General features: G+C 41.8%; 1 protein-coding gene, 1 long non-coding RNA gene and 1 other non-coding gene across 7 annotated transcripts; 1 reads left to right on the top strand and 2 right to left on the bottom strand.

Moving 5' to 3' along the window:
* Positions 1–7209: 7209 nt before the first annotated feature.
* Positions 7210–86006, bottom strand: Raly (RALY heterogeneous nuclear ribonucleoprotein). 4 transcript variants are annotated; one of them, XM_046433675.2, is made up of 10 exons: positions 85866–86006; positions 53383–53465; positions 15545–15809; positions 14047–14119; positions 13823–13870; positions 11694–11860; positions 10899–11012; positions 10415–10686; positions 8863–8911; positions 7210–7574 (listed from the first exon to the last, which is right to left on the bottom strand). In XM_046433675.2, exons 3-9 carry the CDS (start codon positions 15798–15800, stop codon positions 8867–8869), a joined length of 975 nt encoding a protein of 324 aa, XP_046289631.1. In that variant the 5' UTR covers positions 15801–15809; positions 53383–53465; positions 85866–86006; the 3' UTR covers positions 7210–7574; positions 8863–8866. The 4 variants fall into 4 exon arrangements, with proteins under 4 accessions (XP_046289631.1, XP_046289630.1, XP_058431561.1 ...); XM_046433674.2 differs by lacking the exon at positions 85866–86006 and adding an exon at positions 85289–85491; XM_058575578.1 differs by lacking the exons at positions 53383–53465; positions 85866–86006 and adding an exon at positions 85289–85492.
* On the bottom strand, positions 63415–63487 carry Trnaa-ugc (transfer RNA alanine (anticodon UGC)). Its single transcript has one exon. It is a non-coding gene; the product is annotated as a tRNA-Ala (tRNA).
* LOC131423789 (uncharacterized) lies at positions 85855–88851 on the top strand. 2 transcript variants are annotated; one of them, XR_009225840.1, is made up of 2 exons: positions 85855–85994; positions 88611–88851. It is a non-coding gene; the product is annotated as an uncharacterized LOC131423789 (long non-coding RNA). The 2 variants fall into 2 exon arrangements; XR_009225841.1 differs by lacking the exon at positions 85855–85994 and adding an exon at positions 86291–86406.
* The last annotated feature ends 34791 nt before the right edge of the window (positions 88852–123642 follow it).

The raw sequence follows: 123642 nt of genomic DNA, 5'->3' as shown, positions 1-123642 counted from the left end.
CTCTCCCCCCTCCCTCTCCTAAAAAGCCAAGGAGTATAATTAAGAAGCAGCTGTGGCTGTAGCTCAGTGGCAGAGCACTTGCCTAGTACCTGTGAGAAACTGGGTTTGATCCTCAGCACCACATAAAATAAAGGTTTAAAAATAACACACAAAAGCAGATGTTGGACATATCAGATAACAGACTCCTGGAGGTTTTCATAACCAGGGGGGACTGAGCATTGTCCCAAGCCTGGCCTTCATCCTCCACCAAAACCTATAGCCAAGGCCTAGGTGGAAGCTATGCTATAGAACTGGTGACTAAAAAATTTCAATAAGAATTTCAGCAGCCTGGCAAACTTTGAGGAACATGTAAAGATGGAAGGAAAGAACCCAGGCCACCCACTTTCTGATGATGGACCTGGGTTTCCTGAGTTGGGGAAGGTCTTTAAAGGAAAAATGCAGAAGAGCAATGGGTTGGTCTGAGACTCAGAAGTGATGATCCTTGAGCAGCAGCTTAAGGTGAGCAGACATTTCCCAGGTAAGGCATGTCTCTGGTGCCGCCCTCTGTTGCCTCATACTAATGAGAACATCCACATCTGTATCACTCACTTTGCTGGCTGAGGTGGGTACTGGTAACCTATGACTAAATTCAAAAGGATCTGCTGTGGCAATTAATTCTTTTGGGAACCTGAAGTGGGGGAAATTAATTCCTTGCGGGGAATAAAAGGGAAAGAGGATAAATTAGGACGTGGTGGACTATATGCAATCTGTGAAGCAACAGAAGTTTGAAGGAACCTCGCCAGGTATTAAGGGCAAATGCCAGACTGGTGGCCCACCACGGGGGCATCTCTTGACCTGAGGTAACCAGTGGGGGCTCCATTCCTTGCCACCAAAACTGCCTGGAACATGAAGCACTTGGATGTATTGTGAGGCTGAAGTGGATGGTCTGCATGGAGGCAGGAAGGGGGTGGTGAGAAGGAGGCCAGAGCAAGCAGGAGCACACAACTCACATTCAGGAATTGGGATTTTTGTCCTGATGATGAGTCAGGCAATAAAAGCTTTTACACAGGGAATGGGCATGTTTCAGTAATAACATGATCTGGTGATCCTGTGAAGGAATCTGAAGGAGGCTGCTTGGTAACTCCCAAGACCCCTTTCAGAACATAGCTGAAGAGGTACTGCTGACTCCATTGTCTCCTATCTTCCTCATGGAGCACTGAAGGTCTAAGTCAATCCCTCTTGGGCCAGATTCTGCTTTTTGAATTGGGTGTTGCATTCCTTTTGCCATCTGGGGTACCTGGATTAGCCTGCATAGTGAGAGAGGTCTTCTCTTTTGGTTTGTGGTAGTTGAGTCAATGGCAAAAATTAGTCTTAAAGGTAATCAGCAGTGATGGCCATATTGCAGGAGGTATGAGCAACTGCTCAGAATCTGCAGATATGTGGATTCTATCCCTCTCCCTTTTTTATACACTGAGCTGGGAAAAGTCATTGGTTAAATTGGCCAAGGGGTTCTAGAGCCAAAGCCAGTTTCTGGCAGTTGAGCACTTAAAAGTCACCAGGTCACTTGCCACCAACACATCCTAATTGGCTTAGGCTTTTATCTCTGAGACATCTAAAATCCAAAATAAAAGTGGTACCTAATTGCTAACCATCTGAGTACTCCTGCTTTCCAGTTAATGTCCATTTTCACATGTGTTAGGTATAGGTATTTGGCCCTGGAAGGTACAAATGCTTGCAAAACTGGCAAAATCTTACTAAGGAGTCATTTTATTTTATTTATTTTTAATACCTTTATTTTATTTATTTTTATGTGGTGCTGAGGATTGAACCCAGGGCCTTGCATGTGCAAGGTGAGTGCTCTACCACTGAGCTACCCCCTCAACCCCTCAATTTTTTTTTGCCACTTTGAGAAGACTTTTACCAAAGACCACATGAAAAGCTTAAGCTACTAAAAACTACCAACTTTTTTGCTTTATTACCCCCAAGACGAAGAAAGCTAGGTAAAGTACAAAATCCTCAGATCCAGCAGGCATAGAAAATATTTCCTTTGCCCTATTTGAAAATGAGCTACACCCCGAAGTCAATAATCTAATTAAGAAATGAGCTAAATTAATAGGACTATTTTGAAACGCTTTCAAATTTAGGATTGTCTAGCTAACATTTGTTCAGAGTGATGATAAACAAGTGATTAAAGAACTGGCTCTCTGTAGGAGGGAACAATATTAAAATAGGCAAATGAAGAATCCTGGCCTGGGACTATAGCTCAGCAGTACAGCATTTATCTTAAGTTCCTGGGTTCCATCCCCAGCATGTGCACACGTACACTCATGTGTACACACATATGCACACACACACATGCTTTAGTCTGTTTCTGTGTTGTCAGTGTTGTCCATATGCACACGATAAACTTCTACCAAAATACATGAAACAACTATTTAACTGACTTAAGGAAAAGTTAAAACACTTAATAATTAATCGGACGTGTGTGTGTGTGTGTGTGTGTGTGTACACATGTATACATATATGAGGCTATAGGTTCAGCCCAGAAGCAGACAAGCAGAATGAGAATGAGGTGCTTGATGGACCTTAGTTGAGAGAAAAGAGTAAAACGGAAACATGTTGACTTAACCTTTTGTTTTTTTAAGTCTCTCTCCTCTGTGATATTTTTGATATTTGCCTGACCTGTTATTGAGCTGAGAATGTGAAGAGCAGCTGCTATGTTTCCTGTGGGAACCATCTTGCTTTGAGATTATGTCTTTGCTTTTAAGGCCCTGAGGTCTGGACAGGTGGTCATGGTGAAATTTGGAGACAAGAATGTTTCTATGGCACCTGGACTGCCAGCCTCAGAGTGGGGCCAGGCTCAGCACGGTCCCATCTGTTTTCTCTTAGTCCTGTCTCCTGGGCTAAGGAGGGTTGGAGCCTCCAGGCACTGTGTTCATAGCTACCTAGCCTCTGTATCTGGTGTGTGAGCCAATGCTCCAGATGGGCATTGCCCTTAGTAACTGTCCTGTGTTCCATGTGGGTGCTCAGGATATGCTTTGGTTAGAACGAAAAATAGTAATAAAGACAATAGCTAGTTTTGTTTTCCAAAGCATTTCAAATAGAGTAAAACAGGTAAATGTAAATGGCATAAACTCTCCAGTTTCTTTTTTTCTTTTCTTTTTGGTCGGGGTAGTGGTGGTAATTTGAAACCTTAAAAGGAAATTAAGTTCTGGGCCATTTCTCAATAAAACACTGAAACATTAATTGTTAAGCATAAGTTTAAAATTTGTATTTTTGGCATGTGGTTTTTATATAGTACAAAGAAGCTAAATATATTTGGGTCTTTTAGTAAATGTGTCCCATTCCATATTTTTAAAATGTTAGGACTGAGCACCTTTTTCTAGAAATTATGAAAATTCTACAGAATACTGATTCATAATTTGCTAAGGACTTAAATTCTAATGGGTGGTAACTAAAAATAAGGTGGGAAACAACTCCATATACCAGGCCGTTAACACATGAAGATTATAGATCATGAAGATGCTTTTCAGGGGGAAAAAAAAGAGTGGTTCTTCCAGCATGAGAGAAGAAAAGTATGGGAAAAATGACTAGTGGTTGAAGGAAACTCTGGAAGGTCTGTCTGTGGAAGATTAGTCTTGTAAAAGAAATTTTATGTGAGATCCAGTTGGCTAAGTTAGAAGGGAATTACAAGTTTTTCTTTACTTTTTAGATAACTGACCTGGGGGGGGGGGGATTCTATGAGAATTTATTGTGCTTTGTGCCCTTGAAATTTTTTGTCACTTTGACTTCACAATGATTCTTTGATCCTATTTAATCCCTGTGATTTTCTGACAAACTTCCCCACATCAAATTCTAAAACTACACCTTTTTGAACTTGAACTGCTTTGGGATTTCCAGAAGGAAAGTACAATAGAGATGAATTAGGCTTACTTTGATGTGCTTAATCATATAGGCAGCATTGTCGAATAAGAAATGATCTTTACCTTTTTCAGATGTATGGATTTATTAATGTGTGCTCCAAAAATTGTATGATTCCTAGAAATCTGACGTGTCTTGGTATGTCCTATTAGTCATGATTCTAGTTATGTTAAATTACCACAGAGATAAACTCTAACCAGATCATGAGTCATGGCTACCTTAAGTTTTGTTGTTCATAGTTAAATTGAAGTGCTATGTCTTTGTCAAGGAGTTCATGAAAAGGATGAAAAGAACTCTACTAACTTTGGATCTGGTAAGAACTCACAAGTTTTGATGGGTTTATGAAACTGCTGACTACAATCAAACAGTATAATTAAACAAGACTGATGAACTGATGAAAAATAATTATAGGTTTTTACTTTTTAACATTGCTTTTTGTAGTTCACTTTCCAGATTTATGGAAAGTTTCTTTCAAACTATAGTTTACTACAATTTCATAAAATATATTTTTGTAAATGAAAATTCAAACATTCACTTTTTCTCCTCATCTGACCCCTCCAGAATCTGGAAGCTATATTTGAGTATACTTATTTATATGGCTATATGGTTATTTGCATAACTTCAAAAAATTATTCTTTTTATAACAGGATACAATTGGAAATACTGGTTGTCACTAGGATGCCATATTTAAGAATATCCATAGAAACCCTGCCCTCAAGGGTTCCCAGCTTTATAACAAGTGAGTAAAAATCATCACATCCCAAAACCCTCGAGATTATAGGTTAAGGGGCTGGGGTTGTGGCTCAGCAGTAGAGCACTTGGCTAGTGCATGCGAGGCGCTGGGTTGGATCCTCAGCACCACATAAAAATAAATAAAAGGTGTCCAGCTATAACTGTGTGTGTGGGTGTGTGTGTGTGTGTGTATTTTTTTTAAGATATGTTAAAAAGATTACAGGGTAAATTACAGGGTATTATAAGTCTGAAGTCTGCCTTGGTTTGGCTTTCTAGTCTCAAGGAGTTTTAAACGTCCAATCTGAAGTTTCTGGTCAAATTTCCAACCAAACTAATTTAAAAACAGCCATGGTTATTATGGCTATTCTTATGCATATTATCAGGCCTACTGTCTATTATGCATATAATAGACCTATTGTGCAAACAAATTGATCTTAATGTGATTACCTTTGGGAAAAAAAACTGGGGTGATTATAAACAGAAAAATGTTTCAGAAAAAAAAAAAAATACAGTACACTTACTAATGATTGTAGCCCTGTTCATTGCTTTTGGGGTTTTTTGTTGTTGTTTTGTAGCTGTACATGGACAGCATGCCTTTATTTTATTTATTTTTATGTGGTGCTGAGGATCAAACCCAGTGCCACAAGCATGCTAGGCAAGAGCTCTGCCAGTGAGCTAAAAGCCCTAGCCCGGCTTTTAAGTTTTTATGATTAGCATAAACTGCACTTGTTTCTGGATTCATCTAGTTTTCTATAATATCTGGCTATAACTCTCCAATTAAGAACAAAAACTGCTCAGTTCCTTAAGCCCTATAAACTGAAGCTGGACAACTCAATGTAAATTTCAAGAGATTAGTCTCGTGCCTTTTGTGCAGGCCATTTCAGGTAAGCTGAACTGGCACTGGGTGAAGACACCTGAAGCTACACTTTGAACCCCCAAGTGCCTAGTGGGCCATATCTAAAATGCCTGATCACAGCCAGGGATATTAAACTACACACCAGATGAGAAAATGACTTCACACTGTGAGCAACTTCTCCGGAGCTGATGGAACAAAAATCCCTACCATAAGACTCTGACCCCACCCTCTTAATTTTTCTTTGCTGATGCTTACCTCTCTAGCTTTGCAGTATGCCAAGAATTTCCCAATAAGTAATTTCTGTGGGTGACCTGATGGAGTGTTGGATCTGTTACGTCAAACCCAGATCTTTATAGTCGTAAGAGATCCTTTAGTCCACCTCTCGTATGGACCAGGTTAAGTTTAGTGACATCCATAATGCAACCACCTGTTCAAAACTATACTATGGTCTTATAATTTTATAGGGTTAGCATGCCCTGCTTTAATTTATCCCATTCCTCTTTTTTTTTTCTTTTCTAATTGGTGCTTGGGATAGAAGCATAGGCAGGCATCTTACCACTAAGCTACACCCCCAGCCCTAACCCACTGCTGGGATGCTAGATGATAGTACCTAGCTGAACAGGGAAGGGATCAGTTGCTGACACTTCTCATTCCATATAGATAAATACATTGGGTATTGCAAAAATGAATGAACAGACTCTACTTCATTAAAACAGATTTCTCATCTGTCTCTGATCTATTCAATGTAGCTGGTTTGGTTTATGGAGACTGGCTAAGGAGCATAATTCCAAACTCTTGATATGATTCTCTAGTCATAATAGTAGTCATCCTGGTTGTAGCTTCCCAAAGAGTTTTATCTGCATACAGTCATCTGATGAATTTCAATGGTCTCTTTTGGGCTAGAATGGTGAAAACAAAAGAAATGTCTGACTATGAGAACCCTATAACCTATGAGGATGTACTGAGATCAGAAGCTCAAAATAATGGTGACTTAAACAGCAAGAATACCCTAAAGGTTTGGTACACTCTCACCTAAGGGAGAGCCTGACCAAAGGAGGGCAAACAACTTTGAAATGACCAGTCCACCTTTTGTTCTTTGTTTTTGCTTTCTTCACAGGCTTTTTCTGTCCATGTAACCAACTCTGTTTATGGAAACATTCTATTTTATGGAATGAATTATTGCCTAATTTGAAATCAAAATAAAGCCAATTAAGATTATTGAAAAAAAGTAAACTAGAAAAAACACTATGGTGGGTGGTGGGAAATTGCTCAGGAGAGAAGCTGGAGATTGGGAGGCTAGTGAGAAGGCAAAGTCCAAGTGAAAAAACCATGATATGCTAAGGCAGGATAGAGAAGGCAAAGTCGGTAGTAGATTCTAGAATCATTTTAGAGCTGGGAAAGACCAAAGTTAATGAGAAACTGAGGAAAAGATGAGGCCATGATGTACTCCTGGGTAGCAAATGGGTCACAATTACTTGGCACTTTAGCTAGCAAAGAGTACTCCTGGGTACTAGCACATCCAACCCTCTCCAGCAGCCCTACTTGGCCATTCACATCACCATTTTAATTAAGGAAACTAAGGCCCAGATGAATCAGTATTAAGACACCCTAGACAATGTTCCCTGGGAGGGATAAGTGAAGAAGAGTGAATCAGACCCTTTCTAGTGAGCAGAAGGGCCAGGATACTGTGATGAGAAAACACAAACCATCCCATCTTATAGTAGGTTTGGATCCAATCTCTTTATTATCAGGGTCCCCCCCTCCTTGTACCACCCACCCCTCCAAAACTATAGAAAAACCCCAAGCCTGGGCTTGTCCTAGGGAGAGAAGGCAGAGTGTAGGGAACCCCCTGTGCTCTGCCACCTAGCCTGGGCAGTGCAGACAGGGAAGGTGCATGGGGAATGGGTAGACTGGTAACTCCACCTGCAGAGGATGTGACACTGGCTGGGATGTGGGGGCGGGGGGAGAAGTGCCTGCTGCCAGCTTTCCTCTGGCACCCACTACAGGTTGGCATCCATGGGTGGGTGCCCAGCTTGAGGTCTGGGACAGTGATGCCCTTCTGCTGGTGGCCGCTGCTCCTGTCAGGCTGAGAAAGAGACAAAGAAGACACCAAGGCTGAGAGGAAGGGACCCTAGTACTCTTGATCACAGGGGTAGGGAAAACCAACAGGTGGAATGATATCTGCAGACCAAGAGATACCTGCACTTTGGTTCTGACCTCATTTAATTTTCTGGCCATATAGTTATATGGGCAAGTCCTACCCCATCTCTGTGCTTCCATTTCCTTACCTAACCTGTGAAATAGCTTCACAAGGCAAAATTTAGCCTCCTTTTAAACAAGTTATGGAATTCCAAGAAGAAAGGCTGCACATGAGGCCTTTTCTAAGCTTAACTGTTCTGGAAGTCCTTGTGGTAGAAGTATCCTAAAACATGAATGTGTTATCTATCAAGACACCTCCCTGGGAGCATTAGAGTTTGAGGTCTCCCTTTACCCTAAGCCTGTCTTATTCTGAACATGGCCCCTTAAGAAATGTGTCAGATAGCTGGATGTGACCTAGTTTTCCTGTAGGGTAAGGCAGAGCAGGGCAGTGGACAGTGGTCAGCGAGCAGGCTTTAAAGTTACATCCACTGGGTTCCAAGCTAAGATACATCAATTACTATCTTGGGATCTTATAAGATATGTTGTTATCTCCCTGCACCCTTCAGTAAGTTTCCGCATCTCAACCCTGCAGGGCCAAAGATGTAATCAGACAAAGTAGGTGCACCTACTGTCCCACAGGGCATTCCCCCACACACAACAAGATCAAGCCTAAGCCCCTAAATCTAGCACATAGGATGCTTCACAGTCATCACCCTATGATGATGAACAGTGTTCTTTCCCTACCATGCAGAACTGAACTGCAACATGAGAGAGTCCCTTGGCTTCATCACACTCCAAGGACTGTCACAGTGCTGCACCTCTGCTAAGGCTATTCCCTTGGAGTGGAATGCTTCTCCCTTAATCAGGAGCAGGCTCAGCTACACATTGTTTTTTCCTTTATCTAGACTTCCCACCATTGTCATCCTGCTCATACTTGGTGGCAATTAATCTAGTCTGTATCTTCCTCCACCAGACTAGAAGTTCCTCAAGGGTGGAGACAGGCAACATGGCTCAGAGTGTGCTGAGGGAACCCTTGCTGAATGGGTGTGGCTATGCATGACATCCTGCTTCCTCAACCTGCCAAGCTCCCACCATAGACTGGTATGGCAAGATGCTGGATGTGAAGGGGCTTTCATTCCTCAACATAGTACTATCCTTCTAGGCCAGCTCCAGGGAAAAGGCATGCCCTCCACTTCACTGTTCCCCTCCCTCTCCCACCTACACGGTCCCCATACCTGCTTACTGCAAGGCCCCATCCTCCACATCTGTGTCCTGGCTGTGCTCCTGATAGGGAGAAGGCAAGCAGAGACCACATATTACTGACTGCAAGATCTGAGTTCTGCCCTGATTCTACCTATTCCGAAGGTCCTGGGGCCCAGAGCACATTTGGAGAATAGTCAGAAAGGAGGAGGGGCAGCCAAGGGGAATGACTATGGAACCAGCCAATAAGGCTGATGATCCTGGAAGGACAATATGAGAGCCCCCCTCAGCAAAAAAAAAAAAACCAGTCATGGGAGCTATAGAAGTGGCAGGGGGCAACTTCTCTGCATAGAAAGACCTTGGACTAGAGCGAGCCGAGAGCTTTGAAGACTGGTGGGACCTCATCTTTGAAGGCATCTAAATTTTCATTAGGACCCTTAAGGAGACTACTAAGCCCAAGAAAATAATATGAAGTAACAGGCTAGGTTCAAAGAAAAACAAGTCAGGCATGAGGAGGAGCTCTTGACTGTTATGGTCACGAGCCATCTGTCCTCATGCAAGAGCCCAGCAGTGATAAAAAGAAGCTCCAGACCCAGTGAGTAAGTTTGGCCTCCAAGCAGGGCGCGGTGGCACACACCTGAAATCCAAGCTGGTTGGGAGGCCGAGGCAAGAGGATTATGGATTCATGGCAAGCCCCAGCAAGAGCAAGTTGCTAAGCAACTCAGTAGAGACCCTGTCTCTAAATAAAATACAAAATAGGGCTGGGGGTGTGGCTCAACGGTCAAGTGCCCCTGAGTTCAATTCCTAATACAAAAAAAAAAAAAGTTTGGGCTCCAAGCCTGGCTTTTACTCCTTATTAACTCCAAGGCCCTGAGGAAGTTACCTGACCCCTCTGAGCCACAGTTTCCTCAAAGGTAAAACAGGGGAACAGTAATACTTTGTACAGTACAGAACTATTGTTAAGAGTAATCAAGTTAGAAAGTATGGACTATAGGGTGTGGTGCTTAATGGGCAATCATTAAGTTAATGAGCAAAAAGTATATAGCAGGTATCTTATATTCTCTGAGTCTGATCTACCCTCCCACTCAATGTAAGATCCTTGTCAATGGCTCCCTAGCCTGAATATTTCCAGTGTAGATAGGAACTAACTCCCTTATGAGACAGCCTGTTTTATGCTCAAGCAGCAAAGGCTTATGGAAAATCTTCATGTGGAACTGATACCCACCTCCCTGTGGCTTCCCCAAGCAACCCCAGTAATGCTCTCTCTCTCTGGAATTCTGAAGGCCATGTATGTGCCCCTTGAGCCAAATTCTCCCTTTCTCTAACCCACAAGGAGAATGGGGGCCAGAACAAGCTATAGGCTTAGCTGAAATGTCTCTCTGTCCTCAGAGGAACTTAGGACTGACAGTTGAAACAGATAATTGCCTCTGGCTCAATTCTTTCCTCCTCCCCTAAGGACTAGAACCTCCTGGGAAGAAGAGGAGGGTCAACCAGCTCAGAGGTTCCCCATCCCTATTGCCCTTCTGCCACCAGGAGTGCAAATTCAGTCCCAGCCCCTCCCAGCCATGCCCCTGTCCAAGACCTCACCAATTCTTCCTCGCTATGTGTCAGCAGGCCCTCCTCGTCGCCATCATCTCGAGTCTGGGTTTCTCCCTGGGGCGTGCCTGCCTCAGAAACTGCATCCTCTTGGGGGGCTGGTGGCCGGCTGCTGTTGCCACTATTGCCACTGCTACTGCCACTGCCACCACTGCCGCCACCACCACCGCCGCCGCCGCCGCCGCCGCCGCCACCACCACTACCACCACCACCACCACCACCGCCGCCGCTGCTGCTGCTGCTGTCATTCTTCTTCTTGCCATCTTGGGGGTTAAGGGTAGAGGAAGAAGGACTAACATTCAGCCTGCAAGAAATGCCTCTGCATAGTAGGTCCAGGTGGACTGGGACCTGCAGGGGTCTGGGAAAGGAGGCCACCCCAGCCTCTCCTCCCTCCACCCCCCAGGTGCACTATATTCCTCATGCTTTGTCCTGTGCACCTGGTCACTGAGCTGGGTGAGAAACCTCAGAGGCTGACCTGGGTTGGCCTTTTGCTCCTCAGCAATTTGCTCCAAGCGGCCCAAAAGGGCATCGATGTTGGACTTGATCTGCGTCAGCTCTGTCTTGATGGTCTGCAGCTCACTGCTCTTCACTAGGAGTGGAAGGTGGACAGGGCTGTCACCTGGGGGCTTGACCCTAACAAAACCCCAGCCCCATTCTATCAGCTAGGAAGGTAATTCCCTTTTTGGTTCTTTTCCTGCCCAGGAAAAAGGCCTCTTCCTGAGGCTGACTACAGGCTATCCCTAGAGTGACCAGCCCATATTTCTCATCCTGGCTGTCTTCCCCTCAGACCTCTTAATTTGAAAGGGACTGGGGATGAGCAGGAATGCAAGTCTGTGGTATGCTCCTGTGCACCTGAGCAAAAACATGTCCCCTTGTTGTGTTAGAGGATGGAGCCTGTCTTTCAAGGTGTGAAAGCAGAGTCTTTTGCTATCAGATTTCCTGGGTGCCTGATTACAGTAAATATCAAGAGTGAATGCGAAATATTAAGCCTGTGTACACCTGTCCTTGTTTTTACTAGCAGAAAAAACACCATCTCCTCACTGAGATCCACGCCACAGCACTAGACTCTCTGTGCCCAACCCAAGCCCCCTTCTTAATTGTTAACTTTTACTCTGAGAAATGCATGAAAATACTCACTTTGTTGTGTTAGAGCAGCAGAACTGTGGGAGATTTGTTCCTTTATCTATTTTCCAATGTAAAAAAATGTGATTCTATTATTTTGCTAATGATAAATATATAAAATATCTAGGAAGAAAATTTAGTTACTCACACTTGATCTTGGCTGAGCCAGTGGTGATGGCTGTAGAACGAGCAAAGAGCTTGACAGGTATGGTAGTTTTGACACGACGGACCAAAGGTACTGTGACCCGGGGTCGCTTCACAGGGACTGCCCTGGGTACTGGCACAGGTGACAGGCGGCCACGGTAGTCAAAAAGCCTGTGAGGGCAAACAGGAAAGAGGCTGCAGCATATAGCCTGAGACTATCAGGAGTGGCTGGTGACAGTCTGGGAGGCCTGTGCTACGCACCTCTACTGCTCCCAACAAGCCCTGGGGTAAAGAGAAGGGCTTTCTGGTCCTTGACATTTGCTGGGATCCTCACTGTAACTACCTGTCCTGCCAGCCAGGCCAAGTTAGAGTGAAGCAGCAGAAGATGAAAATGTTCATATCCCACCCCAAAAAGGAAAAAACAGCTCCAGCCTTCCCTAGAGTACTCTTGACACCCAGATCTCCCCTACTACATGACCTGGCTTCTCCTCAGTCAACTGCCACCCCAACCTCTAGTCAAAGCTTACAAATCTCAAAGCAGCACAAATCCCCAGTGGGGACAGAAAGGCATGGAAGTGAGGGCTTGAGAGCTTTCCTGAGCCTCAGTTTTTCCACCTGCCTAGAGGGGAAGGCTATACAAATTTGGTGTCTATCCAAGTCTGCTGTGAGGGTACAGGATAAAGAGAATCTGGTTAAAAACACATATTAGAAAGTATTATAGGCAAAAGTCAGGATAGGAGTCCCCCAGCTCAAAACTCAGAAATGAGGCTAGACTCATAAGTTCTTTTCTGTTTCTGGGCCTCTATAATATATTTCTTGCTCCATTTCAGAGATAGGGAGACCAGGGGCTCAACAGCATATCAAACATGGATAGTTCAATCAGATGCTAGGGCCCTAGACTGTGCTGTTCCCACAAGCACCATCATCTGGCCCTTTCTAGGAGGGCTTCTTTTCCTGCCCCACCAGGCAGAAACAGTAGGATGGGTAGGAGTCTTTCCTACTACATCTACTAACACTGTTCTGTAGTAAACCATAGCCTTGGTACTATTTTCCTAAAGACAGCCATGATACTTGCCATCATTGGGCAATTCAATATCCCATTCCTTAGCACTCCTTTGTTTAGGGAATATCGTCTCTGGGGATAGTAATGGCTGGAAATGAAGAATCTATGGAAATGGACCCACTTCTGAACCCTGCATGTCTACCCCCAAGGGGAGGGGGCGGCTCTGGTCTTGGTCAGCATCACTGAACCACAGAATCCCCAAACTAGAAGGACCCTAAGAGATCACTTGGCACAGCTCATTTCACAGACTGGGAAGATTTGCCTCAAATCCCATAATCCATTCAGTGGCAGAGCTGGAATTAGCACCCAAGTCTTCTGACTTATAGGTTACGGCACTTTACAACACCACAGTGTAACCTGAAATCACTCACAGATGGAAAAAAACAAGGCTCAGAAGGGTTGTGTTCTTCCTGGGCTGCCTGAGGTCGGCAAATTGGAGACAGGGAGGGAAGCAAGGAGGAAAAGAGATTGGGCTACACTTTACCATAACTTCTATTCAAATGTGGCTGGTGCCACTGAAGTGGGAGCCCACAGCTTCAAAGCTGGAGTCTGGGTAGGCTTGGAGTAAAAGGTGGGCCACAGGGGACTAAATTTCAGACCTCCAGAAGGGTCCTATCCTCTTGGCTATAAATATAAGACCAAAAGACTCAGACTAAGCTCTGGATTTCCTTCTGGCTGGTTAGGCACCTCATAGAGGTAGAAACTAAAAAGCAAATTACAAGGGCTACAACTCCCTGCAACTGGCCTGTACAATGTTTGTATTCCAACTAGTTATATTTTTATGTCCCTTGGTTTTACAGTCCCTTCAAGTCACACTGCAGGACTAGGAGGAGGAAAAGCAATCAGTGTGACCCAGTGTGGTGTGACGGTGGGAGCTCTGGCCTGGGCACCTGAAGAACTGGACCCTAGTCCCAGTTCTACCACTGATTTGTGGAGTAACTTTGGGCAAATGCCTGTCCACACTTCTGGACTTTGGCTCCCAACTGAAGGACTGAGTGGGGCTGTACCAGCAATCTCTCAGGACCCTTCCAGCTTGGTTTTATGCCTGGGCACGCCCCTCCCCTGCTCACCTGTCGTAGAAGTCGTCCCGGTAGTAATCATAGCCAAAGCTGTAGCCACTGGGGAAACAAAGGGGAGAGGGCCAGAACTTAGGAATGGCCACTCAGCCTACTCTTCACAGGCCCTCATCTCCAAATGTCTCCCAAGCTCTAGGTTCAGCATTCCATCTCTATCAGCATCTACTCCCTCTGTGGAAAGAGGGACCCACCCCATCCAGATAGACAGAGTGCCCCACCTGTATATGGCAGATGCTGCTCTCTTTAGCCCTTTGGGTCTATTGGGCTTAGGTTCTCCAGCCATGTTGATGTCTGTGAAAAAGGAGAAGGCAAGGTCAAAATATTGGCTTAATAGCAGTGTATCCATACATGTACATACACAGGTATTCATGTGGTTATATGATGTTTACAATGTACTGAGGCATCTAACAAAAGTCTTCACATATTTAGTCCTCAAACTAGGTGCATATTAGATGCATATTCGTATCATATGAATATGCCTGTTTACATATTCATATACATTTCAGACACACACATTCATATTCACAAATCACATGTACATCACATATGTGCATTCTCAAGTATAGTTACATAAACATATAAATCAGGTATATGGGAACATAGACAAATCCTAACATACATTCACATATCTAAGAAAGTCACACAGATAAAATGTGCCCTCTCAAGCACACACAGACTTGACCCCAATATCATATATGTAACTGCCCATATGCAAAGGAGCCAATGCATATTCTCATGAACATCCCATCAAATATCTTTATGGTTAGAACAGTGCATAATACATAAGAACTCAACAAATATTTGGTAAATAAACATATGCATAAGTGCTTACATATTCAAGTATATTTTCACACACACACTAGGACCTATACATACAAAGGTATGTGTCCACATATTCTCCACATGTTCTCCACATGTTCAATTACATCTGTATACTTAGTATTCATGAACACAATGGGAGATTATATATATATATATATATATATATATATATATATACACATACACACACACACACACACACATACACATATAAAATATATATATTCCTTCTCATACACACATATATAAATAGAAGTATGTACACACACATTAGATACTCCAAGATAGACTATCAGCATGGTCATATTATCACATGTATGTAGTACCAAGGCCAAGGGGACCTGCCCCACTTTGATCTTTTGTTTCAATCCCTCCTCTTGGCTTTCAAAGTTCTAGTCTGAGTCATCTACAGATCAAAATAATAGACTATGCTAGTCCAATATGTCCCCTTCTTTGGAGAATGTGCATTTTTATTGGAACCATAAAGTTTGTTATTGAGAATATAGCTCAGTTGGCAGAGTGCTTGCCTTGCATGCACAAGGCCCTGGGTTCAATCCCTAACACCACCATCACCACCAAAAAAAAAGCTTCATTTGTAGTAGGGATGATAGTTTAAAAATAAAGCCATTAAAAAAAAGAAGCTCCAAGAAAGCAGGGACAGGACATAAGTGGTTTTCCAGAGGCTTCTAAAATTCTTTCCTATGGGCATCAATTTTATAATTACTTATTTTATAACTTAAATATAACTTAAATTTTACTTAAATATAATTTATAACTATTGAACTTATAAATCCTCAGAGCAATGAAAGTGTGGTAGGGGATGGGAAAGAGGGCAAAGGGGAAGCGAAAGACAGTAGTTATAAACTGAGCCCTGTGCAGAGAGGCTTAACTTACCCAGGGTCTGCCCAGCCAGCACCCTCCCATTCTCTCCCAGCACAGCTGCCCGGGCATGGCGCTCATTGGCATACTGGACAAAGGCATATCCCTTGTGCACCGAACAGCCGGCCACACGGCCATACTTAGAGAAGATGGTCTCCACATCAGACTTCTTCACCACAGCTGTGTTGAGGTTTCCAATGAAGACCCGAGAGTTGATGGACTTGGGGTCATTCTTGTTGGTTACATTGCTTGTCTGGATTTTCAAGGACATGATGGCAATCTGGAGAGAGAGAAAGAGAGCAACTATGAGACTGGGTCCCAGGGCTGGGCTCAAGGGCTGCTTATGGACACATCCAGACTAAACTGGACTGCTCCTTGCCTTCCTACACAGGAAGCCTCCCTGTTTCTGTTATCTTGTTATATTACCAAGAATTACCACATACTGGCTGCTGATCTTATGATGGGTGCTTTAAAATGTTCCCTCATTTGGTACTCACCTAAGTAGAACCACAATATTGTACATGGGAGGAACCTAACCTTTAGAAGTCATCATGCACTTCAGTAGGGCTGAGATTGACAAGTATACCTGATGCAAATTCTTTTAAGCCCACACCTTGTTTACTATTCATCTCAAATGTAACCCCTTTTGGAATCTAAATTTAAAGATGTTCCACAGGATTCTCCCCTCCGTTCCTTCAATGTAAAACCATAGCAAAGAGGTAATTACAAATAATATTTTCTCTAGAACAAGATCATATGCTCACTCTGATCCAGACATGGACCTAGTGACGATGATGACAACTTTACCATAAATGGAGATGCTGGTGAGATCATTAACTTGACAATAACAGGTGCTCAAACCCAGATGAGTTGGCCCATAAAGCTCATTTCTGTCAGCTTCATCACTTTGTTTCCCAGAGTAAAGGCAATTCAAATACCATAATAAAATGGCATATTTACCTAAAACTGTTTTAAATATTGATACTTTTTTATTCAAATTGTGTTCCATTTGGCTTAGAGATAAGTTTATAAATATTTTCTAGATTTTGGAATGTCTTTTACCCCAAAGGGTCACTCAGCATGGGCTCCAGGGAGAAGAGGAGGAGGTTCAATTTCAGCAGGAAAAGCCTAGAGTTAAGCCTTGGCATTTGTACTTCCTGGACCCATCTTCTGTTCACTGGAACAAGTAGTTTCAACTCATTCTCAATCTCTCCTAAGGCCATTTTCAGAAGGTGTTAAAGCACCCACACAGAATGTGTAAAAATTCTCGTCAGGCTACCGGCCTATTACCTAATATTTTGGGCAGAGAGGAGGGGTTTTCTTTTCAATGAATTAGAAAAGAATGTAAGCTGGGAAAATATGTTTATCTTGTATCCTACTCCAGTAAGAGACCCCTTATTTCTCCTAAATGCTCCCCGCCTAGAAATTAGCATGTTCTGACCAGCAGGTGGCTCTGTTTACAAGAAAATCTAACAGAGAATTTCATTCTGAGGAAGAAACATGCCCAGTGGTAGGTTTGCTATTGCAAACTCAAATGAATACACTGGGGTTGGGGTGCACCATTCTTAAGCAAGGGACAGGGACGATGGAGGTGAGGCAGTGCCATCACTGCTACTGATATAAAGGAACTAGTGCCAATTTTGGAATTGACATGGAAAAGACAGAATCTTGTTTCTCAGTGTACTTTTACATCCAATCATCAACATTCATAAAGCAATGAGGGAGAGGGAGAGAGGGAGAGAGAGACATGATGGTACAGAGATCTGTTGATGACTGCTGACTGCCATTGACCTGGCAAGGATATGACGGCTGTGGGTTTCCTCAGACCTCTGCCAGAACTCTCTAACACCACTGAGCAGGAAGCATTTGCTGCACACCCATGTTAGGTACTATGGAGGTTCAGTACTTACACATTCACTGTTGAGCAATCTTTCAGGTTTGGTCCCTACTCAGTCTTTTCTCTTACACCTGGGGTTTGGGCAATGTGCATAAAAGAACTCTGCAAGCTGTCAAGTCCTTTATAAGATCTAGTAAATATTTTGACTACAGGTACTTTATTCTAATGCTGCTACTTGTGGGTTCATTCTTGATTAGGAGATCAAGGTCAGATAGGAGCACATTCTCTATCTTGCACGTGTGGCTGCTCTAGGTGAGAAATTTGCAGGGCCAAGGAGAAATGCCCACCTGGAGCATGCTGTAGGTACCCAACCCCTGAGTCTCCCATTTAAATAGCCCTCATTTTTAAAGGCAAAAAACCCTTGGAGGGCAGGCTATGCTGCTGCTAGATAGACTCCCTAAGCCTGAGAGTATAGATTTCTCTGGGATTGTAGAAAAAAATGTCCATGAGGCATCTCAAATGAGAGATGGAGCTGGGAGTAGGAAATAAAAAGGAGGTGGGCCCAATACTGGGTCTCCCTGTCAGGTTTAGTGCAGAATTCCTAAGGGTCCAACAAGTTTAAATCCATATATGACTTCTAGGTAGTTATAAATATAAATATCAGTTTGTAAAATTTGAATATAGTTTTCACATGTTTAGACATATAGTACATGGATTTCCATTTGTTTCCTTAGCCCTCCATCTGTATTCTTAACTCTGCTCTACAAAGTAAGAGGCAGACTTGACAGAGCGTGGAGACAGCAAGTACTCAATTAATACTAAGGAGGAAGAAGGGTTTGTTGTGGCGCGCCTTAAATGGTTAGGATCACTGAGGCAGGGGTCCCAGGCACATTCTTCCTCTGACTCAAATACCCACCTCTGCAAAACCAAGCCCCCCCAACTTGATACATTCCCCTAATTCTTCCTATGTTTAGAGGTGGGTTTAGACCCTAAAATAATATTGATATCCTATTGAGCAAAAGCTGCTTAACTTTTGTAAGCTATTTCCCATCTTATGAGCCAATCTCTTGTCACAGAGATTAACTGTGTAATTGAGAGTAAGGTGTGTGGAACAATGGAGGCGCCCTCTGCTTAGAAATGAGAGAAGACAGATGGATGACAAGATTGTTCTTGGTATTAGTAGGGAAGGAAGGGAGGAAGGGAAAAACCAGATTTGTTCCTAGAGATTTTTATAATGTCAGATAAAGAGAGACTTAGTGAGCACAGAGTTCATATGCCCTCACTCTGAGGAACAGAAGGAAAGGTACTTGGCCAGGATACCACAGCTAGTGAGTAGCAAGGCCAAGAGTATCCTGAGGGGTCCTGATTCCAAGTCTAGGGTTCTTATATTCCATTTTTCCTTTTAGGCTAGTTAGAGAGAGACCCTAGGATAGTGAGGAGATTGAAAAAGGCATAGCATCTCAAAAAACTGCTGAAGAAAACTAGGGGCCACCAGCCAGGTACATGTCCTTACCCTTACTGCTGAAGAAACAACTGCTGCATAAAAGTTGGAGCCTAAAGCTAATTAAAACCCACCAGGGGCAAAGATTTTGAAATGCAATTTACAACTCAAAAAGGATGGGCTGGTTTTTCCAGGCTAGTAAGAACATAAGAAATTTGGCAAAAACTAATCATTTTTCCCAATTGAAACATTTGAGATGGAAACTATGTTTCAGAAGTCAGGAGCCAAGCCTCAATATGTAGAAAGGTGACAGAGTTTTACAAAGGTAGAAAAGCCCCAAAAGGCACCTCTACCACTAAACTTTGGATAAATGAGACCTGGAGGAGCCATCACAGTAAAAAGAACCTCTAATTCCAAGTGCCAATGCTGTGTCAGAGACTTTACACACCTCACCTCATTTAATCCTCACAACAGCTTCTGAGGAGGTGTTTTAGATAACTCAAGACTCAAGAGAGGTAGCTAGCTGATTAACAGAACAAAGCCAGAACCGGAACTCAGGTCTGTTTTTTGACAAGATATACAAGGGCAAAATTGCATATGCATAGACACTCATTTGGGTACTAATTTCAATGGTTAGAATACTTACCCTGAGTTAGTTCTTCCTCATTTCTACAATTCCTTATATCTGCACAAGATTTTCATAAACAAAGCCAGTTTATGTCTACTATAGTCTGAATATGCACACCTCCTTCCTCAAGTTCTTTGTTGAAACCCAATCCCCAATGTGATAATATATAGGAGCCAGGGCCTGGCAAGTTTAATGAGATTAATAGATGTTCTGTCATCCCTGGCTGCCTGGTAACCAGGAGCCTCTGGACCAAGGAAGCTCTGGACATTGATCTGCTAACTGCTTGGCTTTCTCCAGAAATAGGCTTCCCATCATTCATTGTTGGCTGTTTTTCCTTCTAAATCACCCAGGTGTCCCCAGGGTTATCTAAGGGAAAAAGAATGGGGTCTTTGGGGAGGGAGGTGATTAGGTCATGAGGGCCAAGTCCCTTATAAAAGAGGCCCCAGAGTAATGCCTTGCCTTTCCACCATGTGAGAACAGAGTGAAAAGACAGCTATTCCTAAACTGGTATGCAGGGCTTCACCAGAGAGTAAATTTGCTGGTGCCTTAATATTGGACTTCTCAGTCTCTAGAACTATTGAGAAATAAATTTCTGTTGTTTATAAACACACAATTGTGTTATAGCAGCATAAAAGGACTAGGACAATATCCTTTATCTTGACATTATTAGTCCTATTTTATGGATTAAAAAAAAAAAAAGAAGAAGAAGAAGCTCATGATCAGCAAATTTAAGTGACTTACTTAAAGGTCAACCGTCTAGTGAGAGTAGCTAGGTGATTTGTCTAACTCTCTACCGGCCACTGTTTCAATAGATGCCTAAGCCTCTGTCTCTGTTATGTCTCTCCTGTGCTTCCCATTCCTCCCTTCAGATATAACACAGGCTTTAAACACTGCCCAGCACTGGACTCCCTCCCACAATGCTGATCCCAAAGGAGGAACTGTTGCTCTTGGCCTCCAGGGTTGTTTAGAACCTCTTTCTTAGTCTTACTTGACACTCTAGCTTTATTCTCTTGCAAGGAGATGAGAGTCACAGAAGCCTGTGGCCAGTCGTCTGCCCTCAGATAACCCAAGGGACATCTGATTAGTTTTGAAGGAAAACAGATATCCTATTTCTGGAGAAAGCCAAGTAATTTTACAGATCAGTGTCCAGGCCCTCCTTGGTTCACAAATTCCTGGTTACCAGGCAGCCAGAGATGACATAACATCTATTAATCTCATTAAACTTGCCAGTCCCCTACTCATTAGCATTGCCCAAATGATCATCACTGGCCAAAAAGGACTAATTTTCTCAGGAGTGCTCTTTGGCTCCTGAAACGCCAGAACCCAGCTTACCACACACAGAGGGTTCCTGAATAAGTAGAAATGTAAAGAGTGCAGGCTACAGTCCTAGAAGTCTTGGCTCTGCTGTTCTAAGTTATGTGACCTCACATCATGTGACTTCTCTGGGCCTTATTGTCATTATTCTAAAGAACAGACATCACCTTTTCTCCCCAATTACCTTTCTTACCTGATGCAAGAATCAAACAGGCTAATCAATGTGAAAGTGCTAATGCATCTGCAAAACGCTACAAAAGGATATAAGATCATACCTATTCCTATTATTGCCCAATTCCTATCCCCTTCACTCATTCAATAAGCATTCCTTAAAGTGTTCTCCTCTGTGCTGGCCCTATGGAGATCCTGGGAAACAGTGCTTATAGGCTTTGTGCACTTGTCAAGAAGCCCTCTCTTCAGGAACCTGTTTTTTGACTATTTCCAAATAAAGGAAAAATGCACAAAAAATAGCAAAAACAGCACAGGCTCTGGAGTCAGATACGACTGACTTCCAAATCCAGACCTACCCTTAAAAGCTGTCACCCTGGCCATGTCTCCTAACCTGGGCAGGCCTCAGATACCCCAACTGCATAAAAGAAATTATACCAATCCCCCAGTGTCTAAGATGAATTCTCACAGGGTATTGACAAAGGGAGAGGCTATGCCAGGTAGGAGGAACTGCAGAAACAATGTACAAAATGTGTCCCTTTCTTTTTTTTGACCCCCTATTCATTTCCTTTCTCCTGAAAGAGAACACAGAGGTAGAGGGCTAGAAAAAGAAGAAATATAAAAATGCCATCATTGTTATTTCCCGTTTCTTTGAGAGATACATACTTATTCTTTTCTTAAGGGAGTACAAAAAGGGAGCACACAATCTAATATGCAACAACTTTACACCAGGTACCTGTTGGAAGCTTTAGAAGTATAATTCTTCATAATCCAGATCACAACCTAATGAGATAAATAGTGTTACCTTCATTCTAGAGATAAAGAAACTAAGGCTCAGAGAAAGCTCAAATAGTTTATCCACATTCACATTAAGTGGCATGATTAGGATCAAAAGACCCCAACTTTTCTGATTTTAAAGCCTGTGCTCTTCCTGTTCCACAAAATGCTTCCAATGCCACCCCCACTCCCATACCCTCCACCCAAGAAGAATGGTTCCTGGCTTTGCAGATGTGCCACATGACCTTGGGTTTTAGACCCTATGCCTACAAAAGGTCCTTTGAGGGCTGAATGAATAAACATAATAAGAGTACTTACTACTTGTACTAAGCCTTTTGCTATGACACAGGTGATAATATGTGCTGTGACCATTCACATGAGGAAAGTAAGGCTTCGTGCTTAGTCCTACTCAACCCAGGAAATGGCAGAGCTGGGACAAATCTGTTTTGAGTCCAGAACTGATCATTTTAACCTTGGCCCAAAAATGACTTCAATGCTAGGCAAGCCCTGTACCTGCCGGCTTTAGGCACAGACTCATAGGGCCTTGCTGAGGGTACACTCTCAAGTCCAAGAGCCAATCAGCATGTGCTGTGAGCCTAGGGATGGCTCACTCCCCCTTCCCAAGCCCTACTGGCCTGGCTCCTCACAGTGATAATGTGGCAAGATTAGTCACTGCTTGCTGTTGGTTGATTATAGCTATTCTTTTCTGTAAATGAAGTTTAAAAGTCATCAAAGGGTTTGTCAGCTGTGACTTATGAGCCTCTTTCCCACAGGGAAGTCAGGCAGTGACAAATGCCCCTCTCATGCTGCCATCCATTATAAGTTGGAAGGTGCCATGTTCCAATTACTGGAGACCCCGATGCAGCTCATGGAAAACCCTGCTCTAGGCTGCGGCCATTACTCAGGCCTGGCAGGGATACCAGCAGGGCTGCCCTAGACCTAGGCCCCGCTGAATAGAAATAGAATAAGAGCACTTTCCTGACTCTGAACAAGCTCTTCTACCTCTTGTGTTATCCCTGATGGTTTTCCCTAGATATATTTCACAGCACCATGTGGGCTGTCTCAAGACTGCCTGAGACAGACATGAGGAAATAAGATACTGCCAGGTGGATTATGTGGGAAATATGATGTTCCAGAGGGAGGGCAGAGGATGAATATCTAGGATGTTCAGAGAAAGCAGACACTGAAAGAACCACCAGAGATCCTCTAATGGCATCAATGGTTTCAGTGCTCAACACCCATTATATGCCAGGCTCTGTTAACTCAGATGCTATATAACTGAAGATGAATAAAATATAGTTCCTGTCACAGAAGGTAGATGAGAAAATTAAGGTCCAGATAAAGGGACTTGCTCAAGGTAACAAAATAAGTTAGGGTCAGTGATGGAGTTAGAAAATAGATTTCTACTTCTGATGATACAGAGAAGTAGGGAGATGGACCTCCTATGTGCTAGGTAGGCTCTTTATATAGCATATGGTATATATTCAAATCCCACCTGCCTACTGACTACATGTTAGACTTCTGGCAAGCTCGTTGTACAACCTATACAAAAGCTCAGAAAAATGAGGAAGATAATACTTACTTCAGAGGTACAGTGAGAAGTATATAAAATAATATACATACAGAGCGGAGTGGTAGGCACACATTAAGTGCCCAAAGTATTATTTATGATTAAATAATTTCTAAAACAACTCTTTGAGGCAGATACTATTAATTTCATTTTACAGACAAGAAGATTGAGGTTCTTTTCCACTTCATCATTCTTAAAATAGTACCTCTCAAAATTATTTGTAGTGAAGGACCAATTTTTTGTTTCTTAAAAATTCCTAATTCATTACAGATAAATACTGGTAAAATACAATAAAAATATAAACTACTACACAAGTTTCCAAAAGTTGCTAAGTACTGACTCTCAATTTCTATCCTTAAAGTGAACTAGCAAAAGTTCATGAACTGGCACCCATTCAGTAGGCTATATTTTTGAGTGGCATGGCTGTAAACCACTCTTGCTCCATCCACCCTGTCAACCTCTACAAAACTAAAGCAAAAAGAAGAGAGTTAACTTCATTTCTTTCAAGTCCCTTAGCTTGATTTATTTTTTAAACTTAGTGTTAAGAATTTCTAAAATAATCCCTACCTCCTTTTTTTCCCTCTCTATCAAAAGAGAAGGTAGGCAGGCCAAGGGTGAGTTTATCCAGAACCTTGGTCATCGGCTCTAGGTCATGTTATACCCTACAAGATAAGATGGTGTAGACTTAATGAAGACTGGAATAACCTTCCTGGGGCCCAGGCATCTGACAAGAGGGCATGCACATTGCTGAAGAAGCTGGTACTCACAGGTCATCTTTCTCTAGAACAGAAGACATGAGGAAACTAGCCAGGAAGGAGAAAGGCATGTTGTTTAATTTCTGGTATTTTCTCTTCTCCTCGCCTGTCTTCTCCTCTCCCTCTCTCTCTCTCTCTCTCTCTCTCTCTCTCTCTCTCTCTCTTTTTATGTGTGTGGGGGATTACTGGAGATTGAACCCAGGGGTCCTTTACCACTGAGCTATGCCTCCAGTCTTCTTTCTAATTTTTATTTTGAGACACGGTCTCATTAAGTTGCTGAGGTTAGCCTCATACTTGAAATCCTTCAGTCACTGGGGTTATAGGCATGTGACACCACACCCGATACTTTTCTGGTATTATATCATGGCTGTTTGTAAAATAGCCTTCTCTTTTCATCTAGCAGGCTAGAGTAAAAGGGATAACAGATTTATTCCCAAATAGAACTGTACACTAACAGCTGAGTAGCTGGGCAGATAAGTAGTTCTTCTTAACTAGCATTCAAAGGCACGATAATGTACCTTGACTCTTCCAGGGGCATGGTTAAATTTCTGTCAGTGTACAAAACCTTTTGCTCTAATTGAACTTAAAAGGTGTTATCTTTTAGCACAATCAGAGCTGAGTGGTCATGTGACACAATATAGACAGGGATACAACTTCCTGTGAGTGTAAGTTGAACACATGGCCTTTCTATCAAGCAGGAGCTAAAGCCTAAATCATTATTCCCATATGAGAGGCCATGGAATGCAGTCGAGAGTAACTCTGAAACCAGAATACCTTTATCTTGCTACTAAACTAGATGTATGATGTCACTTTCAGACAGTATCTTAAAATCATTGTACTTCAGTTATCTTGCCTGTAAAATGAGGACAGTAATATATATCACTAGAGTTTTTACAAGATAAATATGTTTAATTCACATAAGCATTCACAACAATGTCTGGCACATTAGAAACTATGCAAATACTACCTCCCACCATCACTATTATTACTGATATTAAAGCCTGCAAGAACTTTTCCTTCTGAGTCAAGTGCTACTGTAACTTTAACCTAGAGCTGAACTAGGTTATGATGGAGAAAACGGTGCTATTTACTGTGCACCCATTTTCAAGTGTGTCACCAAAATGCTAGCATTTGGAAACATGCCTTGAACACAATGGTAACTACACAAGTAGATGCTCATTAAATATTTGATATATAAATAAATTAGAGTCCCCAAAGAATACAGGCTAAGAAGCAAGACAGGAAGAAGCCCTTAAACCAAAGTTCCACAAAAGGCTTCCATGTACCTTGAGGAGCATAAAGACAGACTGGATTTCCCTTCTATGATTAACAGTGCCTGGGAGGTTCATAGTGCACGAAACCCCTACTTGCTCACTATTCTATGTCTCTGTTGGAACTCTACGTTCTGTGGCTGCTCTATTCTAATTAAGGATACATAAGACTATGTTATGGTAGTGTACATGTCTCATACATTATATTAGAGGAAGTAAGTGACTCTCTGAGAAAGACAAAAGGAAAGCCCACAGTAGGCTTAGCCCTGAGTTAAAATAGTATTTGGGAACTTATTAGCCTTGGATTCCTCTTGCAGGTGGAACCTCCTGATTCCTACCTGTACTACCTATGTGATCCTGGGAAGGCACTTCACTCCTCTGAAGGTCAAGATTCGCTATCTGTAAAACAGGAATAAAAATTCTTGTCCTGCCCATTTGCAGCACAGATTGTTGTGAAGATCAAAGAAGATAGCATGCTGTTACTGGAAATGTGCTACATGGATGTAGGCAGAAATATTCCCTGAGATGGAAAGCTGCTGCAGGTCTTCCTAGACAGAGGTTAGAAGCAGGGGCTCAGTGGTACAAAAGCTGGCACTGGAACCAGGTGCTGTACTCCTTGGGGGTAAGGACAGTTAATTAAAACCCTTTCATATAGAATCAACATTCTTCATTACAATAATCCTCCTCATTGGAAATACATAACACCACTCCTCACAGTTCCATAAGGCTTGATCCCAAAGACAGTTATAAGTATTGGCCTATATATTTTTCCCCCTCACCTTTAGGCAAGAGTAAAGAGGACCTCTCTCCAGTGTGTTGATCCAAATATAAGCTTGGTCCCCAGGGAGATGGTAGAACTTCTGAAAGGTGGGCCTAGTGGGAGGTCCTTAGGTCATTGAAGGTGTGCCCTCAAAAAAGGATTGTGGAACCCAAATAAACCTTTCTCTATAAGTTAATTACCTTAGGTATTTCTCCTCCACTTTCTCTTTGCTCCCTGGCCTGTGCTGTGTTGTTTTGCTTTACCACACACTTTTGTCATGATGTGCTGCTTTGCCACAGGCCCAAAGCAATAGGTACAACTGATTATAGACTGGAACTTCTAAATCTGGGAGCCAAAATAAATCTTTTCCTTTTATAATTAATTATTTTAGGTTCTTCATTATTGTCATGGAAAACTCAGTTACCAGGGTATTTAGACATTCCTATGTTCCCATCAAATATGACTTTATATATAATTGTTCCTGAGTACCTGTAAGTACTTAGAGCATAAACTCTAAGCATCATCCCATGGCGCCACATGTTTGGTGCAAAGAGGACCACTGAGAATGATGCCACAGTCACAACCACTCAGTCTTTGTCTCTTTGGTAACAACTCTACAAATACTTTTAAGCTTCTGTCTCCTATGTGATCAGACAAATATTCCCCTGCCACCTCCTGTGAGGGGCTTCCCACCACCAAGAACAAGTCTAAGCCCTTTAAAAAGAGTGTACAAGTCCCTTTGTGACTTAAGGCTACCAAATTCATTTACAACAATCCTCTGAGTAACTGTAATTCATATTCACTTTATAAATGAGTAAGCCCTAGTGTGCAGCTATTAGGCTCCTTTGCAAAGGCAAAATCAGTTGCCCCAAGTCACAAAGGAAACAAGTCAGTATGAACTGGGTTCCTCCTGAAGGGATGAATATCATACTCCAAAGTATAGATTCAAGTTCAAAACTACCTTCACATGGATTAATCTATGTGAAGCAGGTATTGGGATGGGGCACTGTATGGTGCAGGGGAATCTTTCCTTTGGGGAGCAACTTAGACACTATCCCTTGCTTCAAGCTGCCAACTTGACTCTTCACACTCCCATAGTTGCAGCATCATTAATAGACTTGGTTTAAAGACCAAAATGTTCATTTGCATATAATGTGGCAAATATACCTAAGTTTTGAAAAGCCCCTGAATAAGGCCAACCAATGAACCATTACAACTTAGCAAAAACAAAACCAGTTAGTACCCAACATGTCAGTAAAACATACCCAATGTTGATCATACTGAATCATTCACTCAGCTCTGCTGATTTGTTGGCCTCATATATCTAGAATGTGGCACAAGGTGGGCCTACCATCACTCTTTAAATTCATCCTCTGTTGTCACTAGAGTAATATCACCAATTACTCCCTTGCTTAAAAGTGAAATCAAGATCAGAGTTTTGCTTTATTATTTTAAAATGTTTAACCAACAAAATGGGTAAGAACTTATATTATTTAGTATGTTTATTATTTTAAATTGCTATATATAAATCACCTAAACCTTCTATCCCTCCACAGGCCATAACTACTCTTGGCATATTGTCATTATTTCCTTCTTTCCTTATCGTTTTCTTGTGTTACAGAGTTGGACTATTCAATTTGATACCCTATTTTTTCCAACTAATGTTATAAGACATTTTTTAATACATTTATTTTATTTGTGTATTTTTATGTGGTGCCAGGGATCGAAATCAGTGTCTCATACACGCTAGGCAAGCACTCTGCCCTCTGAGCCACAACCCTGGCCCCATGTTATAAGACATTTATTATACCTGTTATATCTAACTTTATTGCAGGGCAGTTTTCAATATGCACCTTTGTTTTTTTTTTTATAACTACTATTTAATAGCTTATAGTTTTCCCTAAGTGGATTTATCCATAGTTTTAGACTGGTGGGCATTTCAGCTTTTTCCAGTTTCTCACTTCTATAAATAATAGCATCTAAAGGGAAGTTTATTCTATACTAGATTATTTCCTTAGGACAGATTCTCAGAAGTGGAATTACCAGTCAGAATGTATGAACATGTATATGGTTCTTGAGATACACTGCCTAATTGCTTTCCAAAAGGGCTATACCAATTTACACTGCTATCTCCAATGAACCTGGCAACCACTGGGTGGTCATGTATTATCCAACTGTGTGTGGGGGTGGAGGGACTGACAAAATCCACAAAATGTGGTTCTTACTAACATGTGAAGATCTTTACTAGCATTTGACTGTATAGGTGTTTTGTTTTTGTTTTATTTTGTTTTAAGTTGTAGATGGACACAATAGCTTTATTTTATTTATTTATTTTTATTTGGTGCTGAGAATCAAACCCAGTGCCTCACACGTGCTAGGCAAGTGTTCTACCACTGAGCCACATCCACAGTCCCTAAGCAGAGAGATAACATATTGAAAAGATTTATTGACTCATTTATTTGAAAATCATTTATTGAGCACCTATTACTGTCAAACACTTATAAAGTATAGTGGTAAATAGAGAATAATCTGCCCAGGAAAACCAGAACCTATGTTTCATGTTGGTAAGAGATATGAAAGGAGCAACTGAGAACTCAGAGACTCATCACTTACCTAAGAAACAGAAGGGAAGGGAAAAGAGAAAACCAAAGAGGAGGGGGCTTCAAGAAGTTCAGATCTTGTTTTGAGGGACAAAATATGAAGGTGAGAGAGAGAGTATTTAGGAAAGAGGAAACAGCATATGCAAAGTTATGGAAACATGACAAAGTTTCCATTATTTAGTGATATGTATATGTTCCATTATATGTACTATAGTTTGACCAGTCTAGGATGCAAGAATGCATGTTGCAAGATATGACACCAGAAAGCCTGAAAGATGTCTGATAGGGAGAAATTTGTGGCCACTGAAGAGTCTGGCCATTATGGGAGCCAATAACCATTCCTATGTCATATGCTGTACAGTGTTTAGTAAGGTAGTACACAGAAGTCCCTATAGCTCTTGAGAGTTTAAACCACACACAGTTCAACCTCTAAGCAAAATAGCCTGTCTAGAGTCAATTCCTCTTTGTTTCAGGTACTAGTAGTCTTCTCTTACCAAGCTATATAGAGGTTTACAGATATTTTCTACATCATCTAACACATTGCTAGACACTTGGCAGGGGCTCCAATAACACTTGTGGACTTATTTATCAGAGGTGGCTCATGTAAAAATATGTATACTCACAAAGCTTTGGCATTGCCTTTATCACTCTGAGCAGACACTCAGCCACTACTTCTCTTGGCAGATGTCTTGCCTCTAAAGCTATCTCCCACTTCTTGCTTATTCTGCCAAATAAAATAATGGGCCTGGGTACAAGAAGCTATAAAGTATGTGATAACTCAGGAGCATATCAGGTGGCTAGGAAGGAGACTTGGTGGAACATAAATCCTTCCCCACAGTATATTCCTCAAGCCAAGGACTCCCTCAGCCTACCAGCAGTTTCAAAACATTTCCACCTCCCCTACCATAAAAATAAAATGGGCTTTTTCAATTGAGCATAGTTAAAGTCTCTTTTGAGGAGCTCAAGACCTTCTCTAAGGTATTAGTACTTTCTACATTAATGACAACTGACTTAATGGTGACAAAGATATTAGGAGAATGATTACATTAACAATTAATATAATAGCAAGGCATTCTTGCCTTGCTAGTTGTGGTATGAGATGTGGGCAGCAGGGTCTGATGTGCTGGCTGAGATTCATCTAAGGAGTCTATATTAAAATTATCTGTTTCAATATGTCATCTCTCCTCCAAGGCTGATTCAATTCTTGGACAGCAGGGACTACAATCTATTTCATCTCAGCATCCTCACTGCCTTTAAGAAAAGTCTCCACAGTAAGTACTCAGGGAGTATCTACTGAACTGAGTTTAGCTGAACAATGTACCACTGTACCCACCCCAACCCCTTCCCCATGCATGCTTTTTAAGAAAAGAATCAGGAAAGAGTAAGCAAAACCTGAAAAGAAACATCTTTACAGGGGCTCAATCCATTCTAGCCCTGAGGAAAGGAAGTTTTATAACATAAATGATTTCTTTGATTTAGTAATTGATTATGTGGTAGATGCATTACTAAGCATCACATTTCTCACTGTTACAACTCTTTTTTTTTTTAAAGAGAGAGATAGAAAGAGAGAGAGAGAACGCAAACTCCTTAGTATCTATTTCCCAGGCTTCGGCAGACACAACATCTTTGTATATGGTGCTGAGGATTGAACCCAGGCCGCACGCATGCCAGGCAAGCGCGCTACCACTTGAGCCACATCCCCAGCCCCATGTTACAACTCTTTTATCACACTTCTTATCATCACAACACATTTTATCAAGGACTCAATGATCCTTTTAGGGCCTCTTTTAACTTCTGCCTCTCTCTCTCCTTCTTTTCTCCCTCTGACTCCTCCCTCTCTGTCCCTCTTTCTTGTTTTGTTACCCATGCTGGTCTTGAACTTAGGCTTTAAGTGACCCTCCTACTTCAGCCTCCTGAACACCTGGGACTGCAGGTGTGTGCCACCACACATAGCTTAGGTCCCTTTTCTTAGAATGATTCTAGAGTCAGACTACTTGGTTCAAATCTCAGCTCTACCATGTTATGAGCTGTATAACCCTGGGCAAATGATTGAACCTCCCTGGGTCATACTTTTCTTATTTGTAAAATGGAAATATTATAAGCCCCTCCCACAGGCTGATAAGAAAATTCAATAAGGTAATGTACTAGCAAGTTATTCACTCAGGAATTTTCTAAATAAAAATGGCATTATTACTCTGCCCCCATTTAATAGATGACTTCAAATATCACAATCTTTTTAAAATTTTTTTTTAGTTGTTGAAGAACGTTTATTTTATTTATTTATATGTGGTACTGAGAATCAAACCCAGTTCTTCACAAGTGCTAGGCAAGTGCTCTATCACTGAGCTATAAAAACCCAGTCCCAAATATCAAAATCTTAATAAGATTGAGAGATGCTGTTTCATCAATAAAGCAGGACTGGAACCCAATTTCTGATTTGATAACAGACAAAGGATTTTTCTGAGCAGAAATCTGTTGATGTGATGCCCTGATGAAAACTCCTCAGGACTTGAAAGGCTGAGGCAGGAGGATCTCAAGTTCAAGGCCAATCTGAGCAACTTAGCAAGAATCTGTCTCAAAATTTAAAAAATAAAAAGTGTGAGGGATGTAGCTCAATGGTAAAATGCCCTGGGTTTAATTCCCAGTACCAAAAATAAATTAATGAATAAATAAGAAAATTCCTCAGCAAAGATTTTGTTTCCTACCCCCAGGCAGAGACCTAGCCATTCCTTCACCAGAATTCTGATATCCTCCAAAAAACTCTGCTGTGAGAACATCTGCTGCACTTTTGTGTTTGCATACCTGTGCCTCTCCATTAGATTCTGAACTCCTTGAAGGCGAGACTGATTTATTCATCTCTGCAATCCCACCCTCTAGCACTGTGCTGCAACCAGTAGATGGTTTAGTGAATTTCTGCTAAAAAACAGGTGAAAGAATCCTAGATAGGAAGAGTAAAAGCTGGGGGTGACTAGTGTCTTTATTCAATATGCTACAGGGAACAGAGGCTATGAGAGGCCAGACTGCTGAATCTGGGATTCCTGTGGTGAGGAAAATATACAAGGTTCTCACCAAGCAGAGAGCAATAAAAGTCAAATAATGCTATCCTTGTCAGCCACCAACATAGAGAGGGAAACCCAGCCTTCCATCTCTGTATAATCTAGTGACTCAGAGATAAGCCCAATAATTGAGTTCCACCATACCAGCTTTCTAGAACAAATACTGAACAGAGTGTTTTTTAAAACCTAAAGTTCATTCCTGAGACTAATTTTTCAATCAATAAATATTCTTGAACATATTAGTACCTGTGAGCTAACAAAAGAACCTATCCCCTATTTGCTGTCAGACCCTTGGATAAGTAACTATCCCTCTCCTAGTGTTAATATCCTCATGTGCCATGTGAAAGATAACCTCAATATCACAGGACTGTTTTCAATATGTGTTGAAGAGTCTACCATACAACTTTGCAAATATAAAGGAGGCTTAAGTAAAGTGCAAGGATAGCCCCCACTAAATGCCAAGGGGACCTCCCTCTGCCAGGGTCTAGATAGATATCTCAGAGCATATTCCTACCCTCAGAACACTGTAGTGAAGATAATGATAGAAGAGTATCAGTGAGATACATAAAATTTGACATTTCTCTTCAAATGCCTCTAGAGATCTTTGATTACTGGTGTCAAGTCAGAGTGGTCCTCATTGGGAGCTACAATGTAGACCTCCTAGATCGAGTTCCCCTGATACAACCCAAATTTCTCACAGCAAGAATACAGATATCAGTTTTGTGGGTTACAGGTGCCTTTACAAACACTAAGCCAATTATCTGACCCCTGGTCCTTTAACTGTTTGGAAACACTTGATTACCATTAAGCTGTTTCCTCATGAGAAACTAATGTGACTCCATTTTTGAGAAACCAGCCTCTACCTCAGAGCAAAGCCTGTCCAAGGAAGGGGGCGTGACCCTTGTCCTTGGAAAAACCCACAGAGCACTCCTAAGCATATACCCACCCTGCTGAGTTGTTTGTCTGTAAATAACAGGAGAGGTCTGTGGTGCCAGGTGTCCCTGACTCAGTTAGGCTAGGTGAGGACCCATAGCAACCCCCCTAGCAACCTCTAATCAGCCTGAGACAGGGAAAATACCTGGAATGCCAAGTAGTTTATGGTAGTTGATAACATGTTGGGAAACCATGTAGTTTAGCATGTATGCCCCTTGTGGCCTAAACCAATCAGTTCAAACGAATCCCCCTCTTGTACTAACCAATCACCCCTACGCAACTTGTTGCCGCCACTGAATGTACTAATCAATGTTAAGAGTTGTTGTTTGATTTTCCTGCAGTATGAAATGATTTGCTGTGTGATGTTGTGACGCATAGAGTATCCCCCCAAAACCTATAAAATCTCACTGAACAAAGGACCGGGGCTCACTTCCTGGGACCTCTGCATCGAAAACGGTTGTGAGTCCAGGCTCGAGTTTGCAATAAAGACTCTTGTGTGATTGCATCGGATTCGGCTCCTGGAGGTCTACTGGGGTCCCATGAATCTGCCATAAACACTCATTTTTCTGCTTACTGGAACAAACACATCAAAACAACGTTTAGTTTAGATACTAAAACAATGTTGATTAGTGGTTTACAGAAACTTCTGTAATTTTAGGATTTGTTAGTTAGAAAAGAAAGAATGGTCAAGTACAAATAAGTGGTGTGGTCCAAAAGGGAGTGACGCACCTTGAGCTTTACGCTTGGTTCTGAGGTCCATTATAGGTCTCACCTTCCTCCCCTGGATGATGAAAGAACTGAAGCACATTAGTCTCGTATGAACACTTCCATGGAAGGTCACTGTTCTTCAAAATATTAAGGGGGGGGGGCGGCTGGGGATGTGGCTCAAGCAGTGGCGCGCTCGCCTGGCATGCGTGCGGCCCGGGTTCGATCCTCAGCACCACATACAAAACAAAGATGTTGTGTCTGCCGAGAACTAAAAAAGAAATAAATGTTGAAAAAATTCTCTCTCTCTCTCTAAAAAAAAAATAAAAATAAAATTTAAAAAAATATATTAAGGGGAATTCCTCAGAAAAGAGACTCCAAGGTCAAATAAGAACAGAACATTTAGCATACTCTATTCACTGACAGTGCCTCCAACCACTCCCAAAGCCACATGCCCAGTTAGGCTCTGCGAAGTCAGCAATAAAGAGATAATATTATTCAACCTCACTTTTTCCAAATTATTAACGTATGTTCTGTGGAATATTCAGCTTGAGAAATACACAGATTTCTAGAGTCCCTATCAACTCTAACCTACTATGATTTGCATCAGAAGTATTTAGCCAGTGCCAGAACATCCCTATTTCCGTCCAATATAGTTCTTTTAACCCAGTGAGACACATAAACCATACTCGGGTTAACAGAAATTATGTGTAGTTCATTTTACTGATTTTCAAAGGTTCAGAGTTTAAAACATTGAGAAGGGAACATGCAGTGACCTCCTAATACTTTTTCTGTACTGCATCAGCAGTAGAAATGATATGATGTTTTACATATATCACTTAATCCTTGGACAACCACAAGTAGATGTTATTATTTTCACATTGCAGAGAAAGAAATTGAGGCTCAGAGAGTAACTTGCCCAGAGCTGCACAGCTAGAAAATGGTAAGCTCCACATTTCAAACTCACAACTACTTATCTCAGTTCTTGATTATGTTTTGAGCTCCACCACCACAATTATCAGATGGTTAACAAGCCTACCCTAATCTTCCCTGAGCTTTAGTCTCCTCAACTGTCAAATGGGAACAGAATTCCTTGCACTATTTCTCTCACAGAGCTGCTCTGTAGTTTATAGCAGTAACAGTTACAAAAGAGTTCTATAATGTATAAAGATATGAATATTAGAAATATTCAAAACATCATGAATAAATGTTGCTGTTACCTTTCATGATTTATAAGGTCCTTACTGGGTTCCCAGCCATTCTGCCTCAATTTGCCAGTTAGGATTTTGATAAATAGGAAATACCAATTTCTCTCAGTATTGATTACTCTTTAGGATGTTGGCAGAATCAAACCAAGCAAAAAATCAGGTTAAGGAGTCAGGGAATAAAAACAGAAGAATGGGTGGGAACCTGCTGGGAGGCCTACAGCCCAAGTGATCGACACAAAGGAGATTCCAGACTGGCTATGGGGCCTGATTCGTTAGCCTTATCTTAGAATATGCCTAGGAAACAGGTACAAGAGGTCTTTTGGGACAGGAGATCTTAGAAGCTCTTATATGAGGTGTGTCCAGGAAGAGAAGATAGGCACAGGGGGACTAGAGATGGGAAATGCGACCGGATTAGCCAGCTTCACTTTGCTCTGGGATGCAGAATACTCTGGTAAGGGACCTAGGCACAAAAACAGCAGTAGTTCGGTATAAGGCTCTCAACTCATCCTCTAGCTCTGCCTCATCATCCATGCTGTTGTGGCCATCTGCTTTCCCAAGCTTCTGATAGACTAAAGCCAAAAACAACAGCAAAGAATTCTTGGATCTAGGCCCTGGCTGGGGACCAAAAAATAAGTAACCCAAGTCTGTGTTCTCAGAAAAGGAAGGTACTGTACCAAGATGGTTTGAGTCTAACTAGAGGTTCTCTTGTATAGCTAATTCCCTGGTACATAGGGTATACTCAAGAAATGTCTGAACTAAACTGAATTGAAGACTATATTCTATGATTTAAGAGTACCTGTTTGGTGTTAAGAGCCCAAGATTGTATAGTCCTGGTTCTTGAATGAACAAGTGATTAACTCTGGACTGCTTAAGTTCTGTGAACCTCAATGTGCCCATCTATAAAGCCGGCTCTTTACACCACACACTACTATGAGCAGACAATGAGATAATGATTGAGACAGCACTCTGTAAAGGGCATAAGATGGAACAGCAGGAGCACTGTGCACATAGTCTTAAACGTTCAGGATCCAGCCTGGACAAGATCTGAAATAAGTTCCCTTTCTTTCTCCCCTGCTTTTCACACTGTAGACATTCTTTACATTTCTAATGACCTTGAAAGGGGTGGGAGGGAACAATTTGCTGCCTAGGTTGGGGACAGTAAGGTCATCTTTTTACTTCTCAAAGTTTGTTTAGCTCCACTGTACTGCAAAACAGCTCAGGATTTGGATTTTTAATCCTAACTTTTGGTAATCAAAAAACCTGTACAACCATGAACAAGTCTTAACCTCTGAGTCTTAATTTTCTCATCTGTAAACAGTGGGGAAATTTCCTAAATCATAAGACTATACTTAAGATTCAATGAATTAATGATATGAAGTGTCTCAAACCCAAAGAATGCCATACCAACACCAGTCATTACAAAGTTGTTTCCTCACCAGCTCCTGAGCTACACAAGACAATGGCTATTTCCCACCTGACAGGTGATATCAAAACCCAGAGAAAATGTTAAAAGTAACACATTGCTTAATCTTTTTTTTCTAATTTTCTTAAATTGTAGATGGACATAGTATCTTTATTTTATTTATTTATTTTTATGTGGTGCTGAGTTCTAACCCATTTCTCCTATGTACAAGGCAAGCACTCTACCACTGAGCCCCAGCCCCAGCCCATATTGCTTAATCTTGACTTCTTCCAACAGAGGTAACTATTCCTTTGATTTATATATTCATTGATTTGTTTGCCTCATTGTACTGAAGATCTCTGAGGAAGGGAACTACACAGATCTTATTCATTTTTTGTACCCCAATGTCCATTATGGCTCACTTAAAAAACATTAAATAAATATTACCAGAATGATTAACAACATATTGATAGCAGAAACACTTCTGAAACCCAGGATTCTTAATCCCAGAACCTCAGTTCTTTATAACTAAAGAGAAAATTACTAAAACCTCATAGATATGAACTGACTTAACTTTTCATCTTTTCTTCAATTCTTCCATGCTAGCAAGACTCAACATTCCTGGAAAGTCTCCAGTTCCTCAGCTTTAACATTCTTCATCTACCACTCTGCTGAGTTAATTCTTATCCAGTCCCCGAAACTTGGAGGACTTTCTAACCTCCCCTGATACTGGGGTCAAATATTCTCTTACTCCAGGTCTGTTTTGTTTTATTACAAAATCCTAGTACACAAAATATGCCAAAATTATCTGTTGAAAGTTGAATGGATGAAATATTGAGTCTAGAAATCAAAAGTAGAAATATTCTTGATCTGGATATCAGATGGCCTGATTCTAATTCTGACTCCATCACTAACATACTTGGGGTGATCTTAAACAAATCCCAATTCTTGTTTGGATCATCCACAAATGAATTATCATTCATCAATGATTTCAGAAGGTCCTTCCAGTGGTGATGGTGAGACTTAAGATTCACGCGAAGTGCCTCTGATGCAAGCTGTATGTTCCACAGAATAGGAAGCTAAACACCTGCAGTCCTCAGCAGCCCTAGGCACATAGGACTCTGCTGTCAGTAGCCTCCCAACCCACTGGTGTACTTAATTCCTCCTGATGAAGTACCAAGAATAAATTGTAGGGGAGCTGCAGAGCATTTTAATGAGTCCAGAGACTAATGAATCTTTTCCTTCCTGTGTCAATTAGAAATTCAAAGCTAAGATCCCCAAGGACCAATTTATTGGGAACAGAGAGAAGCCTTTTGTTCATCAGCTGCTGCCTGAGTTACCTGCCCTGCCCCCTGTAAATCTGCTAGATAACAATTCTTCTTAATCAGGTATGATGGTTGGTGGGATAGAGGCTGAACTGGAAGTTTCCTTTTTGCTCAGTATTTCTGGGGTCTGAACTTGAAGAAGGAAAGGAGGGATCCAGGGCATTTTTTAGGGTGAGGTTAAAAAGTGGGGGTGGTTAAAGACTCAGAGCAGCCCGGACTTTATTGCCACCTCCTAGAGATATTAGTCTTCAAGGAGCTAATAGCAACAGATAAACTTGCCAAAGTTTCAGGTACTGTACGATATCGATTTACCTACAGTATTTTGAGTTCTCACAACAACCTCAAAAGCAGTTAGCAACAGCATTATTTTAAACAGGTAAACTGAGGCTCCGGGAGAAATAGTAAGAATTAGGTTAGGGAGCCAAGCACAGTGGCACATGCCTGTTTTCCAAGGGGCTCAGGAGGCTGATGCAGTAGCATCACAAATTCAAAGCCAGCCTCAGCAACTTAGACCCTGTCTCAAAATAAAAAATAAAAAAGGGCCAGGGATGAGGCTCAGCAGTTAAGCACTCTGGGGTTTAATCCCTAGTTTAAAAAAATAAAATAAAATAACACAAGTAGTAACAATCTGACAGGGATCTGAACATCTGAACTGATGTCTATTCAATTCCAAAGACTTGGCTCTATCAAAGCGACAGCTGCCTTATCCAGAGGCCAGCAGTGATGTCCTGAATGGCAAAGATGGCCCACAGGCAGCACAGCAACCTTGGACACTTGGCAACACATATAGTCTATCCAGGTACAAGTAAAGGTGTTGTGTATTGCTAGTCCTTTCGTAAGGTGGAGTTAGCAATCACCACCCCAGAAGATAATTCAGTGTTACCATCAACACTACTTTCAATCCTACCCAAGAAATCTTCTGATTTTGTTGATTTGTAAGGAATTCCAATCCTTGATCTAATGGCTCCCAGCATGTAGGGCCAGACCAGTTGCTACTGCTCAGTCATCAGAAACATTTCCCAAGGTAAGTAGGTAAGCAAGTCATGTTTCCAAATGAGATTGAATTTTAGGGAAATTCTTTCGGAAGGAAAAATACAATAGAATAAAGTCCAGTTTACATAGCTAAAAATTCACAAAGCAACAACTGGAACATAGGTACATACTAAATCCTAACCTGGCCTCAGATAAATATAACCAAACCTATAAATAATGAGATCTGTGCTAAAAAAAAAAAAAATTAATTTTTACCTTGCCATAATATCCTGCTGTAGATTCACAAGCTAAAAGCACTTAACACAGTGTCTAGCACAGAGAAACCTACCCAAGAAATGTTAGCTATTAGATAATTAGAAAAAGGGAGAGGGCTTTCAGGAAGGGCCTTTGAGTGAAGTAGAGTTTCCCTTTACAGAATACTTAATAAATACACACACATAATACCTTAAATAATCCTTCCAGTAACCCCAGGTAGCAGGTATTAACAGCCCTATTTTATAGATGAGAAAACTGTTCTCTGAACATAAGTAACCTGTTTGAGATTACTTTGTCCCAGTATGTGCCAAAGCTGGAATTTAAATCTAGATATAGCCAACTTCAAACCTAATTCTTCTTCCATATTTCTTCTCTGGAGGTTAAGACGGGCTGGCATAAAGAAGAATGAAATCATGGTATTTGCTGGCAAATGGATAGAACTGGAGACTATAATGCTAAATGAAATAAGCCAATCCCAAAACCCAAATGTTCTGATAGGTAGATTCTGACTTTGGGGGGGGGGGGGAGGGGAGTGGGAAAGACAGTACAATGAATCAGACATAACATTCCTATGTTCATACATGAACACATGACCAGTGTAACTCCACATCACGTATAACCACAAAAATGGGAAGTTACACTCCATGTGTGAATGATGTCAAAATACATCTACTGTCATATATAATTAAAAAGAACCAAAAAAAAAAAAAAAAAAAGACTGGGGTTGGGCTTCAAAGTCTGAATACTGACTGGTGGTTAAGAACAGACTGCTAGTTCAGATATGAAGGTAGCAAGAATGAGGGTGGGAAATTAGCAACATGCTATCTTTGCAGAGGATGTAGTTAAATAAAGACAATAGTCAGAATAAAACAGTAAAATTCACTTGACAAAACCCACATAAAAAGGTGAAGTAAAAGGCAGATTGCAGGAGGCCCTAGCTGCTCTTGCCAACGAAATAGGTAACAACTTTGTTTTACTGGAGACTAATTAATGAAAGAGATGTAGCATGCAGAAAATTATGACTCAGAGACTGGAAGGCAAGAGAACTGGAGAAAGGAAATTAAGTTCTGCCAATAACTAGATAAATGGTATTGGGCAAGTCATTGCCTTTGGATTTTTCAGAGATTGAACTAACATATGTCTACAGACCCCTCTAGCTTTGATCTTCCAGGAAATACTCTATTACCAGGTTATGTGAGCAAATGTGGGTGAGAGAAATGCTGTGAAAGAAAGCTGAGTGTGGGACATGAGAATAAAGGTGTTAAATGGGATTCAAGTTAAGACTGGGCAAAAGCCAGAAGATGGCAGGAAGCAAGGGAAGGCTGAACCACGAAAGTATCAATCCTGCCCTTGCTATTAACTTGCTTTGTGATTCTGACTACCTGATGGCATCATTTCCTCACTGTCCAAATGGACCTCAGGCCTTTGTTCTGGTCACAGCTGCCCCCTCTTCCTGTCTCTTTCCCCTTGCCAGTGCTGCTCTAGTCACACTGCCTGCCTTCTAGTTATTCTACACACTTTTACTTTAGGATCTTTTCACCTGTTCTTCTCTCAGGTGGAAATGATCTTCCTCCTCTTTTTTTCTTCTTATTTATATTTCTTCATTTTCTATCTCCCCCACTAAAATAAGTTCCATAAAAATTCAGTCTTTGGGGGCTGGGGATGTGGCTCAAGCAGTAGCGTGCTTGCCTGGCATGCATGCGGCCTGGGTTCGATCCTCAGCACCACATACAAACAAAGATGTTGTGTCCGCCGAAAAACTAACTAAATAAATAAATAAATATATTTTTTAAAGAAAATTCAGTCTTTGTTTTGTTCACTATTGTATCACATCTCTAAGAGCTATATCAAGCATTTTATTGAATAAATGTGCTTGTAAACTAGTGGTGTTCTAAGGTTCTTTTTGATTCTTACATGCTGTGACTAACTTATAGGTTTGTGGAACTGAGGAACACTTCAGAAGTTCCAGGCCTGGAGTGAGCTTAGGTTTAACCTATCCTTCTGGCTCCAATTTTTGAGATTTGCTTTATCTCAGGAGTACTTCAAATGTAAAACAAACAGCCTAATACACAGTTAAATGCACAAGTAGACAAATAAAATTAATTCATGAATCATGAACTCATGAATACATATCATGTAATTCATGAATTCAATGTCATATGCTAAGTGTAAACTGTAAACACAATAACCTGGAATACTAGGTCTGGCTTAAAGTCTGGCTTACTTTGGTAACTTCATACTCCTATTTCTGAAATTCTATACTCTGGCTACACTGAACTGTTTTCCCTTCTCTGAAACACACACTTAAGTCTCTTATACACTTAATATCCCCTCATCCAAGCTCCTAAAACACTATTCATGCTTCTATTATACCAATCATCACTGTGGTCTACTTTCTTTACCTGATTGTCCTCCTTAACTGTTCATGCATTCCAAAGGCCTTAATGGTATATTTGGCTCCTCCTTACCAAGGACTTACTCCTGTGACTGGCACAAATGTTCACAAAATTTTATGTTAATATAGCCCCACAATTAAGAATGTTTCCTAACTGTCACTGGCAGACTTGATCGGGAACTTGTCCTTCATATTATCTAAGTTTCCCTGTGAACTGCCATAGAACAGACAGCATAAGAGGAAGGGGGCTGAAGAGGCTGGACAGAAAGGAGAGAAAGAGTCTTTGCAGAATTTTGAATGTCATGCTGAGGAGATGGGAATGATCTTAACAGGTTTCACAAGCAGGGAAGTGATAAGAGTAAGATCTCTTAAAACCCAGGAAAGAGAAATGAGTTATATTTCAGGGGCAAAGATGGGAGTGAATAATTTAAAACAGTCCCAGTGAAAAATGATTTAAGATATGGCATTGGTAGTAGCAGTGGAGATGAGAAGATGGGCAAAATACGTTCAGAGATAAAACAACGTAATGAAAGCAGGTGCCTACTTTACCAATGAGTGAACTGTCTCTGTGCACAAGATAAACTTCCTCCAAATGAACTCTAACTCTTTGCATCCAATATGGCCCCCCCAAGGGCAACCATGAGCAAATAAAAAGCCTTTTTGGCCAGGGAAAGGGGAAGAAGTCAAGGATTAGGAAAGAGCAGCAGCCCCCAGGGGCTGGGGTTGTGACTCAGAGGTAGAGCGCTTGCCTAGCATGCTGGGGCACTGGGTTCAATCCTCAGTACCAAATAAAGTAAAATAAAAACATTGTGTCCACCTATAACTAAAAAATAAATATTTAAAAAAAAAAAAAAAAAGAGCAGCCTGCAGGCCACAGAGTAGGGTTACAGAGAAGAGAACTCAAGATATTGCTGATGGCTATTACCTGCAGAAACTTCCCAAAAGAGGCCAGTCTGTGTCCTGAGCAGAAAGGTATCTTCCTAGGTTGAGACAGCTTTAGCCAGGTTTAATACAAGAGGCTTTGATAGTTTAAGTGATTCCATATTAAGGAAAATTATTCAAAACTTGAATGTAAGACAAAAAGATGATTGTATGGCCTTTTGGGACATTCTTTATTATGCATCTAAGAGCCATCTGACACTTGGAAAAGGGAATTTTGTTTGACTTACTCACAAACCAATAGGGCCCAAATGTTTTAAAATTCTGCAAAGTTAGAAGTTAATTTGTAAAAAACTGAGAAGATACACTTTTTTTTTTTTTTTTTTTTTGGAGGGTAATTGTATAGGTTACATTTTCAGGACATTAAACAATTTTGGATCTAGTTTAAGCAATTTTATTACAGTAATCCTTTTTTCACTAACAACCTAAATCCAGTTTCTCAGCTATTCTTTTTCTCCTGGTTTCCCTATTAATTAAAACTTGATGCATGGTCATTGGGTGTACGAAAATTATGCCTTGACTAGGGTAACAAACCCACAGGCTTGCAAATGTCACAGAACAAGAAGATGGGAAGCAAGAGAAACCTGAAACCCAGGCAGAAGATGCCATGAAGTATCATAGATGGTCACTTAGGAAATGACACAATGACAGAAAGCCCAATGTAGAAGAAAGGGCTCTAGGCTGAGAGTCAGAACATCTGCCATTTGTTCATGGTATGATCCTGGGCACATTACTGCCTTTTGCTGGGCCTCAATTTCACAATTACAAAATAGGAAAGTTGGTCACAATGGTGGTTTACAAACTGTGTTCCTGGGAACTCTGCAGGTTTAAGGGATATGCCTCAGGGGCTGTCTTTGGGAAGAGTAGTGGGGAAGCTGACCCATTAAGGCCTACTGCTGTTTCTTCAACCAGAGATGCTCTATTATATTACACATTTAAATAAAAGGTTCCTCTGTAAACCTGATGATTGTCAATTAAGATCCATATTTGATATCCTAAAGTTCCAAAATTTTATGGCAAATGATGTTGAGAAAAATTTAAACACAAAAATATCTCCTCTCACCCTATGCCTCAAAAGACATCATCTAAAGAATGCTCATTAAGAAATCCCTAGCAAAGCCAGGTGCAGTGGTGCGTGACTATAATCCCAGCAACTCTGGAGGCAGAGGCAGGAGGATTTCAAGCTCTAAGCCAGCCTCAGCAATTTAGCAAGGCCCTAAGCAACTTGGTGAGACCCTGTCCCTAAACAAAATATTAAAAAGGGCCGGGGATGTGGCTCAGTAGTTAAGTGCTCTTGGATGCAATCCCTGGTACATAAAAAAGGAAAAAGAAATACCTAGAGCACAGAGGAGGGCTTGGAAAAGGGAAGAGAATAAGGGACTGCCCCTTTTGCAACTGAAGTGGGTAGGCTCAATACTGAAAAGAGAATCCTCTTAGGGAGGACTTAAAAACTCTTCCTCATTATCAAGATTGAAGTTTTGTACTCTAGCCCTGGTTCTAGCACATAAAGGCAGATTCCTTCTGTTTCTTCATACTATGATCTCTGAAGGTAAAGTGCTTTGTAAATTGAAAAGTGAGTATGGACTTGAGGACCTATCAGAACAATTTTATTCCTTAAATCTTTTACATGTGTATGTCTCATATGTCTCATCTTCTGCCCAGTCCCTGGAGGACATTCATCAGGTTGAAATGTACAGACCTCCTTTTTCTTTTTCTTTCCCTGTATTTCAGAAGCGGGCATAGAAATAGTGGGCTTAATGCTTGAAGTATTCCATCCATTCAACTTAAAAATGACAAATAGAATTAGCTTTTTACTAGGAAATCTGTTTTCATGTTGAAGATGAAAAACTGGTCTCTCATCTCTTGGATCTCTAGGCCCCACACCTAGGATTTAGAGAAGGTAGTTTGAGACAAGATAAGGCAGAAACTTGGGAAAATGCACTAAAGGCATGGAAGATATTTTTATTATGCCTGGATCATCAATTGTTCCTTTTTGGGTACTTCTGAATACAGCCCAGAAAGACTGCAGCCAAAGGCCAGGGAGGCAGTACAATACTCAAGAACGAGTTCAGCCTATAGGGTCAGGAGGGCCTGAGTTCAAATTCCAGCTCTTTGACAGACTAGACATTTAGACAGTAAATTTATTTAGTTCACTCTGGAGCTATTGGTACCTTAGAGAGTTAGCAAGATTGAAGTCCTACCATAAAACCTGGCACACAACAGGCACAAAATAAATGTTGCTCAAGGGGAAAAAGAGCAAACTAGTACAAAAGACTGAATGTGAATTCACGCATCAGGTAAGGAAGACTTAGGGACAAACCCTAGTTAGCAACAGACCAGAGTTGTAAGTTGATTAGAATGGGAAAGAGTTGATTGGGAGAATATGTTGTGCTATTCTAAGAGCATATGGATCTTGAACCAGCCAAAGCAAATCAAACATGAGTGCTTATGGAGCACTTGTTTCTAAAACAAGTATGGGCTGTGTTATTGACACAAGCCACAGGGGATTTGAGTAGGCTGTTGGTGGAGATGTTAAGAAAGCTGACATGGGGCCGGGGATGTGGCTCAAGCGGTAGCGCGCTCATCTGGCATGCGTCCGGCCAGGGTTCGATCCTCAGCACCACATACAAACAAAGACGTTGTGTCCGCCGAAAACTAAAAAATAAATATTAAAAAAAAAAAAAAAGAAAGCTGACATGCTTTCAGTTCTAATCTTTGCTACTGCATACATATGGGTGTAACTGACCTTGGCCCTAGAGAAAAAAAAATGCGGAATGAGACACAAGAAACTTGGGTTCTGGTCCGAGCTCGAACATGAGCAAGATACTTCATATGTCTCAGGCCTCAGTTTTTTCTTTCGTGTTCTAAACAATAATTCTGTATGTGCCTACTCGATTATCACTATCCCCACTTTCAATCAATTGTACTATGGTTCACAGAGATTTAGGTATTACTGGCAGGAACTGGAATTCAGAGTTTACTACATTGTCTCTCAGTATTAAATGAGGGGGGTGGATCAGGTGAACCAAAGCATTTCTAGTGTTGAAAACTAAATGATTCTTGGTGGCTTAAAACTGAAGTTTCAAAAGCATTCTAAATACTCAGCACTAGACAAAGCCTATCTACTTAGAATCTCATTCATAATAGGCAAAGCCTTGCTGGATGAAAAACCTTCTCAAATAATTCTCCACACTCAGGGCAAAAGCTGGAGTACAAATACAACTTGAGGGTCCTGAAAGAATAGAAATTGAAATTCATAAAGTTATCCCTGGATAGGCTCTTGGAGAAAACTCTAACTTAACTTACAGATGGAGATAGGGAGGCCACAAAAAGAGAAATAGCTTGGCTGGAAACAGCCAGTAAGTAAGTAATGGAGCACAAACTGGGTCCTATGCTCATGGTTTTCCTCACAGTTGCTAGCCACTTGGTCTTCAATCTTTCAAGCCATTTTGACCTTCACTTTGATGTTTCTTTTCCAAATGGTGGGTGACAGTCACTGCCCCTAGAGCAGATTACCAGCCTCTGCCAACACCTTTTTACTATAAATAATGGCTCCTTCTTTGTAACTGCCCCTGGTATATCCTTTAGCAGGACTGAAGTTGAGGTTTCTTCTTTTGCCTCTCCTGATGATGTCTTAGGACAACAGTGTGCCTTTGGAGGCTAGAACTGGAAGGAACATCAGCAATTATAATCAACACTTTCATTTCATTCCATCCTTGAAAAACTGAGGAAACAGGTGGGAAGGATAGCTCAGTGATGGAGTGTTTGCCTAGTATGTATGAGGTCCTGGGTTCGATTCCCAGCACCACAAAATAAAAAATAAATTAAAAAAAAAAAAAAAAAAAAAAAAAGCTGAGACCCAGGAATAAATACTTTCCAAGGTTGAATTAGTAAATTTCAGAGTCTGACATTCTCCTTTTTCAATCTAACACTAAACACATGGTTTCACAATTTATTTCAATCACTGGTAATTGAACACCAATCCAGGTTAAGTTTTTTTGCTTGTTTGTTTGTTTTGGCACTGGGGATTAAACCTAGGGGTGCTTAACCACTAAGCCACATCCCTAGCCATTTTTATTTTGAGACAGGGTCTCCCTACATTGCTAAGGCTGGCTTTGAACTTGCAATCCTCCTGCCCCACCTCCTGAACTAATGGGATTACAGGTATGTGCCACCTGGCCAGGTTTTTGTTTTTGTTTTTTGATTTAAAAAATATTAGCATCAAAATATCCTCAGAAAGTAGAATTGTTCTCATTTTGCAGTTGTAGACTACAGCTCAGAGAAATTAGTGGGAAATACAAGAACAAGCCAGATGTTGGTAAATCTGGCTCTAAAGCCCCCCCCCCCTTTCTCCCAACATCATATGGCCTAAGGTTTTAAAGAATATACATAATGGTGAGGAAGATGCAGCTAAATAATTTTCCCAAAGACCAGCTGTACCATAGGTATCTTGTATCTTGCCCTATACATTTAGTTCAGTTAACTCGACAGATAATTCTAACTGAAGAGATGGAAGTGGGTCATGATGAATATAGGAGTGGAGAACAGAGATTCAGATAACACAGATAATTCCCAAAGAAGCAATTTGTTTTATGTTAATTGGGTACTTTATAGAATATACTTTTCCCCCTGCATTTGCCCAATTAGACAAGTCTCCTTCATTTATCTCTTACTCATCTCAGGATTCTAGCACCACAGTTGCTGATGGACCTTGGTTTCCTGAATTATAGTTTCCCATTCTCCTAACTTGGTTTTTGATCTCTTGCTATATTCTTAAATTCAGGACTCTGTCTCTCTGCCACAGCCAACATCCCTAGAACTGACTTCTAGCTGATCTGACCTAGAAGATCTGTCAGTCACTTCAATATTTGATAATCTTCTGTTCTTCCAGTGAAAAGCAAGAAAGATCCCCTTAGTTTTAATGAAAACAGGGCGACTCAGGACCCAATGGGGCACAGAGCTTTTTTTTTTTTGCATGCTATTCCTTTCCAGGAAACAAGCTGGACCTTATTGCTTTGCTGTGACAGCAACCTTCAAGAAAGCCAGCTGTTTCTCAAGCCAAAATAATAAAATATGGCTCAAATCCCTGGGTGTGGAATGAATACAGACAGCTGTTTCTTATGAGTTGCTCTGGCAGTCTCCCTCATATTCCTCCCGACAGAATTCTCTAGTCACCATGATGCTTATACTGGCAGACAGTGGGCCTCCTGCTTTTTAAGGTACTAATGCCACTTTGATCAAACATTCATCTCTACACCTTGAAAGATGATGATGCACTGCTACTGATCTTGGATCTTCCTAGATTCTGTTTTCAAGTCACATCACTAGAATTACTAACATTAATAGTCCCTTACATTTGTACAGTATAATGGCTTTATACAGGACTTATTGGAAATGTGCCTTACACAAGGCTGGGCAGAAACTATTATTCCTTGTTTATAGAAGAGGAAACTAAAGACCACAGGTAAGTAACTAGCAAGCCCAGGCATTGCTCCAACTCCTCCTACCTCAATGTTATCTAGAGGATCTGCATTTTAAACCTTATTTGTATAATGCAATCTAATATCTACTTAGAATCTCATTCACAATAGGCAACAGAAGTATTTAGGCAAGGCCCCAAAGTCATCCTGAAGCCTCTGTATCAGTTAATTTTCCTCAGATCTCTGGTTTGCCATGTGCCACCACACTCATAACTTCAATTTAAAGCTCAGGCCTGCCCACTTCTGACTTGGGGCAGGCAGGATCCAGGCTGCTAAGCACTATAGGTCTAGCCTTTACCCCATCTCTGTGGGTAACATACACCATGGACCACTTATCTCCCCTTGTTATTTCTGAAGTAGACCCTCTTTGAGGCTCCAGAGGCTACTACTACATTAGAGGGAGCAATCTGACAGCCAACGGGTCTAGTCAAGTCTGAAGAAGAATTTGATTTGGGCTGCACAGGGCCTCAGAAATCAATAGCCTAACCCTTAACCAGAGAAAGAAAAGCAAATTAAACCCAAAACAAGTAGAAGTTAGGGGCTGGGGCTGGGTCTCAGTGGTATAGCACTCGCCTAGCATTCATGAGGCACTGTGTTCGATCCTTGGTACCACATACAAATAAAGGTATTATGTTCACCTACAACTAAAAAATAATTTTTTTAAAAAAAAAGAAGTGGGGCTGGGGATGTGGCTCAAGCGGTAGCGCGCTCGCCTGGCATGCGTGCGGCCCAGGTTCGATCCTCAGCACCACATACAAACAAAGATGTTGTGTCTACCAAAAACTAAAAAAAATAAATAAATATTAAAATTCTCTCTCTCTCAAAAAAAAAAAAAAAAAAAGAAGTTAGAAAATAACAAAGAGGAAATAGATGGAACAATGAAACCAAAAACTGGTTCTTTGAAAATATCAACAAAACTAACAAACCTGTAACTAAGCTAATTAAGAAAGAAAACACAAATTACCAAAACCAGAAATGAAAAGGGGAATATTACCACTGATCTTATATAAGTTAAGTAAATTATAAGGAAATACTATGAATAATTTTAAACCAACAAATCAAACAACTTAGATGAAGTGGACAAATTCCTAGAAAGACAAAAATTATCCAAAGTGACTAAAAACGAAACAGGAAATCTAAGTTGATCTATTATAAGGGGGGGAAAAACTTAATTAGTAATTTTAAAATCCCCCCTCCCCCCCAAAAAAAGCCCAGGCCCACATGGCTGCATGGTGAATTCTATCAAATATTTCAAGAAGAAATAATAACAAGCCATTACAAACTCAGGAGGAAACACTGTAATTCATTCTATGAGGTCACTATTACCCTGATACTGAAACCAGACAAAGATACAAAATACTATGGACCAAGCCTGACCTGGTGGTACATGCCTGCAATCCCAGCTAACTCAAGAAGCTGAAGCAGAACCAACAAGTTCAAGTCCATCCTGGGAAACTTAGTAAGAGTTTGTCTCAAAATAAATAAAAAGAGCTGGGGGTCAATCCCCAGTAATTGGGGAGAAGGGGGCAGAGAGGGAGGAGGGAAGATACTACAGATCAGTGTCCCTCAGCAAATTTTAAAAGAATTTAATTCATTTTTAAAATTTAAAATCAATTATATGCTACAACCAAATTCTAGGAATGCAAAGTTGGTTTAATAACTAAAAATAAAATTTATATACCATGTTAGTAGAACAAAAACACAGAATCTGCAAAAAATACCTATCCATTATAAAACTCTCTTAGCCTGGTATAAGGCGTGTTCGTTCTCTCGCACGCACGCACACACACGCGCGCGCACACACACACACACACACAATTTTAATGATGAAAGACTCAATTCTCCCCTTACCCCCTGAACTAGAAACAAGGTAAGGTTGTCTCTTCTGACCACTTCTATTCAACATTATATCAGATTGAGGACTAGAGGTACCAGTTGGTGCAATCAGGCAGACTTAAAAAAAAAAAAAAAGATGTATCATTATGTCACTAATAAGCAGATTTTTTTTTTTAAAAATGGATGTCTGATTATATCACTTCTCTACTCAAAATTCTCCAATGGCTTCTTACTTCACTCAGGATAAAGCACTACATGATTTGCCCTGTCTACCCTTATGACTTCTTTTCGATATTCCACTCTCCCCCTTGCTCACTTACTCTCCTCTCACTGGTTTCCTTTTACTCCTAAAATACAATAAGCATGCTCCTATTTCAGGATCTCTGAACTTCCTGAACTCCAAACAGCCAGAATGTTATTTCCCAAGATACACATATAGATCACTACTACAGTTCCAGCAAATTCCTGGGTAGATCTTTCCTCAGGGAGGCCTTCTTTGATAATCAAGCTGCTCACTATTTCCTTATCCTGCTTTATTTTTCTTCACATTTATTCATTCTTCACACTTCTTTTTTCTTCTTCTTCTTTTGTTTTTTTTCCCCAGTAACAGGGATTGAACTCAGGGGCACTCGACCACTGAACCACATCCCCAGCCCTCCCACCACACTTTTTTTTTTTTTTAAGTTTTTGTTGTTGTTTTAAATATTTTTTTTAGTTGTAGATTTAATTCATTCATTTATTTTTATATGGTACTGAGGATCAAACTCAGTGCCTCACACATGCTAGGCAAGCGCTCTACTACTGAGCTATAACCCCACCCCCCAGTCCTTTTTAATATTTTATTTAGACACAGGGTCTCACTGAGTTGCTTAGTGCCTGACTTTTGCTGAGACTGGGTTTGAACTCATAATCCTCCTGCCTCAGCCTCTCTAATCACTGGGATTACAGGCATGCGCCATTACACCCAGCTTCATTTATATACTTTCTTCCACTAGAATATAAACTCCATGAATTAGAAATACAAGGGAACTTTCTTAGCCTGATAAAAGCCATCCACAAAAAAACCCCAATGATGAAAGACTGTATACTTCCCCCACCCCCCACAAGAGAAAACTATTTTATTCACTGGTACATCTCAAATACTTAAAATGGAACCTGGTTCATAGTAGAAGTTCAACAAATACTCAGTAAATGAATCATGAACAAGTATCTTCAAAAAGAAAAATTTATATTGGAAAATGACGAGGAAAGGTTTGGAAACTCCTGGCCCATGAAAGGAAATTGTTGTTGAAGGGCACACACTGAAATAGCTATAAACCCAGGTTTTCCAACTTCAACCCAACTCTCCAAGGTTGAGAAGGACAGGGTTTTTAGGTCATAAAAAAAGAGCTAATATAGGATAACATTAAAAACTTAGTTCTCTGGAGCTAAATTCTTTTGGGTTCTAAGCGTAGCTCTTCTGCCTACAGGTCCCTAAGTCTCAGTCATTTATAAAGCAAGAATATCACCACCTACCTCCTAAGTTGCTATGAAAATGAAATTCATGTACAGTATTCATTATATTACTGATAATATAATAGATGCTATAATTAATTAATGCAACATTTTCTGAAAATTCTGGCCTTCAAAAAAGAATTTAAAACAATGGTAGAAATTATATAGCTCCACCCCTATCTTACTGATGCACATAGATGTTTGTAGGACTACTGCCCTCCAGTCTCCTGTTTTAACTTCTCTTTCTTATCATTTTATTTCACCCCTCCCATTACTAACAGCTTTCAGGTATCACCTCCAGCAGCTATTAATATAGTACCTCCTCTCCCTTTTTTAATATGTTGCTTTTAATCATATTGGGGGTTAGAAACCAGAATGCTAAATTTATTATTAACAACACATAAAAACAAGAGTTAGCACCGGCTTAAGGATGACAACCCTTTGCTTCCCTCTTGTTTTTTATTTAGGTTCTGGAAAAATGAGGCTGTTAGCTGAATAAGCTATTATAAGGATAACTCTACATTATACATTTATTTATATAGAAACTTTTTGTACTGGGAATTGAATCCAGGGGTGCTTTACCACTGAGAGACATCTCTAGTCCTTTTCTTTTTATTTTGAGACAGTGTCTCACTAAGTTGCTGAGGATCTCACTAAATGGCTGACCTCCAAGTTGCAATCCTCCTGCCTCAGCCTCCCAAATAGCTGGAATTATGTGCCACCACACTCACCTTGAAACCATTCATATTTTAAAATAGTAGTCAAACTGTTTCAGGAAAAATATGATCTACCCAGGCCATGGAAAGGCCAGAAACTGTAGGAGTTTAGACTACCAAGATAAAAAGAGGTGTCGACAAGAGCCTGGAAACTCATAGTATGAAGAAAAGGTTGGAGTTGGCTATGTGAAATCCAAGAGCACCAGGTGCGGATGAGACTCCTCCATGGCCCCCCAGGCAGAGAGAGGGAAAAACAAAATGTCCATTAGGGAAAAAGCAAGATGACAGGAAACTGGAATGACTATGGTTTTCAATAAGATATGCAACTACAGTATAAACGCCTTTTTCACTATAATTTGGGTAAGGAAGGGAAGGGGGCAAGAAATCTGATCAAAATAGGAATAGCTTTCTCCTGAGATGACACTAAGGAAACAAGGCAACTTCTTCAGAAAAACCATTCCGTGAGAACAGACTTACACTAGGATAGACTCCTGAAAACTGCTTAAATATCTATGGCCTTGCAGCCAGGGCATAAGTGCATTTAAAGCCACATTCTGCAACCTGCATGCTGTAAACTGCAGCTGTGAATGCTATCTGGCTTTGTCATCTGTGCTCTGGAATCCTTTTCCTTATGGAAAAACTGAGCTGCTGTGGGAAGGGTCAACAGGAGAAAGGAAGGAAGAGAAGGAATGGGAGATGTTTTACAACAGAAATTCCCAAAGGAAAACCTTCCCTTTTACTTTGGCGAGTAGTAGAGTGGCAAACAAGTCAGGGGCTGAGATGCTACAGATAGCTATAATGCTTTCTTCTCATTTTCTTCTTTCTTGTTTCTTTCATGCTGCTTTATGGTTCACAATGTGGCATTTCTCATTAGCTTCTCTACAACATCCCCGCATGGTTGTCAAACACACAAAGGTTGGGGGGAAGGCAGGCATTCCAATTTTACAAATAGGGAAATAAAAGTTGTCGAAGGGCACACACTAAAATAGATAAAAACCCAGGTTTTCCAACTTCAACCCAACTCTCCAAGTCCCCAATTTGTGTCAGTCAAATGTTTATGGGATCCATGTGTTGGACATTTTCTTCTCCTTCCAGTCCTATTTAGCTGGGTTTCTGCCTACATAAAACTGTTGCTCAGAAGGGATCACTAATTCCTGACTGCCCTTCTGAATCTCTCAAATATAGAATCCTTAAAGAGGTCTGTCTTGAATTTTCTAAGAAAAACCAGGATACTAGAAAGATTAGCAGTGCAGGAAAAGCCATCAAATCAGGAAAAACAAGGGTATTATTTATATTTAGACTGAACTAGGTACTACAATCAGCTTTATGGGGTGTCAGGCATAAAGCCTGAAAAATTTTTCAGCTTCCTAAGCCTCAATTTCCTTATCTTTAAAATGGAATTGTCTAAAGAGATTAAAGGAAATCTAACAAAATAAGTTCTTAGTATGTTGATTTCCTTCCCTTCACTATCTGTGGTCCTCCTTTTTCTTTCCTGACTTCCCATTCATATAGCCTTACTATATAACTCAATCACCACCACTACTATCACACTTTTCAGGACTAAGAGAATTATAGGATTTCCTAAGGCTAACCTAGGGTCTAGGTAGGCCATGGCAGAGACTGAAGTCAAGAAAGCCTCAGAGTTGTGGAGGTCATATTGAAAGAGCTTATGGGAATACAGGCAAAACTGCCAGGTCCCAGGATACCCCCCAGCAGAAAGCAGCTGGCAGAAGCAAGAAAGAAGTAAGCCTGCTTTGCCTTACTAATAGTAAATAAAAATGATACCAGACATTCTCATTGCAGCTCCAAGAAAGTTATCTCAACACTACTCCCAGACCAGGAGGCTACCTATCCCAATATCCAATCTTTTAGTCATGGCGTAGGAAAGTAATCACCTGTAAGTTATCTGTACTAAGGGTAAAAATAATCCCCAAACTTGTTAGCCTATATCTTAGCCCTAGCTTGCCCAGAGTCTGACCAAGAACTCTCACTCACCAGTATTGAGGCTGGACTTAGCCAGTTATTTCCTCCTTTGGGTTACAGGGTTAGCAGCAACTGCCTCTGGGAACAGTCCTCACCTATAACAGAGAGAGAAGTCCATTAGGGGTCCTGTTCAGAATAGACATTAACTTAGGATAGTATGGGCATTCGAAGTTCCTACCCTCATACATTTTGCACTTTTTTTTTTTCCAGACAGTGCTAAGTGCTATTTGAAAAAAAAAAAAAAAAATCAAAGCAGGGTAAGGAAGAAAAGAAATAACAAGGAGAAAGAGTAGAATTCTATTTCACATAAAATAGTCAGGGGCTGGGCATGGTGGCACACGCCTGTAATCCCAGCGGTTTGGGAGGCTGAGATAGGAGGATCATGAGTTCAAAGCCAGCCTCAGCAAAAATGAGGTGCTAAGCAACTCAGTAAGAATGTTTCTAAATAAAATACAAAATGGGGCTGGGAATGCAGCTCAGTTGTTGAGTGCCACCAAGTTCAATCCCCAGTACCACAAAAAAAAAAAAAAAAAAAAAACAGAAGGTGGCAGAAAACATGTTCTCTAGGCTCTAGGTGATATGGCTCAGAGCTCCCTACCCATTTACAAGCTAGCCTGATATCTTCTCCATTTACTTGCAGTCCAGTATAAAGACTAAAGAGTCCTTTAACTTGTGTTTTTATGGAATACAAGTTAAAGGACTCTTTAGTCTTTGAGCCAGGTGGTTCCAAAGACTTCTCTAGTCTATAATCTGTAGCTTCTGTGAGGACCAAACCACAATGAAAAGAGCCATTTAGAATAGCCACTATCATTTACCTCACACTTGGAAATAGATTAGGTTCTAAGCTAAGCACCTTATATGCACTATCTTGTTTCAGTGAAGGAGTGAGAATTGTTTCAAGATATAAATAGAGATATGGTTAGGGGGGACTCCACATCTGGAACAAAACGGCAAAAACAAAGACCTGAAAGATATCTATAGGCCCAGGTCAAAGGAGGGCAGGTGGGCGCACGGACTGAACTAGCAGTAGCACCTCCAACTCCACATGTCAACAAGATGAACTCATCTTCTATTTCCCAGCCTCCAAGGTTTAGCAAGTGGCATAACCATTTCCTCAGGTTTTGTTTTGTTTTGTTTTGTTTTTTAGTTGTAAATGGATCTTTTATTTATTTATATGCGGTGCTGAGGATCAAACCCAGGGCCTCACACATGCCAGGCAAGTGCTCTACCACTGAGCCATAACTCCAACCCCTTCTCTACATTCTTAGGACTCCAAATGTTCTTACTGTCAATCCCACCTTTCCCTTTTCCACAACTGCCAAGTCCTTGTGTTTTATTTTGGTTTTCCCTCTAAGGGCTGTATATTCACGTCTTTTCCTTTATTCCCTACTATGTTAACTTCTTTTTCTTCTTACCTATCTACCTACCTACATACCTACCTATCAAGTGCTCAGTGGGTATCAAACCCAAGGCCTCATGCATGCCAGGCAAGCACTATACCACTAAGCCATATCCTCATCAGCCTTCAACTTCCTCTTGATTAAGGATCGAATCAGCAGGGCTGGTGGTATAACTGAGAGGTAAGGCACTTCCCTTGTATGTGGCACACGTGAGGCCCTGCGGTCAATCCCTACCACCAAAAAAAAAAGGATCACATTATCTCCTCCACTACTGGAATATTTCTCAAAAATTACTAGCATTACAAGGACAGATTATCATAGTAATCTCCCATCCTACTCCAATCCACTGCATCCACACTGTGAAATGGTCCTAATGCCACTCCCCTGCTCAAAAAAAAAAAAAAAAAAAAAGTCAAGGTTCCCTATCACCTCAACCTTGCTCTCTAAGGTATGCCATGATCTGGTCATCATCTGCCTTAACCTCTAGTGAGCATTCCAGCTCCCATACTTTTGTCCATGCTGTTGTTCATTTGTACGTATTCAAATCCTTCTTAATTTTCAAAGTCTGCAAAGCTATAAAGTTATTCTGAATATTTTCTCACCACTCTATGGCCTTACTATATATACGTGGTTCTGAGTTAGGGCTTATGGAGAATGCAAAGATGATTGTGAATAGTCCTCATCCTTAGGCATCTTGCAGTTCCAGTGTATCAAACCCCCACAAATGACTGCTAAGAATATTAGGCAGGATCTAAAATTGAAAGAACTTCATATATTTGAAAGTGGATAAAGAAATCAGTCTGACCAGGTCTCTGAAGTTTCACAGAAGTGAAGATTTAAACAAGGTCTTAGAATAGGGAAAGACACTACTATGTCCAGGCACTGGACTAGAAGTTAAACTATTAATCCTCATAATATCTTATAACACACCCATTTTACAGCCAAAGTAACTTAAGATAGGTGAGGTTAAGTAAGTGTGTCATTCGCAATCAAACAGCCAGAAAGTTGCAGAGCTAGGATGTAAACTGAGGCTTTTCCAAAGCCTATGTGTTTTCTCTTACTTTATATAGGTCCACCTTACTTCATTACAGAGCAACATGAAAGTAGGACCAAATAAAACTCTTAAGTTCCTTCTACCTCAAAATTCAAATTACTTGTCTCAGGGAAGGGGGTGCCTTTCACTATGTATTCTCTGCAAGACTTTTCTTATGGCAGGATTAGGGTCTTATTAAATGTAACAGCTCAAGCACCTGACATAGCCTAGCAGATAGAAGATATTAAGTATTTGAGGAACATATGTTTGGATAAACCCTGCCCCATCAACTTTTGTTCTGAAGACTAAAAGAAAGGTCCAAAATCTCAACTTCCATGTTCTGTCAGCCTCAGAATCAACACCAATCTCAAGTACCTAACAGTCTATTGATTGGAGGTATCCTTTTCTTATTTTCAAGAGTAAGGGGGAAAGTGAGGAGAGAAAAAGATAAGGGAAGTTGGGCAGGAGTAGAAAAAAAGAGAGGAAGAAAAAAGTGGTGAAAGGAAAGAAGGTAAGGAAAGAGACAAAATGAAAGAAAATGTTGGGCAGGATTGAAATGTCTGAGGCCTCGAGATTGAAAAAGGTTTCCTTTACTTTCTGGTTCCAAAATCAAGGTTTTGTTCTGTTTTTAGATTGTTTTTAGAGTAGTAGTAGAAAATTCCTTTTTATAAATTTTAAATGAAGCGAACTTGCCTATCTAAATCCCAGATCAAATCTGTCAGCAAGAGGTAAAGTGAAACACTTAAGCTTCCCAGGATTCCCATCCCCAATCCTCACTAACTGTCCCAGCCAACCACAATCTGGTTTAGGCTGAAGACAGAAGTCAAAAGACCAGAAAGTTCTTCCTCTATAGTCCACTGCTTCCTTCTTTACCAAGTTTATCTCAGACTAGTAAGACCTGGGAGTCTATCTTTTCTTAAGGATACGCAGATACTGACGTGATCTGGAGGCTTCCCCACAGTTCCATGTGATAAATACTTTCTTTGGGAAAGAAAGGTGTTTCTTTCTGATTAGTTCTTCAAAAGTATACAAGTAAACTGGCAAAGTCCCTTCAGAACTGTCTAGGTCCTGGGCCTAGACCTAAATCTCTCTCTTTTTTTTTTTGGGGGGGGGGGCATTTATAGGGAATTGAACTCAGGGGCACTCCACCACTAAGCCACATCCTCAGCCCTATTTTGTATTTTATTTAGAGAAAGGGTCTCACTGAGTTGCTTAGCTCCTCATTGTTGCTGAGGCTGGTTTTGAACTCGCAATCCTCCTGCCTCAATCTTCCAAGCCACTGCGCCCAGCCAGTTCAATTCTTTTTAGGCCTGATCTTCACCTTATATACAGGTATCTCTTCTGCCTAAATTAGTCAAGAGGATACTGGGCTGAGAATCAGAAACCCTACAATCTAGCTCCAATTCTTTTTCTAATTCACTGTGACTGAACAAATAATTTCACCTTCTTGGACCCTAGTTATCAGATCTGTAAAATTAGGGTGATCATATTTGCTCTTCTGAAGGACCAAAGATGACTTACAAGAACAAGTTAACTGTTGACATCTATGGCAAGATATGAAGCGGCAATGAAGGAAGACGAGAATGACCTCTATAATAACCTTTTCAGTTAAAAGAATCTTCTGAGTGAAAAGAATCAGGAAACACTAGGGCAGAAAGACTCACTGTCTATACCACCATCAAAATTAGGCACCCTCAAGACTAGAAAAAGTCCAAAAACTATATGCACACAATCCGGATAGGTATAAGCAGACAGAAATTAAGAACCAGTAGAAGTCACAGATTATTCAGGGAAAAGTGACAGAAAGGTAAAAATAATCAACTTAGTGGTAAAGAGCCTATGCTCTAGATTAAGAGACAACTGGGTTTGAATACCAGCTCTGCTTCACTGGCTTTGTAACCTTAGGCAATACACTTATTTCCATGCCTCAGTTCCCTACATTTGATTTAAAAGGTTTCTGCTTCAGAAATGTGTTACCAAGTAAAAAATGATATACTGTGGGAAAGCCCTATATCAGAGCCCAGCAATAAGTACTCAATGATAAATACTGTTATTCCATTCAAATAATACAAAAGGATAAATACAAAGCAATAAAAAAGTTCTAAGGGAGAAAAATGTAATTTGCTTCTATTACCTATGTATAATGCCTTGTGCCCAAAGCCTTAATTATTCTCATTTATTCCTAATGAACTTTTAGTGCCACAAAAATTATCCCCATCTTACAGAAGAGGAAACCAAGCCTCAGAGAAATAGAAATACCTTGTCTAAAAACTACATAGCTAGAAAGTAGAAATGACTGGCACCCAGATCTGCTCCAAAGTGTCCTTTTCCTATATCTTACAATTTCAAGTGTCCTTTCCCTATATATCTTGCACTTTCTTATTCCCAAAGACCTCCTTGCATATCAAAATAGGTGCCAATGACAAAGTGTTAGATCAAATTCTCTCATTTTTACTTGGTTTTGCATACCTAGAACAAAGATGGGCAGGGACGAAATCCAAGTACACCAACAGATAGGGCTTGATAAATCAGGTCCTCCTTAGGAGACCTCCTAAGGACTCTCTTATTGAGAGCTTACAGAGGCTTTTACTACAACCTAAAGAAATGTTACAAGTAGGCCTATTCTGAACCAAAATACCTGATCAAAACACCTTATACACCAATATGGACAACTTTCCAAGCATGAGCAAATACTGTGTGCTAGGTATGCGCTCTGTCCACATTTCTGGGAAGCACTCTACTATGCCCAGATAAATGCCAACTTAGTCTAAAGACAAATGCTTTTCCCATGGCTAGGTTATTATATTCAAGCATTCCATCTAAAAAAATAATAGGAACAGGTTCTACAAGAATACAAGGAAACAGGAATCTATAGTTGGAGGTTAGAGGAAGAAAGCCAAGAAGTGAACAAAAAGAGAAAATTATGGGAAGACAGGAGGACTTAATACTTCAAAGGGTAGGGAATCAAGCAAAAGGTCAGGGACAAGAAAAAGGGAGCACTTCAGGGGAGAGAAGAGAAAAGACTTTGACAGAAAAAAAAAATATATCATCTACATTTATAAAACTTTGTTTAAAAAAGAAAAGAAAATGAAGATTAAAAAAAACAAAAACAAAAAAACCCAGTATGTCCCTACAGAACCCTTGCCATTCTAGGGCCTGCAGAAAGACTGGATGAAAGAGGTGTTCCTGGAGTGGCATCTTCCTCAGGGAGGGGAAGGAAAGGGGGAGCTATGTTTTCTAGCCCTTGTGGTGGTAACCAAGGCAAGGGTGAACAATCGCTGGAGATCATCATAACCTAACAGCTCCAGGCTCCCACAGGCAGGGGCTCACCACAGACATTTCTGCTATAATCAGCTCTGCGGGCTCACAACTGCCCAGATGCAAGGAGTAAAAGAATGACACAGAGCAAACAGTCCTTGCTTGTCCCAACCAAGCTTGCCACTCAATTTGCTAGTACTATACCAAGTGTCCTAACCTCTTAAGTCTCAAAACTGCCTCAACCCTTCTATGAGGCCTTCTTTTCCCAGAATTGACCAAACCCTCTGATCTTGCCATTCTACCAGACTCCTCCCACTCATAAGGACACCTGACCTTGACTTTTGTGTCTAGAGTAATATATCAACTGGCTGTGTTGTCGTGGGGGTTAAAAACATGACCTTACAACATAATAAAAATGCAGCCAGGTCACAAAATGGCTCAGTAAAACGCTACCCTACTCCCCAACAAAGACAGGTGTCAGGATGCCCAGCATATCATAAAAAGAGACCCAAAAGGGCAGCTGGTTTCTTAATGACAGGAGATGTTAAAACTCTTGAGCCCCAACTCATGTCCACATACGAGAACATAATGCATGCCATAAATAGATGAAACTCAATCCAGACAGTCTCCAGGCTGCCTGGAGGAACGTCCAGAGAATACAACAGATGTGTTAAGACAATCATTCTTCCCTCTGCAAATTCTGAGCACTAACAGCATTTCTCCTTCCTTAGCTAAAGCTATCTCCAGTTTTCCCCTCCTCCTTCTCTAGAAGAACCAACCCTGCAGGAATTATCAAGGGAGGCACAAGTAATTACTGTTTTCTTTTCTCCATACTAATGAGACAGTTGGATGGTTCCCCATCCCCCTCTTGAGCTGGAAGGGAGAATCTAAAGCTTTATAATCAGTAACCAACACACCAAAGCTGAAACCAGACAGTGCTCTGTGCAACTGAAACTGTGTTAGAAGATAGCATTCTGTCCCTGATGAGGCTAGAGCTGAAAAGTTCCTACAATTTATAGAAAGGGAGTTAGACTAGGGCAGGGAGATCTTTCAAGTCACAGGGGGAAGTCAATGGCAAGGACCAAAACCAATCTCCTTACTCCCAACCAGGGTACTTCCCAAATCACCCTACAATATAGAATGACTTTGAAGTTATTCTCAATGTGCAGTCTGGCATTGCAAGTTTCAAGTTCACATATCAACTTCTGAACAGGTATTTAAAAGCAATGACAAAACTCTGCAGATGCAGACTCAGCCCAAGAAACCAGGTCTGAGGTGGAAGGCCAGGGTGTAAGATATGATTCCAATCTTATCCCCAAAATTAAAATCACAGTGTACTACTGTGCCCACCCCCCCCCCAAAAAAAATCTGATTTTTAGGTGAGAGCTCAGTTACATAAAGACTACGTGCACAAGAATGAGGTCTGGATTTATCCTTAGGAACGAACTTCAGGTCTGGTGGATAAAGGTACTCTGGAGTACAGACCACTAGGACCTCAGACCGCTATTCCCCTCAGTATATAGATTTAAAAAAAAATTGAACCCAGCACTCTCAGGGGATTCAGACAAGGGCCCAAGATGAAGCAGGGAGACTGAAAGACATTAAAATGAGAGCTAGCCATGTCCTGCCTAACTATGGTCAAAGAAAAAGGAAGATATGATCTCTAGCAAAAGGAGCCAGCATTTGCACATGCTGTGCTGAGAAAAAAATGGTTTAAGTTTTTAAGTTGGAATAATTTATAAAATTGAACAAGTTTTGTTTTTTCAACCTGAAGATAGGCTCCTATAGTCTCTTGCCTTGCCTCTCAATGACTACCCCAACTCTACCATTTCAGTGGGATTCAGCAACTCAAATTGTTTTCAGACTAATTATGACTCCAGGTGGAAAAAATTTTAAACAGTCTTAGCCTTAAATCCCATCCCCTACCCATATATAAGCCAACCCTTCCTCCTTGCCATCTCCCAGACTGACTGGGGCTCTTGTGGTACTCTAGAATATGGTCAGTGCTGACCACCAGACTTCACCTTCTAGAGGGAACAAAAAACAGGTGCTTCATTCTACAAATGGGCCCAGGTCCATGTGAGAGGCCCTATCCTTGGTCAGCTGCCTAAGATTTCTGACCCCTCCTAGGACTACTCCAAGGCCATGCTTCTCTACCAACAGTCATTCTCCAGAGATTGCCTGCCAGTCAGGACTTCCACCCTCCTGCAAGGAAGGCAGCATGGTATGGTAGAAACAGCATGCAAAACACCTGTAGTTGAGCCCTGACTTAGTCATCCAACCTGGGTAACATTAGTACTTGGATCACTCTGTTTACATGTCTGTCTCTTTTTACAACAGGCCAACTTCGTTAGTTCTTCCTTCCCAGAAGCCAGAAATATTTAGTTGTTCCCTTGTATCCTCAATGAGCCAGGCACTAACAGTCACTGTTTACTTTAATAATTCTCTGAGGGGCTGAGATTGTGGCTCAGCGGAAGAGCGATAGAGTGCTCGTCTTGCACATGCAAGACCCTGGGTTCTATCCTCAGCACCACATAGAAATAAATAAGTGAAATAAAGGTATTGTGTCCAATTACAACTAAAAAATAAATATAAAAAAAAAATAATACTTTGAAAGTTCTCATGTGTATGAAATGGTGATAAAATCACTCTAAGCTGGGTGAGATGTCGCACGCCTATAATCTCAGCAGCTCGGGAGGCTGACACAAGAGGATCGCAAGTTCAAAGCCAGCCTCAGCAAAAACCAAGGAGCTAAGCAACTCAGTAAGACCCTGTCTCTAAATACAAAATAAGGTTGGGGATGTGACTCGGTGGTCAAGTGCCCCCGAGTTCAATCCCAAGTACCCAAAAAAAAAAAAAAAAAATCACTTTCAGGGTTATGAGGACAAAAGGGGGGCGGGATTGAAAGTTTGTAAACTGCCTAAATCAGTATCTGGTCCTTCTTCTAAGGATGTTGGATGCCCAGGGCCAAGTGTTTGCCTATATTGAACCAGATTGCCCATCCTGGAGATGTCATGCTTTGTTGAAACTAAGGTCAGCAGGACGTGGCTCCCAGGGTCTATTCCTTTCTAGTAATCAGATCGACTGCAAGTACCTAGACCCCTGACAATAAAAACAACTAGAGATAATCATGATTATTCTCTTCACAGTGAATGGCAGTGAATTTCAAGCAAATGTGTAGACATACAGTAATATCTTAGAATGAAAGTAGTGGGGAGCTTTGGGGGAAAATAAAAGGGAAAAGGCTATGCTCTAAAATTGAGGACTTAGTGAAAAAAATTCCAAAAAGCAGCCAAAGTCATCCTTACATGTTTACATGTCTGTCTAAAGGGCACAAAAAACAGGTGCTTCATTCTACAAATGGGCCCAAGTTCATGTGAGAGGCCCTACAAGGGCCAGAGATACAAAATGAATTAATTGAAATCACACAGTAAGCCAAAGGCAAAAATACCGTTGGAATTCACCACTGTGGTCTTACCACCTAATGCTTTGTTCCATCCTACATGGCAAATGTACAATGCTATAGGAAAAAAGGGAGTGTGGTACAGGGACTCAGTGATTTGGTAGAAGAGGCATACAGTAGCTCCCCACTACAACAAACTTTTTTGTATAGGGCCAGATAGTAGTTTAGGCTTGGTGTGCTACAGTAGGCTCTGTAGTAAACTTTACCACTGCAGTGCCAAAGCAACCCTGGATGAACAAATAAGTTCCTTGGGTCTATAGTTGTATACCAGTAAAAACTACAAAAAGGTAGTGGGCTACCTTCAGTTCATGACCCATAGTTTGCTGACATCTGTTCTAACTAATCTACTGTCTCCAATCACATCTGACAATCCACTATATACAATGTACCACAACTCTGCACCCTCAATAGATCCCTCTTGCCTGCAGGATAAAGTTTAAATTGTACCTCATCCTCTACCATATCCCTTCCCTGCATATTATACTCAAACCACACTAAGCTATCACCTAGTAGTTCCTACCTTTGGCCATGCTGTTCCCTAACACCTGTAATGATCTTCTCCAACCTCTGCCAATATCCCCCATTCAAGAACAAGCCCAATGCCAAAACCTGTGGACTTTGACAAAGACCTGCACCACCCCGGGAGGTATCCTTCTTCACTCTTCCTGATCCCCCTCCTCCCCAGGTAAAACTTTCTCCCCCCACTTTTTTTACTGGTGCATTATAGTTGTATGTAATGATGGGATTTGTAATTACATATTTGTACATGCATACAATATAACAATATGAGTTGGTCAATAACTCCCCAGCACTTCCTCCTTCCCTCTCTGCCTCTCACCACTAGGTCCCTTTTCTCTACTGATCTCTCCCTTTTTTTGTTTGTTTGTTTTTGGTGATGCTGGGGATTAAACCCAGGGCATTGTGCATGCAAGGCAAACACTCTACCAACTGAGCTATATCCCCAGCCCCTCCCTTTGATTTTTTTGAAATTCACCCCCACCTTCCTTTTTCCTCTCTAGCTTCCACATGAGAAAACCATACAACCTTCTGAGTTTGACTTATTTCACTTAACATGACGGTCTCTAGATCCATCCATATTCCTACAAATGTCATAATTTCATTTTTATTCATGGCCAAATAAAAATCCACTGTGTACATACACATTGTCTTTATCCATTCATCTGTAGATGGACACCAAGATTGGTTCCCAGGTAAAACTTTATCTAACACATCCTCCATATGTTCTTGTTACAGCGAACTTTCACATGCCTGCCTGTCCTAACGTAAGCCCTTGAAAGTAGGTACTATGTCTGATACATTTACATACTATTTTCAGTACCTGATACACAGTAGGCACTCAAGCTTTCCATCCACTGAATAAAGTTTGTTCTGCCTTACATAATTTGTCCCTCACTTTGTCCCTCACTTACCTGCCTCCCGACTCCCCACAATTCTAAAAGTTTCTCAGAAGCAGGGACTTTGTCTTATTCAACTGTATTCCTTGCAGTACCTAACACAGCAGCCAGTGTGTCTGCCAATTTAAAGAGGCTTCTAGCCTGAGAGTGTATTACTAGAACATAGTATCTTTGGTTCTAGGAGATGCATGAGATGATTCACGGCATCAACAGATCTTCAGTTCACGTCAACGGGCTTGACTCCACCTCCCACCCTATCAGGTTCCTCAAGGCTAGAATATGAGCTCTGTTCCATAAGGAAGAATCCAACCCATCAAGGCTAGTCAGGAAAGCAAGAAGGGCCAAGATCAGTTATCTCTCAGGATGGTTCTTTCTAGCCTATACTGAGTTAAAGGACTGAATATATATTAAGAGAATAGGGTTATTTTCAGACCTCCTTGTCCCACTCTTAACACTAGCTGTAAACTAACCATAGATATAGAGTTAGCCCTAGACCAGCAGGACAGTCTTACAACAAATGCAGATCCTTGGTTCCCCAAGGCAGGGACTTTCACTGAAGGGAACGCTGGAGCCTAATCTCAATAGAAAACTCAGAGGTATGTGCTAAGAATCGGAGTATCACCTCTGGTATAAAGAGAACTTTTTAGAGATTAGGGGTCCTGGGTAAATCTTTAGCCCATAAATACAGCTATCCTAGCTTTGTGAATCTATGGGACCAAAGACTAAGAGGCTCACGGGGAAAACAAAAACAATCAAACAAAAGAATTTTTCTCCTAAGCCCAGAACAGAACAACATTCCATCTGGGTAAGCAAGCTTGTCACAAACATGGGGTATTTAGCATATCTGCCATTCCAAGATTACGGCTGTCAAATTTTAATTAGGGTAATTAGAGTTAAAAATGTAATTTCATTTCAGGAGTATTTTGAACAAATTCCATTAATTTTTTTTTTTTTGGGGGGGGGTGTCGGGCAAAGAAGGGGCACGCTGTGTGAAACAAACAGAGACACCAACCCATCTGCCCAGGCCAGAACAACTTTCAAAACACTACCAAGAACCCATCACACTTCTGCAGCTTGGCCCAGAGGACAGAGGTCTGCTGTTCTTTCCTCTCCTCTTCCCCACAGAATTCTGTTTCAAATGACATCTGCTAATAAATCTACCTCCTCCTTCCTACCTGCTGCTTCTGCATTACTACCATCCAATGGCTACTACTACAGTCTGAAATCTGGCAAAGGGCAAGGACTCAGGCAGTCATTTCAATTTGCTACATGTTAGTGATAGTTCTAAGGTTTCATGCTTTTGTTTGTGCTATTCCCTGGTCTGGGATATCTGTCCCTGCCTTAACTCTTACTTCTCCTTCAGTGCTCTAATCCCAGAGTCCCTTGTACACACTTCTATTAAGGCACACATACTGTGGTTTGTATCCTTGTCTTAACTTTGATGTTAGATTATGAGATCATCTAGGAATCCTTAGCACTAGCACAAGCCCTGACACATACAAGATGCTCAGCAAATATTTGTTCATCAACTATAGGAGGAATTTGGTCTGGCTACACTAGCCTCTGGGCATATTAAGTATTCAGGTTCTCCAATACCTAAAAATACCATCATGAGTCCCTTCCCCCTCCTTGCACAGGGCCAGTTCAGAAAACTGATTCTGCACTCCACATTGGAGAAAGCCCTCCCACTGATTCCAAATGATGATTGATCTCTCCCATTAGAGCCTGCTCACTCCTTAGGGACCTTGGAAAGGAGATGAGAAAGCAAAAGCAAACAGAGAATCTTTCCCTCCCTACTCCTAGCACCTCTCTCACCACTGGTTTTAAAGATTTCCTCCAGTCTTTGCAGGGCTCCAGGGAGAGGGCCTGACCTCCACTTCAGTCTAAAGGAAGGTAAGGGAGAGTCCTGGCACAAAACCATTCATCAGTTAGAACTAGTGTCGCAAATGTTATAATATAATACCATAGAGAATATGCTATGTAACACTGGGAAGCCAAGTCATTTCACTTTGATTTCTCTCAGCTTCACTTTCCTTTTCCCACCTACTCCAAATAAACATACAAAGGGGCTTAACTCAGTATTTAATGCTTAGTAGGCATTAAATTAGTGACTGTTCCATGAGGAAGGGGCTTATACTATATACCTAACATCATATATGTATGAGTCTATAAAAAAGTAAGGAGAATATATTAAAGGGAATTCAAGCTAACCATTTCCCCCACTTGCTCAGAGCAGCCCTGCCTGCTGTTCCCAGAAGAGGGCTATACCAGCAAAACTGTTGTGTTGACAAGTGTAACCCAGACCCATTTCATGGTAATCAGACTCTCCCCAGCTATGAGCATTCCTCAGGTCTCCTCCCAGGTTCCCCAGGCCTGGCTATAGGCCCATATTGATCCATTTCTAATTAGGAGATATGTCAATGCTTCTGACAGAAGGTCAGGGCCCAGACTGCCTCTGCTGGCCTCTGTCCAAATGCCCTGAAATGCCCTGCCCTGTGAGGTAGATATCAGACTCCCCAGTGATGTAGAAAAACATCCCAGACTAAACTCTTCATAAAACAGCATGAAATCTTAGAACTAAAAGGGTCCTTTATGAGCATGGGCTTTGTTATATTACAGTTGAGAAAGCTGAGGTCCAGAAAAGATACTTGTCCAAGGTGTTAGAGAAAAATAATGCAGATCTTCTTCTAATTCTTTCCTCTAGATAAGTATTTCCCAACCTAGTTACACAACAGAAGGACATAGGAAATGTGTTAAAAATATTTGTTTGTAGATTACATCCCAAAGACACTGTTTGGAACACATTCAGTGACTCTGACTCTCTTTTGCTAAGTATGTGATCATCTTCCAACAGAAATGAACTCTGAAATCAATGCACCTGGTTTGGACCTAGGTTCAAATTCACGATAGGTCATAAGAATGCCATTTAGAAGCAACCCACTATTGTATGATCCAACCCTCCCTCTCCCTGACATTGTAGTGACGCAAGACCAAAGGATTTGTCATAAATGGTTCAGACTGCCTAACAGTTCACCAGCTTGGCTATGTACCTAACATCATATATGTATAAGTCTATAAAAAAGTAAGGAAAATATATTAAAGGGAATTCAAGCAAAACTAGTTTGAAACTTATCTGTTATACATGTCTGTTACAAAGACAGATGAACTTAAGGTAGAGGATAGTGTAGCATCTGGATGGAAGCAGTATCTGGGAGAAGCTATTGTATGAAGCGAGTGGTATCTAGGGCATGGGCAGGGGTGTCAGTGCATGTGTAGGCGTGTGTAGAGGGAAGGATTTGTATTATATATGTAAGGGGATGTGAACAGTGTGGTGTCTGAGATAGGCTTGCAGGCTTTTATAGACAGACAATTCCAGGTATCTGGGTAGAAGACAGTGATTGGGGTATAAGGAGGTAAATATGTGTATATATGGAAGGGGAATATAGATCACTTGAAAATGTAAAAGAGATAGTATGCATGTATATGGAAGAGAAGACACATATTCATCAGTGCCTCAAGAGTATGAGTGTGGGAGTGTGAGTCAGTCAGAGTCTCTCTCTCTCTCTCTCTCTCTCAGGAATATAAGCCTGAAAGAGATATATGTATATGTATCTGTATGGCCTATATACCTGTATGTGTGAGAAAAGAGCAAACAGAGAATCTAGGAGCATTTCTGACTCATCCAGTCCTTGCTTTGCCTGAAGGCTTGTACCACTCAAGGGCAGGCCTGTCTGCAGAAATTTCTCATTAAAACTGACATTTTGACAACTACTAAAAAATAAAATAACGACATCCTCAGCATCATGGGAAGTTAAAAAAAAGTCAATGCCAATAAAACATGAGAGACACAGGAGAAGCAATTATGCCACAATTACTTCTCAGTTTCACAAGGGGAGGTGTTATTTGTAGTAAAATATTGTATGGTTGATTCACATCCCTACCCATAGGCCTGGATTTCCTAGGAAGAGGATAAGAAAAAGAAAGAAGGTAAACAATAAAGTATTTAAAAAAAAAAAAAAAAAGAATTGGGAAGATGAAAGAAAGAGTTAGGAAAAAAACAAAAATAAAGAGCAAGAAATAGAGTTATAAAAAGTAGGGAAAAGGAAGAAAAAAGATAGAAATGACAATAGTAAAGAGAGGATTTCCCTTATGCTAGTGTAGGGATATTTAGCACACGCTGTAGCAGGGGAATTGTGGATGAGAGGATGCATAGATTAGTACGTGCGGCCTGACCTCTCTACTTCCTCACTGGTTTTATTTCAACAATGCCCTCCCTCTGGAATTACTTCCCACATCTCTGCCAGCTGAACCTCAGAAACTTCAAAGACATATAAAATGCTATGAGCCTCCAGAAGCTTCCAAAACTTCTCCCAGTTAAAAGTTATCTCGCCAGGCTTGGTGGTGTACACCTGTAATCCCAGCAGCTTGGGAGGCTGAGACAGGAGGATTGCAAGTTCAAAACCAGCCTCAGCAAAAGCGAGGTGCTAAGTAACTCGTGAAACCCTGTCTCTAAATAAAATACAAAATCGGGATGGGGATATGGCTCAGTGGTCAAGTGCCCCTGAGTTCAATCACCAGTAACCCCCCACCCCACCCCCCCGAAAAGTTATCTCTTGCCATGTACGAAAACAATTACTTGGGAGGATAAGGCAACAGGATCCCAAGTGTGAAGCTGGCCAAGACCCTGTCTCAAAATAGAATATTTTTAAAAGGGCTGGGAAATAGCTCAATGGTAAAGTTCAATCACCAGTACCATAAAAACAAAACAAAACAAACAAAAGTTATCTCTCAAGAACTCCAGTCACTCTAAAAGCACTTTGTTGTATTTTATCTATAGCACTTAACATTCAGCTTTATACCATGGGTTATCAGTACACATACATTTCTATCATTCATTCTACAAGCACTATTGTGCCAGGCCTACTATAAAGACACAAAGGAAACAGATATAACCAACACATGGACCCTTGCCCTATAAGATCTCAATCTCATTACTGAAAAGAGTTCAAGGATGATACAGCACTAAAGAGCAACTATAGAAGATCAAGCAAAGCACACAAAGGATTAAAATTAATTCTGCTTGTGCAGTGATCAGGGAAAGCATCAGAGAAGATGCCTGGAGTTAGGATAAAAAGATGAACATAAGTTTGTCAAGTGAAGGGGGCATTGAGATGAGAGGGCTTAGAGGAAAAAGTCAAAACAAAGTCATGACAGAGGCTGTCACATCCAAGGAATTTTCTCCAAGAGCAGAAATACAGGGAAACTATGGTTGGTAAGCACCACACCATTGACATAGGCAGCAAAGAGAGGTGGTACCAGACTCTAAGAGCCTTGCAGTCAAGGCCAGAGTTTAGATGTTATCCTTTTCAACCTGGGAAAGCAGGTAGAAAAGAAGACAGTTTCAAGAAGTCTCAATCTCCCCTATTTAATTACCCTACTTTACACAGAACCCTCATAAACACAGAAAATAACTCTAATCCCACACTCTGCCTATTGCAGTGGCATTAGAAGAAATTTCTCAGCCAAGAAGGGCAACAGTGAGAGAGTAGGAGAGGAAAAGGATGAAGAAGGAAAGGCAGTAGGGCTCAAAAAGTAAAGACATGAAGAAAAGAAACAGAAGAGGCAAGAAAGACACAAGGAGACAGATTGTTGTCAGCACTGGGGCTCCTTGTTGCTGAGCTGTTTTCTACACCTTTCTAAGTAAAACAACAAAAACAACAAAAGGGGAAAAAAAGTCAATAGTGTCAGAAAACAAACCCTTTGCACCAAGGAAAGGCTAAGCAAGTTACCAACTACCACCTTAACCCTCCTCCCCAAGGTAACAAGACCATATAAGTAGTGTCAGCCCAGCTTTACCACTTATCCCCAAAGTGTGCCAGAAAGTCTTCTGCCCTATGCCTTAAAGAATGTGTGAGAGGGCTGGGGATGTGGCTCAAGCGGTAGCGCACTCGCCTGGCATGCGTGCGGCCCGGGTTCAGCCCTCAGCACAACATACAAAGAAAGATGTTGTGTCTGCCGAAAACTAAAAAAAAAAAAAATATTAATTCTCTCTCTCTCTCTCAAAAAAAAAAAAAAAAAAGAATGTGTGAGAAAGGAGGCTGGGGTTGTGGCTTAGCAGTAGAGCACTCGCCTAGCACATGCAAAGCCCTGGGTTCGATCCTTAGCACTACATAAATAAATAAAGATATTGTGTCCAACTACAACTAAAAAAAAAAAAATTTTTTTAAAGAATGTGGGAGACAGGAGCATCAAAGATCTGGAGTTTGAAATGGGTCCTGTTCAACCTGCTCAGGTCTAATAGTGCTGCTTACGGTCCCAGAAGAAAGCTCCAGTTCACTCTCTAGACCTTAGTTTCGTGTACAAAATAAGGTAGGAATAAATAAGGTCTGAGACAGCATGTGAGACTACAGAAGCTGCTTCCCAGAGGGGAATGCTTAATATGGGAATTTGTCTTACCGTACCAAGTATCTTAGCTTCATTCTTTCTACTCTGAGCGAAGGCCTATTTGAAGTCAAGAAGGAGCCAGACTCAGAACGGCAGCCATTCCTGCCACTACCACCCCAACTAAAGTCTAGTTCCTGCCCAGACTTGTATTTATTTCACAGGCAAAAAAAACAGATGTTCAGACCCAAGGATGGATCTTATCTGATCAACACTGATTTGCTTAAAGACTTTAAAGTTCATTGCCAATATTCAAAATCAAATCTTGCTTTTTAAAAAGTTAGATTCCCAGTGCTGGGTACAGTGACACATGCCTGTAATCCCAGCAACTTGAGAAGCTGAGGCAGGAGGATCACAAAGTCAAAGCCAGGCTCAGCAACTTAGTAAGGCCCTGTCTCAAAATAAAAAATAATGAGGGCTAGGAATGTGGCCCAGTGGTTAAGCGTCCCTGGGTTCAACGCCTGATACCAAAAAATAAATAAATATATAATTAGATGTCCAGCTGCTCTTAAAAAAAAGTTGACATGGTACCACTCAACCCTCTAGGGTAGAAGTCAAAGGGCCTGCTACAATCCTAATTTGATGTCTTCTCATTTTACCTCAAAAATCCATGCTAATTTATCATCCATTTCATAATATAATTAGTGTTAAGAGCAAACTTTTAAATTATCAGTTATAATATTTAAACTAATCTAACTCCAAAAATCATGAATACACTAACACTTCAAGAAAATATGTTTATCCTGTGATTTCACATGTCGTCCAATATGGAGCCATATGTCCCACCTTGAGAAAATACAACACAAGTTTACTCATTCACCTCAAAATTACTTAGATCCTATAAGCAGGCACTGAGAAAACATTGTTAACAAGACAGACATGGTTCCTACCTTCATGGAACTCATCGTTCAGCAAAACATAATGGAAGCCAGGTGTGGTGGTACACACCTGTAATCCCAGCAGCTTGGGAGGCTGAGGCAGGAGGATCACTAGTTCAAAGCCAGCCTCAGCAATGGCAAGAACTAAACAACTCAGTTAGATCCTATCTCTAATAAAATACAAAATAGGGCTGGGGATATGACACAGTAGTTGAGTACCCCTGAGTTTAATCCCTGGTACCAAAAAAAAAAAAAAAAAGGAAAATCATACAAAATAAGAGGCACAGAAAGAAACTAAACAGGATGTAGAATTTATTTCACAACAACCTAGGCAAACTGCTTAACCCCTTTGAACTTGTTTCTTCCAGTTAAAGAAGTCTGCTGCGCAACCAGCACGCTAGCTTCATACTAGAGGTCCTAAGCATAGAAGTTAACTAGTGAGATCAAAATAAACACACATAAACTCAATTTACCTTTTTCTTGACCAGGTCTGAGACGGCCCTCCCTGGCTCCTGCCTCGAGCCACCAGGTGGGGTAGCGAGACTAGCAGGAGAGAGGAAGGGCACGCCAGAGAGTGGCCTTTTAATGGGGAACAAGAAATTTAGGGGAAAATTCCATCCAATGAAGGTCGAGGGGGACAGCATTCCAAGGTCAGGGTCAGTGATTGGTCTCAGTGTCAATGGTCAGTCACACCCCCACCCAGACGGGCTTTCGTACCTAAAAAGGGTGGGGATAGGTTCTGACACAGCTTGGCATAACGCCTCACACCCAGTCAGGGAGGTGCCCAATCATGTGCGAGAACGGCTTCCCACAAAGAAGTTTAGTTAGGCAACTGCTGCTGAAAAGTTCTTCAAGCTCAAAACTCTAATAGAGTCACAAGAACCTTCTGAGGCTCTAAGATTTATTAGCTAGCTTCCTCTCTTTATTTGGGAAATCATGATCAGTTGTCATGGAAATTACCATGGTGCTCCACATACTGGATGTCAATGTTATAATAATTATAAGAAGTCAAAGGGAAGAGGCAGTAAGAAAAGTCACTTACTCAAAAGTTACCTACTTTCAATACATAGTAGATACTACTCACTGCAGCTAGAGGGAAAATAAGACCAGGAACTAACTCCTAAGTAGAACAATAGCTTTGATTTTAATTAGATGTTGTGATTTCTTAACACCTTAAATCAATTCCCATCCCTACATCTAGTTTTCAAGTTTGGGGGGGGGGGGGGATGGACACATGACACGACACTTAGCAAGATACACTGGCACACACTTATAATCCCAGTTATTTGGGACACTGAGCCAGGATTCACCTGAGCAATACAGCAAAACCCAGTCTTTGAGGAAAGGGAGGTGTGGGAACAACTTGACAAAGATAAGGTCCATTAAGTCTTGGCTAGTTTGCTGTCCATGTTGAGTCCTAAAACAAACCCAGACACAGACCAAATAGCCAAGAGTGGCACCAAAATGAAGACCATTCACTTAGTTCCAGGGGACTTACCAGCACTGTAACTAGAGAGTTCCATCTAGAGCTGGGTTGGTCTGGAGGCTAAGCAAGTAGGAAAACAAAGTGATCGAGTATGTCAAGAAAAAAGTGCTCATCTGGTGATAAACAGCAACTGGCAATGGGTAGAGGTATGAAAGAGATAATAGAAATGGTGTGGCTTTGACTAAACTTGAGAACAAATATCTTCCTATCTAGAGGAGCCTGACAATAAGCAAGCAATAAATGGAAGAAATGAAGAATGTGAGGTTGTAAATTCAAAGCTTCTGCTAAATTGAGCTGATGCTCCAAAGGGTTGCACAAAGATTCCAGACATGTCTCTTTGCCTCAGAGTCCCCCCCCACCATTATTACCACCACCACAAAAAAAAAAAAAAAAAAGCCAGGCTACAAGCTGATTTAAACAGGCAAGCCAGTGTACCAAGAGTCATAATATAAGGAGCCCCAGTAGAGGGCTTGAGAGTGAAGCTTTCTGAAAGGGAACAACTAGAGGCTGCCTGTTCCCACTCCTGTGACTAGGAAAATTGCTCATGGTCAACATCAGGTTCTAGCCTCCATTACTTCTTCAAATATTCTCCTCCCTCTTTACATGAATATCAGTCACCTCATAGCACACATTCCAGGGCTATCTCCACTAAAGTAGTCCCAATCTTCCCAGGCTAGGGTCCAATTCAAAATAAAAATACTATAGGCCAAACAAAATATGTACATAGGCCTAACAAATCCCAAGGGGCTGCCAGTTCTAGTAGGTAAGACAATCTGAACAGATCTGGAACAAAAAGCATTAGGAATCCCCATGTGAGATAAGGTATGAGCAGCTTGGCTCCCCCAAAAAAGTTACCTTTAAAACTCTTCTCCCCTGAACTTCACAACTAAAAATTTCTTTTCATTGCAAAAAAGCAAAATTGCTTCCATTACAGTCAGATGCCATTGGGAGCAAATAGTAGTATCAACACTAAATGTTTGCTCACCCTTAAAGCAGGATGGCATTCGATGCTTCGCTCCATCATTATTCTCCTCTCCAGATTCCTTCATCATTTCCATAAAAGCCATACCAACTTTGCCAGACAGAAGAGAAAATAGCCTAGTTGCCCTTGAAATAGTAACTCAATACAAGGAAAAAATGTTTATGCTGGGGGAAAAAATTTTGTTTTTTATTTACCAAGTCTCCCCAGTTAGATGTATGAGCAGGGAATACACACACACACACACACACACACACACACACACACACAGTTTTTAGAAAAGGCACCTAAAAGTATCAACAGACATATCAGGGTTGAGATGAGAATTAAGTAAGATTTTTTATGTATAAAGAATTTAGCACATAGTAATCTTCAGTAAATATTACGTTAATTAGCATGAACACAAGGTACTAAGAATGGTATCTTGACAAAATGGGCACCCAACACAGGAGAGCTATTATTAATATAAAAGACAGGTTTAGAACCCAGGTCAGATTTTTAATCAAGTACTCAACTTGACAAGGGGCCTAGACACCCTCTGATGACTGTTTCCAGTGACAGCTCAAACACCCTCAGTCTCTGAACAAACTCCCCAGGACCTGGCACAGGATCAGGAGCTGACTATTTAACATGAAAGTGCTGCTCCCTGGGAGCACACAGGGCCATCTTATTTCCCCTACTAGGTAATTTAAGGTACATTTTCTAATATTTGCTGAGAGAACAAAGAGAAAGGCTCTAAGATATGATCAATGTTCATGCCAGCCTTCAAAGTGATTTGGTAAAACTACAGAAAATAAACACCCAGCTAGGTCCACCAGCAGGATAAAAGCTAAGAAAGAAATGGCAATTTTTCCCTGAGTAAATATACTAGTAATAGGTGAGCTATGAGAGACTAAGCTCTTTAGGTTTTGGTGTTTCCCTCCTTTCTCCATGTTAATGAAAACAAATTCTTTCCACATACTTCAAGTATGACTGCTGGATTAATTTCTTCCCAAGATCATGTAATTATAAGCACTGATCATTTAAATACAAACTTGATTCACTGCAGTAAGATCTTCTGCAGTTGTTCTTGGACGGTATAAGAAGGCATCACCCTCCCACAAAGTATGGAACACCTCTGTAACCCCTGCTCATTAGCAGAAATATAGATGCTACTCTGTCTGGTCATCTATATATCTCTGCTCAAGTTGTGCCCATTACACAAAATGTCTTCTATCTCTGTAGCCCAAATTTCCTATGACTTTGTGAAAAAGGGAGAGGAGACAAGGAAGAACATTAACTGAGAAAAGATAGGGTGCTTCTGGGTAGTTTTGAGACAAAATACAGAAATGGAAACACTGGCATTTCATAATTTATAAGCTCAACCAGACAGAATATTAGAAATTAGGGTGGTCCTAGACAACATATAATCACTATCCTTATGCTACAAAGCCTATCCAGCTCAAACAATCACTATCTTATTCTTTTTTTTTTAAGTTGTAGATGGACACAATACCTTTATCTTATTTATTTTTATGTGGTGCTGAGGACTGAACCCATGCTGCACACATGCTAGGCAAGCACTCTACCACTGAGCTACAACTCCATCCCCACTCCCTTATTCTTTTTCTCAATTCCATAGACCAGATCTTATAACTATTCCTGATCACTAAAGCCCAAAGAGATCTCCCCACCTATGAGAAACCCTGCCACTGACCCATCACCTCTGACAAATGATTAATGGATTCTTCATATATAAAGTGCCTCATTATTTTCCATATACTTTTAAAAACATTATCTTATTTGTCCCTTACTACATTGTGAGGAAGGCAAGACATGAGGTATTAATTCCATTTTACAGATTAGAAAATGCAGGTTGAAAGAGAAAAAAATGACTTCTCCAGTTTACTTGGCCTTCTTTTTTTTTTAAAGTTTTTTTTTTTGGGGGGGGGGGCGGTGTAGATGGACACAACACAATGCCTTTATTTTTATGTGGTGCTGAGGATCGAACCCAGGTCCCGCCAGTGCTAGGAGAGCGCTCTACCGCTGAGCCACAATCCGAGCCCCTACTTGGCCTTCTTAATGCCAGGATAGACCTTAGTCACCTGAACTAAGCCCTACAAACTGATTTATCAGCTATATCTCCATGGTGTTATTATCTTATCTCCCCAAAGACACTATAAGGCCCTTGAAGACTAGAGTGTGCCTAACTCATTTATTTATATCCCTGCCCCCCAGCCCCAAGTAAGGCACAGTGGGCTCTAAATAGTTTGATCAACTGATTTCAACATTAACCCCAACCTTCAGGAAATAACATAGGCATACTTCCTTTCTCTTCTTTTAGATCCCATAAGCAATGCTAAATTGTTGGAAGAAATCATGAACACAACATAGCTTCTCAACAAATAACATTTCTCCTTTAAGGATACAAAGAAGGGAAAAGTCTTTCAAGATTAGGGCATCGTCAATGTTCCCTCCACTTCCATTTCCTAGGGCTTCATGCAGCTACCTGTTCAAAGAAGGATGGCATGGGCAGTAACAATAGGCTTTGAGAACCACAGTATAACCACCATTAGTAAGTTGCAAATTGGTCAAATGCCAAAAACCACACCATGAATAATTCTACTTGCAAACAAAATAGGTATTTTGTATTAAAACTGTATAATAAAATTTAAAATAATTCAGTATAAAACTTAATTTTATTCATTCCCAAATAAGCAGCTAGATAATACCAAATCTTTCTGGAAACCAGTCACAGAACTAACATGAGAATAGGAAGACAATAAGCAGATATGAACATTTAAACCTGGAGGACAAGGTTGGTCCCTACCCTAACATTCTTGACTTTACATATTGGGAACTGGATACCTTAATAATAAAAGGTAAGCAGCTATTATATCAGAGAGAAGAGGAGGAAACAGGAACAATACCAAAAATAAGTCTAAGTACTAGAAGTCAGACAATCATACACATTGCCTTGCCTAGAGATAAATTCATCAATCATGCTATTTCCAGTTCAAACTCACAACCCAAATATCTGTGCCATAGCAGCGAAGATAGAGAGGGACTAGGATTTATCTGTTTCCCTCTCAATGCTGAAATAAATTTGAGGGCAGGATTCATGTCCTGATTGATTTTTATGTTCCCCATAGGAAGAACACATAGTAGGAACTCAAAATTACTGGAAAGAATGGTTGAGTTTAGGGATGATAAGATTGTTGGATTTCCAAGCGTCAGTAATCCTGGCATACTAAGTGACCTACTCAGCATGGTAACTCTACCCAAAACCCTAAGTGTAGTAAGGACTGATTTTAATTGGTGTGAAAATCAATTTAGGATAAATCTTTAAGGTTTAAAGAAAAGTTATTCTTGTATTCAACTGATTCATGCACAGCCCTAATTATGACAGCACCACTGCCCTCATTATGATATTGATGCATCATTCCTCAGTGCCAGCTTAAAGCTAACTACAAGAATAAAGTCCAGAAGTCTCATAGTGGTCTTGTGGAAGCAGGGAACATTTGACTTTTCAGTGCAGCATGATCATGTCTTACATAAAGAAAACCCAGACCTACAGAAATGATGAGTTACCAAAACGACCCTTTTAAATCTACTGCTGAGTCTGCTTTCACTAGCACAAAGAATTACTAAGGAAACTAAACAAACAGACCAAGAGAAACCATGCAAACAGCACCTTTAACAAGCTAACTAAAATAATTAATAAAACAAATAAACAAGAGACAGCTAAATACCAGATAAATGCCTCTGGAATGAAGAAAACCTAGCCAACAACATTAAGCCTCTAAACTTGACCTTCTAAAAGAGAATACTTATTTGGAATAAAGCAATGATTCTTAGCTTGAAAAATAAACAAAACTATTCAGATTCTACATATGGCATTTCAAGAGCCAGGTAATCTACCTCACATAAGGCAAAAGCTTTAAGGAGGGCTGGGGTTGTGGCTCAGTTGTAAAGCGCTCGCCCAGCACATTTGAGGCCCTCAGGACCACATAAAAATAAACAAAATAAAACTATTATGCCCCAACAAACAAACAAATAAATGCTTTAAGGAAATCCAAGTTCCTGGTCTAGTGTTGTTCCAGGCCTACTACAGTTGAGAAGAATCTTATTGTGTGTTTGTTTTTTTTTCTCTCTCCTTCTTCATGTGATTTTAAACAGTTTGCTACATATTTAAATATGTTAGGGGCTGGGGATGTGGCTCAAGCGGTAGCACGCTAGCCTGGCATGCGTGCGGCCCGGATTCAATCCTCAGCACCACATACATGCGTGCAGCCCGGGTTCAATCCTCAGTACCACATACATGCGTGCGGCCTGGGTTCGATCCTCAGCACCACATACAAAGATGCTGTGTCTGCCGAAAACTAAAAAATAAATATTAAAATTCTCTCTCTCTCTCTCTCTCTCTTTTAAATAAATAAATGTATGTTATAAGTCTTAAGACTCCAAAGTTTGTCCCATGGGACCACAGCTCCAAGTTTATAAAGGAACTCAACAGACAATTTGATAAAATTTTTCTCACAGGCAATTTTTTAGCAATCTGCCCACTATAAAAAAAAAGCAATATCTGTTTATATACTGAAAGGTATTGTCCATGAACCTGGAATTTAACCCTCTGAGATACTCTCAATGTCCTAGTAAAAGTCCTTTCTCCTTCCAAAGATGAATTATTACTATTTCCAAAAAAAAAAAAAAAAAAAGAGAGAGAGATTCAGACTACTAAAAGATATAGAAATATCATCCAAGATTATCTAGCCCAAGCCTGAAGCAGGAGGAATAGTGAGTTCAAAGCCAGCTTTAGCAAAAGCAAGGTACTAAGCAACTCAGTGAGACCCTGTCTCTAAATAAAATACAAAATAGGGCTGGGGATGTGGCTCAGTGGTTGAGTGCCCCTCAGTTCAATTCCTGGTACCAAAAAAAAAAAAAAAAAAAAAGATCTATTCCACGTAGCTCAGTGGTAGAGCACTTGTCTAGCATGCTCAGCACCACATAAAAATAAATGATTTTCTAGTCCAGCACCCTTGTTTTACAGACAAGAAAACTGATATTCCGAAGAGTATTTGATAATTACAATTAACATGAGCTTGGCAAGCATCAAAAGCCCACTAAATGCCCCAGTGGAACTCACTGGGTATGTTGGGAAGTTAGCCAGATTTGCACTTCAGTCAGTAGAGCACTCCTAATACATGTGCCCTCTAGCAAATCTGAGTATTCAGACACAACCCACCTTCCCTACCCCAGCTTTGAGAGGAGAGGGCAGTGGACAGCTTGAATGGCTCTTTTTTTTTTTTAAAGAGAGAGTGAGAGAGGGGGAGAGAGAGAATTTTAATATTTACTTTTTTAGTTATCGGTGGACACAACATCTTTGTTTGTATGTGGTGCTGAGGATCAAACCCGGGCCGCACGCATGCCAGGCGAGCACGCCACCGCCTGAGCCACATCCCCGGCCCTTGAATGGCTCTTTTAGAGGTGGAGACCAGAGCCCAGAGACAAAAATCCCATTCTTTCTCTTTCTCCCAGGAGGTACAGCACCATTATTTATTACTATTATAAATGACAACACACTGAGGAAAAAGGAAGGGCTGTGGATACAGAAAAGAACTAACATTGATACTTGGGCAGATTCACTTTTCTATTTAATCATTAAGGGTAGGGAGGGCGCTCCAATCCTTTTTGTGGGTCCACTTCCCAGACATACTCTTTGAACTTTTATAGAATTGCAGGGACCTCCTGGATTACTTTATGAGAAAACAGGGCCAGAGAAGGAAAGGGACATGGTCAAGCCCACACACTGAGTTACTAGCAAGGACCAAACCAAATGATCCTCAGACCACTGAGAAAACTTCCAATTTATCCCATTACTCTCTCTTCTAAAGTCCTAAGGGTCTGTGAGCTGCACCCTGAGCACAGGTCTGAAACTTTCCTTAGAGTACCCAAGGGAAAGCAGAGTGACATTATACATTTTATACATTAAGTTAAAATTGAATAAAACTGCCGGTTGCAGTGGCATACACCTGTAACCCCAGTGGCTGGGAGGCGGAGGCAGAAGGATCACAACTTCAAAGCCAGCCTCAGCAAAAGCAAGGTGCTAAGCAATTCAGTGAGATCCTGTCTCTAAATAAATTACAAAATAGGGCTGGGGATGTGGCTCAGTGGTTGAGTGCCCCTGGGTTCAATCCCAGGTACCAAAAAAAAAAAAAAAGGAAGAAGAAGAAGAAAAAATGAACAAAACCAGGCTTTTACACTCATGTGAAAACCTGCTTGCTATCTCCATCCCTACCCCGACCCACCAACACTGCCTAAGAAAGGAGGGAGGAATACCTACCTCTCTTAGAGATATATTGTCTAAATCATCATCTAGAACCATAAAATGTTATTGCTAGAAGGAACCTTGGGGGTCATCTAGTCATTATTTCCCTTCTCATTCAGATGAATAAACCTGGACATTTGCCACCTGACAAAACGACTGGAGCCCAGGGCAAGGTCTCCTGACTCCTATTTCTAATAAAGAATCCCCATTCTGTCTTGCTCTGCCACTACCCTCTCCCTGACTCCTGTCCTCAACTCCTAGCTACCGTATCTAACACCCTTTTGGAACATGAGGTCCCTCAGGCTGTTATACTCATATTTGTTTTCCCAATTCCTAGTGGAGAAGTACCTTAAGACTTACAGAGAGGGGTTGGGGATATGACTCAGTAATAAAGTACTTGCCCAGCATATACAAGGTCTCAGGTTCCATCCCCAATAAGGCAAAACAGAACAAAAGAGAGGGATACAGTAGTACATGTAGGGGACACTATCTGGAGAAAATCTAAGCTTTTCTAGGCTTAATATAAGCAGTCTTTGGGGTTGTGCAGGAATAGGAATAAATGTACCCACCTCTCAGGGTGGTTATGGAAAGAAGTGAATTAACCTATTAGATGTTTAGAGTGGATCGTGGTGGCCCACCTCTGTAATACCTGCGGCTGAGGCAGGAGGATGGGGAGTTCAAAGCCAGCCTTAGCAAAAACAAGGCCCTAAGCAACTCAGTGAAACCCTATCTCTAAATAAAATACAAAATAGGGCTGAGGATGTGGTTCAGTGGCTGAGCGCCCCTGAGTTCAATCCCCAGTAAACCTCCCCCAAGAAAAGATGTTTAGTATAGTACTTATTAAATATAATGAACAGCCAAAAATCTCACCTATTATCTTCATTATCTCTGGACTTGAGGTTCCTTCTATCAGAACTTTTTTTTTTAAGTAGTTGCAGACCTTTATTTTATTTCTTTATATGCGGTTCAGAGAATCGAACCAATGCCTCACAGATGCCAGGCAAGTGCAATACAGCTGAGCCACTGCCACAGCCCCTATCAGAACAGTCTTATTGCTGCCTCCCTACCTCTTTTCCTGGCTTACACCAATTTTCTTCTCAGCATCTAGGTTTAGCCAACTTCTCCAAGGAAAACTTTCCTGGTCCCCCAATACTGGGTTAAATACCATTTCTCTGTGCTCTCATGATGCTGGTCCTTTCCACAACACTTCTCATATGCATATTTTCCTTGCCTGTCTTCCCCACAAGGCTGTATGCATCTAAATCCCCAACTTAATACCATGCCTGATAGATGCTTTAAAATTATTTGGTGAATGGAAAACTTTCCAGTAACAAATGAGGCATCCATTGAAACAGAATCTCAACAAGGGAATTTTAAAAGGTTAAATGCAGCATCTAACTTCACCTTAACCACCTGAAAGCAGTAAGAATCCACTGATACCCTCTTAAGAACCCAAATGTTAATCCCTCCTATGCACCTTTATAGAAAGAAGAGGACACAGAGAAGGAGCACATTATAAAAGCAATCCACTAATCAGCCTCTGAATAGTTTTTGATTCATGCTGCTGTCATAGATAGCACTGCTATTCCTGATCACTGCAGCCCCATGGCTGCTTTTCTGATTCTGAGTGGTCAAAAAGCAGGTGCAAACAAGACCAAAGATGGGGAGTTATCTGAGTTCTGCTTCAAGGGTAGATCTCTTCTGAAGATACAGAAGGAACTAGCAGATCCAAAAAGGGCTTCAGCAATAAGGAACTTCAACCCCAGAGGAGGAGGGGTTAAAACATACAACCAGGCCTGGATTCCTGCTCTAGAGCTTAATGCCACACCCTACTGCAGATGAAAATAATCAATTTGCATTTACAAACACTCTGGAGACTAAAAAAGGCATTTGTGCCAGTCACAAAAGGACAAGGATTCCATTTATGCAAGTTTCCTAAAGTAGTCAAATTCAAAGACAGAAAGTAGAATGGTTGTTGCCAGAGGCTAGCAGGAAAAGGGAATAGGAAGTGTTTAATGGATAGAGTGTTTCAGATAGGGACTGTAAGAAGTTCTAGAGATGGATGATGGTGATTGATTGTAGAAAGTGAATGTACTTAATATCACAGAATAGCACATTTAAAAAATGGTTAAAATGGTAAAATTAAAAAAGTGTGTAGGGCTGGGGATATAGCTTAGTTGGTAGAGTGCTTGCCTCGAATGCACAAGGCCCTGGGTTCAATCCCCAGCAACACACACACACACACACACACACACACACAAAGTATGTGTAGGGGCCAGAATTGCAGTTCAGGAGTAGAGTGCTTGCTTAGCATGTGTGACACACTGGGTTCGATCCTAAGCACCACATAAAAGTAAATAAACAAAACTGTGTCCATCTACAACTAAAAAAAAAAATTTTTTTTTAAAGTATGCCTACACACACACACAATTTTTACAGCATACCAGTTGAAAATTACATTGTCTGCAGTCTGAACCCTGGCTTGGCCACTTATTGATTACAGGGTCCTAAGCAAGTCATATAAACTCTGTACCCAATTCATAGGTTGCTCTAAGGATTAAATGACATGTTCCACATAAAGTCCTTAGTCCAGTGACTGATAGTACATGTTAAGTACTCAACAAAGCCCTTTGACATCTATCTTTTCATTGACCCACAACAATCCTATGAGAGTTTACACATATGGAAACTGAAGCTCAGAGGGCCACAATGAGTGGCTCAGTACATGATGCAAGTTCAAATCTTCTATCCATGAAGATATCCTGTCTTCAACACTTGTTAATTCCATTATCTAAGACAAGAGCCCTAACCTTGCTATGTATGTCTCCACTGTTACAGTTAAAAGGAGACATAAGGGCTGGGGTTGTGCTTCTGTGGTAGAGCACTTGCTTAGCATGTGTGAGGTACTCAGCACCACATAAAAATAAAATAAGGTATTATGGGCTGGGATTGTGGCTCAGCAGTAGAGCACTCGCCTAGCACGGGCAGGACCCGGATTCGATCCTCAGCACCACATAAAAAAATATATATATAAAATGCATTGTGTTGTGTCCATCTACACCAAAAAATAAATATTTTAAAAAAAAGGTATTGTGTCCATCTATGGCCAAAATAAATATAAGATTTTTTAAAAGGAGACATAAACCATGCTCTGCAAACTCACAAAACTAGAAATCAGATAATGGTAACAAATGAGTACTGTAAACTATAAATAATGTAAAAGTCACTACTTAAGAGAACTGGTACACCTGTACAAAACCTGGCCTTTTAACATAGGGCACAGAAAGTAGGTGTAACTACTTGGTATTTCCATATTCAGGGTTTCTGGTCTTAAGCCCTTAATAAGTAGTTTAGTGCCTTAGGTTGAAGAGGTGGTAAGGTATGTGAGAAATTTAAAAATTATTGGACTGGGAGCAAGACCACTAGAGATTCTGGTTCTGACTGTCCCTAAGGCAGGCTATGAATTTGGACAACTTACTTCCCATTCCAAGGTTCAATCCATAGGAAGAAGAGAAAGATGAAAGTTGGACCAGTCTGTAAGAAGTTGTCTGTAAGTAAATGATGTGACCTAACACTAAGTCAAAATATCTTCTCTGCTAAGAAATGACTTATACACCATAAAATAAAAAGTATAGCATCACTGTTTGCCCTTCTGTGGCTACTGTGAGTTGAAGAAACTCCTATATGCCACCTCCTATATACCATCACTCCTAAATCTAGAAATCTTAGGCAGGGGGTGGGTGTCGTGTAGCAGACCAACCAGTGGCAAAGAAATCATGCAAACATCAGGAGATTCCTCAAGATCTGGCAGAAAAAAACTTCTCAGCCTAATTTTTAGACACTCCCCACAACCAGGATCAAACACAGTGGAAAACTGGAACACTTGCCAAAGCTAATTTTAGTTCACTTTAACCCCTCTGGGCCTTATCTGAAAATAGGAGAAATTTTAAAAAGAGGACTTGAGCTATACTCAACCCTTTCTCCCAACTAGGATCTACAAATCTAAACCTAGATGACATGCAAGGTTTGGGAGGAAAAACAAGCCCTAAGCAAAATGAAGGAAGGACTTCACTGTTTACAGACTTTAGCCAAATGCTGGAGAACTTCAGTTGTGGAATCTCCTACATCCGTCAAATTATACAAGCAATACCAGCAAGAAACCATTCACACCTCCTTTCCCTTGAAGCTCTAATAGCAGCAAATTGGGATTTCATCTATAGTACAGTGGACACCGGCCCAGGAGTCAGGAAAAACCCAGAGTTGTATCTCTAAATGATGTGACCTAACAGTAAGTCAAAATATCCTTTGTACTTAAGAGATGACACATACACCAGGAAATAGGAGTTACAGCACCAATGTTTTGCACTTTTGCACTTTTGTGGCTACGGTGAGTTGGAGGAAATTAACTTCTCTGCGCCTGTTTCTGTAATTGGGAACAACCCTGAAAGGCCACTGTTAGCATTAAATGATACAGGTTTATGAAGTTCCTGAGTCAGTCTCATTAAATGTTACCTGTTGGTATTAAACACTTCTCGCACATGTTAGTTTCCCTCCCTGAATACACGAACACTGCGAGGCTAGTTTCTCTCTTTACTCCATTTCACGGAGGAGCAAACCGAGGCTCCCCCGCCAAGAGGAATAGGTGAAGTTCGATCACCGCCCCAGCTCGTGGGCCTGTTGTTCCTCTCAGATCCCGAGATGTGCAACATGCCCAGGACAGGCAGAAGTGGGGGGCAAAACGCTCAGACCCTTCGGGAACGAAGCAGGGGCAGTTTTGCGCGCCTTGGGGAGCTGGCTGACCCAGCTCGGGCGGGAAAGCCGGAAGAAGCCCGGGGCCGGGGCTGGGACCAGGGCCTTCCCCGCCCGAGGCCTCCCGGACGCGGCCTCCGCTCTCTTCCCTCCTCCCCTCGCCGGGCGGGGCGGGGCGCGAGCACAAAAGACTCCAACTTCCGAGCGGCGCGGGCCCACCCCGCCAACTCCTGGCCCAGGCCCGGCCCGCGAGAAGGAAGCGGGCAGCGAACGCCACGGAGGCCAAGAGCCAGCACTGGTGGGCCGGGGCCGCCAGCCCAGAGTGGCAGACCCGGGAGAGGGAAGGGGAGGTGGGGGCCTGGAGTTACTCGGGCTCCCGGGACTCCCCGAATGGCCGAAAAAAGAGTTTCTAAAAATAGGCAGCGGCGAGTCTTAAGAGGTGGGCGACAGAACAGGCACAAGGAACAACCCCCGCACGCTGAAGAAGACGCCCGCGGGCCCCAACTCACCCGCGCCGAGAGGTCTGGAGGAAGACGCGCGGCGCGGAAGGAGGCGGTGCCGCCGAACTCAGGGGCGGAAGGGAGGGAGGAAGGAGGCGGCCCTAGCCGCCGCGCGAGGAGACCGAGCACACGCACGCGAGTCGCCACCGCGACCGCCCCCTCAGCTTCCCGGCTCTGCGCCCTGCGCCCGCGCTGCCCGCGCGCCCCGCCGCACTGACAGCGGCGCGAGCACCGCAGCCGTGAGTCCTTCCCTTGGCTCGCACCACTCAGGCGCGCGGAGATAGGGGTGTCCAGAGCGGCTTCCCTCCCTCGGCCCTGCCTGCCGCTCCGATCCTAGCCCTGGGCTCTCCCTCCCTCTAGCTTCTGTTTCCCGGGAAGGACACGGTGACACAAACACTAGGAGTCCGCAACCCCTGAAAAACCCTGGCTCCCCAGGCGCAAGAACCCTCCCCACCCTCTGAGTCTGGCTTTGGAAAGGTCCTGAGCTTCGGCGGGGAAGAGGAGAAAGGCGGGGCTGGGGCGGGGCCTGGCGGGGGGGAGGAACGGAGGTGGGAGGCGGGGCTAGGTGGGGAAGGGAGTCGCTTACACCAGTATGGAGCTGAAGGCGGGGCAGGCGAAAGCGTGGTGGTGCCCTGGGAATTGGGGTGCCAGATAGGTGTAGAAGATCTCCTGGGAGACCGAGGAGCCAAGGCAGCGCTCCACAGGAGGAGGAGAAGTAGGTGGAGCTAAGGAGAGAAAGTGCCCAGAGGAAGAGTCCGGAAGGGGGCGGGGCCTTCTGAAGGGAGGAGGGTGTGGGCGGAGCCGAAGAGAAGCTTTGCGGGGGATTGAAGCTGGCCTGGAGGAGGCGGGCCCGGAAGCACAGCAGGGAGGAGGGGGTCTGAGGTGGCCAATCTGGGGAGGAGCCGGAAGGAGGCGGGCCCTAAAGGAGGGATGAGAGGGTGGTGCTTGAAGTGGGCGAGGCTTGGAGATAAGGCCCTAACCAGTAGGCTGGCTGCGGTGCGGGAGGAATCCGGAAAAGATCAGGTGGGGAGAAGCGCCAGGTCCTTTCACTTTCAAGGAAGCGGTTCGCGGACTGGGTGAGGATCGCTCCTCGCTGCCAAAGGCTGGGACTAGGCGGAGAGACCGCGGTGAGGATGGTCCAGGGAGGAGATTCCACTTACTTAAAAAAAAAAAAAAAATTATGTTCAAGTAGCTTTCCTCTTCTGAGGTGGTGATGTTTTATATGACCGAGTGGTAGTGATTCTTCCTAAACACTCCTAAGCGTATCCCTGTAGGAATCTCATTTGAAACAGTTCCAGGCTATAACATCTCAGAACAGCTGGAGGGGTCTTCTTAGAGTACAAAAGAACCATTGCCAGCTATAGACCTCAGTGAGGGCTGGAAATGGACCGTTTTCTTCATACCTTTTCTGACCTGTGATTTTCTCATGCGTCTTCCCATCTGCAGTTTCATGATTATATTTTTACATTGCCTCTCCTAGAACCTGCCTAAGATGTGAAATTCCTGAGAACAGAGCAGTTTGAATTGAGAGTCCTGACTCTGGCAAACCAACAATAGTAACTGCCCTTCCTTTATTTGATGACCTCCATGTCCTATTTTAAAAGAAAGAGAAATCAAATTAGAGAGATGGTGATACAGAAGAGCAAGGCCCAGAATATTCTTTCCCCAAGTCTCTGATTAAATATTTCTTCCTCAGAGAGGTCTTTCCTCCTAAAGGTGTTCTCTAGTTTGACATTTTGTTCTGTCGATTGTTTATTTATGTATTTTTGTCTCTCCACTTTTAGAATGTAAGTTCCATGAGACTAGGAATTTTCATCACTGTGTTCCCAGAATTAGTGCAATGGCTAGCACATATCTAGTGTTCAATAAACAATCAATTAAAGTTGGCCCCTGCCAGCCTAGTCTGCCTACTTTCTGATAACTCCCTGGCTCTTCCCTTGCACACTAGCCTTACCATTTTTAGTTAAGTACATCACAATCTTTCAGCATTCTCTGCTGTAAGCATTTTCAGTACTTGAATTTCTCCTCCCTTTCTGCCCAGATACCTCTAATTCATCCTTCAGCACTCAGTTTAGGAACCACCTCCTCTGAGAAGTGTTCTCTGACCTCCCTTCAGCCCTACCACCAGAAAACTTAAGGCTGTCACTTTGCTCAGTTTATGGCCTTGGTTACAAAAATTTGCCTGTGCAGGTGATGCCCTGTCCCTAGCTGGCACTGAAGATTATGTTGATGTTCTACAAAATCCTGTGTGATCTGCTACTCTTTGATTTTATCTCTATTAGTCTTACCCTGCCCTACTCTGCTCCAGCCTCTATCCCTTTTTTTATAACAATGTGGGCTTTTTACCCCAGGGCTTTTGCACTTGCAATAGCAAGTATCTGCCTCAAATTCTCTTTTCTAAGACATTGGTATGGCTCACTTACCTTAAGAGGCTTTCCCTGGCCCACATTTAAACTTGCAGCATCCCACTGGGCATAGTGGTGCACATCTAGAATGCCAACTACTCAGGAGGATCACAAATTCAAGACCAGCCTGGGCAACTCTCAAAATAAAATTTTAAAAGGGCTGGGGTGTATTCCAGTGGTAGAATGCTTGCCTGGGGCATGTGCAAGGCCTTGGGTTGGATCCCCAGTACCACAAAAATAAATAAATTAAATAGCAATACTCCATGCCATAATTCCTCCTACCCTTTCCTGCTGGATTTTTCTTCATAACCCTATTGTGTGTATTTCTTTATTGTCTCTCTCCCATCCCCACCTTCAACTATGATGTAATCTCCACAAGGACAGGATATTGTCAGTTTTGCTCATTCCTCAGAGCCCAAAACAATAGTCCTTCTTTTAATATTTGTTGAATGATTAACTACAAATTCAACAGAGAAATCTCAGGAAGACTTAGTGTTTCCAGAAGAATCTCTGAAGATTACAGTATGAAGGGAGATGTTTCTAAGGAAATACAGTGGCAACGCAAGCCAACATGTATGGGGCATTTACTAGTTGCTAGGAAGTCTGCTAACTGCTTTTCAAGTTTATTTAATTCCTACAACAGCCTTGAAGAAGATGCTATTATAATCGCTATTATACGGATAAGGAAACCGTGTCACAGATTAACTTTCCCAAGGGTCATACACTTAAGAGATAATAATTTTAAGTCCAACTTTAGAACCTGCATGTTAAATCTCTATACTGTCTTGCCACCTAATTGTTAAGGACCCAGGGCTGTTGGTCAATGAAAGAATATTCTTTTGTTTTCTACATAGTGTGGTGCAGTGTGCCTACAGTTGCAGCCAAATATTTTTTTTCTTCTTTCTTTTTTTTTTTTTTTTTTTTAGTTACCATGAGGAAAGCCAGTCAGAAGACAAAACCTGATGGAAGTTTTGGAGGAAGACAGAACTAAGAAAACATTACACAAAAATTGAACTAGAGAGTCCATTCTGTGGGGCTCGGGATGTGGCTCAAGTGGTAGCATGCTCGCCTGGCATGCGTGAGGCACTGGGTTCCATCCTCAGCACCACATAAAAATAAAATAAAGATATTGTGTCCATCTAAAAATAAAAAAGAGTCCATTCTGAAGCTTGACCCACCTCTGAGTTTTAACAGGAACTAACACATCTTTATTAGTTTATTTGAGGTTTTTGTACTGGGAACTGTAACTCCCTAACTAAAACAGATAAGTTTGGGAATGTGGCTCAGTGGTAGAGTGCTTGCCTAGCACACATCAGGCCCTGGATTTGATCCCCAGCAACACACACACACACACACACACACAAAATAAAAGCCCTGAATTTGAATTTTAGTTTCAATAAAACGTGTAGTGTTCTACAGGTAGAAATATTAGTGCCTCACATTTTTATAGGAATTGTGTTTACAGAATGCTGTGGGGTATTCTAGACAGAGGGAACAGCAAACAGAAAAAGACAAAGACTATGAGGGCTGGGGATATAGTTCAGTTGGTAGAGTGCTTGCCTCACATATACAAGGCCCTGGGTTCAATCTCCAGCACCACCAAAAAAAAAAAAAAAAGACAGGACTATAAGCTAGAGGTTTCTGTAGAAGAAGGTATGAGTTGAGAAAACTAAATGTAAAGGGAACTGGTTTTTATACTCAACTTGATAGAAAATGGGAATCATTGGAAGGTTTGCACAAAAGGTGCTTTCAAACTATTCTGGTTCAACCGCCTTGTTAACCCTCCCAGCAACCCCACAATGTTACTTCCAGCTTTGTCCCCATGTCACAGATGAGGAAATGTAACAGCCAATGTCTCAACACATGTAGCAACCAGGATTTGAACCCAGGGCTATCTAAGCCCCAACCATGCATTCAACCACTTTCTCTCCCCATCATTAGAATTAATCCTGCTGGCCAGTCATAGTGGTGCACGCCTGTAATCCCAGCACCTCGGGAGGCTGAGGCAGGAGGATCATAAGTTCAAAGCCAGCCTCAGCAAAAGCAAGGCACTAAGCAACTCGATGAGACCCTGTCTGTAAATTAAATGCAAAAAAAAAATAGGGCTGGGGGTGTGGCTCACTGGTCGAGTGCCCCTGAGTTCAATCCCTGGTACCCCCCAAAAAAATTAATTCTGCTGTCGCAAAAAAAAAAAAAAAATGGCAGCAGTCAGGTCAAGCTGAATCCCTATAAGCCGAATCCCATCTGGAGGAGGGAGAAGAGCGGGAGAGGAGAATCAGCATGTGGAGATGATGAATGTTAAAAGGAAAAAGACAGAGGCTTGTCACCTGCAAAGTCACCTTGTCTTCCTCATCTGCCTTTGACCAACTCAGGGCAACCAGGAAGCAGAGAGAAAGAGGCAGGAAAGCCATGGGGACAGACAGAGTTCCCAGGCCATGCATGCCCCCAGCGACCTACTTCCTCCAGCCATGTCCCACTTTGTTTATGCCCCACCCAGTAGTCCATTCACATTAATAATCCATCAGATGGATTAATTCACTGATAAGGTTACAGCCCTCACAATGCTATCATTTTGCCTAACATGAGCTTTGGAGCAAGGAAGGGAAGAGGGAGAAATCCCCGATACAAACCATAATGGATAGATACTTCCCAGGCCAATAATGCACTTTCCAGTGTGGATGGCACCATATCTTTCCTGCTCTGAGATTTGGGAATAAACCCTCTCTTTGCTCCTACCTGATTGGGGTAAAGAGTAGCCCCCGCAGTATTGCTTCAAAGCCCAGGATATAGCCAGGTTTCTCCATTGCAAATTCAAAAGAAGTCAGGCTAACAGAAGCATAAGAGAAATTAATCAGGAGTATATATGAGCAGTTCCCAGAATTGATAGGATGGCTGGAGAACTCAGAAAATGAGCCAAGGGGATGGGAGCAAATACTTGAATGTTGCTGTGACTCTTTCTTCCAGATCTTGTCTTTCATCTCTGCATGTGAGCTATTCTCAAGATTGGACACTCAGCTGCAACAGCTGTCACCACTCACAGCTCTCGGCTGCTCCATCAGAGCAAACGAGGCATTCTGCTTCTGGTCTTAAGTACAAAATTTTAGGGAAGGACTTCGATTGCTAACCATCCCTGGACCAGTCATCTATGACTGGAGGGCTAGGCCCTGTGATTAGACCAGCTTAAGCCAACTACAACTCTTTAACCAATCATTGTGAATGAGAGGTGGGACATATAAAGAGATCTTAGCAGTTCAGCTGGAACCATACAGCCAAAGAAGGGGAAGGTGCATTTGCCACAAGATGTGATGCATGTCTGAGTAGATTAAATAATAGATTTTTTATTTTAACCTACCCAGAGACACTTTATTGCTTTCCTTATTGTGCAGCTCTCATCCTTCTTCCTTTATTCAGAAGCCTTTAATGGCTTCCCATTGCCATGCCAACAACATGGATCAAAAATCCAGATGCCTACAGGGGGCAGAAAGCAGTTTAGGAGCAGGACAGTAGGACATAGTGAACTGGAGAGCACACACCACACAGATACGGGCCAATTAGCCAGCTGTTGCTAGGATTTAGGTGGTGAGATGCAGAATTTTTCAAGAGAGCCCCCCCCCCAAATCTTAATTTTCATCTGAAATTTCCCAGTTTTTAAACATTGGCTCAAACATTTTCAAATTGCCCCATAAGAGCCAAATAAATTTTGTCTACAGGCCAATTATGGTAGACTGTGCTCTGAAAATTGGCATTCTCTGGTCTTTAGGATAAAGTCTATCATTAGGCACCTTTGAGGTCTCTGTTATCTATTGCTCTATATTAAACCACCGTAAAACTTACTGGCTCAAAACAATGATTTGTTACTTCTTATACATTTATTGGTTAACCAGGTGACTCTTCTGCCCACTGTGACGTTAGATGGGAAAAGCCTCCTCCCATCTCTACCTCCACATTTTCCAGTATTTCTCTTTCAATCCCATGAGTCATTGATGCCTCCCCCATGAAGCCCACCTCATCTCTCCAGCCAACACAGAGTCTGGATAAGTGTAAGTGAGATGCTCTGCCCTCCCAAGCTTGTCCTTTACTTATAACTATTAGAGCATATATCCAACTCACCTTGGACGGAAACCTGTCTTGTCCATTTTTTGTACCCTTGTCACTCTGGAAGTCCCCATAAATGCTGTCAGTTTAGATTGAGCTGAATTAATCTTCGGAGATGCTGAGTCCAATTTGCCCCATTCTATAACTAGAGAACTAAGCTTACAGAGGGAAACATACATCAGGTACACTGAAAGCTGCAGATCAAAAGAATTGCAGAATAGGTGAGGCCCTCGCATCTTGACTCCTAATGTAGAGCAGGTTAAAATCTATTTAATTCTTGTCAATGTGGATGTCTAGGACCTGAATAGGAAACATTTCTCATTTCAGGTGCATCCATTAGCAAGTCTTAGCCAGGATCCTAGCCCTTCCTTGTGTTCAGTCATCGATGACACCAAAGTCAGAAATCAGATGAATAGGACTCTGTTCAAACCCCAGTCCTGCTGCTTACAGGACAAGATCCTCAAGCTTTGTATGCCCCAGTTTTCTCCTCTGTAAAATGGGCATAAATTACATTTACCTTGAAAGTTATTGTGAAGTCTAGAAATAAAGCACGTAGCATCCCCTGACACATAGAAGGTGCTCAGGAAACAGTAAGCTCTTAGAATGATGGTTATTGATGATGAAGAGGATGGAAAGCAAGAACTCCGACTTCTCAGAGAGGAGAGGATCATTCCTGAGTCTCATCTCTTGAATGACATAAATCTATATCTTTTTCCTGAATAAATCCCCTTGTTAGGAAGAAAGAAAGGAAAGCAAGGATAGGGAAAAGAAGAAAGGAAAATAGACAACAGGGAGGAACACTCTTCCTGAGCCTCGCTTTGCTACCCCCACGCCAAACTCTGGTCCATCCCATTTCCATGCGGAGCTCAGACCATTCACAGATGTGTTCATGAGAGACTACCAGCTTTGAGCCATCTTGACTGGGAGGAAAAAAGAGGCATATGGTAGAATCAGAGAACCCCCCCCCCAGAACAGCAGAGAGCAGAGCATACTGTCCCTCGCCCTGTGACTGGTGGCTAGAGGACTCAGTTATGGGGGAAGCTCTCAAAGCAAGATATGTCTCTCATTCATTCCCCACTGGCTCAGAACCCTAGCTCTCTGCCTTCCTGCTGCATCTCCATATTTGTTTTGTTTTTAAATCAAACAAAGGACAGCCTGGCATCTTTAAATTATGGTCTCCATTAAGTAGGAAGCAGATCATTCCACATCTTTCCTCCCAATGCCTCCCTCACCAGTGCCTTCAAGCTCCTAACAAGAGGGGCACCTCCTCCCACTTCCCACTGACCTTCCCCCTCATCCCCCCCCATTGCATCCGTGAGCTGCACCACAGAGATCAGATGCAGCGGCGTTAATTGAAATTGACATTAAGGGCTCACTTGCTCAAGCAGAAGCATATTAGAAGAAATATAAATGAGGAAGGCATTGCATCTTTGGCATTTGTTTTAATGAGAAAAACCATTTCTGAAGTATCTTATTCAAAAAGGATTGCATGCCCAGGAAATGACAGATACATATAGACTTCCACCCCCACCACACTCCCAGTGTTCAGAAGAATCTTTTACACACACACACACACACACACACACTTTACACTTTTCCAGAGACTTCCCAATTAATTCTGCTTTGGTCCTGGTCTCCCAGATGCATTTCTTCAGGTAACACCTATCACCCTCCATCTTTTATTCTCTGCTTCTCCAAATAGACTTCTCTTCTATTTATTTATTTAATTTGGGGGGGGGGTATTGGGGATTGAACTCAGGAGCACTCAACCACTGAGCCACACCCTAACCCTATTTTGTATTTTATTAGAGATAAGGTCTCGCTGAGTTGCTTAGCACCTTGCTAAATTGCTGAGGCTGGCTTTGCACTTAGGATCCTCCTGCCTCCATCTCCTGAGTTGCTGGGATTACAGACATGCACCACCACACCTGGCTTTGACTTCTCTTTTATGTATTTATTTTTATTCTATTTTATTACATTCACTTATTTGTGCTGGGTATTGAACACAGAGGCACCTTACCACGAAGCTACACCCCAGCCCCTTTTAAAAAATTTTTGAGACAGAGTCCTGCTAAGTTGCTAAGGCTGCCTCAAATCTGTGATTCTCCTGCCTCTACAGGAGGATCTCTATCATGCCTAATCGCTTCATATTATTTTAAGAGTTCATAGCCAGATGTTGGACCAGATGTTTTTACTTGTTGTACCTCACTCAGGACTTCTTGATCAGATGGCCTGAAAACTTTTTGGTTTTGAATCCATCAAGGATTCTGATGGCACCTGAACCAGATCTGGCCAATCAGGACATTGCACAACACTGCCCACTATGGAGTCCTTCTCCACACATGGACACATGTTGTGGTTTGGATGTGAGGTGTCCTCCAAAAGCTCACGTGTGAGACAGTGCAAGAAGGTTCAGAGAGAAATGACTAGGTTGTAAGAGTCTTTACCCAATCAATGATTTAATCCCCCGATAGGGATTAACTGAGTGGAACTGAAGTGGTAGGGTGTGGCTGGAGGAGTGTGTGGCATTAGGTATATTTTATATCCGGCAAGTGGACTCTGTCTCTGCTTCCTGACCACCATGTGAGCTGCTTCCTTCTGCCACACTCCAGGCAAAGGCCCACCTCTTCACTTAAGCCATTAGACTCCAGGAATAATTGCAGAAAACTATTATTTTGGTGGCCTTCAATGAACCAGGCTCCTGGGCATTCACACTCCTTATGTAGTCCTCTCCCACAAGAACTTGGGGCTTGGCCAAGTGTTGTACACTGGCCAACAGGCCATCAGCAAGCAGGAGCTTGATAAATGCTCCGCACTGGGGTCTGGTCTTCTTGGAATGTTCATTCTTGGGAACCCTGGACAACTATTTAAGAAGTCTAGGGGCTGGGATTGTGGCTCAGCGGTAGAGCGCTCTCCTAGCACAGGCGGGGCCCGGGTTCGATCCTCAGCACCACATAAAAATAAAGGCATTGTGTTGTGTCCAGCTACACCTAAAACATAAATATTAAAAAAAAGAAGTCTAGAGAGATTATGTAGGGGAAAAAGGCCCTAAAACTACATGGAGTTGGGGGCCTGGGCTTGTAGCTCAGTGGTAGAGAGCTTGCCTACCACATGTAAGGCACTGGATTTCATTCTCAGCACCACATATAAATAATTAAAATAAAAGTCCATCGCCAACTAAAAAAATATTAAAACAACGACAAAAAACTACATGGAGTCAGAAGCCCAGCCATCAATCAACCTGCCAGTTATATGAAGCCACAAGAGTGATCACTGCCCACCTGCGCCCAGCCCAGCCTGAATAATCTGCAGCAAATCAAATGGTTATTATTTTAAACCACTAAGACTTAAACCACTAAGTCTCAGGGTGTCACATAGCAGTAAACAACCCAAACAGCAGTCAAGTTCAACTATATTTCGTAGCTCCATAGAATCCTCAAGCCCTTCACTCCTAAGAGAATGGAATTGTTATTACCCCCATTTTACAGGTGGGGAAGCTGAGGCCCAAAGAAGGGAGGCAGCAGAGTCCCAGCCAAGCAGAGACAGAGCTGCCAAACTCACATGTCTGAGCCAGCCCCTTCTGCTACCTTCCACTGCTGGAGCTCTCATCCAGATGAAGAAGCAGAAACAGCTGTGCTGTGGGAGCACCGGGCTGGGAGTCACAACGTCCTAGTTTGAAGCTGCCCTTTTGGTGGCTGTATGAGCGGACACCACTCAAATCACCTCCCGCTCTGAGCCCCAGCCTTTCCAATTGTTCAGTGAGTGGGGAGACAAGCTCAGATGGTCACAGGGACCAGGCATATAGCAGAGACCAGGGAGGCAGGCCAGGGGGGACCGTGGTGGGTAAATACACACCTGTTGAAGGTAGGGGGTCACAGCCCAGCTCCAGCTAGGGATGACCATGTGGAATCTGGACTCCGTGTGGCCAGATTAACAGATTTATCTTTCCTGAGTAAGGCAAGAAATATATGTTACGAAGTGAAATTTCCCAAGATTAAAATAGTCATTTGCATTTAAAAACAATATTGTGTGAGATAAATTAATACACACACACACACACACACACACCCATTAGCCTTCAGGCTACTAATCTGAGACCCTTTAACTACGTTATTTCATAATGTCTTGCCAAAGGTTATGCCAGCATCAAAGGATGCCTACCATCCCACCCCTGTCCTACACCCAGAGAATGGTTCTTTCTGCCTATCCCACCCCCATCACAGGGCCTGAATATCAGGGAGGGCTTGGGTGTGACTGTTGTTGTTCCTTCCTCAGATTTTCATCTTCAGCCCTCCCATCCCCTGTCTGCAGGGAAAAGGTACAGAGACCCAGGCTCAACTCTGTAATGCAGTTGGAGCCTCCTAGGAGGGCCAGGAGTGGAAAGGAATTAACACCCATTAAGCACCTACTGTGGGCTAGACATACAATAGAATCTTTGCTGCATCTTATAATAGTGAAGGGCCCAGACCATCCAGTCAAACAGACCTGGGTTCTAATCCTGGCTCTGCCACTTGTGAAGTGAATATCCCTCGGCTACTTCCTTGCCTCCCAGTCTCAGTTTACTCATCTATAACAGCAATCACATTTCTGGTCTCTCCAGGATTTAGTAGGGATTAGATAGGAGCATGCATTATGTGGTAGATACCATAAATCAGCTGCCTCCAATTGTTTCCAGCCTCCCTTGCCATTCCCCTGGCTTGATTTCTTAGGCTCTGTAGCAGGTAGGGTTGGTCATGGGACATAGTTTTGGCCAATGATATGCAAGTGGAAGTTGCTTGGTGTATCAGGAGAGGTATTTTGGTTTTTTGTTTGTCTGTTTGTTTGTTTTAAGAAACATAGGAGGCTGAAACAGGAGGATCATGAGTTTGAGCCTTGGCAATTTAGTGACATCATCAATAACTTAGTGAGATTCTGTCTCCAAATAAACTGAGCTACGGATGTAGCTCACTGGCAAAACATCCCTGGGTTCAATTCCAAGGAAGAAAGGAAGGGAGGGAGGGAGGAAGGAAGGAAAGTACTCAACTGGCAGTCTTCAGTCTTTTGTATTCCCTCTCTCCCTACCCTCCATTCTCTGCCCTCCATCTCCATGTTCTACCTGGAACACAAATATGATGCACAGAGGCACAGCAGCCATCTTGAAAACTCGAGAACAAAACTTGACTTGATGAGGATAGCAAAACACAAATAAAGAGCCTGGATTCTTCCAGACTTTTTGTTATAGGAGATAAATAAAGCCTCCTGTGTTTGTGCTGCTGTTACTTCTGATTTTTCTTCTTTCTGTCAAGCACATTTCTGACTCATACAGCACAATATCTGGTTCACTGTAGTGCTCAATAAATATTAGCTATTGTTACTTTGCCTGCATTACCTTTTATAATCATAACCATCTATGCTGTGTGTATTATTAACCTCAATTTAGAAAAAAATTGGATTTCTTCCCAAGGTGGGTTTTAACATTTCACTGAGATGGGTAGGCACCACTTATCTGAACTGGTACAGTTCTAAATGCTTCCTATAAGCTGGGCACAGTGGCGCACACTTGTCATCCCAGAGGCTTGAGGCTAACACAGGAGAATTGCGAGTTCAAAGCCAGCCTCAGCCATGGTGAGGTGTGGACTAAGCAACTCAGTGAGTCCCTGTCTCTAAGTAAAATACAAAAATACAAAAAAGGGCTGGGGATGTGGCTCAGTGGCCAAATACCCCAAGTTCAATCCCCGGTACCAAAAAAAAAAAAAAAAGGATTTCTATATATTAACTTGCTTAATCCTCAGAGCAAACCAGTAGTAAAATGCTATCATTACTCCCTCTTACATGAGAAACAGAGAAGTTATGTTGCCCAAGGTCATACAACTAGCCAGCTGTAGATCCAGGATTCAAACTCAGCAGCTTAGGATACTATGTGGGGTGAGTGTGTGTGTGTGTGTGTGTGTGTGTGTGTGTGTGTGTTTTAATTATAAAGAAGAGACTGCAGATCACAGGGGTTAAATGAATTATTTAAAGCCACATAGTCACACACAGTCAGAGAGAGGTGTGTCAGGATTTGAATCCAGATCCAGCTGACTCCAGAGCCACATCATCCAGGGGATCCTTGTAGGTGAAGAGATGTGTGGCCCTGCAGTATTGAGGCCATATTTGAGGTTGCTGCCCCATCCAGATAAAGAATCCAAGGCTCAGAGAAGGAAAGTAACTTGCCTAAGGTCACCGGACTAGAAAGGGACATTGCAGGGACTGGGATCCCACTCTACGACTGGAGACATGCCTAAGGGATAGAGGAGCCCTTTTCATTCTGATCACAATGAACCTTCAAGACAGGCAGCCACAGTTGCAGCAGCAGCAGGAAGGGATGGCCCAGCTATGATTTACACAAATTAAGAGGGCATTCAGTGAAAGGGACACACACGAGCCCTTCGGTCACCAGCTAGTGCTCTGACAACCTCGCCATTTTCCGCAAAGGCCAGCTGGGCTTATGTGGGGCTCAGAGAGTAGCCCCTCACCCCATGGCTCTCTACTAAAAGCACTTAATTGTCTGAAAGAAAATACCAGCCCTTTTGCCCAGCTCTGGATGAAGCTGTAATAAACTAATTGAAATTAGATGACTTGGATCTCAGGAGGAAAAAGGCCACTGGTAGAAAACCTAGAGCGTGTTTTTTTCAACATATATTTATTTCACATATTTTATGTGCTTGGCACAGTGCTACATGACACGAACATGCCAATGATCAAAGAGAAAGACACCTGTCCCCATAGAGATCATATTTGTGAGGATGTTGAACTTTACCTTCTATAACTCATAGGCACACACACACACACACAAGTTAAGATTCTTTATTTTCTATAAGTAACTAAATTTTTTTCTTATTCCTTTTTTTTCTTTTACTGAGAAAGAAAAACATAAAACTGATTATTGACTATAATCTAATCTCTTCCAGTTTAAAATGGTGTCGCTCATGTAGACAATTCTTTCTTTTCCTTTTGGGTGCTGGAATTTGAACCCAGGGCCTTGTGTAAGCTAAGCCCATGCCCAATTTCTGAGCTATGCCTCCAGCCCTTTTGAGTCAAAGACTTATCTTTTGGTATTCTCTACCCTTTCTTCTACTCAAATTGGTGTCTGGATATTGGCAGTCCCCACACAGTTCATGCCATCATCTGGAAATGTTCCCTGAGAGGACAGAGACAGTATATGGACCTACATGTAGACCACCCTCCCTTCCCCTGATTCAGTGTTAGGGTTGGATAGACCCCAGGAAGTCATAGTTTAGAGGAATAAAAATTCTGCCAATGTCCCACCTATATCTTCTCAGCACTCCAAAGGTATTTACTACAGCAATGACGCTGAGGGTTCCTCGCCATAGGAGCAAGCTTGGCCACTCACTGGACACAGTAGAAAGACTAGAGATGTAAAACTGCAGAAATATCCTTTAGCCAATGACAGATGAAGAGCTGACTCTGACACTGCTGTTCTTCCCCATCATATAGGATAACTCCCAAGAGTGTGTGTCTGACTGTCTTCCAGAGGTCCCAGGAGAATTAAGCCCCAGTTACTCACAGTGGTAAATTGCTTTGACACACATGATTTATTGGCAGCTCTGTCTCACTCTCCACTCAAATTCTGTTGCCTCAGCTCATCCCTCAAGTAAACTACTTGGTCTCAAATTTTTGTCCCAAGATGTGGATCTGAGGAAACCCTGAGACATCATTTATTTACTATTTTTTAAATGTTGCATCCATTATGTATTCTATTAGGGAGTGATATACAATATACAAATATGGTAGAAGTTCCTTCATTCCATATAATCAAGACAGACTTTTAGGGGTGTAGATAGTGGTAAAGTGTGTTTCCCTAGCAAGCACCAGACCCTGAGTTCAATTCCCTGTAACATAAACACACACACACACACACACACTCATATTTAGCCTGTCGATGAAAATTATTAATTCAAATGTGAATTAATCATAACAATGATACATTTATACATATATACATTATATATATATATATATATATATATATATATATATATATATATATATATCTTACTTTAAAATGAATAAACATAGGTGACAATCTTTTTTTTTTTTTTTTTGGTGCCAGGGATTGAACTCAGGGGCACTCGACCCCTGAGCCACACACCCAGCCCTATTTTCTATTTTATTTAGAGACAGGGTCTCACTGAGTTGCTTAGTGCCTTGCTTTGCTGAGGCTGGTTTTTTGAACTCGTGATCCTCCTGACTCAGGCTGCCGAGCCACTGGGATTACAGGAGTGCACCACTACTCCTGGCAAGTGACAATCTTTTGACAAAGGGCCAGTCTTCAGAAAACTCCACATCACTCCCTAGGCTTCTGGGCAATTGGAAATACTCTTGAGGGCAGATTGAAGAAAAGGCAAGGGAATGACAGAAGGGAGTTGATTGGTGGCATGGCAGAACCAGCTCTGGAATTCAGGCTGGTGAGTCCCAACCCTCATGTCAAGGTCAAAATGCTCCAAGCCTCAGAGTCACAATTACAGCAAAGCTGGCCAGGAACCTGCCCTCCCATGGGTTCAGGGACAGGGGGCAATCATGTTTCCAACAATGCTGCCCCAGAAAGCTGGGCAGCTGCTGCCTGGTTTTAGACAGCTACACTGGTAGCATTTAATCTGCCCCAACCACTGAGCCACAGGGACCAAAGCCAGAGGGCCACCAAAGAGAGTGGGAAAGGGAACTGCCTCCCTGAATAGTATGCTATTTTATAGCAAGGTCGTCATGGATTGTCATTGTGGGAGGGACTTCCAGATCACCCCCTCCTACCCTAATGTACAGATGGGCCTTCTGAGGTGCAGACTGGGGAGAGGGCTTGCTACCCTCTGGGTGATTCTCATAGGAGCACTATAGTTCATACAAATTAAGTGGTTTCATTGTTCCCAGTGATTTCCCTGTGGCCACATTGGTGATTGCCACCTTTGGACATTGTTGGTTCACGCCACACACATTTAACTCAAGCCAGGCCAATGAGCTTGTAGCTTTTTACATCAAAGCTAAGGGGAAAATGTTCTCTATGCTCTGGGAGTTGCTAAATCAGACAGCTGTGGTTCTAGAGTTGCCAAAGTTCATACTCCTCTCCCTGAGAAGAAAGGTCATCTGTGATAGGCACAAATTGCTACAACAAACAAAGAGCAGTAGAGAAAAAAGAAAAGCCTTGATGGAATTTGAATATTTGAATCCAGGCATCCCTGGAATCATTTCACCTTGCACTGTCCATGGTTTGGTTATGTGAACCAATAAATCTCCTCTCTTGCCCTAACTAATTGCTATTGGATTTATGTCACTTCCAACAAAGGACCCTTGACCAATCATGGAAGAGGAGGAGCCTTCAGGTGGCCTCCCAGACATAGGCAGGGGCTTGGCAAGAACAGGGTGGCTATATAGAGATAGTTGCCAATAATTGGTCTTTGGGCATGTAAGAAATACCTTGCAGCGACTCCTAAGAATACACATATCTAAGGCTTAATTCTTCTTTACACACACACACACACACACACACACACACACACATTCCAGGGATAAAGGAAAAAAGTTTAGGGAAAACCTATCACCATAACACAACATCCTAAGTCAGGAGCTCTGTTATATAACCTCTTTGTAAAGCCCATTCCCCAAGTTTGTTCTCTTCAGTTATATAAGGCAGCAAAGAAAATAAATGTTTTAGCTATTGTTCTGGCTCCTATTCTCTCTCTCCTTTCTGAATCATTTCTAAATTAATTTATTACCTTTTATAACCTTATATAACCATAAACCGAGAACAAAGCCACTCTTTATGAGGAATTGCTCAATACACATCTCCTCTCAAACAGAAGGTCTCCTGGGCCTGTGAAAGCCTGAGTATAAAGCACTGGAGTTACTATCAAGTGTCCTTCAAGAGCAGGACCTAGCCCAATGGGCAGAGGAGGGAGCTCAGAAGCATAAACTCTAAGACAATATTTTATTTCTTCTTTATTATTGGGGAAAACATTGGTTAATTAAGAAAAAGGATTATAAATTGCTCTAAAGCCCTATTCTGGGAGATGGGGGAAGCACCCATCATGTGAATATTCATTATTCAAGTTTTAATTCTACTTCAGTACTTATTTTTCCCCTTTGGTACTGGGGATTGTACCCAGGGGTGTTTTACCACTGAGCCACATTCCCAGCCATTTGCTTTTCTTTTTTTATCATTATTATTAATTTTGTTTGTTTGTTTGTTTGAGACACGATCTTGCTAAGTTGCTTAAGGCCTCAGTAAGTTGTTGAGGCTGGCCTTGAACTTGTGATCCACCTGCCTCAGCCCCCTGAGTCATTGAAATCACAGGTGTATGCCACCACTCCTGGCTCTACTCTGGAACTTTGGGGTTAAAGGTAGAACACAAGGAAGAATTTATAAACAGGGCTTGAGGTCCCATATGAATAAAAAAAGATAAGACCAACCACAGGCTTTTGATAGATTAGCTTGATGACAGGAGCATTACCTCTCTTGCCTTCCACTTCCATGAGTGGAGCATACTTCCTCACCCTGTGACTTTGGGCTCGACCATGAAACTTGCTTTGGCCAATGGAATGTCACCAGACACAAGCCAATGGGCCTGAATTAGGTTTACAGAGTTGGGCATGCTTTCTTGCAATTCTGTCCTCTTCAAGAGCTAAGTGTGTTCTGGTCCCAGGAGGAGGACGGGAGATACACAGAGCAGAACCACCCCAGCCAACTTATGGAATGAAAAAGAGTCACCCAGCTGACTAGAAACTCAGGACCCTAAACGAAATGCTTACTGTCATATGCCACCAACAGTTTGAATTTGGTTGTTATGTGGCATTATGATAGCAATAACACATTGACCCAGCCATTAGTGTGATTTCCCTCAAATGTACAAATTAGAGAAGCCCAGCAACATTTGGGTTATTTTACCAATAAAAGTTAAAGTCTTGGGACTTGGCCTGGAGCTCAGCAGTAGAGCACTTGCCTTGCAAGTGTGAGGCACTAGGTTTGATCCTCAGCACCACATAAAAATAAATTAATAGACAAAGATATTTTTTTAAAAAAAAGTTAAAGTACTGAAGTGAGCCAACTGTACACTTTTTTTTATTAACAATTAGAGTTGAGATGAACCCAGCAATACGTCTACCCTACCATTCTACTGACCTTAGGCTGTGCTTTCAGGAGTGAGGGGAGGCAGTGGCAGTGTTTCAGCTCTGGGACCTCACAGCACCCCCTAGCCTGCCTGACCTGGACCGTGGGGACAGGGATATGCATGAGCCCAGAGCCTCCCTGAATGTTCTTTTTTGTTGTTGTTGTTGTAAATGGACACAATACTTTTTATTTATTTATTTATTTTTATGTGGTGCTGAAGATGGAACCTAGTGCCTCAAAGCACTCTACCATGGAGCTACAACTCCAGCACCCCCTGTATGTTCTTGCTGGATGTGCCAGGAATAAAAGTTCCTGACTGCCCTTGACTCAGGTCACTTCTCAGGGTTGTATTTGCAGCAAGCAGCCTTGAAGAATGAAGTCATGTCTTCCTCCACACAAAGATCAGGCTTGCACTGCTTACTGTAAAAGTGGTAGCTTCCCCAAGCTCAGTATTCTCCTATGACACAGCTCACCTTGTGTGAAGGCCCACCTGTACCACCTCCTAGGGACTTGGGAAGCACCAGGAATCAGGCAGAACTTGAAGCTCTGCCTACACTTTCTCTGTGACGAATATACTTCCTTGTCTCTGACCTAGGAGTCTGTGTCTTTTGCCAGCATTCCAGAAACAACCTAACTGATGAACTTGCAGATAGAGTGAAACCTCAGACTCTTCACAGTTCCTAACACGGGTTACCTAACTGCTGCATGCATTACATAGGAATGAAATTTGTGAGCTTCTTCAGAAAAGTGAGACTTCTGGGGCAACACACAGAGGTAAGCTGGAAAGGGAATCTCATGTATCCTCAAATGTAAAAATTAGAAGAAAGAGACTTTTGTGATCAGAAGAAAAGTGTTGTGCAGTAATTCCTAGAAGGGGTTTTGCCCCTGGTGGGCCACAAGATAATTTTAGTTGACATGTGGAAAGTATGATTTTTAAATTTTAGTAGCATTTTTTCTAATATTTGTTATAAAAGTATTTTAAAGATATCCCGTTTATTTATCTATTTAGACAGGGTCTCACTATGTTGTCCAGGTTGGCCTTGAACTCCATGGCTGAAGGGATCCTCCTGCCTCAGCCTCTCAAATAGCTAGGGCTACAAATGTACACCAGCCAGAGATTTTCCCCTTTAAAGGCATGTTTAAATGAAAAGAGTAGGTTGACTTAAAGATATAAATAAATAAGACTACAAATATGTATTAAACCACAAGAACCAAACGCAGTAATCTCACATATTGAAAAGACTGAAAGTTCTAGCTATTTCTGTATAACAAATCAACTCACTTCAGTGATCTAAAACAAAGACAATTTTATTCTGCTCACAGGTTCTGAGGATCAGGGATTCAGGTGGGGCACAGTGGGGATAACTTCTTGGTGTTTAGGGGCCTCATCAAAAGAGACTTGCATGGCGGAAGGTTGAAATCTCCTGGAAATTTTTTCCTCATATATCTGGAGCCTAGGCTGAGGTGACGCAAAGGCTGTTTGTTCAGTGGAGCCTGTTAACAGCTTCTCCAGATGGCTGGGTTTCTTCCTAACATGGCAGCCACAGTGGAGTCAAAATTCTTACACAGTGGCTCAGAGCTCCAGGAGCAAGAATGCCAGTGAGCAAGATGGCAGCCACATGTTCTTTTGTGATCCAGTCTCTGAAATCATGCAGTATCACTGCTGCTATACTCTATTGATCAAAACAGTCAAAAGCCCACCCATGTTTAAAAGGAGGAGACAGGGCTGGGGTTGTAGCTCAGTGGTAGAGAGCTTGCCTAGCATGTGTAAGGCACTGGGTTCGATTATCAGCACCACATGTAAATAAATATAATAAAGGTCTATCAACAATTAAAAAAATAAAGGAGGAGACAGATACCACCCTTTGATAGCAAGTACAGGGATCCCTTGGTATCCATGGGGATTGGTTCCAGAACCCAAAAATCTTTAGATGCTCAAGTCCCACACATAAAATGCCATAGTATTTGTATATAGCCTTAATTATTAGCTTACTTATTATACCTAATGCCAGGTAAGTGCTGTGTAAACAGTTGTTGTGTTGCTTAGGGAATAATGGCAAGAAAAAAGGCTACATATTCAGAACAGACACAGTTTTCTTCCCCAAATAGGTTTCATCCATGTTGGTTGAATTCATGGATGTGGAACCCACAGAAATGGAAGGTCAACTGTATATCAAAGAATTTACAGGGCTAGCAAAGACTTAAATTTCCAAAAGACCTTCAGCAGATAACTTTAAATATATCATTTTTTTAAAAAAGATTCTAGATTTCTATACTTGAGATGCTGCCTGACACTAACTCTAAAGTGCTCAGAAAATTGCTTGTTATGATCACTCGATCCTTCCAGATTTTTCCCCACATGTATTGTACTATATATAGGTATTTAAGTATCATTGCACACCAATGAGATATTATAAAATTCTATAATTTAAAAAAAACTGCAATGTGGGGCTGGGGTTGTGGCTCAGCGGCAGATCGTTCACCTAGCACATGCGAGACCCTGGGTTCAATCCTCAGCACCACATAAATATAAATAAAATAAAGGTATTGTGTCCAACTACAACTAAAAAATAAATATTAAAAAAAACTGCAATGTGGAGCTTGGCGTGATGGCACATGCCTATAATCTGAGCAATTTGGGAAGCTAAGACAGGAGGATTGCAAGTTCAAGACCAGCCTCAGCAACTTAGTGAGATCCCATCTCAAAATAAAAAATAAGAAGGGGCTGGGGATGTGGTTCAGTGGTAAAGCATCCCTGGATTCCATCCCCAGTACCAAAAAACAAACAAACAAACAAAACAAAAACAACAACAACAAAAACCTATAGCTATAAAATCATCCCTTTTTAAAAATGTTTTCATTATAGAAAATTCCAAACATATACAAAAGTAGAGGGAATCATGTAACAAAGACCCATGGGCCCATCACTCAACTTCATTGATTATCAACTTGTGGCCAGTCTAGTTTCATCTCTCACACCCATTTCCTTTCCTCCTATAATACTTTGAAGTGAATCTTAGACTCATTTAATTCGTAAACATTTTAGTATGTATTAGAGATCCTTTCTCTCTACCTTTTAGATGATAAAAGCAAAAACCCGATTGTTATACAGAAACAATATTTTAGACACAAACACAGAAAATAAATATTCCTTATAGCCACAACCTCTAGAGATATCTGCTATTAACATAATCTTAATGAATACCCCTCTAGATCTCTCTTTCTGTGCATGGACTAGCATATATTAATGCTTTTCAAAATAAAACAGGCCCATTTGGTGCATTTATTTGCAACAGGAATATTTTATTTAGCATCGTATCTTGGACATTTGCAGTAAAGGTTTTATTTCTTTCTGGTAGATTCTCCCAGCTCCTGAGACTGTGGGAAGATGCTGCAAGCTCTGGTGCGAAGATTTTGAGGGAAGCCACTGTGTAAACTCAGGAAAGCCAGCGTTTCCCCCCTCCCTCTCCTCCTCTCCTGTCTTGGTTAGATTTCTAGTTAAATTGGTTCAGCTCAGTCAGGACTAGTAAGGGTTGGGATTTGACAGGAGTTCTGAGCTGGTTTTGACATGGCTCCCCAGCTGCAAACCACACAACTGGCCTACTGGTCTGTGCCTAGAAGTGGCAGTGGATCAGCGGAGTGGTGAAGTGTCAGCCCCGGTGGCAAGCACACCCGTGGTCATGTGGAACCTGGCATGAAGGCGTGGCCAGCCTGAAGCACCGAGGCCCGCAGAGCCAGGGCAAGTCACCCGGGCCTGCACACAGTAGGGATGCCTGCTGCAGAAGCGCACTGAGGGCATCCCTGCAGTCCCATCCCACGACCTCAACCTCCCACTTCCTGACCTGCAACAGGAAAATGGAAGTGGGACAGACTTGAATGAAAGTTGGGACTCAAGAATTGACCAATACTGTTAGTCGTTTCCAAGTCCTAATTAGCATTAGTTTGGACCAATGAGACTGAACTACGTGGTATAGAAACCGCTAGACTAGCGTACTCAGAGGTAGAAAACCGGCTGTGTGGTCCCCATTTGTACTGCAGGAGTTCTGTACCTGTTTCTAGTTTTCAATGAACCCTACTGTTAGGCTCACTGGTCTGTGAATTTCACTCTAAGAATTCAGTAGACCGCGAGCTGCTGAGGTCTGCGGCAACGCAGGAGGGCATGGCCCGCTATTAAGAGCTGCAACACAGATCCGCTGCAGAGGTCTGCAGCCTGACACAGACCTCACCCGCCGGCAGAAGCCAAGAATCCAGTTTCAGTTCAAAACTTCGGTTTCAGTTTCTTGAGGAGCAGCAGTAATGGGGGGTGAAGGTAGACAGGCCCTTGTGTGAGCAGACTGGAATTTTGTACACCTAAACCTGTTAATCTTGACTCTGACCTTTGCATCCTTTATTATGGATAATGTATTGAAACAGCTCTTTTCCAGATAGCTTGTAAGGATACAAAAGAGGAAATTGAGCTGACAAAGGTGCATGCATATAATCCCAGCTTCCTGGGAGATAAGGCAGGAGGATTGTGAGTTGAAAGCCAGCTTCAGCAATTAAGCAAGACCCTGTCTCTAAATAAAATATTAAAATGGGCTGGGGATCTGGCTCAGTGGTTAGTTGCCCCTGGATTCAATCCCTAGTAGCAAAAAAATAAAAAGGGAATTGAGGTCACTTTTTAATTTTTTTCTTTGGTACTAGGGATTGAACCCAGGGACGTTTTACTATTGAACTGCATCCCCAGCCCTCTTTATGTTTTATTTTGAGATAGGGCCTGTGTTGCTGAGACTGGTCTTGAACTTGTGCTCCTCTTACCTCAGCCTCCCAAGTTGCTGAGATTACAAGTATGGGCCACTGTACCTGGCTGCCAGGCTTCTTCTTAATAGGTCATCATCTTATCAGGCATAAATTTGGAAAAGACAAATATATTGCTACTTGGAGGAAAGAATTATGTAACTGGAAATATTTAAAAAATCAATTAATAAAAGAATTCAGGGCTAGGGATGTGGCTCAAGCAGTAGCGCGCTTGCCTGGCACGCACGGGGCGCTGCGTTCGATCCTCAGCACCACATAAAAATAAAATAAAGATGTTGTGTTCACCGAAAACTAAAATAAATAAATAAATATTTTTTAAAAATTCTCTCTCTTTAAAAAAAAAAAGAATTCAATAGAATAACATGGTAAAGGATTAGTAACAACTACTGCTTTCATATGTGCAACCAGCAACCAGCTAGAAAACATAATGGAAGAAAACATCTCATTTATAACAGCAATAGATTTGAGCAAATAAGAAAACATATCATGCTCCTGGATAAGAGAACCAAATAATGCAAAGACGTCATTTTTCATGTATATTTGTGTTTGTGTGTGTGTATGTATGTATATATATACACATATACCAGATATATATATGCGCGCACACACACACACACAGACACATATACACCCCAGTTAAGATTATAAAGGTATAAGAGTAGGGAGGGAATTGATGTTGCTTTTATTTATTTATTTTGTAGTTTTTATACCTTTACTTTATTTATTTTTATGTGGTGTGGAGGATCAAACCAGGGCCTCACATGTGCTAGGCAAGCGCTCTACTACTGAACTACAGCCCCAGCCCCTGAGGTTGCTTTTTAATATATGTTTAAATTGATGCCGTTAAGAATCTAACAGATGGGCTGGGGATGTGGCTCAAGCAGTAGCGCACTCGCCTGGTATGTGTGCGGCCTGGGTTCGATCCTCAGCACCACATACAAACAAAGATGTTGTGTCCACTGAAAACTAAAAAAAATTAAACATTAAAAAAATTCTCTCTATCTTTTTTTTTTAAAGAATCCAACAGACTTATATTTTTTAATTAAATTTAAAATTTTTTTTTTGTACTGGGCATTGAACCTGGGGTGCTCTACCACTAAGTCACGTCCTCAGCCCTTTTTAAAATCTTTTATTTTGAGACAGGTTCTTGCTAAATTGCTTAGGACCTCATTAAGTTGCTGAGGCTGGCTTGGAACTTATGATCCTCCTGCCTCAGCCTCTCCAGCTGCTGGGATTACAGGCATGCATCATTGTGCCCAGGAAACAAGGTGATTTTTAATTTCTTTTCTTTTCGATAGTACTAGGGATTGAAACCAGTGGTACTCTACCACTGAGCCCAGTCCTTTTTTGATCTTTTTTGTGGGGGGGGACGTTTACGGGGATTGAACTCAGGGTCACTTGACCACTGAGCCACATCCCCAGCCCTATTTTGTATTTTATTTAGAGATAGGATCTCACTGAATTGCTTAGTGCCTCACTTTTGCTGAGGCTGGCTTTGAACTTGTGACCCTCCTGCCTTAGCCTCCAAGGCTGCTGGCCTTATAAGCATTTGCCACTGCACCAGCTGTTTTTTTTTTTTTTTTTTTTGAGTCAGGGTCTTAAGGTCCTGAGGCTAGCCTTGAACTCCTGTCTCAGCTCCCTGAGTCATAGGGATTGTAAGTGTGCATCATGCCCAGTTGATTTTAAATTTCATTAGAAAAATAAATAGACAAGAATAATAGAAAGGGCTAAGGATGTAATTGAGGGTAGAGTAGTTACCTAACAGACCGGAGACACTGGGTTCAGTCCCTAGCACTTTTAAAAGGAACAAACAAAGGCTGGGGCTGGGGCTCAGTGGTAGAGCACTTGCCTAGCATGTGTGAGGCCCTGGGTTCCATCCTCAGCACCACATATAAATAAATAAATAAAGGTATTATGTCCATCTACAACTTTAAAATATTTTTTTAAAGGAGACAAATAAAAAAGAATAACAGAGAGGGTTTGGGGTGTAGCTCAGTGATAGAGCATATGTGAAGCCCTGGGTTCTACCCCTAGTTCTGGGTGAAGTGGGGAGAGAAACAGGGAAAACTCTGAAAAGAAAAAATAGTGAGAAAGCCCTATCAAGAATTCAAACTTACATGGCCATGACAATTTAAATAGGATTGTGATGATGCATGAATAGTTGGATGACCAACTGAACATACTAGAAAGGACAGAATACACTCAAAATGAATATAGGATATAAATATATGATATTGGTGGCATTTCACATCAGAAGCGTTAAGAGACTTTTTAAAGAGAGTTGAAGGGATAACCAGATAGATATAAGGGAAAAATTAGATCCATGGTTTCCTTCTTCCTTTCTTTCTTTTTTTTTTTTTTTTTTTAGTTATAGTAGGTGAGCGTTCTACTGCTGAGCCACACCCCAGCCCTTAGATCCATGATTTCTATATGGATCAAATAATTAAAATTTTAAAAGTACAAATTACAAGAAAACAGGGAAAAATCTTTTCAGGGAGTGAAAAAGGCCAACTTACAGCTCAAAATCCAGAGATAATTGACTAAAAATGAAAAAAAAAATCTTCTGCATAGTAAAAAATACCATAAGTGAATTTAAAAGACAGACAGTAAATTGGAGGAAATTTTTTTTAAATTCACATCATAGATGAGGGGCTAATCTAATATGTAAAGAGCTCCAAAAATTAAAACAAACAAACAGTAACTAAAAATGGATAAGGGATAAGAACAAATGATTCACAGAAAATAAAATACATGAAGAAACACTCAATTTGATTTGTAGCAAAAATGCAAACTAAAGCACACTGAGCTACCTACCACTTTTCACTATCAGGTTGACAAAAACCCTAATGTCACTCTGTGCTGGGGAGGTCAAAGCAGTCTCATGTCTCTCAAGTGAAGAGAATGAGGAATATGGACATACAGGGGAATTTGGAAATATAAAATATTTAAACATATATGCTCTCTAACAGAATAATTTCATTTCTGAGAATTTACAACAGCAATATATACCATTCAGTGTAAAATGAGGAATGCACAAAGTTATTCACTATGGCATTGTTCATACTGGCTTATGATTAGAATCTAAGTGTTCATCAGGAAATTGATTAAATACATTGCAAAACATTCACATAACAGTACATGGACATAAAAATAGAACCTGTGGGACTTCTAGTTCCATCAAAATGCAATAGCTCTATTTCTCTTAGGTCCTCTTGCTTGCAAATAAAAAGCCCTGAAAATAACATAAGGATAGGAAGGCTCTGAAGGGTAGAAAGGAACAGACACACTACAAATCCATAGCAGTTAGCCTGGGGATGTAGCTCAATGTAGCTCAGCAGAGCGTTTGCCTAATGTATGTGAGGCCCTGGGTTCAATTTCCAGTACTGAAAACAAAACAAACAAAATCACTCTTATAAACTTATATTAGCAAATCAAATCCAGCATTGCATAAAAAGAATCATACATTGATAATACATACACCATGATCAAGTGAGATGTATTTCAGATATGTAAAGTCTGGTTCAGCATTTGAAAATAATCAATTTGATCTATGATATCAATAGGCTAAAATAGGGAAATCATGTATCAATTGACATAATCATGAGAAAACTCTCAGGAGACTGGGGAGATGGGGGAATTTCTTCAACTTTATAAAAAGCATCTGAAAGCACATGAAAGAGAATACAAAAAGAAAAAGAAATGGAGGCTGACCTCAACAGTGATGCTTTATTCAGCACTGGAGAAGCACATCTGGGGAGGGCAAGGCACCACCAGGAGGGTATGAGTTTTACAGCAGGCCCAGGTCATAGGATGAGTTGGTCGGTCACTTTTGGCAGGCTCTTTGGGGGTGGGACAGGAGGGCAAGTAAGGAAGTTCCTGGGGCCTATTGTCCTGGGGCCAGCTGATTCCGGCAGGTGGGGGTCAGGTGAGAGTTCCCTTTATGTCTTTGTTTTCTGCCTTGCTGCTGACTGAGGACTGGGCTTCTAAATGACAAAAACTCCAATTTACCACAATGTCTCCTTGTACCCAGGGAGGCAGGTAGGGGGAACAGCTGCAGATAGGGGGAATGCCTTGGGGTTTATTCTCCATGTCCTTTAGCATCTACAAAAATCCTACTGCTAATATCATACAACAACAAAAGATTGAGTGCTTCCCTCTATGATTGGGAACAAGATGTGGATGTCTGCTATTACTATTCTTTTTTTTTTTTTTTTAAGTTTGCAAAATCATTGTATACTTACTATATTTAGCTTACTTTTTTGTTTTTTGTTATTTATTTGTTTGTTCTAACCAGTTACACATGTCAGAAGAATGTTATTCAATTCATTGTACACAAATGGAGCACAATTTTTCACTCCTCTGATTGTACACAAAGGAGGGTCACACCACTTGTGCAATCATACTTTTTTAAAAAATATTTTGTTAATTTGTTTTTTTTTTTTAGTTGTTGATGGACCTTTATTTTCTTTATTTATTTGTATGTGGTGCTGAGAATCAAACCCAGTGCCTCACACATGCTAGGCAAGTCTCTACCACAAGACAAGCCCTAGCCTCAATCATACATTCTTAATTAACCCATGTCTAGGAGTTACAGACACTGCAATATGGCAAGAAAAAGAAATAAGAGATAGGAAGAAATAAAACTACCTCTGCAGATGACATGAGTGCTTATACAGAAAATCTCAAAGAATCATTGTTTTTGTTGTTTGTTTTTGTGGTGCTAGAGATTGTGCCCAAGGTCTTGCATATGCTAGGCAAGTGCTCTCCTATGGAGCTATATCCCCAGATATACAATCATTGTTTTTTAAATCTTAGAACTAATAAGCAAGTTCAGAAAGTTTATGGATGTAAGATCAACACACACAAAAAAAGTGTTATCTATGAACTAACATGTATGTCTACTTACTAACTATAGACTGACGTTGAACATGTGGAGATTGAGATTGAAATTTAAAACACAATAAATATCATTTATTATGACTCCAAAGAAAAATAAATACTTAGGTATAAATATAACAAAACATATATAGATCTGTATGCTGAAAAAAAAATCACAAAATGCTGATGAAAGAAATCAAAGAATACCTAAATAATTGGAAGAACATATTATATTTTAATTGGAAGACTTGATATGGTAAAGATGTCAATTCTCCCCAAATACATTCTACAGATTTAATGTAACTCCTATCAAAATTCTAATAAGGATTTTTTTGTAGACATACAGAAGTTTAGATTAGTTAAACCAATGTTGAAAAGGAAAAATCACTCTACTGATATTAAAGTCTACTATGAAAGTATGATAATCAAAACAACAGTATTGGCAGAGAGACAGACACATAGATCAACGGAACAAATGGAGAATCCAGAAATAGAGTACACAAATATGCCAAACTGGTTTTTGACAAAGGGGCAAAATTCAGCAGAGGAAAGATAGCCTGCTTAACAAATAATGCTGAAACAAAATACGCCAATAATAATAATAATAATAATGGAAGGAAAGAAGGAAGGGAGCAGGGCATGGTGACACACACCCATAATTCCAGAGGCTTGGGAGACTGAGGCAGGAGGATTTCAAAACCAGTCTCAGTAATATAGCAGTGCCCTAAACAACTTAGTTTGACCCTGTCTCAAAATAAAAAATAAAAGGTGCTTGGGATGCAGCTCAGTGGTTAAGTACTCCTAGATTCAATCTGTAGTACCACACACAAACACACACACACAAAAAAAAAAAGAGGGGAAAGAAACTAGACCTAAAACTTAAACCTAATATAAAAATTTAATTAAAAATGAGTCACAGACTTAAATATAAAACTATAAAAATTTTAGAAAAAAATAAGAAAAAATCTTTGGGATCTAGTGCTAGGCAAAGAGTTCTTAGACTTGACCCCAAAAGTATGGTTGGTAAAATGGATAAGTTGGTCTTTGTTAAAGTTAAAAACATTTTCTCTTTAAAAGATCCTGTTAAGCGACACACTGGGAAAATTTTAAAAAAGCGACGGACATATCTGAGGGACTAGTATCTAGAAGATAAAAAGAACTCTCAAAACTTAATAGTAAAACCCAAACAATCCACTTAGAAGATGGACAACAGACATAAATAGACATGTCACCAAAGAAAATATACAGAAGGCATACAAGAACAAGTGAGCCATTATGGACATGCCCATCAAAACTTGAATGAGATGTCACTATGCACCTACAGAGTGTCTAAAACAAAAAAAAAAAAACAATGGCATCACATGCTGGTAAGGATTCAGAGGAACTGAATCACTCATACATTGCTGGTGAGAATGTAAAATGATACAGCTACTCTGAAAAACAGTTTAGCGGTTTCTTATAAAAATAAGCATGCAGGTGGTTGCCAGGGGCTGGGGGAGGAAGGAAGGGGATAACGAGCACAGAGTTTCAGTTTTGCAAGGTTAAAAAAAGTTCTGGCGACAGATGGTGGTGATAGTGCGCTGCAACGTGGATGTTCTCAAAGCCACTGAACTCTATACTTAAAAATGGTTAAAATGGTAAATTATGTTGCACATATCTTACTATTACTAAATATGCAACTACAGCACCATCCGGCAGTTACATGGTTGGGCATTTATTCTAGAGAAATGAAAGCTTACATTCCCATGGGAAACCTGTATACAAGTGCTCCTAGCTGTGTGACTAATAGTAACCTCAAACTTGAAACAACCTAGATGTCCTTCAGTGGGTAAAAAGTTAAACAAGCTGTGGGGCCCATACCAGGGTCTACTTGTCAGTGATAAAAAGAAACAGACTATTGATACACATAAGAACCTGCATGAATCATCAGGAATTATGCTGACCCATGCGGTGCAGGGGTGGCACTACCTGTAATCCCAGCAGCTTGGAAGGCTGAGGCAAGGAGATTGCAATGTCAAAGCCAGCCTCAGCAATTCAGTGAGGCCCTAAGCAGTTTGGCAAGACTCTCACAATAAAAAATAGGGCTGGGGATGTGGCTCAGTAGTTAAGCACCCTTGGGTTCAATCCCCGGTACCAAAAAAATCAGTCCCGGAAGGTGACATAGTGCATGATTCCATAGTGACATAGTGCATGATTCCATTCTTCAGTTAACAAAAGTATAGACATGGAGAATAGATTAGTGGATTCCAGGGGAAAGGGAAGAGTGGGAAGGAGGAGGAATGGAGGAACCAGTAGGGAGGAAGCTGACTGTGGCTGTAAAAGGACAACACACAAGACCTTTGTATTGATGTAACAGTTCTGTGTGTTGACGACAATCATAACAGTATGCAGGTTGGATATTGTACTATAGTTTTCAAGATGTCACAGTTGGGGGAAATTGGATACATGGTATATAGGCTCTCTCTGTATTATTTCTTACAACTGCATGTGAATCTATAATCATCTCAAAATAAGTGTGTTATGAGAGAGAGAGAGAGAGAGAGAGAGAGAGAGAGAGAGAGAGAGAGAGAGAATGAGAATGAATGAAGATGCTCTCTGTACTGATCTGGAAAGATCTCACTGTCAAGTAAAAGTTAAAAGAAAAAAAAAAGAAAGAAAAGTTCCCAAGAGTCTGGGTATTTGTATGCATAGAGAAATCTGGAAGGAAGCACAAGAAATTAGAGTGATTCCCTGAGGAGAGGATGGGAAGAGATGAATGGGGGAATAAGAATACACATTTTAATAATGTTTGGCTTTTTAACTATGTGCAAAAACGTATACACGTTTTTTATAATGTTTAGCTTTTTAACTATATGCCAAAACTCAAAAAATGAAAAGAATCCCAAAGCTGCTATGTTGAGAGTAGACTGGAGAGGCCAACTGGAAAGAACAGAAAAAGGGAGAGTCACGGTCACCCACCAGACAGAGTTCCACACTTCAAAGAAGCCTAGCTTGCCTTTGAGAACCAAACAGCCCTGCCCTGCTTAGGAACCTTCATACCCCTAGTTCATACTCTTGGGACAAAGGCAGCAGCTCAGTAAGGCGCTGGGGGCACTTGGTCCCCAGCTGTCCTTACCAGGCTCATCCTCTCTCACAACCTTATCAACCATGGTGCTGCCTTTGTTCTGTGTACTCTGAGCCTTTGCCTTCGCTGTACCTGCTCCTGGAATGCTTGTCCTGAGGATTGTACCCCAGGGGGTGATCTATCACTGAGCCACATCCCTAGCCCTTTTAAAATTTATTTTGAGAAAGGGCCTTGCTAAGTTGCTGAGGCTGGCTTTGAACTTGCAATCCTCCTGCTTCAGCCTCCCCAGCCATTGGAATTCCAGTCATGCACCATGGTACCCAGCTGACCCATTCATCTCAACTGCTTTCTGTTAGGTGTCCCCAAATACTCTGACATTTTATCACTTGCAAGATTGGCATGTACTCAGGTGTCACTGTAATTAATTGTTATTAAATACAGATGCTCCTTGATTTACAATTGGGTTATGACCCAATAGGCTCATCCTAAAGACAAAAATTTGTAAGTTGTCTGTAATTGAGGGGTCATTTGTTTAATAGCCCTTTTCCCTTATTAGATTGCCAGTTCCAGGAAGGGTAGAGCCCATGTCTATCACAACCTAATTGACAGGGACAGTGTCTAGGATGCGGGAGCTCACTGCTAAGGACTTCTCTGAAAGGCCTGGGATCTTGAACCTCCACTGTCTTAGTCTGTTTGTGCTGTTATAACAAAGTACCGGAGACTGGGTAATTTATAAAGAATGGAAATTAACATCTGGGATTGTAGCCCCGTGGTAAAGCGCTTACCTAGCACATGTGAGGCACTGGATTTGATTTTCAGTACTACGTAAAAGTAAAAAAATAAAATAAAGGTATTGTGTCCATCCACAACCTAAAAAATATTTTTTTCTTTATTTTTAATTTATATATGACAGCAGAATGCATTACAATTCTTATTACATATATACAGCACAATTTTTCATATCTCTGGTTATATACATAGTATACTAAAAAATATTTTAAAAAAAATAATAATAATGGAGCCAGGCACGGTGGCACACATCTGTAATCCCAGCGGTTTGGGAGGCTGAGGCAGGAGAATCGGGAGTTCAAAGCCAACTTCAGCAAAAAGCAAGGCGCTAAGCAACTCAGTGAGACCCTGTCTGTAAAGAAAAATACAAAATAGGGCTGGGGATGTGGCTAAGTGGTTGAATGCCCTTGAGTTCAATCCCTGGTACAAAAAAAAAAAAGAATGGAAATTAATTTTCTCTCAGATCTGGAGCTGAGAAGTCCAAGATCAAGGTGCCAGCAGATTAAGTGTCTGGTGAGAGTTGCTCTCTGCTTCCAGTAGCTTTGCTGCTGAATCCTCTGGAGGGGACAAACACTGTGTACTCACATGGCAGAAGAGAAACATGGGCTGAGCTTGCCCCCTCAGCCCTTTGATAAGACACTAATCTACTCCTAAGGGCAGAGCCCACATGGCTAAATCACCTCCTAAAGACCCACCTTTTAATACTGTTGCACCAGGCGTTAAATTCAACATATACCTTGGAGGTGAGGCACCCACTCATCTTAAAGGAACAGCGTTCTGCATGTGATGCCCAGAGCATGTTCTAATCAGTGGCTCCTACATCCCTATTATTGGAGCCCTACCTAAATAGGCCACTGATCTTCTTGGGCTTCCAGCCCAATAGAGTCAAGCCCCTGACACAAAGGTCAGTGTGCATGTCCATTACAGGAGCCATGCTGTACGTGGCCATTTACATTTAAATTAATTAAAGTTAAGCAGGGTGTTAAGTGGCTCATACTTGCAATCCCAGCTACTTTGGAGACTAAGGCAGGAAGATAGCAAATTTGAGGCCAGCCTCAGCGATTTAGCAAGACTGTGTCAAAACAAAACAAAAACAACAAAGAAAAACCTGGGGATGGAGCTGAGTGGTAGAACTCCTGGGTTCAATCCCCAGTACCACACACACACACAAAAAAATCAATCCTGAGCCAAGCTAGTCCATATCCATATTTTAAATGCCCAATAACCATCTGTGGCAAGTGGCTCCTGTAAAAGACAGCACATAAGATTAGAAAACATTTCCATCATCCCAGAAATTTCCACTGGACATCACTGGACTAGAGAATTACCATTTACTATGCTTACTATAAGATACAACATCTGGGCTGGGGCTGGGGCTCAGTGGTAGAGCACTCGCCTAGCATGTGTGAGGCCCTGGGTTTGATCCTCAGCACCCCATAAAAATGAATAAATAAAATAAAGGCATTGTGTCCAACTACAACTAAAAAAGTAAATATTAAAAACAAAAACAAACAAAAAGAAGATACAACAGTCTGTCGAAGCATCTCAGAGGGCATGCTCTAGGACCAGACTGGTTTTGAGCCCCAGTCACCAGCTCTGCCAATCACTAGCTGTGTGACCTTGAACAATGTACCTTGCCTCTCTGTGCTTCATTTTCTTCAGCTGTAAGTTGGAGAATCACACTACTGTCTACCTCACGAGTTTCCTGTGAAGATTCAACGAGATAATACACATCAAACCCTTGAATAATACTCTGATCTTTAGTGAAACCTCAACACCTGTTATTTTAATTGAAGCCTCGCCATGGGTGCTATGATGATTCCCATTTACAGATAGGGAAATTGAGTCCCAGAGAGTAGGAGGAACTTATCCAACATCACATAGTGATAAAGTGGCCAAGCTTTTGAACCCCAAAGTGCGCCGTTTTCTAGACTCAAGCTCCTTTGAGGGGTGGGAATGGATCTGTCTGAGCTCCAGTTGGAACTTGGTCTTGTTCCACAGCCCTCTGTGCCAGATGATCTCCTGCCAACCCTACCAGGGGCTCCAAGCACTCAAATGGTGCACCCTGTTCCCATCAGCAGGGACCTCGGCCTTCATCTGCAACCTGTCAGAAAGCCTTCTTCCTGCTGCCCTGGATGAGATGCTGGACCCGGAGCGCTGTGCAAATAGAACATGAATTGTGCTGACAGGGTAATAATAAGGCTCCTAAATCAGCACTTGGGCTTTTTTGCTTTACATATATTACTCAAATTACATGTCAGGGATTAATATACATTATAAACCAGATGTGCTAGATGCGTATTTCTCTTTGAACGCTCTCGGGTGCCTCCTGAAACTGCTAGTGGTGTTAATCACACATTCTCCCCGCCATTCGTGAGCCTTGGTGAGGCCACACAGACAGCCGGAGGGACAGGGAAGGGTCAGGAAGAAAGGGCAGCCTACAGCTGCTGTGAGGGGTCCCTGAGGCTGAGTTTCTGGCCCTGGATCCAGGCCCAGCTGTGTGGAATTTCACAGCCACTTTGCTGTCTGTCCACGGCCCAGTCTGCGTATTTCAGCTCGGGATCCTCAGTTGTCAGAAAGGATCTTACACACAGTACATTTTCAGAGGATGTGACTGAGGCTGCCGATTGCCTGCCGAAAGTCTATTCTCTCTTTGTTTCTAATTAAGAGGATCCTGATATTATTTGGGGCTGCAAAATATCAAGCTAAAAATACTCTTCTTCATATTTCCTTTGTCAGTGAGATAAAAGAAGAAGTATGCTGGGGATTTCTAGGAAATTTTAACATGAGGATACTCCTTACTTCTCAACTTCCTTTTCTCCCTGCCTGTAATGTAGTTGTGATGGTCACAGTGGCAGCCATCCTGTGAGCATGAGGATACAGGCTTGGATGAAAAGATGGGAAGAGCATGGAATCCTGTGGACATATCTAGCTTTTGCACCGGCTTTGTTCTGCCCACCCCCCAACATGTGAATATGCAAATAAATAAATAAATAAGCCCCTATTTTAAACTTGCAGTTACTAGGACTTATTGTATTCCTGATGCATTTGCTTTCAGTACACTTGAAAACCACAAAGAAGCAATTCTTGGGGTGGCCCCTCAGCCCTTTTTTCTCTTCTCTGAAGTGTGCCTATCACTACTTTCCCGCCCAGAACCCCTTGTAGACAGTTTCCACCACATTCTTTACTGGTGGGCAGTGGATCGTGGCCATAATTGGCTATGCCAATGGGATAAACCTGACCCAACCCGGTTGTCTTCCTGACAATTTCAAATGGACTCAGAGATTTACATTCAGAACGCACCAACTGGCATCTGCAGTCTGTTGTGGCCTCAGGAAGGTTTCACTTGGCCTGAACAAGTGCTTTCTTAGATTTTTGGAAAGCATCCGACTTCACATAGAAATCTGGATTCCTGGCTTCACTTGAAGTCATGGAGAATCTGGCATTGCTGGGCTCCTATTCCACACCGCAATAAATGGCTGTTGCTGAGAAGTGATTTTCTCTTCCAGACGGGCTCAGTTCTCCTGTTTTCCCATGGTTCCCACCTGGCCCTGATGTGGCTGTGTACATGGCTCCCCTCACTCACTCCTGGTGCTTGTCTGGCTCTCGTAGGCATTTGAGTTTATGACGCTGCTCTAGGTAGTCTCCATGAGGCTCTTGAGTCATGACGGTGATAATAACGGTGATTATAAAGATAAGAGCAACTGTTATTGTTGGGTACTCTGAGCCAAAGAGCTTGGTGAGAGCTTTATTCGCATTATCTTATTTAGTCCTCAAATCAAGGCAATCCCAGTATTATTCCCATCGTACAATTGAGGAAACAGCTCAAAGAGGTGCAGTAACTTGACCCAAAGCTCGTAGTTAGAACACTGTTCGTCTGAGATTTTGAATCCAGACATTCTGACGTGAAAATGGGTGCCTCTTCCTAACTAATGGGCCATACTGAAGAGCTGGAGAGGAATATGGCAGAGAGATAGATAGATAGATAGATAGATAGATAGATAGATAGAGAAGGCTCCACAGTGAAAAGCAGAGCGGGGTCTGCCTAGACTTTTTTCTGTCTCCTTGTGAGCGCTGCCAGCCATCTGCACGGGGTGCAAGGGAATCTCCCCCAGTTGGGATTCATAAATGCAAGAAAAAGAGACTGGCTCTGGGAATTTAAGCAGAGGAGGAATCAGTGGGAAAGATAAAGGGGCGCTTTTGGCTTTTCTGGGAAGAGTGGCACACAGACCTAGCGGCCATGATGGCAAAAGCACAGAGCTGATCTGGTGACGACTCTGCTGCCCCCACTGCAGGGTGCAGACCCCTCGGCTTGCCCCTCTGACTCCTCACCTGGAGACTAGGAACTGCCACTGGCCCCACCACCCAGACTGCTCCAGGCAGGATGGTGCTACTTCTATGCCCACCAACACCAGGCTAGCCCTCCTCCTCTAGTCCTTATGCCTTTTTTGTCACTCCTCCTCATTCAAAGCCTAATTTGTGCCTCTAACTGGCTGAGCTTAGATCACATGTCCAGACCCTAGCTGCAAGGGAGGCTGGGAAACCAAGAACCAGCCCTTCCACTTTCCATATGGGGAGCAAGCTAGACGTCCTTCCCAGCAGGACTCATAGGTCAGAAAGATCCAGACGTTGAGTATGGATTTCTGAAGTTGTGCAGCCAAAAGAGACAATGATCCCTGAAAATTCATGGGTGTCCTCTTTTAAAGCAGCTAGCTTGAGTGATTGTCATGGTTGAGTGACATCAGGAGAGAGATGATGAACATGGAGCAATAGCGGAGCATATCAAAGTGCAAGAGGGTTGAGGGAAGCCAACAAGAAGGGAAGAGGGACGTCATGACTGAAGGCCTGAAGGAGCAAGGAGAGAGGATGCTTATGGGTCTGCAAAAAAGAGCTGGAGTTGTAGAAAGGTCTTCAGAATGATTCTGGTCCTTGGCTCCAGTGAGAGGACACTGGGGGAATAAATACCCTCATTTCTCCTCCCTCTAAACTCCTGGGGGTGGCTCCCATAGAAGCCGGACAGCAGGGAAACCTGTGGACATAGTCCCTAAAGGAGAGTCCCTGGTGTAGCACCCCCAGGTGGGCAGGGGGGAGGATAGCTCTGGAGGGCCAAACAGAACTGCTACCAACTGTGTGTGAGCTTGGCCTATCACTCTGAACTGGTTTTCCCACTTAAACTCAGGGGTCCTAGCTGGGTGTGGTGGCGCACGCCTGTAAGGCCAGCAACCCAGGAGACTGAGGCAGGAGGATCACAAATTCCAGGCCAGCTTCAGCAATTTATCAAGACCCTAAGAACTTAGTGAAACCCTGTCTCAAAATTAAAAAAACAAAAAGGAAAGAAAAGAAACAGGGTTGTGGCTCAGTGATAAAGTGCTCTTGGATCCAGTCTCCAGTAGAATAATGATAATTCATCATCATCATCATCATCTGAGGTGTCCTGACATGTTGTGGTCCTCTCAGGCCTCCCCGTTGGCTGCCCCTCCAGCAGTCTCCTTTCTGGCCTGCCTCTGTCCCTCTTGCAGCCTCCACTGAAAGGTCAAAGCCTTTGGTTTCCAATATGCAGCGTCTCTTCTGTGTGGTCACAGGGATTCTTCGTTGTTGCCAGTGGAACCAGTTCTCTATCCAGCTTCTCAGACTCTGATTTGAGAACTCCCCAGGAATTTTGCTGTACAAGCAATATGCCCTTTCAAGGCATATTGTCTGCCAGATTTCAAGAGCTGCCCTGGTGGGGCTGTTTCTTTAATCCTTTAATGCCTCACTTGCTCTGTCTTCCTCTTAGGCTTGATCTTTCAGCCAAATTCCACCCTGGCTTTCCACAGTCCCCCTGGAGTGATCATTTCTCTGTGACCCAGATTTCCATCTCTCTCTGAATCCTCTACCTTAGCTACAGTTTGGTGACTCCATTTCCAGCATGGGTTGAAATTGTTCTTGCCCAGATCTCTAAAGGGAGAAGCAAAGTTGTTCCTCATTCCTAGATAAATGAGCAACGGCGCTCTGAAGACAGGGCTCAAAACAGAGACTTTTTTTTAGTGGGGGTGTGGGGGGGTTACAGGTATTGAACTCAGGGGCGCTTGACCACTGAGTCACATCCCCAGACCTACTTTGTATTTTATTTAGAGATAGTCTCACTGAGTTGCTTAGCACCTCGACTTTGTTGAGACTGGTTTTGAACTCACAATCCTCCTGCCTCAGCCTCCCAAGCTCTGGGATTACAGATGTGCGCCACCACGTGTGACTCTCAAAGCAGAGACATTTAGCAGTGTGATCCTAGGGAAGGTATATGTAGCTAAGGTAACTCATTCAATAAGGGAGTCCAAAAGTGTAATGTATACCTGTATCATGAGTGACAGTCTTGTTATTAAAGTCAGCATCAGAATTCTTAGGGAGCTGTAGCCATGGAGCAGAATCTGATTTCCACACAGACCCTTTGACAAATGAAGGAATTATTCCTCCAGCTACGAGGAGTACGGTTGACAGATGACCCTTAGCTGTACACACCCTTTAGGGAAGGCAGCAGCCTCTATACAACACTGATCAGCTTGAAAGCCTAGAAGTTTGATCCTCTTTGCCCATGGAGTCAGTCAAAACCCTGGTTCCGACATCATTGTTGAACTACTTCCTTTCTTCATTCAGCGGCTTTCTCTCTTCCACTGACATTGATCCCAAGAGTCCTCCTTCAGTAACCTCCCGATGCTCAGCTCCATCTCAGAACCTGCTTCCCAGTGAACCCTACCTGGGGTTCTCCCCTCCCCACCATACCCACACCCCTTGGAATGTGAGTTAGCAGCATCTGAAGAGATGGAGTCTAATTTTTCCATACCTTGGATCTAAGCTGGTCTTGAGACTTGCTTTGGTCAACAGAATGAGACCAAAGTGACCTTGTGCCAGTTCTGAACTGAGTCTCCAGGAAACTTGCATGCTTCTGCTCTCACTCTTGGAACCCTGCCACTGCCAAGGGAATAAGCCAGAGCTAGCCTGCTGGAGCTAGATAGACAGGCCACCAAGCCGCCACTGACAGTGAACCAACCCCTGAAGCAGAGTCACCCAGCTGACCACAGTGTGTGAATGAACTTAGCCTAAACCAGGGATAATACCTCATTGAACCCACAGGTGGCCAACCCAGAGACTTATGTGCTTAATAAATTGTGTTTTAGGATGGTTTGCTCTATAGAAATTCCTGATCCCAAAGGGAATTGTGTTT

Source organism: Marmota monax, unplaced genomic scaffold (genome assembly GCF_021218885.2).
Source record: "Marmota monax isolate L192 unplaced genomic scaffold, Marmota_monax_Labrador192_F-V1.1 WCK01_AAM20220418_F8-fsc00014, whole genome shotgun sequence".
Lineage (NCBI taxonomy): Eukaryota > Metazoa > Chordata > Mammalia > Rodentia > Sciuridae > Marmota > Marmota monax.
The sequence above is the reverse complement of the archived record's forward strand: the minus strand, read 5'-3'. Positions and strand labels throughout refer to the sequence as shown.

Excerpts from the sequence above, each read along its gene's own strand:
- Raly (XM_046433675.2), bottom strand. The coding sequence starts at position 15,800 with ATGTCCTTGAAAATCCAGACAAGCAATGTAACCAACAAGAATGACCCC. Across the intron at positions 11,861-13,822 it reads CGGGACGACTTCTACGACAG|GCTTTTTGACTACCGTGGCC; the intron begins GTGAGCAGGGGA and ends TTGCCCTCACAG. Across the intron at positions 11,013-11,693 it reads TGGCTCAGCCAAGATCAAGT|TGAAGAGCAGTGAGCTGCAG; the intron begins GTGAGTAACTAA and ends TTCCACTCCTAG.